Here is a 127864-nt window from a genome sequence, read left to right as displayed (position 1 = left end):
GGAAGACGAGGCGGGGGGCCGATGCTATCAGGGACACAAGAACTCAAGTGACCACACTCTCACAGTTCTGATGAAAGTCTGAATTAAGACTGAAAATGTTCAACAAACATAATTCTACCTGAGTGCGACATTACGTACGCGCTGGATACCCTACTTGTGTACCTCACTCGCCGACCCAAGAGTGCCATATGTGATTTTTTATTATATATTATATCGGTATGTATTAATTGGTTATGTCACATTAAATGTTCTTTTTGCATCATTGTTGTGTTATTTTGTACAGAAATTTTAGCATTTTTTAAATCTTTATTCAACAATGAAGACACTGATAAGTGTTTTCCCAAGCAAAACACTCAAAAAGGTGCCCTGTGCGTTTTTGTTTAACCATTCCCACTGACTTCCATTACAAAGTATTGAGCACCTTCAGAGCGCAAACACCTGAACAATGGCCAGGTGACTTCTTTTAACCGTTTAGTTAAAAGCCATAATCATCAACAATAACAGAAATAAACACTTGAAATAGATCACTCTGTTTGTAATGACTCTATAGAATATGATGAGTTTCACTTTTTGTATTGATGTGAATATTTTTCTGCCCAATGATGACAGAAGTATTCTAGGAGTGATACCTTTATTGGCTAACCAGAAAATAATGATTATTTTCTGGTTAGCCAATAAAGGTATCACTCCTAGAATACTTCTGTCATCATTGGGCAGAAAAATATTCACATCGATTTTTCTGGCTAACATGGTACCACAATACAATTTGTTATTGTACATCACTTTTTGTATTGAAGAACTGAAATAAATTAACTTTTTGATCATATTCTAATTTAGTGAGAAGCACTCGTATGTCCACCTTCTATTCAATATGTGACCTATATTATACCTTCAGTTGGTGTATTTATACAGTGGAAAGTTTGGGCACCCTTGGTTAAAATTACTGTTATTGTGAACAGTTAAACAAGTTGAAGATGAAATGATCTCTAAGAGGCCTAAAGTTAAAGATGACAAATTTACTTTGTATTTTAGGCAAAAAATATATTCATCTTTTACATTTTAAAAATTGAAAAAAGGAAAATAGGCCAATGCAAAAGTTTGGGCACCCTGCATGGTTAGTACCTATTTTTAGACCCATTTAGGGGGGGGGGGGGAAATGGTCCGATATCCGGACTGAAAAAACGGACGAGTGCTATGCAAGTGTCATGCGAGTGTAATGCAATTTCCATGCGATTTTTTTTTTTCCATGCAACAACCGTATGACATGCGATTTGAACATGAGGTTTTACATACAGCAGTCATGTAAAAGCTCCTGTTAAAATCACATTGTAAAATACAACTGTACACATCGTTTTAAAACCAAATAATCTTCAAAATATATATATACAGTGGGGCAAAAAAGTATTTAGTCAGTCAGCAATAGTGCAAGCTCCACCACTTGATGAGAGGCGAGAGAAGATGAGAGGCGTCTGTAATTTACATCATAGGTAGACCTCAACTATGGGAGACAAACTGAGAAAAAAAAATCCAGAAAATCACATTGTCTGTTTTTTTAACATTTTATTTGCATATTATGGTGGAAAATAAGTATTTGGTCAGAAAAAAAATTTCATCTCAATACTTTGTAATATATCCTTTGTTGGCAATGACAGAGGTCAAACGTTTTCTGTAAGTCTTCACAAGGTTGCCACACACTGTTGTTGGTATGTTGGCCCATTCCTCCATGCAGATCTCCTCTAGAGCAGTGATGTTTTTGGCTTTTTGCTTGGCAACACGGACTTTCAACTACCTCCAAAGGTTTTCTATAGGGTTGAGATCTGGAGACTGGCTAGGCCACTCCAGGACCTTGAAATGCTTCTTACGAAGCCACTCCTTCGTTGCCCTGGCGGTGTGCTTTGTCATTGTCATGTTGAAAGACCCAGCCACGTTTCATCTTCAATGCCCTTGCTGATGGAAGGAGGTTTGCACTCAAAATCTCTCGATACATGGCCCCATTCATTCTTTCATGTACCTGGATCAGTCGTCCTGGCCCCTTTGCAGAGAAACAGCCCCAAAGCATGATGTTTCCACCACCATGCTTTACAGTAGGTATGGTGTTTGATGGATGCAACTCAGTATTCTTTTTCCTCCAAACACGACAAGTTGTGTTTCTACCAAACAGTTCCAGTTTGGTTTCATCAGACCATAGGACATTCTCCCAAAACTCCTCTGGATCATCCAAATGCTCTCTAGCAAACTTCAGACGGGCCCGGACATGTACTGGCTTAAGCAGTGGGACACGTCTGGCACTGCAGGATCTGAGTCCATGGTGGCGTAGTGTGTTACTTATGGTAGGCCTTGTTACATTGGTCCCAGCTCTCTGCAGTTCATTCACTAGGTCCCCCCGCGTGGTTCTGGGATTTTTGCTCACCGTTCTTGTGATCATTCTGACCCCACGGGGTGGGAGTTTGCGTGGAGCCCCAGATCGAGGGAGATTATCAGTGGTCTTGTATGTCTTCCATTTTCTAATTATTGCTCCCACTGTTGATTTCTTCACTCCAAGCTGGTTGGCTATTGCAGATTCAGTCTTCCCAGCCTGGTGCAGGGCTACAATTTTGTTTCTGGTGTCCTTTGACAGCTCTTTGGTCTTCACCATAGTGGAGTTTGGAGTCAGACTGTTTGAGGGTGTGCACAGGTGTCTTTTTATACTGATAACAAGTTTAAACAGGTGCCATTACGACAGGTAATGAGTGGAGGAAAGAGGAGACTCTTAAAGAAGAAGTTACAGGTCTGTGAGAGCCAGAAATCTTGATTGTTTGTTTCTGACCAAATACTTATTTTCCACCATAATATGCAAAAAAAATGTTAAAAAATCAGACAATGTGATTTTCTGGATTTTTTTTCTCAGTTTGTCTCCCATAGTTGAGGTCTACCTATGATGTAAATTACAGACGCCTCTCATCTTTTTAAGTGGTGGAACTTGCACTATTGCTGACTGACTAAATACTTTTTTGCCCCACTGTATATGATTTTTTGACAGTTAAATTCCCAATCACTCCGGTGATGTACATATTGCCCAAGATACATAAATCTCTCGTACATCCACCGGGTAGGCCAATTGTATCAGGATGTGACTCCATTCTTTCTAAAATTGGGATGTTTCTGGATAGAATCCTTAACCCGATTGCGAGTTGTGCGGAGTCTTTTATTCGGGACACTACAGACTTCCTTGAAAAAATCAATGACATTGAAGTGACAGGTGAGGTGATGTTAGCGTCTTTTGACGTTACATCGCTTTACACGTCTATAGATCATGATCGAGGGTTGAAGGCGATTAATAACAAACTTTTGACTACACAATATTCTGTTGAAGCTAGACAGTTCATAATTCAGTTATTGGAATTGGTTTTGACCAAAAATTATTTTTTATTTGGTGACACTTTTTATTTGCAATTACGCGGGACAGCCATGGGCGCGAACATGGCGCCCGCGTATGCAAATATAGTCATGAGTGTCCTTGAGGAAGACCTCGTCTGTGTGTCCCACCACTTTTGCTATGTGGCTGCGTGGTGGAGATACATAGACGATGTCTTCCTCATTTGGCTGGGACTGAAGATTTGCTACGAGAATTTCATGATTATTTGAATAGGATCGATGAAACGATTAAATTTACCCTTGTATACTCGGATACAAATATACAGTTCTTGGACGTTAATGTCCGGATTGAGAATGACAGATTAGTCACTCAGTTGTATTCAAAGACAACTGATAAGAACGACTTGCTGATGTACAATAGTCAATATCCTCGGAAAACAAAGGAATCTATTCCGTATAGCCAATTATTGCGAGTAAAAAGGATTGAAAGTGATACAGGTTCTTTGGATAAATCTACGGAAGCAATCCTACAAAATTTTCTGATAGAGGGTATCCAAAAAAGCTTCTGCAGAAGCAAAAGGAAAAAGTTGATACACTATCTAGAAAGGATTTATTTACAAAAAAGACAAAAGTAAAGGAACTTGATCGCATTCCCTTTGTGACCTCCTTTTGTGAGGAAAGCAATAAAATTGCTGATATTGTGTGTAAACATTGGAGGATGTTACATAACTGTTTACCTCAAGTGAAAGAATTCTCTAAACCTCCAATGTTTTCATATAAGAGAAATCGCACTGTTGCCTCCACATTGATTAAATCAGATATAGGCTCCTTCAAGAAACAAGGCCAAAATACACTTACTGGTCGTAATAGAAGGGGATGTTATCCATGTTTATCGTGTGTCAATTGTAGTCTGATTCTTAAAGGTTCAAGTTTTTTTCATCCCATTACCAATGAGGAGTTTAAAATCCAACATTTTTTAACATGTGATTCTGTTTTTGTTATCTATTTACTACAATGTCCATGTTCCTTATGGTATGTCGGTGAGACCACGTGTGATTTCAAAACCAGAATCAATCAACACCGACATACCATAAGGAAAAAACGGATGGACTTACCTGTTTCAAAACATTTTGTAGAAAAATCTCACACTGAAAGGGAATTGCGCTTCCGAATTATAGATACGATACCTATGCAGAGGAGAGGGGGAGATCGGGTGCAGTTACTTAAGAGGAGAGAACTGGAGTGGATAAAGAGGTTAAACACCTTAAAGCCACATGGTCTTAATGTAGACTATAAACTTAGTCAAGTCATGTAAAATACAGTTTGGTGTCTGTCTTTCTAAATATATGGCCTTATGTATTTTATTAAAGTAGGGAATGAAACTTAGTTCCTTTTTCTTCTTTATTTTCCAGATGTTCCATTCCTTGAATCGCATGGTATCAAGAAAAAATGATATTTCTTCATTTATAAAAAAAAAAAAATGTTTTGCCTATGGGGTGACTGATTCTCCATGCTTTATTTGTATTTTTTTGTATCACTTTGTTTAAGGTCATTTAATTTTTATGGCCTCTACATCTCCTGGTTCTCGCTTTATTATTTGTTGTTTTTTTTAAAGTAAATGAATAAGAAAAAACAATGAGAGCACAATAAACTTTGAATTTCGGGTGCATTTGTGACGTTGTGTGTGTTTCTATAGTGAAGTATATCGTGGCACAGCTGTGTCGGTGCTCAAGAAAGGTTTCCCACACCAGCAATCATATAGTTAGTAAATAACTTGGCACTCAACTTAGTGGATCGTGATAATAAAGAAAAATAATTTTATTACTTGAATAGCAGCCCAGCATAAACGTTTCGGTCAAACATTTAGACCTTCTTCAGTAAACTGCATCATAAATTTATAACAAAACATAATAATGTCAAAAAACAAAACAAAACAATGAAAACAATAAGGTAAATCTCATAATTTGATATGTGATGGATAGGAGGGTAGGGGAGAGAGGTAGGGATGAGGTAATATTTTTACATACCCGACTGCTGGTATAATGGAGAGTATAGGGCACTGATATATGTAGATAGGGTCCTATGGTGGAGTTTTTGCAGGACCTCTAAGAATGAAGCAATTATCCTAGGATGGTGAAAAGAGCTATGTGAGGGGGTGTGTCGTGTAGAAGCTAGATATAGGACGGACATCAGTATACTAACCAAGTAAATAGAACGTGTGCGTATTTCCGTTCCAAATAGGCTTGAAAGATAATAAGCTGAAATGTAGATAAGTATATTGAAATATCATGTGTAGAAAGATAGACCTAAACATGAAAAAATGAGAATTCTCACCTAGTATAAATAACTTAAGAGGTACTGGAATACTGCCAAGAAGCACGGGATATGGAGAAATGTCCAACTGAATGGCTACAAAAAGGAAGGAAAATAAAGCTATACCACGGCTATAGAAATAGTGAGCCTTATAACAATAATGATTCTCACCCTGGAGTTATATAATCCTGGCCAAAAGGGTGGTACATATAGGCACAGAGTACCGGAGACGCAGTGAAAATCTAAGAAATATGGAGACAATTATAATATACTAGATGGCAGCCCGATTCTAAAGAATCGGGAGTCTAGAATCCATATATACTTGAAATTCGGCAGGAGCTTGAAGAGCAACGTCACTGGGCCCGCCTCCACGCAGTAGAAACTTGCTGTGAGGTAAAAATTCAAAAATCACACCAAAATGGCGGGCGGAGTGTGTCACAGTACGGCACGTTTCTGATTGGTCGCTCGCAGCAGGCGGCAACCAATCAGACACTGGACACTGTTGACGTCACTTATCTCCGGACATTAGCTCCGGACATTAGCTCCGGACAAAGCCACGGAAGTTGGCACAAATTGCAGGAAGTAGTATTCTAGGCAATTATATATAAGATATTAGGTGGAAGCTGTAATAAGAACAAACAGCCATCATAAGGGGAAAGGAGGCTCACCTAATGCACAGGGCTTTGTAAGAAGGCTTCAAAAGGCAAGTCTCATAGGGAAGGTGCGCTGAGGATCTGTTCCTGCACAATAGCAGGATGTTAGATATAATGTGAGGCGACAGATGTAAATAAGCATAGGCTTCTAAGTGACTCACCGGTATAAGATAGGTAGGAGGTGAATATCAACGCGGTGTCCGCCGCTAGTTGAATGAGCGCACCTTCCCTATGAGACTTGCCTTTTGAAGCCTTCTTACAAAGCCCTGTGCATTAGGTGAGCCTCCTATCCCCTTATGATGGCTGTTTGTTCTTATTACAGCTTCCACCTAATATATATTATAATTGTCTCCATATTTCTTAGATTTTCACTGCGTCTCCGGTACTCTGTGCCTATATGTACCACCCTTTTGGCCAGGATTATATAACTCCAGGGTGAGAATCATTATTGTTATAAGGCTCACTATTTCTATAGCCGTGGTATAGCTTTATTTTCCTTCCTTTTTGTAGCCATTCAGTTGGACATTTCTCCATATCCCGTGCTTCTTGGCAGTATTACAGTACCTCTTAAGTTATTTATACTAGGTGAGAATTCTCATTTTTTCATGTTTAGGTCTATCTTTCTACACATGATATTTCAATATACTTATCTACATTTCAGCTTATTATCTTTCAAGCCTATTTGGAACGGAAATACGCACACGTTCTATTTACTTGGTTAGTATACTGATGTCCGTCCTATATCTAGCTTCTACACGACACACCCCCTCACATAGCTCTTTTCACCATCCTAGGATAATTGCTTCATTCTTAGAGGTCCTGCAAAAACTCCACCATAGGACCCTATCTACATATATCAGTGCCCTATACTCTCCATTATACCAGCAGTCGGGTATGTAAAAATATTACCTCATCCCTACCTCTCCCCCCTACCCTCCTATCCATCACATATCAAATTATGAGATTTACCTTATTGTTTTCATTGTTTTGTTTTGTTTTTTGACATTATTATGTTTTGTTATAAATTTATGATGCAGTTTACTGAAGAAGGTCTAAATGTTTGACAGAAACGTTTATGCTGGTAATAAAATTATTTTTCTTTATTATCACGATCCACTAAGTTGAGTGCCAAGTTATTTACTAACTATGTTGTGTGTGTTTCTGTCATGGGTTTGATATGTTGTGGCCATGGATATGGGTCGTACCGAGTCATTGGTGGGTTGGAGTTATGCGGGGGGCACCACCCCCAAATGTCTCTATTTCCACATGGAGGTACGGGGTGCCCCACTTGATTGGGGAGGGTATCCCGGCCCTTATGACTTTTATGGGCTTATGCCCTGACCCTTTAAATCCTGCTGAAGGCACAACTTGATTCATCCCCAGCACAATATGGAATAATGCTCTCAGGGGCTAACCTTTTTATTTTTTATTTCTTTATTTATTGTTTAGTTATTCAACTTAATGAGAACAGGGTGATGTAAATCGGACATAGTTTGACCTTTTTTCTATTACCATTACTTAATTAAGAGATTCGGCACTCCATACAGCGATCTTTCCCATAAACAAGATGGCGCCGCGGTCTTCTTGGTGGTACTGCGCAGCTGCGTGCCTGTGCACTATGGGTACGCTGGCTGTGATGTCACAGACATGCGCAGTGAGTGCGCTAGGACGCCGAAGACAGGGGCATGCATGAAAACTATGCTGTAAGTTTGATATAACCATGATTCTGGGCAATGGAGCACCTGGATTTTATAAGTATTAATTGCTCATTGAGCAAAATTTTAAGATTAATCACAGGAAATGTTATGCATTGTTTTTATGGACAATGAATTTTATAGGTGGCACACAGGTCACATTATTACACTGATGTTTGAAATATTGATATTTACATTTATTCAGCATTTATGTTATTGAATGTAATGAATGTTTTAATTGGATATGCTTAGTATCTGTATAAAGAGCTGTCTCACTCACATGTTCACTGCTTGAAAAAGGATTCTTATATCCGAAACGTTGCCACCCCTGCTCAGGCAATAAAGTCCACTTTTTTCTATTATTTCTTGTGCTGCTTTTCTTTTTTTGATATTATATATCAGATAGATAGATTAAAAGCCAGGAGATGCCGCGTATAGTTTAGAATAGAATTATACACATATTATACACATAGTATAGGTGTGTGTATATATATATATTTCTTAAAGAGATAGCAGAATAGGCGATAATTCATTTGTCGGCTTCTGCAAAATCATTGCAGAAGCCGACAGGCTAGGAGACCTGGTTAACATACAGTAAACCATTGCAGAACAGTTAGATTTATATATGTCAGTGACTAATACTGTTAGTAGTATGTGTGTGTAAAATTAGGGATCTTATGTATTTAATGAAATACTGTTTTCATGGAAAAAACTGGCATGGGCTCCAGCACAATTTTCTGCGCCAGAGGGAAAGCCAGTGAGTGAGGGCAGATATTAATAGCCTAGAGAGGGACCACGGTTATTGCCCCTCCCCCCCCCGGCTAAAAACATCTGCCCCCAGCCACCCTAGAAAATGCGCCTCTGTAAGATGCTCCAACTCTGACGCTTAGCCTCTCTCTTCCCACTGCCCTGTAGTGGTGGCATATAGGGTAATAAGGGGTTAATGTCACCTTTGCATTGTAAGGTGACATTAAGCTGGCTTAGTAATGGAAAGGTGTCAATAAGACATTTCTCCATTACTAAGCCAATAGTTTGTAAAGGGGTAAATAACCACACACATGCAGAATAAAGTCTTTTAATAACATAAAACACTAAACACTGACCATTTTATTGTACTGGTAATCCATGTGATGCCCTCGATCTCCTGTAAAAAATAAAAAAAATAGCAAACCAACAATATACCCATACCTGTCCGGCGTTCAGTCAGTCCCACGCTGTAATCCATATCTGGGGTATATACAGTTTACAACCGGGAGCGGTGCTAATGCGACCAGCCCGTTGTAAACTACTGGGGAATTAATGAAATGCTGGGAGCGGAGCTTTAGTGACTAGCGGTGACGTCACTGAAGCTGCGCTCCCTGCCGGCCTGAACTAAGATAAACTTCAGCGTGGGAAAATCAGCTGGCATTTTCCTACGATCAAAAGTTCATAGGCTATTAATATCTGCCCTCACTCACTGACTTTCCATCTCTGGTGCAGAAAATTGCACAGGAGCCCACGCCAGTTATTTCCGTGAAAATATTCTTTTATTAAATACATACTGGTCCCAAATTTTACACACACATAGTACTAACAATATTAGTCACTGACGTATATAAATCTAACTGTTCTGCAATGGTTTAATGTGTGTAAGGCTACTTTCACACTAGCATTGTTTGGCGTACATCTCAATGTGTCGATTTGGAGAAAAAACGCATCCTGCAAAGTTGCCTGCAGGATGCGTTTTTTCTCCATTGACTTGCATTAGCGACGTATGGCCACACGTCGCATCCGTCGTGTTTTTGGCGGACGTGACGCACAAAAAAAGTTCAATGTAATGTTTTTTTGTGCGTCGTGACCGCCATTTTCAACCGTACATGCACGGCCGAAACTCCGCCCCCTCCTCCCCGCTCATCGCAATGGGCAGCGGATGCATTGTAAAACTGTGCTACATTTAATACACGGTACGTCGGGCCGACGGTTTGCGACGGCCCCGTACCGACGCAAGTGTGAAAGTAGCCTAAGCCAGGTCTCCTATCATGTCGGCTTCTGCAATGATTTTACAGAAGCTGATAAATGAATTATCGGCTATTCTGCTATCTATCTATGAAATATAAAGATATATATGTGTCAGTGACACATATATATGTATTCTATGTGTATATATCTATTCTGTCTTTTCTGTTAACATGTCAATGTGATTTGCACTCGTCCGTTTTTCTCGCAAGTGAGTATGAGCCCTGAGGAGAATATTTTTTGAGGATGGCCAGGTGTCAAGAAGAGCAGCAAAGAATCTACTTCTGTCCAAGAGAAACATCAAGGACAGACTGCCATTCTGCAGGAAGTACAGGGATTGGACTGCAGGGGATCGAAGTTCTCTGATAAAGCCCCTTCAGACTATTTGGGACATCAGAAAGAATGATTGTCCAGAGAAGAAAAGGTGAGCGCTACCATGACTTCTGTGTCATGCCAACAGTGAAGCATCCCGAGATTATATGTGTTTGCTTTTTGTCCATGGAGAGACCTCACTCACAATTTCACTCAAGCACACTGCCATGAATAAAGAATGTACCAATGCATCCTCCAAGAGCAACTACTCCCAATGATCCAGGAGCAATTTGGTGATGAACAATGCTTTATTTCCAGCATGATGGAGACCACGTTAAAAAAGGCAAAAGTAATAACAAAGTGGATTGGTGAACAATATACTGAAATTGTGTGTCGGCAGCCAGTAAACTCTGCAGCTCTAATTGGACAAGAATAGTGGTGATCAGTCAGGATCTGGCCCAGAAGCTGATATCCAGCTGTCAGGGCGAATGACAGAAGTCTAGAAAAATAATATCGAGTCATTACATAATGTAAACTCAATGTGTTTGTGACTAAAAGCTTAAAAACTGGTTTTAGTCTACAAATACCAAATACTGCTAGTGTGACGGCAGCCTAAGAGTTCCAGCACACTGAAGTAGCAAATGTGAGAAAACCAACATTTGTGTTAGGCCCGGGTCCCGACAATTTTTTCTGGGATTTAACCCTTTAATTTAATAGCTAGAGACCCCAAATTTGACACAAAGACACTTCTTACATTACTAATGAGGAATATGTTAAAAAAGGGATATGAGATGGTTTACTGTATGTAAACCATGTCTCATATCATGTCGGGTTTGAGAAGGAGATAAGAAAAGCCGGCAATTGAATTACCAGCTTTTAAGCTATCTAGCGCTGTATGAAATATATATATATATATATATATATATATATATATATATATATATATATATATATATGTGTGTGTGTCTCACTGACACACATATATATATATATATATATACCCCTATACTATGTGTAGACATTTATCTTCGCTATTTTACGGCCTCTTTCACACTTCAGTCTTCTGGCGTCAGTTTGAATCCGCCGTTTTCATCAAATAGCGGATCCGCTATTTTCCCATAGACTTGCATTAGCGACGGATTGTGCCAGATGGTCGTCCGTTCCATCCGCCATGTGACGGATCCGTTGAAATTTGGCGGACGTCATCTAGACGTTGACGGACATTGCAACGTTTTTTGTCTGTGCTGAAATGGCGGTTCATGACGGATCCGTCGCGTCCGCCATTTCCTAGAATGGCCGCCTATGGGCGACGGATCCGTTGCGACCGTCATTTGGTGGATCCGTCACCCAAATCCGCTTTTTCAATTGCGCATGCTCCAAAAAGTAGATACTTTTCCCAGATACACGGATGCGTCAAAAAAATGGATCTGTTAGAACCGTTTTCTCAACAATTGCGACGGATCCGTCAAGATGTCGGAGCAGACTGATGCCAAACAACTGAAGTGTGAAAGAAGCTAACCTGTCAGTGTGATTTTACTGTACACCGCACTGAATTGCCGGCTTTTAAGCTATCTCGCGCTGAGTTAAATGTAAATATATGTTACTATATATATATGTGTGTGTGTGCAGGGCCGCCATCAGGGCATTACAGCCATTACTGCTGTATGGGGCCCGGTCAGCAGCAGTACACAGAGGGGCCCGCAGATCCGGGGCCCCACTGTTGTGCTTCTACTGATCGGGCCCCATCATGCACTAAAATACTGTGCACTGCGGCGCTGGGGCCCGGGAGCCTTTTTGGAGCTGTGCACGGCCGTCTCACCTAGTCGGCTGCACAGCTCCTGCTCGGCTGTGGCTAGAATGTATGGGCTCCCTGCAGGTCCTGACTACAGCCCATACATTCTAGCCGTCTCAGTAGTGAATGTGCTAGAATGTAGGGGCTCCTGTCAGGTCCTCTCAGCTGCACATACATTCTAGCTGCTGCTTCACTGCTGGAAACACTAGACGCCCCGGGAACGACTGAGGTAAGTATAAAAAACATTTTTGTTTTTTTAATAGGTGAGGTGGGGGGGAGTGAGACTGCAGATGATGGGGTGTGTTTTAGGGAGTACTGTACATGATGAAATAATAGGGGGCTGCAAATGATAAAGTGTATTTGAGGGGGTACTACACATGAAATGATTGGGGCTGCAAATGAAGTAAGGGGGACTGCAGATGAAGTGAAGGGGGGATAGGGGACTGCAAATGATGATGTGGGGGTGATGGGGACTGCAAATGATGTGGGGATGATGGGGACTGCAAATGATGATGTGGGGGTGATGGGGACTGCAAATGATGTGGGGGTGATGGGGACTGCAAATGATGTGGGGGTGATGGGAACTGCAAATGATGTGGGGGTGATGGAGACTGCAAATGATGTGGGGGTGATGGAGACTGCAAATGATGATGTGGGGGTGATGGGGACTGCAAATGATGTTGGGGGACTGCAAATGATGATGTGGGGGTGATGGGGACTGCAAATGATGTGGGGGTGATGGGGACTGCAAATGATGTGGGGGTGATGGAGACTGCAAATGATGATGTGGGGGTGATGGGGACTGCAAATGATGTTGGGGGACTGCAAATGATGATGTGGGGGTGATGGGGACTGCAAATGATGTGGGGGTGATGGGGACTGCAAATGATGTGGGGGTGATGGGAACTGCAAATGATGTGGGGGTGATGGAGACTGCAAATGATGTGGGGTGATGGAGACTGCAAATGATGATGTGGGGGTGATGGGGACTGCAAATGATGTTGGGGGACTGCAAATGATGATGTGGGGGTGATGGGGACTGCAAATGATGTTGGGGGACTGCAAATGATGATGTGGGGGTGATGGGGACTGCAAATGATGTGGGGGTGATGGGGACTGCAAATGATGTGGGGGTGATGGAGACTGCAAATGATGATGTGGGGGTGATGGGGACTGCAAATGATGTTGGGGGACTGCAAATGATGATGTGGGGGTGATGGGGACTGCAAATGATGTTGGGGGACTGCAAATGATGATGTGGGGGTGATGGGGACTGCAAATGATGATGTGGGGGTGATGGCAACTGCAAATGATGTGGGGGGACTGCAAATGATGATGTGGGGGTGATGGGGACTGCAAATGATGTGGGGGTGATGGGAACTGCAAATGATGTGGGGGTGATGGAGACTGCAAATGATGTGGGGGTGATGGAGACTGCAAATGATGATGTGGGGGTGATGGGGACTGCAAATGATGTTGGGGGACTGCAAATGATGATGTGGGGGTGATGGGGACTGCAAATGATGTGGGGGTGATGGGGACTACAAATGATGTGGGGGTGATGGGAACTGCAAATGATGTGGGGGTGATGGAGACTGCAAATGATGATGTGGGGGTGATGGGGACTGCAAATGATGTTGGGGGACTGCAAATGATGATGTGGGGGTGATGGGGACTGCAAATGATGATGTGGGGGTGATGGCAACTGCAAATGATGTGGGGGGACTGCAAATGATGATGTGGGGGTGATGGGGACTGCAAATGATGTGGGGGTGATGGGAACTGCAAATGATGTGGGGGTGATGGAGACTGCAAATGATGTGGGGGTGATGGAGACTGCAAATGATGATGTGGGGGTGATGGGGACTGCAAATGATGTTGGGGGACTGCAAATGATGATGTGGGGGTGATGGGGACTGCAAATGATGTGGGGGTGATGGGGACTGCAAATGATGTGGGGGTGATGGGAACTGCAAATGATGTGGGGGTGATGGAGACTGCAAATGATGATGTGGGGGTGATGGGGACTGCAAATGATGTTGGGGGACTGCAAACGATGTGGGGGTGATGGGGACTGCAGATGATGATGGGGGGTGATGGGGACTGCAAATGATGTGGGGGGACTGCAAATGATGATGTGGGGGTGATGGGGACTACAAATGATGTGGGGGTGATGGGGACTGCAAATGATGATGTGGGAGATGGGGACTGCAAATGATGATGTGGGAGATGGGGACTGCAAATGATGTGGGGGTGATGGGAATTGCAAATGATGTGGGGGGGATGGGGATAGGTAATGATGTGGGAGTGATAGGGACTGCAGATGATGAAGTGTGTTTGAGGGGGTTCTGCACATGATGAAATGATAGGGGGCTGCAAATGATGAAGTAAGGGGGACTGCAGATGAAGTGACGGGGGGGATAGGGGACTAAATGATGATAGGGGACTAAATGATGAAGTGGGGGTGATGGGGACTGCACATGAAGTGAGTGTGAGGGACGTGGACAGCAATTGAATTGAACTTGGGGGTGGGAAGAGCAAATGATGTATTGAAGGTGGGGAGAGCAAATAATGAATTTTGAGGGTGGGGAAGATCAATTGATAATGAATAGAGGGTGGGAGAGAGAGAAGACGTGGCAATGAATTGAGGCAGAAGGGGCATGTAACTATAATGAATTGGGGTAAGGGTTAGAGCGGGAGGTACATAGTGGGTTCGTTGAGGATAAAGTAACTGGTAATAAATTGGAAGAATACAGGTGCTAATTAATTTATATATTAAATGAGGAAAGTGGCTATATACAGATAGTGGGGGCACAGTGGCGGATTATAATTTATATTTGGAATGGTGGGTTGCATAATAACCAATTATATATTAATGGTGGGTGAACGTCTGTAGTCAGATGTGTAGTGTAGAAGAAAGGGAAAAAATGGGGAATGTGCTCTGGAAGCGGTGCTCTAGATAACTGTGTTATTTTATGCAGATGAGACGAGTCCTGGCAGAAAGAAGTGATAGCGGTCTGCGCTGGATTAAAAAGAAACGCAAAGATGAAGGACTTTAGCTAGAGACGTCACTGGTGAGTATGTTACCTGTACACTGACACCATACACTGTATACTGTATACAGTGCTCCTGTGTATAATGTCACTGGTGATCACTATACTATCTGTACACTATACACTATATACAGAGCTCCTTTGTATAATGTCACTAGTGATTGCTGTATTACATGTACACTGTACCCTATATACAGAGCTCCTGTGTATAATGTCACTAGTGATCACTATATTATCTGTACACTATACACTATATACAGAGCTCCTGTGTATAATGTCACTAGTGATCGCTGTATTACATGTACACTATACACTATATACAGAGCTCCTGTGTATAATGTCACTAGTGATCGCTGTATTACATGTACACTGACACTATATGAAGAGCTCCTGTGTATAATGGCATCGGCGACCACTGTATTACCTGTACACACACTGCATACTAAGTACAGATCTCCTGTGTATAATGGCACTTATGGTGATAGTATTTTTTTTTTTATTAATGATCAGTATTGTACTATTCAGTAACAATGTGGTGGTAATATGTTGTCCGGCCATGGTGTAGCGGTATTTGTTCCTTGTATGTGCTATTATTCGGTCACTGTGTGGTGGTAATATGTGGTCTGTTCATGTTGTGTTGGTATTTGTTCCTTGTATGTAGTTGGTCACCATGTGATGGTAATATGTGGTCTGGACATGCTGCGGTGGTATTTGTCCCTTGTATGTGATATTGTTCAGTCACTGTGGTGGTAATATGTGGTCTGCACATGGTGTGGCGGTATTTGTTCCTTGTAGATAGTATTATAGGTCACTATGTGGTGATAATATGGTGTCTGGTCATGGTGTTGTGGTATTTGTCCCTTGTATGTGGTATTATTGGTCAATTGAAAAATAAATAAAAATACACCTAAATTGTATTGCATATTTTAACAAATGTTTAATAGATTAGAGTAGAGTAGGGCTCGGCCAAAAGAGTCTACCTTGTTGTCGTCTCAAATTTAAAAAAACCTTTTGGCCAAAACAAAAGCTGCTGGCTATGTGTTTGATCTGGTAATGGGAACTGTTAATGTGTGATTTGTGAGAAGTGGAGTTTTGGCAAGAGACAGCGGTGGGGCTGTTGACAGTTCGAGGGGTGGAGGCGGGGCTGGGGTGGAGCCTGGGCGGAGTCTTAAGGGGCCCTGAAAATTTTGCCAGTATGGGGCCCTGAAATTCCTAGTGGCAGCCCTGTGTGTGTGTCACTGACACATATATTTATTTTTAGACTGTATATATGTTTTTAATAATTTTTGAGGCCATGGATCCATTCTATCTCCGTTTTGCAAGCCGGCGAGAAAATCTTGCCGTACGGATGTCACACAGATAATTTGATGCGAGGAAATCGCATCCTCACACGGCGCACGGATCACTGTTTTTTAAACATTTGTGCGATTCTCGTCCGTGTAAAACGGACCGTATTTTTACACGTGTGTGTCCTCGGCCTTAGTCTGAAAGGCTATGACTGTACCAACGATGAATGGCAAATGAGCGCACTGTCTGGCAGTGGTGGAGACATTTACCATTCTGGATATTTCTGTAGTGTGCATCTAGTCCTAGTCCATTCACTGCACTGCACACACCGTGTGCCTGTATAATGTGTATGTGTACACCGTGTGCCTGTATAATGTATATGTGCACACTGTGTGTATAATATATGTGCACATACAATAGATGTCGCTACTTGTACCTCAGACATCCCCCATGGACAGAGCATGTGCACACAGTGTGCGTATAACGTGTATGTGTACTCTGTGCATATAGTAACCGACACCCTCCATGGACACACTGTGTATAAATGTGTGGGTGTATGTACAATACGTGTATGTGTACATCATGTGCATATATACACAGTGTCCGTATATAATATCCACATATGTACACTCGTACACAGACACCGTCACGCAGTCCCCTGTATAGAATAGCCAGCAGTAATGCAGAGCATGAAGTACACTACACTACTCTCCGGAAGCGCGGGGCCTGACTGCTCCCCCACGTGACTGATCACATGACGCTGACATCATCGCAGGTCCTGCAGCTCACTAGCAATTCACATCTGTGTACGGACAGAGGTGTGGGGCAGAGCAGCAGGGAGATGGCGGAGGAGGACGATGAGTTGCTGGGCGAGCGGTTACTTTTCTTGCCCGATCGTCATGTGCGTTACTTCCAGCGGAGTCTCCAAGCGCTCCCCGAGCAGTGCTCGCCGCTGGAGACCAGCAGGTAATGTGCGGCCCCAGGTGATGACCTGACGGAGCTCTGTGGCTTCTCGCCCCCCGTGTACCGGGGCCACACACCCTGTGCACTGTCCGGTGCCGTCATTACTCGTCTCTAGGACTCCTTGTGCTTTCCTCTCACCCATCTTGTGAATGTTAGAGTCCACAGGTCAGTTGTGTGCAAAATGTCCTGGGTGGGGTGACGGGAAGAGCCCCCCAGTGTAACCACGTAGGTGCCGGCACCATGGCTGTGAGCCAGCACCCCATCAGTGTCAGTCATGGTGCGGGCCAGTGCCAGGACAGTGAGGAGATGCACATAAAGGGTTATTCCCCCAAAAAGTAAGTACACCCCTCTCTGTATGATGGGGCTAATTCACTGATCACTGGGGATCGTACTGCGGGGACCCCAATGATCCTACCTGGGCTCTGAGTTGTGAACACAGCCCTTCCCCATGTGGGAGACCCCCTGAGCTCTGAGAGGAGGTCCCTTCAGGAGACACCGCAGCTTCTTTTTGTCTTAAGTGTGGTAGAGGGTTTTTTTTTGCGTCTTTTTAGTAATCTTAGCGCTTGTTTGACATTTTTGACTGCCAACAGGTTTGTTAATCGTTTTTTTACCTGATTTTTGAGTCCCCTTTCATGCAGATGTTTTCTTTTTTCCCTCCATTCATCTGTGAAGAAATGGCTAACGTTTTCTGAGGTGAAAATACTCAAACATGGCGTCTGTTGGGCCGGCAGTGTAAAGGCTCTATATGTAACCAAAGATGTCTTCTGAGGTGAAGGCTCCTGGAGAAGGGGCGGCTCATTCCTTTGGCGTCTTTTGAAACTTGAATAAATGCACACGGTCAGTAATCGCTGTGGGTTGGACGCTGTGCACTTGTGCAGCTTCCAGATGTTACCACATAGTGGATGGGACTTAAAGAAATAGCACAGACGCCTGCGGCTTCCCTGCGGAGACAGACATGTGACGCGTATTTCCAGACCGCAACACGTCTATTTATCTTGCGAAGATGCTCAGTCTCCGCAAAATAAATGTCACCCATACAATATATTGGGCGCGGTGATTCTGCACGGTTCAATGATCACATGTGGAATCACCTGCGTACAATAGCCGGCAGTGCTGCATCCAAAGGGCTGCTGATTACTGACTGCACCCAGCCTAAAAGACGCTTAGGGTATGTGTCCACGTTCAGGATTGCATCAGGATTTGGTCAGGATTTTCCATCAGTATTTGTAAGCCAAAACCAGGAGTGGGTGATAAATGCAGAAGTGGTGCATATGTTTCTATTATACTTTTCCGCTAATTGTTCCACTCCTGGTTTTGGCTACAAATACTGATGTAAAATACTGACAAAATCCTGATGCAATCCTGAACGTGGACACATACCCTTAGAAGCCAGCACATATGAAAAGCAAGTCCTATATACAGATAATAAATGTGATCGTTCTTCTGAGCACTTTTTCAGACCAGTTTCAGAGCAGCCACTGTGTGCACATGCTCTTAGAGAAAACAAAATTTTATAATCACGCTCCGTGATGCAAAAAAAATAAAAAAAGAGGTTTGAACTCCTGCTACAGTCCAGTTTGCTTGGGGGAAAGAAATCTGAAACTTTTCAAGATAAGAACACTCTGCCAAGGGTTCATATACGAGTTGTCTGTCAAAAATAAGCCATTTATCGTACAGTAAGCGGAGCGATTGTACGGGTGACGTTAGCAGTGCGCGGAGCACTAAGTGTCCTACAGTAAGACTGGATATTAATGTACGGGTGCTTTCCCAAATCCGTGTGACATGTCCGAGGGCCATCCATTTTTTTTTTTGCTATTGGACAGCACTCTGACCCATGGAGTAATAAGATCCATTCATGTGCAGCTCGGGGCATAAAACCTGTGAAACTGTCTTATTATGAGCTGATGTTGGGGATCAGAATAGGATGCTCTCGGTCTGCATGATGTCCGATAACAAATCTGCCAGCGCACAGATATGCGAATGTATCCTAAGATCGAGGACAAAGACTCAGTCCGAATTTAACAAGGGCTGTACACTCTTATTAATGTTAAAAAAACAAAACCACTAATGCTCAGCATTCTTTGCAGAGACAATTTGGTGGTGGTTATTGGAAGGGCTTCCACGAATGTACAGATTGTAGAGATCATGCAGACGTCCAGGCGCAGACTGCCACAGCATGGACTGCCCTTGTGTCTCCAGACCCGTGCTTAACAGTTTCCCATATTTCTGTGAGGCTGTCCCGCTCGAGTTGGGAGAGCATTGCTGTCCTATCCTGTACCCACTTGCACAAACGTCTGAGCCTTTGCTATGATATCCTCCCTGTCTCACAACCCTAAACAGTTATTCAACACATTCAATTCTCTCCTCTGTCCCCCAGCACCTCCTCTCTCTCCACTCATCTCAGCTGAAGACTTTGCCTCATTTTTCAAGCAGGAGATTGATAACATCAGAGACAGTTTTGGTCAACAACCCCCAGAGCCCTTCCTCCCAACTTCCCAGTCCTCCACTTCCAAAACCAACTTCTCCACCATTACAGAAGATCGACTCTCCACTCTACTCTCAAGATCACATCTCACCACCTGTGCACTTGACGCGATCCCTTCCCACTTCATCCCAAACCTCACCACAGTCTTCATCCCAATCCTAACCCATCTCTTCAACCTATCACTAACAATTGGTGTTTTGCCCTCAAGCTTTAAACATGCCTCCATCACACCTATCCTCAAAAAGCCCTCTCTTGACCCATCCTCTGTATCTAGCTATCGCCCTATATCACTTCTCCCCTATGCCTCCAAACTACTGGAACAACACGTTTACCTTGAACTGTCCTCCCATCTCTCTTCTTGCTCCCTCTTTGACCGCTTACAATCTGGCTTCCGGTCACACCACTCCACTGAAACTGCCCTAACTAAGGTCACCAATGACCTCTTAACCGCCAAGAGCAAGCGACACTACTCTGTCCTCCTCCTCCTGGACCTGTCGGCTGCCTTTGACACAGTGGACCATTCCCTATTATTACAGACCCTCTCATCCCTTGGCATCACAGACTTGGCCCTATCCTGGATCTCGTCATACCTAACAGACCGGACATTCAGCGTCTCCCACTCACACACCACCTCCTCACCTCGCCCCCTGTCTGTCGGAGTCCCACAAGGTTCAGTCCTAGGGCCCCTGCTCTTCTCCATTTACACTTTTGGCCTGGGACAGCTCATAGAATCTCATGGTTTTCAGTATCATCTCTATTCTGATGACACAGATCTACATCTCTGGACCAGATATCACCTCCCTACTAACCAGAATCCCTCAATGTCTGTCCGCTATTTCATCCTTCTTCTCCGCTAGATTTCTCAAACTTAACATGGACAAAACAGAATTCATCATCTTTCCCCCATCTCACGCGACCCCCCCCCCCAACGAACCTATCCATTACAGTGCATGGCTGCCCACTCTCCCCAGTCCCACAAGCTCGCTGCCTCGGGGTAATCCTTGACGCTGAGCTCTCCTTCAAACCACATATCCAAGCCCTTTTCACTTTCTGCCGCCTTCAACTCAAAAATATTTCACGAATCCATTCATTCCTCAACCAAGAATCTGCAAAAACCCTAGTCCATGCCCTCATCATCTCTCGCCTTGACTACTGCAACCTCCTGCTCTGTGGCCTCCCCTCGAACACTCTCGCACCCCTCCAATCTATTCTAAACTCTGCTGCCCGACTAATCCACCTGTCCCCCCGCTATTCCCGGCCTCTCCCCTCTGTCAATCCCTTCACTGGCTCCCCATTGCCCAGAGACTCCACTACAAAACCCTAACCATGACGTACAAAGCCATCCACAACCTGTCTCCTCCATACATCTGTGACCTCGTCTCCCGGTACTTATCTACACGCAACCTCCGATCCTCACAAGATCTCCTTCTCTACTCCCCTCTTATCTCCTCTTCCCACAATCGTATACAAGATTTCTCTCGCGTATCACCCCTACTCTGGAACCCTCTACCACAAAATATGACATGTATTGTTTAAGATTATTGTACTTGTTTTTGTTATGTATACCCCTCCTTACATGTAATGTGCCATGGAATAAATGGCGCTATAACAATAAAAATTATAATAATAATATAAATCAAGGGTTGTCCAAAAAATTTCTTCCTGCGCCTTATAATAAAACTAAAAATATTACTCCATTTACTTTCTTGTAGCTTTGTAAACCTTAAAACTATAAAATTAGCCTCTTGTTGTCCCACCCTGACTTCTCCAGGCAAAAGTGACCTGGGCAGATTATGGCCATGCCTGACTTCCCTGCTGGGCCGCACCAATAAATAGGGGGCACCCTACAGTTTGAGAAGCAATGCTATCGGTTAGAGCAGAAGTCTGCATTATCTGCTCATATCTGGGAGCAAAAGTATGTGACATTTATATAGAGCAGTGTTCCCCAACTCCGGTCCTCAAGAGCCACCAACAGGTCATGTTTTCAGTATTTCCTTAGTATTGCATAGGTGATAATTGCATCACATTCACAGGCAATAATTCCATCACCTGTTCAATGCTAAGGAAATCCTGAAAACATGACCTGTTGGGGAACACTGATATAGAGCAATGTGCCCTTTAGGGTATGTGTACAGGTATTTGCTGCAGACATTTCTGCTGAAAATACGAAAGTGTTGGCCAGAAATACCAGCATAAAATACCTGTGTTTTTGCAGCACTTTGCTGCAGTTTTTTCTATTCAATAGTGCAGGTGGAAAATGGCAAAAAGGCTAAAAGAATTGACATACTGCAGGTATGAAACTTCTGGAAGGAAAAAATAAGCAACGTGTGCGCGAGGTTTCAGACATTGTACTCGGCTGCTAATAGGAAATCCTTTAGTTTTTCTGCCAAATCTGCACAGAAAAAAAATGCGTCAAAAACGCAAATGTTTAATTTGTGCATATACTTTTATGTAGTAAAATGTGTTTTAAATTTAGGTTTTTTTTTAAGTTGCTTAAAATACCAGACTTGATAATTTCTTCAAGTTTTTGAACGATCTAAGGCCTCATTCAGATGTGTGATTTTTCTTGTGGGTATGAGTGCCATCAGTGTTATTGATCTGATTTCATCAGTGTTTGTCAGGTTTTCCCAACAGTGATACACAGTTGAATTGCTTCTATTGAGTGCAATGCTAATCATGGCCAGCATGTGGATTACACACGGACACCATCAATGTGCTGGCCATGAGTTTCACTGACCCATTTTGATTGTGATTTGGTTTTTTTTTTCCCACAGGGCTCTAAGGGTTAACATTTCTCCTTGTGGAGAGTGACAACTCAGGCCTGACATGTCTGAGTGAGGAGACTTGTATGCCATTCATGCTCCTGTGGGGAAATTAAATTTGCAGATTACCTCTCTAGCGCCACCTTTTGGAAGTAGCAATCCTGAAAGTCAATATCGACCCATCAGCAGCAAATTGAGATTCTAGTTTGGCTTTTATCCTTAGGGTGTGTGCAGACGTAGATGGAACCTCTGTGGATTTTTCCGCCCCTATTTTGAGAAATTCGCATGTAAAAGGCACTGCGTTTTACTTGCGGATTTACAGCGCATTTTATGCGTTTTTTGTGCTGACTCCACCTGCGGTTTTACACCTGCAGATATCTATTGAGGAGCAGGTGTAAACCGCTGTGGAATCCGCACAAAGAATGAACATGCTGCGGAATAAACAACGCAGCGTTTCCGCGCATTTTTTTCACGCAGCATGGGCACTGCGGATTTTGTTTTCCATAGGTTTACATGGTACTGTAAACTCATGGAAACCTGCTGCGAATCCGCAGCGTTAAAACCGCTGCGGATTCGCAACAAAATCCACAACGTGTGCACATACCCTTAGTCATATGACAAGGCTTGTTAAAGGGTCGATATTAACAGCTATCAGTAGGTGGCGCTCTAGTTTCAGTCCTCTTCTTCTCCGAATTTGCATATATATATTTTTTCACGGACACACTGTCTACAAAACAAATCAGGCACGTGGACAGCCCCATAGGCTATAATGGGTATATATATGTTCTAGCTGCGATATAATGATGCTTGGATGTCTGAATGCGGCCTTAGTTGCTAATAGGACTGTGGCAGCGGATCATGGGAAATCGGTTATTTTCTGTTTTCTGGGCTGTGATACCTCTGTTGTCCTCTCTGTATGGGACGATGAGTACATTTAATGTGTTCGGGGATCAATCATTGCTTTGACGCTTTTTCCAACTTGTATTTTTAGGTTGACGATTGCATTTTTCGCTCTGTCTGGACTGGACATGTTGGACTCCTTGCACGTTGTGAACAAAGATGAAATAATAGAGTGGATATATTCCCTCCAGGTTCTTCCCACTGAAGACAGTGAGTCAGTATTTTATTTGCTTTTATATAGTACTAAAAGGAAAGAATTATTGTAAGGACAAAAATCGGTTATTTTCTGGCCCTCATACACACTAGATTTGCTGGCCGTATTTGGGGCCGCTTGACGACCATCTAATGTGTATAGGGGCCCCCAACCCTCCCCTGACAGATGACCGTTTGTTCCCCTACTAAATAAGCGGCGTCTGGCAGCAGTGTACCCCACTCTATCCATAGTGACCACATGGACGCTCGGCCAAGGAGAGCATTCCTGTGTCTGGGGATGTTGGGAGAGAGATGGCTGACGGCTGTCTAAAGTGTATTGGCACTTCTAGGCAGCAGATGTCTCGGGGAGATGGAAAATAAACTCTTGTCTATCTCAGGGGGACATATGTGCCACCAGTAAGTTCTCGTGGACTCTATATAAACACATGGACATTATATAATGTGGGAAATGCACAAAAAAATAGTAACTTATTGTACGAGTCTGTGCCAACAAACCCGGTTCCACCATGGAAGCAGCCATCAGATTAGCATCTATTAAGTCCTCGCCACCTCCCAGGTCACTGATCTGCTGCTTTGGGTACATGGTGCCAACAACAAGTCATCACTGGCATCAAGGGAACAGAATAAATGTAATTTCATTCTTCTCTTGAAATCTGGCTGGGCTCCTATAGAAGTCAGCAGCAGCAAGAGCTCGCACCTTTTTTTTATAGCACTTTTATAGTAGGCTGCTTTGAGAGGTTCTCCCCTACTTTATTAGGTGTAAGAAATAAGAAAAATATCTAATATATAATTGCCTAGAATACTACTTCCTGCAATTTGTGCCAACTTCCTGTCCGGAGCTAATGTCCGGAGATAAGTGACGTCAACAGTGTCCAGTGTCTGATTGGTTGCCGCCTGCTGCGAGCGACCAATCAGAAACGTGCCGTACTGTGACACACTCCGCCTGCCATTTTGGTGTGATTTTTGAATTTTTACCTCACAGCAAGTTTCTACTGCGTGGAGGCGGGCCCAGTGACGTTGCTCTTCAAGCTCCTGCCGAATTTCGTCAAAAAAATGATAATACCATTTACCAAAACTATATATATTTAGTTGTGAAGTGGTTCAGTGACATTTTCACACCAATTTTGAACTTTTGTTTGGTGTTTTCTCCATATACTGCCTATTATTTTTGTTCTTTCTTACTATTATTTATTAATTGTATTATTCTTACATTTGAATAAATAAAGTATATATGGATTCTAGACTCCCGATTCTTTAGAATCGGGCTGCCATCTAGTATATATATAATTTCCTCCAGGGCTGGAGCTGCATCTCTGCATTCAGTACTGCATCCTCACCCACCTCTTGACATCATCATCATCCTTCCCTAACTACACAAACTGTTTTTTTTTTTTTGTTTTTTACTTCCATTTTTATCACGTTTTGTTTTAGAATGTCTATGCATGCTGGGATACTCAAAAAAGCGTCATCAGAGGGCAGAGGCTGTGGTCGTTGTTGCAGCCCCTGTCCCTTCCCTGAAATGAGGAAACATCAGCGATGCTCATTACAGGGGCTAGTCTGTGCGATGTGCACTCTGTTGTCAGCTAACATCAGCATTAACGAACCGGCAACATAGCGGTCTCAGAATTCCTGGTGTGCAGAGACCAGTACCCTCACAGGCAGCACCCTTTTTTGACAGCTCGTTACTGCTGATCTGAGCTAACAATAAGGGTATGTGCACACGATGCGGAAAACGCTGCGGATCCCATGAGTTTACATTACAATGTAAACCTATGGGAAACAAAAAACGCTGTGCACATGCTGCGGAAAAAACGTGCGGAAGCGCAGCGGATTACATTCCGCAGCATGTCACTTCTTTCTGCGGATTCCGCAGCGGTTTTACAGCTGCTACTATAGAAAACTGCATTTGTAAAACCGCAGTGAAATCCACAGAAAAACTGCGGTAAATCCGCGATAAATCTGCAGCAAAAATGCAGCGTCCGCAGTGGACCATTCTATGTGTGCACATAGCCTTAAGCAGTGTCAGAATACCCAGCGTGCAGAGACCAGTGCTGTCACAAATCTGCACGCTGGCTATTCTGACAGCTTGTTGCTGCTGATCTGAGCCAATAATGGAGAGCGCGCTGTCATTGTGCACATCGTACAATGTGCAGGGACTAGCCCGGCCCCAGAAATAAGTGTCATTGATGATTCTTCATTTCAGGGAGGGGGCAGGTGTTTCAGCAGTGACCGCAGCCTCTACCCCCTGATGAGTTTGAGTATCCCAGCATGCACTGGGATTCTGAAACCAAACGTCATCAAAAAAGAAGTTTTTAATAAAAAAATAAAGTGGTTAGATAGTGTAGTTGGGGAAGGATAGAGAATTTTTAATTCAGGTATATTAGAAAATAGTTCAGATTATGGCATTTAATAGATGGGAATTTAGGATGAAAACTACCGTATATACTCGAGTATAAGCCGAAATTTTCAGCCCATTTTTTTGGGCTGAAAGTCCCCCCCCTTTGGCTTATACTTGAGTCATACCCAGGGGTCGGAGGGGGAGCGGGGGCTGTCTAATTATACTCACCTACTCCTGGCGCAGTCCCTGCAGGTCCCTGGCTTCCCGGCGCCCAAGCTTCTTCCTGTACTGAGCGGTCACCGTTACTGCTCATTACAGTAATGAATATGCGGCTCCACCTCCCATAAGGGTGGAGCCACATATTCATTACTGTAATGAGCAGTAACGGTGACCGCTCAGTACAGTTAGAAGCTGCAGCGCCGGGGAAGCAGGGACTGCACCGCACCAGGAGCAGGTGAGTATAGTGGGGAGGGGAGTGCTGCATGATATTCACCTGCTTCTCGTTCCGGGCGCCGCTCCGTCTTCAGCGTCTTCTGCAGTGATGCTCAGGTCAGAGGGCGCAATGACGTGGTTAGTGCGCGCCCTCTGCCTGAACGTCAGTGCTGAAGATGGAGCGACGCCGGAACGAGGAGCAGGTGAATATTGAAAGTGCCGGGGGCCTGAGCGACGGAGAGGTGAGTATGTAATTTTTTTTTTTTTTTTTTATCGCAGCAACAGCAAATGGGGCAATTGTCTGTATGGGGCATCTTATGGGGCCTTAACGTTTGTGCAGCACTATATGGGGCAAGTGTCTGTATGGGGCCATAATCAACGTTTGTGCAGCACTATATGGGGCAATTGTCTGTATGGGGCCATAATCAACGTTTGTGCAGCACTAAATGTGGCAAATATCTTTATGGAGCATCTTATGGGGCCATAATTAACGTTTGTGGAGCATTATATGGGGCAAGTGTCTGTATGGAGCATCTTATAGGGCCGTAATCAAGGTTTGTGCAGCACTATATGGGGCAAATATCTTTATGGAGCATCTTATGGGGCCATAATCAACATTTGTGCAGCACTATATTGGGCAAATGTGTCTATGGAGCATCTTATGGGGCCCTTATTAACCTTTATGCAGGATTAGATGGGGCATATTTTAATATGGAGCATCTTATGGGGCCCATCATAAACTTTATGGAGCATTATATGGGGCTCCTGATTCAATATGGATATTCAAAAACACTAAACCTACTGATGTCTCAATTAATTTTACTTTTATTGGTATCTATTTTTACTTTTGACATTTACCGGCAGCTGCTGCATTCCCCACCCTAGGCTTATACTCGAGTCATTACGTTTTCCCACTTTTTTGTGGCAAAATTAGGGGGGACGGCTTATACTCGGGTCGGCTTATACTCGAGTATATACGGTAATTTGGGCTTCGGACCACCTCTTTAAGAATCAGGGTTTTTATTTACTCAGATAAAGTGTATTTTGCTTTCCTGCACAGTCTAATATAATCTCTAAGAAGCAGACCCATTAATTGTATAGACGTTTATTTAAAACACGTGTACATACAAATTGAATGTGTTCCTAAACACAGGTTAACGGCCCTTTGGCACCACTGTTATTCCTCGTGTGAACACTAGGTGGCAGTGTAACTTAGGTAGATATCTTACAATTATTTATGCAGTATCTGATTTTCTACAGGTTTCACTTCCCCCAAAAAGCAGGTGGAGATTCTGGAAGTTGGAGAAGTTTTCAGAGCCATAAATCTGCAGCAGAAATGTAATATATGCAGGTCTCAACACACTCAGATTTTAGTAAATATTATCTTCTACCGCAGAACACACAATGTTAGAGGACTTAGGTTGCTTAATTAATTATTCATTGGTTCTTCTTTGATTATAGAGCAAGAGAAGGATGGCGATAGATGGAAAATAAGTAGGTGAGAAGGTGCATTTAATGAAGCACTCCTCCTCCCATCAAAAGGTTTATCCTTTTAATACATTGCAGTCATCATTATACTGTGTATTTACAATCAGGGCTGTGGAGTCAGTTTGAAATGGACTTATTCCTAAAATATATAATACATTGGGTACAGTAGTACAATGCAGGATGAGCTGTAAATGTTTTCATAAGAATTTGGGAAAGTTCTGAAATGTCCTATAAATGTCTGTTCTGTTCCTGATCTAAGGATCACGGCTATTAGCGGAGATGAATCTGTGCTGCACTTTGTGCACATGCTCAGTGGTGATCAGTGCTGGGGGGTCGGAAGTCAGGGAAATATCGGAGTCGGTGGTTTGGCTTACCAACTCCACAGCCGTGCTTACAATTGCTAATTTTGCCTTTCTATCCAGTTAATTCTTCTCTCTTCCATTAGGTCTATGACACGTGATTCTAAACTAACTAGCTGAATCCTTCTAAGCTCTATGTAGAAACAGGAGGTCTCTTTTCCCTGTTTGAGTAATAAGTCACTGCAAAGTCCCTGGCCAGGAGAGGAACAGAGCCGCTGGGTCAGGAGTAGGGTTGAGCGAAACGGATCGTTCATTTTCAAAAGTCGCCGACTTTTGGCAAAGTCGGGTTTCATGAAACCCGACCCGATCCCTGTGTGGGGTCGGCCATGCGGTACGCGCCAAAGTTGCGTTTCGTATGACGCGCTTGGCGCCATTTTTTTCAGCCAATGAAGGGGCGTGGGCAGAGTGATGACATAGGTCTTAGGGGCGTGGACGCTTATCGCCATGTTGTCGCTTGTGCGCTGTAGCGATTTGCACTGTAACACCAGCTTTTCAGTTCAGGGACGGACGGACGAGAGAGAGAGAGAAGAAAAAAAAAAACACCATTGGGTTTCGTGTTTCGGTCGATCCTCGACTTTTCGCCATAATCGGCCGATTTCACTCGACTCGACTTTTGAGATAGTCGGGTTTCGCGAAACCCGGCTCGACCCTAAAAAAGTCAAGGTCGCTCAACCCTAGTCAGGAGTTTGGGGGGCATGAGATTCTCAGGGACAAAAGATTTCCTGTTTCTACATAGAGCAAAGAGAAGAATTGACTGTGTATAAAGGCAAAATGAGCAATTGTAAGTACACCGTGCTGTATAATATGATGACTGCAATATATTAAGAGGATAAAAACTTTGATGGGGGAGGAGTGCTTCTTTAAATGACTGGTCATGCCTTGATGCACCGAAAGCCTGCACTTGGTTAGAAGGCTCATTCTGTGTTGGCAGAGTCCCTTTGATGAAGCAGATGGAGTCACTTTCAGCAGTACCCACTTATTTGAAGCTGGCACCAATACATAGTCAACTGCATTTTTGTGTCTGCCTGAAATGGGTGATTTCTGCTGAAAATGATGTCTTACCATATTTGCATGGATCCAATTTGGACTAAATATCAATATTATACATAGGTCTGTGCCTATGCTATCCATTACATCAGTGGTTCTCAACCTTTCTAATGCCGTGACCCCGCAATACAGTTCCTCATGTTGCGGTGACCCCCAACCCAAAAAATAATTTTGGTGGCTACTTTAAAACTGTAATTTTATTAGTTATGATTCGGAATGTAAATATCTGATATGCATTATGTATAGAGGTAATACAGAGATCACTGGTGACATTATACACAGGACCTCTATATAGTATACAGTGTATAGTGTCAGTGTATAGGTAACACTGACTCACCAGTGACGTCTCTAGGTGAAGTCCTTCATCTTTCATCCAGCACAGACCGCCATCATTCCTTCCAGCCAGGACTCGTTTCTGCAGGAAATAACACAGTTATCTAGAGCTCCGCTTGTAGAACACATTACTTAATTTTTCACAACTTCTACATTACACCACATGAAGATAAAAAGGCGATATAGTGTCACTCTGCACAGTAACAGGACTGCCCCCCCATTTAAAACAGTATACTCAAAAAATAAAATAAATACATCACTGCAGTAATAATATCCCTTAATTATCCCCTATTATGCCTATGGTAACACTATTCCCCACCCTGGCCCCGTTTATCTCATTCCTGGCTCCAGCCATATGTTCTCGCATCCTGCCCTCATCAGTATCCATTCTACTCCATATGATCTCCCCATCCTGCCCCACCAGCCTCCATCGTATCCGTCCTGCCCCATGATCCAATCCTGCCCCGTGTCTCCAATCATGCCCCGTATCTACATTCTGCCCATGCCTCAAGTCCTGCCCCCAGTGTGTCCAGCATATTACCCCCATGTTGTCCAGCAATCTGCCCCAGTGTGTCCAGCATATTACCCCCAGTGTGTCCAGCAATCTGCCCCAGTGTCCAGCATTGCCCCAGTGTGTCCAGAAGTCTGCCCCAGGGTCTCCAGCATTGCCTCAATGTGTCCAGAAATCTGCCAAAGGGTCTCCAGTATTGCCCCAGTGTGTCCAGCAATCTGCCCCATAGTCTCCTGTATTGCCCCAGTGTGTCCAGCAATCTGCCCCATAGTCTCCTGTATTGCCCCAGTGTGTCCAGCAATCTGCCCCATGGTCTCCAGTATTGCCCCAGTGTGTCCAGCATTCTGCCCCATGGTCTCCAGTATTGCCCCAGTGTGTCCAGCAATCTGCCCCATAGTCTCCTGTATTGCCCCAGTGTGTCCAGCAATCTGCCCCATGGTCTCCAGTATTGCCCCAGTGTGTCCAGCATTCTGCCCCATGGTCTCCAGTATTGCCCCAGTGTGTCCAGCAATCTGCCCCATGGTCTCCTGTATTGCCCCAGTGTGTCCAGCATTCTGCCACATGGTCTCCTGTATTGCCCCAGTGTGTCCAGCAATCTGCCCCATGGTCTCCAGTATTGCCCCAGTGTGTCCAGCAATCTGCCCCATGGTCTCCTGTATTGCCCCAGTGTGTCCAGCATTCTGCCACATGGTCTCCTGTATTGCCCCAGTGTGTCCAGCAATCTGCCCCATGGTCTCCAGTATTGCCCCAGTGTTTCCAGCACTCTGCCCCATGGTCTCCTGTATTGCCCCAGTGTGTCCAGCATTCTGCCACATGGTCTCCTGTATTGCCCCAGTGTGTCCAGCAATCTGCCCCATGGTCTCCAGTATTGCCCCAGTGTGTCCAGCATTCTGCCCCATGGTGTCCAGCAATCTGCCCCATAGTAGTCTCCTGTATTGCCCCAGTGTGTCCAGCAATCTGCCCCATGGTCTCCTGTATTGCCCCAGTGTGTCCAGCATTCTGCCCCATGGTCTCCAGTATTGCCCCAGTGTGTCCAGCAATCTGCTCCATAGTCTCCTGTATTGCCCCAGTGTGTCCAGCAATCTGCCCCATGGTCTCCTGTATTGCCCCAGTGTGTCCAGCATTCTGCCACATGGTCTCCTGTATTGCCCCAGTGTGTCCAGCAATCTGCCCCATGGTCTCCAGTATTGCCCCAGTGTGTCCAGCATTCTGCCCCATGGTGTCCAGCAATCTGCCCCATAGTAGTCTCCTGTATTGCCCCAGTGTGTCCAGCAATCTGCCCCATGGTCTCCTGTATTGCCCCAGTGTGTCCAGCATTCTGCCCCATGGTCTCCAGTATTGCCCCAGTGTGTCCAGCAATCTGCTCCATAGTCTCCTGTATTGCCCCAGTGTGTCCAGCAATCTGCCCCATGGTCTCCTGTATTGCCCCAGTGTGTCCAGCATTCTGCCACATGGTCTCCTGTATTGCCCCAGTGTGTCCAGCAATCTGCCCCATGGTCTCCAGTATTGCCCCAGTGTGTCCAGCATTCTGCCACATGGTCTCCTGTATTGCCCCAGTGTGTCCAGCAATCTGCCCCATGGTCTCCAGTATTGCCCCAGTGTGTCCAGCAATCTGCCCCATGGTCTCCTGTATTGCCCCAGTGTGTCCAGCATTGCCCCCAGACAGTCAGACATAAAGAAAAAAAAAAAAAGTAAAATCCTCACCTCTCCCGTTCCTAGCGCAGGTCCGGTGCAGCCAGTCAGCGTCTCTCCGGCTCTGCGACGCTCAGGACGGAGAGGCAGAGCGGTGCGCACAGTAGTGACGTCATCGCGCCCTCTGCTCTGAGACGTCGCAGAGTCAGAGGACGCTGCAGCTGCCGGCGCCGCAGGAACCAATAGAGGTGAGTATTAGAGCGGGGGCGGGGCCCGGGGGTGGGGGGAGCTGGCCCTGGTCGTGGCGGCGGACGGCGCCGCCCGAAGATTTAAAGGGGCGTCTTTTTTTTTTTTTTTCTTCTTCTTCTCCCCCCTTCCTACGCCACTGGTGGCGACCCCTGTGTTTTGGTCGTTCGACCCCCCCTCGGGGTCGCGACCCCCAGGTTGAGAACCGCTGCATTACATGGACACTTTGTTTGTTTGGTCTTGTTAAAAAAAAAAAATAATAATTTTGATGTTAAATAAAGAATTAACTTTTAAACATATTTATAAGGGTCTCTTCCTGCGGCCAAGATAATGTAAGTCCGCAATTGGTAGGATATTAATTGGAAGTGCCATAATTGGAGATTTTTGAGGACTATTTGATAGCACATGGAAATGATGTCTGGCGGAGCATAAAAAGACTCTCTGCTTTATTAGGCTATGTTCACACGTTGCGGATTTCCTGCAGATATGCAGCTTTTTTTTCCGCGCAGAAACGCTGCAGATCTGCATGTGATTTACAGTACAATGTAAATCAATGGCAAAAAAAATATGCTGTGCTAATGGTGCGGAAAAATCTGCACGGAAAACGCAGCAGATTCAAAAAAGGACCATGTGAATTCTTTTGTGCAGATCTGCTGCATTTCTGCACCCATTCCATAATAGAAATCTGCAGGGGTAAAAAAAAGGAAGAAATCTGCACAAAAATCTGCAACGTGTGCACATACCAAAAAAAGGCATAGATTCTGACCTGCGTTTTCTGCCAAGAAATGCAAAATCTGTACAGAAAATTCCACAGTCAAATCTGCAACGTGTGCACATAGCCTTATAGTCAGTGGCCCCATCGCGATGGATACACCAGAAACCCGTTTTCGGTGCTTCAGACATAAGCCCTGATGAAGCTAATACATGGTGTGAACATTACCTTAGTGACCACTTTGTGAAATGTGAATTGTCAGCTTATGTGGTAAGAACTGTGGGATTCCTCTACATAGCCCAGGGATGCAAGAGTTTTTTTTTTTTGTTTATTCATGGCACATTGAACTTTAAGACTGTGTGCACACGTTGCTGATTTTTCGCGTTTTTCACGATAAAAACGCCATATAACCGCAAAAAAGCAGCATACAATATGCATCCCATCATTTAGAATGAATTCCGCATGTTTTGTGCACATGATGCGTTTTTTTCTGCGAAAAGAACGCATCGCTGTAAAAAACGCAGCACGTTCATTAATTTTGCGGTTTGTTTGCAGATTTCCCACTATAAAATGCATTGGGAAATGTCCGGAAAAAAAATGCGGCAAAAATGCGCAAAAAACGCATGCAGATTTCTTGCATAAAATTGCAGGTTTTTCTCAGGAATTTTCTGCAAGAAATCCTGAACGTGTGCACATAGCCTTAGTGGTAAATTTAGGTGTTTTTAAAAAATATATATATTTTTTAATAATTTGTAAAAAATAATCAATGATCAAATTTTGATTGCTTCTGCCCTTTAGTCGGATAGTCAGACTGCACAAAAAGGTAGCCAATACCATTTCCCATATGTCTTCTCTACGTCAGCATCATTTTTCACACATTATTTTATTAGATGTAGCAGGATTAAAAGTTTTGCAGCAATTTTTTTTAATAACAAAACTTATTTTTTGAGGACTTATTCGGTTTTGTTGTGATTCTGAGGAGCTTCTATATTAGAAAAAACACTGAAAGCGTTACTGTTGTAAAATCAGCACCCCTCAAAGTTCTCACAACTTCTGTCAGGAAGATTAACCCTTCAGATGCTTCACAGGAATTAATGCAAATTTCTGAATAAAATGGAAAATATTTTTTTCCATTCAAATTTGTCTCTTCTCCTGTCAGGCCACCATAAATGGCAGACGCTGTAGCCATTACCGTACTTGGCCTCCGAAAGCAATGGCAATCATCGGGACCACACGAGATGCCGATGGGGATTAAGATTTCCATGACTCTGACTCCAACTCCACCAAAATGGGCTCCGAGTCCACGACTCCGACTCCACAGCCCTGCCTGCTATACATGCCCCTATCCTAGTATATGCACCCCATCCTAGTAAACATGCTTCCATCCTGGTATATGCTCCCTTCATCCATGTATATGCTCCCCATTCTAATATATGTCCCCCATCCTGCCGGTGCAGCTGTTCAACGCATAGGAAATAAAATCTTCCTTTCTCTCCTCTGCTGAGCCGTATTCTGAATCTGACAGCTGACTTCAGCGTCCAAGTGACGGGGCGCATGACGTCACTGCCATGCATCCAGTCTTGTGTACGCCAACGTCATGTATTGTGGTGCGTGGACCTGCACGGACACACATCTAGCTGGTGACGCCAGCCCCTACTTCAGACTCTTCACCTACTGACAGTCTACTGATGCCGAATGGCAATGGTGCGCATGCCCACAGGGAGGGCTCTGTGTGCCCCCTCTGCCACTGGTGTAGGTCATCGGTATCTGATCGGTGGAGGTGCGGAGTTGAGAAGCTCAGCCATGTACTGCACATCCGCCCCCTATTAAGTATAAGGACATTACTGCTTTTCTTGGTCGCAGTTACATGGGCCTTGTTGCCCAGCTGCATATTCCCAATCGTACCTCCGTTAGAGGGGTTATATAACCCCTGATCATATGTGCTTTAGAGGCGGGTCCCACACACAGGACCCCTTTTCTGTGCTAGAATGGAGAACCAACCTGTCGCCTTTTTGTGCTATGGTGCTGGTGTAATGATCCTTATCCCTTGATTTGTTTTGTAATGTATAATTAGATGTGATCTTCAGGAGTGAGAAAAGCCAGGACTGCGTTAACCAGATGATTGCCACAATGGCTTCTTTTTACTAGTTTTTTTTTTCAGTGTAAAGTGAAGTTGCTGATGGTGATAGATGTCACTCGGACATGATTTTAGTGCTAATGCATCCATTTCTGTTACATTCAAGTCAATGTAGCCGAGACGCCAAAATTGTGTTTTCGCGAGGGAGAATGAATCAAGGAAAATTGACTCTGCAGTCTGGGATTACTGATGACTTCCAGGCATTTTGTGAAGTGGACACACTGGGCGCAGAGAACAGGCTTTACCTCCCATCCTGAGTCAGCGTAGAGCAGGTGCTCGCCTCTCTTCAGGTGTCCCCAGGCCTGCGGGAGCGTGCCACGGAGTTTTAATTGTCTCTGATTTATGACTCTTACTTTCTAGAGCCAGGAATATAATTGTTATGCAATGTCCTCTTTATAAGACACTGACTGGTTCCCTCTTAGGCCCCTTCACACATCCGAATAATACCGGCACCGGTATCATCAGTGCTTTGGATCAGTGTGTCATCACTGTGCAATCTGTTTATTTTCAGTATGGCTTAAAAGGGATGTCTGGTCCAGATTGATAAGTCTGCAGTCCCTCTGTGTAGCTGCAGACTTATGAACCTCCCCAGCGCACACACTGTATGCTGCGGGACCAGAGGGTATGTGTGCATTATACATACTCCCGGCACAGCCCTGCTCCATATACTTGTATTGGACGAGGTCGCACCCGGACTAGTGATGGAGCCATACATGAGAGCGAGGTCGCGCCCAGTGGACGGACTCTGGCTGGGAGTATGTAGAACACATACATGCCCTCCAGTCCCAGCTCAGAAACCGGCGAATCCCCCTAGCATGCACACAGAGTGAATTCAGACTTACCGATTTTGACCAGACAACCCCTTAAAGAAAAAATCAGTTCCAAACCTTCTCCTATACTGCCATCTGTGTGCTGTATGTGGTTTTCATCGACCCGTAGACTTGTATTGACCCATGTCATTTGTGCTGCTAGTAAAAAATGGATATGTGTACAGCACTATAGGTTATCATGGGTACATGTGCTATCCATAACAAAAAACGAATGCCACACATATCGGAGACCCGTACATGTGAAGAAGGACTTACATAAACCTCTGTAATGTTACAAAAGACCTTTAGTAATTGCGACCAACTCCAGGTTCTCCGCTCCCTCATTAAGGGTATCCGTGCTGCCGTATTTGCTCCGGCCTTTTGGCCTAAGTGTTTCATGGATCTAAATGAAAAATGATTTTTCTGACTATTTGTAACTTGTCCCTGCGCCGCACGTTTCTGACATTGATGCTGAGGGCATGGTACAATTGAACTATGTGGGTGAGAGCACTATATACGGCTTCTGATGTTCTGCTTCATTGCCCAGGACTGGCGGTTCCAGACTAAACCTTTTAGATGTAGTTAGAGGGTCTCCTTCCACTATACGCCAGATGAATGGCAATACTATAACTTGTCTTGCAAAATAGAAATTCCTTTTGTTGATGGCAAATAAGAAAAAAATGGTTTTGGTTTTTGGAAGATGAGGATTGAAGACACCGGATTAAATTTACCAATACCCATAGAATAAATGTCAGCCCGCGCTCCACAGCTGACACATGTATCCTCAGTGTACACACATTCTCTGTGGGGAAAGAGGACTAAAGGTGGCCATACACCTCCGATAGCTGCCGGCCAAACAATCGTTCATTCAGCAGATATGTTTCCCATCTCCCCCATATGCCGAAACGTTTGGCTTGGGGGAGCGCTCCTGGGTTTCGTATGAGAGCCGCGGCCAGACTCCTCCTGCTCCTCTCCCAGAGAATAAAAGGATCGGCTGTTGGAAGTTAGACGAGCCGGATCCTTCTCTCCCCTCACATCACTTATCGGGGGAGAGTCGGGGGGCTCTCGTACACATTTGATGATAAGATCCCTCAACAACCGGCAGCTTCTGCTTCCCTTTCTCTTATGTATTTGTACACAGTTCTTAACATACATCATCGCTGTCCCCATTGGGGCTCACAATCTTGATTCCCAATCAGTATGTCTTTGGAGTGTGGGAGGAAACCCACCCAAACACGGGGAGAACATGCACACTCCTTGCAAATGTGTGGTGGCTTTTACAGATCCTATTGCCAATAGCATTGAGTTTTACTGTGGCCGTATCAATCTGGATCAATGGAAAAGAATAGTGGGAATTCCGCTTCTGTCTGACCCAGCAGCTCCAATTTAATCACAATCATTTTGTTCTTGGAGAAGCTAAGCTGCTGCCAAAGTTGTCTCATAGCCGCTTTCTCCATTTCGTCACAAAAGGTGTCGGGTGGGGGTGTTAATAAAGATCGGGTACTGTTGGATTTCCATTGCCTACAGGTGATACAACTATACTCCGTCCCTCAGTTTGTCACGTGTCCAGATTTCTGTTTTCCAAACCTATGATAAGTTATAATCCCATTATTAATTACAGTCTGAAGGTCTTTGTTACTTTTATAAAGTCTCACAAATAAAATCCAGATTTAAAACTTTCTAAAATGTCTGCATTTGAGAACATATTGCATTTTTCACCTGAGATTTTACACAAACCACTTAATTTCCTAATCTGTACATTTTATTTTTTTTCTTAAGAATCCAATTTAGATCGATGTGGGTTTCGAGGTTCGTCGTGTTTGGGGTTACCATTTAATCCTTCAAAGGTACGTTAACAAGTGGAATTGTAATCTGAAATAAAGGCCTCAACATGGAAATTCACAGTGTACCGAAGAGCATTCTACCTTCATAACTGGGGCCATGATGCTGTGCACCGCGCCTTGTACCATAGACATATAATGGGGCTGCCACCGTTTCATTGGGTTGAGAGTAAAAATAGAGCTGCGTGTGGCGTATGCTTGTCAAACGTGCTGAAGGTCATGACTGGACCCCAATGGCGACTAATATTACAAACGTGAACAAGACGTGCTGCCGAGACCCATGATTTTTTTTTTTTTTTTTTTTTAGTTTTTTTGTAAGCCAGCCTAAAGATCATTTCACACAAACGAGTATTCTGGTTGTTTGATCGACAATATCTTTACCTTGCAAAGTTATTAGGAAATATTGGTTTCCTTAGTCGTGCAGTTTAAACGCACCGTAAAATAGCACCAGTGACCAGAGTGAAAATTGCAAGATTGTTAATTTTAATTTTCAAAACAAATTATGAAAAAAATCACATGACACACAGACCTGTTTTAAACGATAGATAATAAGGGTTATTCAGGCTTAGTGTTCAAGTCTGCAGTCACTGTGAATCTGCACCGCACACTGTCAGGATCCTCCTGCGCCAGGAGCCGGCTTGTATTGAGCGAGGCCACACACGTCTAGTGGTCACTTGACCTCAGGTATGCAAATCACATTCTTGCGGTCATGCGTCCGCCCACTCTCGTCACCTGAAAATCCTGACCGCATGCAGTGCACGCGCTGTGAGGACTTACAAGTGTGAAGTCACATAGAGTGATTGCAGACTTGAGCCCCAAGACTGGACAACCCCTTTTAGTAACTATTTTACACTGTATCATAGCTTATAGTTTACTACAATATGATGATTATTGAATGTCGCCTATAATCAATTGGCAAACGTTATATATACTGTTAAGGGTTCTTTTTTCTTTTTTTTTTCTTACCCAGCATCATTGGAATATGACATTTGACAGATTATCATATAGTCTGGATATTTTAGTATATGGTATTGAATGGTACGGAAAGTTTTTGGCAGGTAGCCCCAAATGCTTTTCAAAAATCTTCCAATATTTAGGGCTAATTAAACATTTACATAATTTAATATGTATTATTGCTTGTGTTCAGGTTTATTATAAGGAACCTGTCACCAGGTCCTGTGTCAACTAAACCTATGTCCTTAATCAGCGCCTGTCCTGCAGTCCATCACTGGTTATATAACCCCTTGAATCCCCCTGTATACAACCCCAAAAACCTTTTAAAGTTCTCCTGCGTGGTTTCTGCGGCCTCCATCTTTCCTCCCAGCTGCTGATGGTCGTCCTGCTGTAATTGACGTGGATGACTCCTCCTGCGTCATCCACATAGATGGGCGTCATCCACATAGATGGGCGAAATCTTGCTCCTGCGCAGAGAAATTGCTGGCTCTCGCCTGCACACTAAGCTTTGCCCTACTGTGGGTAGAGCCTAAATTATAACGGCGCATGCACATGTATGCTTTTGGCTCCACCCGCAGTAGGAGAGACCATAATACTCAGGCATGAGTCAATGATTTCTCTTTGCAGGCACGAGATTTCGCCCGTTCAAATGGATGACGCAGGAGGAGTCATCCACATCAATTACAGCAGGAAGACAATCAGCCGCCGGGAAGAGGGATGGAGACCGCAGAAACCACGCTCAGCGGACCGGACCGACAGGATTAACATACAGTGCGGGTGAACTTCAAAAGATTTCTTGGTGGGTATACAGGGGGGAGTCAAGTGTTATATAATGATTGATGGACTGAAGCGCAGGAGCTGAATAAAGTCATAGTTCCCTTTAATTGAGGAAAGTCTTGGTCCTGTTGACCTTCATCAGTCACTCAAGCCAAAGGCAGAGGTGCTCTTCTTATAAGTTACCAGAGAAGGTTAGGGGCACAACAGAACATTTGGGGTCTGCGCACTGTTCTGCTCAAATTGTCACATTTCCTAAGTGATCAGATGCTGGAGTGATACTGTGATAAAGGCAGATACATATGTAATAAACGGACCTATGATAGATGGATACTTGCATGAACTGTCTCTGAAGGATATTTTAATTTTATTTCTAACCCTGACTACACTACTCTGTAAAGATAGGAGGTTTAATGTGTCAGAACATTCATCATCTCGGTCATCAGCTTTGTCTTTTTTTTTTTTTTTTATTGCTTGACAGAGCATTATCCTAAAACAGATCCCAGAATATATTGGCTTTTGTACATTTTACTGATGATTACAAGGGTGGCAGACGTCACCTCGGGGTGCCCTGATTCGATAAAGGCATGAAAGCGCAGCCACGTGGCTTGTATTTGCCTGCTGTCTGCAGTAGTTTACAAATGGGGGTTGTTGTCCCTTCTTTGAGTTGTCCACCTGCCAGGTATGAACAATACAATGACAAGTCGCACTTTCTGCAGGTATTCATTCCATAGATATGAGTCTCTCCTATGTGTAGATACATGTCTCAGGCTCCTTATCAGGACAGCCAGTGCCACTTGGCAGCACACTTATCTTACTTTATGCCAGGGAAGACATTTGTATCAGTTTTATCTTGCAGACATTATTTTTTCCATTGTCCCCAATACAACAGGTTCATCAATCATTGATTTGTACATTGTTCTTCTGCAGGGCCATGGCTTTTACCATCCGTATGACAGTGGCCACATAGCAATGACCTACACTGCTCTGTCCAGCTTGCTAATACTGGGTGATGACCTGAGCCGTGTCAATAAAGAGGCATGTCTTGCAGGACTACGCGCTCTCCAGCTGCCTGATGGAAGGTATGTTCCCATGTTTCAGTACTATTTTAAATATGCTTTTTTTTTACTGTATACTGGTAATGTAAAGTGAGATCTGAATAATGTAGACCCAACAATGAGCATCTACATCTTCGCTTAAAGACCCATTTACATGGACGATGTGGTAGCAAGATATGACCACCGATTGGTCAACTTTTACCTATCGATGGTCAGAACAAAGCGAACGATGTAAGGTGAGCGATGGCACAGAGCACATATGCTTCCATAGTTATCCTGAGTCCTGTTTACAGAGGATAATGCACAGCTAAGAACGATTTTCTTTTGTGCTGCACAAAAGATCATTTCTCCTACGCCTCATTGGGGAACACAGGACCATGGGTGTTATGCTGCTGTCACTAGGAGGACACTAAGTTAACACAGAAAGAATAGCTCCTCTCCTGCAGTATACTCCCTTCTGCTGGCTCCAAGTGAACCAGTTCTTGCTTAATGTCTGTAGGAGGCACTTGGGTCTGCTTTTAGATCCCACCTTTTTATTTTCATTTTGTATTTTTATTCTATTTTTTTCTTTAATGGAGCGAATGGGGGCGACGGATCCTTTCGAGGTTCCGATCTCCCCCGAACCATCAACAGGCAAGTACGTGGAGCGTCCCTCCCGTATCCTTTCCTGCAACGTTGGATGCCAGCCCTGAGCTCACCTTACAGGCGACAGTTCCTTCACGTTTCGATCTCCCCCCTCCATAGCAGGCAACCACATGGAGTAGCCCTCCATCTACCTCTCCTGGAGCCAGGTGCATAGCCGGACATAATATGTATGGCGTCCGTGCAGCCCCCCACTGCATCACCACTGATATAGCGGATGACGCAAGGTGGCAGAAGCTCTCCACCCGCTCCCTGACTATGGCGACGGTGGATTGAGCACCGGCCCACCGCACCTACTGTGAGTACACCAGCGGGGGCCGAGGCGTAGGGGGGTCCTGGTCCCTGGGAACAGGGGAGGTCCACAAAAGCCCCTTGTCGATGGGTCATATCGGTCCACAAACGGCGGTCGCGACCAGAGCGGCGGCCGTCCGTGTGCACAAACAGCGGTCGTGGCGCTGCACGCCGCAACTGGCTGTTATAAATTTAGCCCCCGGCTTTCTCAGGTGTACAGGCCGCAAGGCTGGCTCCGCCTGCTTGCAGTTAGCGCCGCCCCCTCTTTCTGGCGCTTCTCGTTCCATGAGAAGCGCCTTTACTTCCTGATCTCGGCAGCCATATTTATCCACCTGCAACACTGATACCGCAGCGCCTATTACAGCGATTGAACAGCCTTCACAGGACCTGGCTATTTTCTGTGGACATATTGCATCACCTCCCCTGGGGACTCAAGACACAGGACCTGGGTAAGCTGCAGAAATATAGCTTAACCCTTCCCCTGCTAGTACGCTATCCTTTCAAGGCGACACTGTCTCAATCTAAGCCTTCCAAAAAGACTGGCAAAACCCACAGTGTGTTTTTTGCTGCTTGTACCACATGTAAGGTTACTTTACCCCGGGGTCACAATATTGCGTTCTGCACAGCTTGTGAACCGGTGACTACTCAGGAACCACCTATTACTGATACTGTACCCAGTGAGCCTAGTCCCCCTGAGTGGGCTACCTCCCTTTTCCGGTCTGTGGCATCCCTGGTCAAAGCAATAGACTCTCTCCGGGACCCTTCCTCTAACCACGGCGCTCACCTATTTACGGATGACGCTCCCAATGGACAGAACCCATTGTCCACTAGGGGTCATACCTTACCAAGGAGCTCTCGCTCTTCCAGGAAAAGGACCCATGCCATTTCCCCAGACCATCACCGGGATTCGGGTTCTGGGAGTTCAATGTTCAATTTCTCATTCCCCCTCTCCTGGGGCTAGTAGAGAACCCTTTTCAGAGGACGATTCTAACACGTCCTTAGATCAGGAATTCCACCACGATCAGGAGACACTCGACTCCCTCATTGACTCATTGAATAAAGCCCTGAAACTAGATGAGGAACCCTTATCTAAAACGGATCATGCTGTGTCCTTTAAGAGGACCAAGCAAGCTCACAGGGTGTTCGCGAATCATCCTGAATTTACCGAAATTGTTGACTCACGGGATCCGCCCAGATAAACTTTTCATAGGGCAGAAGCTCAAGGAATCCAAATATCCCTTTGCCCCGATCTAAGGAAAGATTGGTCACAGTCTCCCCGGTAGATCCTCCGGTATCGCGTTTAGCTACTAAATCTATTTTGTCTTCTTCCGAGGGTGCCTCGGTTAAAAATCCCACTGATCGTCAGATCGACGATCTATCTCGCTCAGCCTTTGAAGCTTCAGCAGTCACACTCTTTCCATCTTTCACCGCTACTTGGGTGGCTAAGGCTATGGCTCATTGGGCTGAAGTCTTACCTTCAGCTGTTCTAGATACCAATCTTCCCCCCGAGGTATAAGATCTCGCTACTCAGATAGCCAGAGCCGGGGATTTTGTAGTGACCGCTTCTCTGGATGCCGCTAACTGCGCTTCACAAGCAGCAGCAAACGCTATCACCATTAGGAGGTCTCTATGGCTCAGAGACTGGCATGCGGATTCAGCTTCCAAAAAGTCGTAAACCTACTTACCATATCAGAGTGGTCGCCTGTTTGGCGAAAAGCTCAATCAGCTTATCTCCGACGCCACTGGAAAGAAGAGCAAATTTCTTCCACAGCAGAGACTCTCTCGGCCCTTTCGGAACCAGCAACAGCAGGCTCGGTTCCGTTTTTTTTCGTTACAACTCAAACTGGTCCCCTACCTCCATATCTTCCGGACCCGGCCGGGCACAACGCAGGAACAGAGGCCCCCATGTCTCATATAAACCTTCCCATTCATGGAGAGGCAGGCCTAGGCAGTCGGGATTCAGAGGGTCCAGACCAGGCAGATCTTCCACACAATGACGCCCTGTGGTATCTGGGGGACACCCTCAAAGTAGGCGGCCGCCTGCTTTTTATCCGCCATGCATGGCTCTCGGTCGTTCATGACAAGTGGGTCCGAGACCTAGTGTCCTCCGGATACAAGATAGAATTTTCATCTCGCCCTCCAAATCGGTTTTTCCTGTCTTCTCCTCCCAGAGCAAAAGCATCAGCGTTCTTCCACGCCATAAACACTCTAAAAGAGGACGGGGTTATTACCCTGGTTCCTCAAAGCGAAAGGTTTCAAGGTTTTTATTCACACCTGTTCATTGTTCCAAAGAAGGACGGTTCGGTACTACCCATACTGGTCCTAAAGCTGTTGAACAAGTTCGTCAGGGTGCGACTTTTCCGAATGGAATCGCTTCGTTCTGTCATTGCTTCAATGGAAAAAGGCGAGTTCTTGGCGTCTATAGACATCCAGGATGCGTACCTTCATATTCCGATTTTTCCATCTCGCCAAAGGTTTCTTCATTTCGCAGTTCAGGAAGAACGTTTTCAATTCGTTGCTCTGCCCTTCGGCCTCGCCACCGCTCCCAGGGTATTCACTGAGGTTATGGCGGCTGCCGTGGCCATCCTCCACACCCGAGGAGTGGTGGTGTTACCGTATCTAGACGATATTCTCATCAAAGGACCTTCTTCTCGCGCCTGCGAGGAGGCCGTGAACATTTCAATAGATACTCTTTCTCGCCTGGGTTGGAAGATAAACTTCACAAAATCCTCCCTAGTGCCGACTCAGCGAATTTCCTTCCTAGGAATGATACTGGACTCGTCCCAGGCGTTGGTGCTTCTTCCTCCGGAAAAGATCTCAGTCTTACAGCGGGAAGCTCAGAAGCTCTCCCAACCTCACACTCACTCTCTGCGCTTCGGTATGAGAGTCCTCGGCAGGATGGTAGCAGCTATGGAGGCGGTCCCGTTTGCTCAATTACACCTCCGCCCCTTACAACATGCCCTACTGGCTGTGTGGGATAGGAACCCGTTCTCTCTCGATCGTCGTTTCCTCCTTCCCCAGCAAGTCAGACAGTCTCTCAGGTGGTGGACATTGAAGTCCTCCCTGACTCAAGGGAAGTCTTTTCTTCCAGTACATTGGCTAGTTGTTACAACAGATGCCAGTCTTCTGGGCTGGGGAGCGGTGTTCCACCATCACACTGCTCAGGGCCGCTGGTCCCTTCAGGAAGCACGCCTCCCGATCAACATCCTGGAAATACGAGCAATCAGGTTGGCTCTTCTCCAATTCCATCCCTTCCTGGCGGGTCGTCCCATCAGGATTCAGTCCGACAATGCCACGGCAGTGGCATTCATCAACCGGCAGGGGGGAACATGCAGCAAGGCAGCCATTACCGAGGTAGGCCACATTCTCCCTTGGGCCGAGGAAAACCGCTCAATGATTTCAGCGGTTCACATCCCGGGAGTGGAAAATTGGGAGGCAGACTTCCTCAGCCGTCTAGGTCTCAACTCCGGGGAGTGGTCTCTCCATCCAGAGATCTTCCACCAGATCTGCTGTCGCTGGGGAACCCCGGACGTGGATCTGATGGCCTCACGGCTAAATTCCAAGGTTCCCGACTTCAAAGCTCGGTCCCACGATCCGGCAGCCATCGGGGCAGATGCACTCGTACACTCGTGGCATCAGTTCCGGCTTCCGTACATATTTCCCCCGCTTTCCTTACTGCCGAGAGTCATCAAGAAGATCAGAGTGGAGGGGATACCAGTAATCCTGATTGCGCCAGATTGGCCGGCAGGGCCTGGTACGCCAAACTAGTTCAACTAGTCGCCGATGTCCCCTGGCGATTTACCGAATCGCGCAGACCTGTTGTCTCAGTGCCCCATTTACCACCAGAACTCCGAGGCCCTGTGTTTGACGGCATGGCCGTTGAGTCCTGGTGCTAACCCAGGCAGGCTTCTCTCTGGAAGTCATTTCTACCATGATCAGCGCTAGAAAGCCTACATCTATGCGTATTTATCATCGCATTTGGAAGACCATTTTTCATGGTGCAAAGACCAGGGACATTCTCCCCTTGAATTTTCCATTCCTTCCATCCTCGAATTCCTTCAATCGGGATTGGACTTAGGTCTCGCCCTTAGTTCTCTCAAGGGGCGGATTACAGCCTTGTCAGTTCTGTTCCAACGCAGGATTGCCAACAGATTACAGGTGAAGACGTTCATTCAGGGAGTCTCCTATGTGGTGCTGCCCTATAAGATGCCGTTGGAACCATGGGACCTTAATTTGGTCCTCGGAGTCTTACAGGAGGCCCCCTTTGAACCTCTGCAGGAGGTTTCCCTATCTTTTTTTCTTTCATGGAAAGTTGCCTTCCTGGTTGCGGTCACGTCCATCAGACGAGTCTCAGAGCTGGCGGCTTTGTCTTGCCAAGTTCCTTTCCTCAATTTTCATCAAGATAAGGTGGTTTTGAGAACATCCCCGTCTTTTCTACCGAAAGTTGTCTCCTCTTTCCACCTCAATGAGGAAATTGTCTTGCCCTCACTCTGTCCGGCACCAGCACATCGCACCGAGAAGGCTCTTCACACACTGGATTTAGTGAGAGCTCTTAGGAGATACGTCTCGTGGGCGGCGTCTTTCCGCAGGTCAGATGCCCTGTTTGTGCTCCCGGAAGGGCCAAGGAAAGGTCTAGCCGCTTTCAAGGCTACGATAGCTGAGTGGATTCGTTCAGATATACAGGAGTCGTACCGAGTTAGAGGTCATCCAGTCCCAGCAGGGATTAAGGCTCATTCTACTCGGTCAGTGGGTGCGTCTTGGGCCATCTGACGCCAGGCATCGGCAGCACAAGTCTGCAGAGCTGTGACTTGGTCCAGCCTGCATACGTTTACAATACATTACCATATCCATTCTCAGGCCTCGGCAGATGCGTCCGTCGGCAGACGAATATTGCAGGCGGCAGTGCCGCATCTGTAACTTGTTGGTACAAGGAGCAATTCCAGTTGGTTGTTCCCCACCCAGGGACTGCTTCAGGATGTCCCATGGTCCTGTGTCCCCCAATGAGGCATAGGAGAAATAGGGATTTTTGTGTACTCACCGTAAAATCCTTTTCTCCGAGCCAATCATTGGGGGACACAGCACCCACTCTGTTAGCCTAACAGCTTTGTTTTTTTCTGTGTTGGCTTGGTTTTTACATAGTTCATCCTTGTTAAATGTTTAAGCTCCTACTGCTTTCTTACCGAACTGGTTCACTTAGAGCCAGCAGGAGGGTGTATTGTATACTGCAGGGGAGGAGCTATTCTTTCTGTGTTAACTTGGGCTTCTTTCACACTTGCGTTGTGTGACGTACGTCGCAATCCGTCGTTTTGGGGGAAAAAAAACGGATCCTGCAAATGTGCCCGCAGGATGCCTTCTTTTTCCCATAGACTTGTATTGTCCGACGGATCGCGACGTATGGCCGTATCTCGCGTCCATCGTGTTTTGGCGGACCGTCGGCACGAAAAAACGTTCAATGTAACGTTTTTTCATACGTCGTGTCCGCCATATTCTACCGCGCATGTGCGGCCAGAACTCGGTCCCCTCCTCCCCGGACTTTAGAATGGGCAGCGGATGCGTTGAAAAACTGCATCCGCTGCCCACGTCGTGACAAATTTTCACAACGTGCATCGGTACGTCGCGCCGACGCTTAGCGACTGACCTGTACCGACGCAAGTGTGAAAGAAGCCTTAGTGTGCTCCTAGTGACAGCAGTATAACACCCATGGTCCTGTGTCCCCCAATGATTGGCTCGGAGAGAAGAATTTTACGGTGAGTACACAGAAAATCCCTATTTTATCCCATGAAGTAGTGTTTTTGCTCATCGGGTGATTGGCAGCATGTTTATATGGCAAGATAATCATGAAATGAGCCTTTTAACAATGTTTGTTCACGATTACCTTGCAGTGTAAAGGTACCGTCACATTTAGCGACGCTCCAGCGATATAGACAACGATCAGACCTAAACTAGATCGCTGGAGCATCGTTGCTTTTGCTGTCAAACATGACGAATCACGCCGACCTGACGACCAAATAAAGTTCTGGACTTTCAGCTACGACCAGCGATGTCACAGCAGGATCCTGATCGCTGCTGCGTGTCAAACACAACGAGATCGCTATCCAGGACGCTGCAACGTCACGGATCGTTGTCGTTCTCGTTGTAAAGTTGCTCAGTGTGAAGGTACCTTAAGTCCACTGGTCTAGGCTGCACAGTAGTCTGCAATGCAAATCCTGAGTCTTTGGCTTTATCTCCATTTGGTGCTTTACACTGCAGCTTTGTGTTCTGTATAAGCACAAGCCCAGTACATGCTCCCCAGATAATCGCTGCATGTTGAGATGATTCTCTTACAGTAGCTAAAGCGCAAATGGGGGGAAAAAACATGAAAGTCTGATAACTGCCATATATACGCTAAGCAAATAAACCTTAGGTGATAATCTGGACTGCTTTGAAGAAGTATTCCGGGTGACAACCAGTCCTGTACATGCTCTAATGTTTAGACAGGATGTCAGTCTGACAGTTTGCACCTATAAAATCTCACCTGTCTGACTCCTCGACCCTCCCTGTCCCTCTGCACATCTGGCCAGGAAACTAAAGGTATCAGAGAAGATGCATGAACTGTCCAAAAGAAAAACTGACTTTGCTGTGTATAACAACCAATCATATGGTATCTTCCATTTTGTATTCTGCTAAAATATAAGCTGTTTTGTGATCTGTTCTATTATTTCTGCTTTATATAAGAGCAGTAGCAGTGATGTAGTAGGCGAGACTCTGCTTTATGCACATAACATTGGATATGGGAAGACCCTGCTGTATACATATCACATAGGATTCGCCGACACACTCTGCTGTATATGCATCATGGAAACAGGAACACATGGGCTACTTGCACAGTGAACAAGTCCGTAGGAACATGTTCACACACCACCAAGAAACTTGAAGACACAAAAGAGCATAGTAAAACCAAAAACACTCAGTTTAAAAAAAAAAAAAAAATCACAGTAATCCGCAAGTGCATTTCCTCTCTGAACCCTGTTCACACAGGTAATATACAGATGATCAGGTTTTTAAATACATCAGATAGGGATTGCATACATCAGTTAGGACTGCTCTTTATGGGTATACCTTGACGTTTGGTGGAGCAGCTTAGTATACATTTTTTGCAAAAAAGTATCAACCAAATACCCTGTTTTTTACATCTTTTTAGTAGCACTTGTGGATTACTGTGATTTTTTTTTTTTTTTTTTTTTGAGTGTTTTTGGTTTTACTATGCTCTTGTGTCTTCATGTATATGCATCATATAGGATAAGTGAGACTGTTGTATATACACATCATACATGAGACACTGAGACTGCTGTATACATCTTCACATAGGATACACTGAGACCCTGCTGTGTACATCCGGTGACAGCAGCTCTCTATCACTGGCTGCCATTATATGAGCAAGATTATTATGTTGAGTCTCTGTCATCATGGAAAATGTAGTCTGTATATCAGAGGGGGGAAGAAAGAATCAAGATGGCAGATAACCCATATATTGCACATTAACATTGTATACGCAAGCCACACAAACCCATCTACATTCTACTTTAGAATAGCCTCTTCTGCCCTATTTAATAAAAACTTGTTTCCACACTCCTGTCTTGGTAAATTATTATCTCTCATCTTACATTTGTGGTCTAGCTAGTTTCTTATATGATACATTAATTGGGGATTTATATATTTATATGGACCACTCTGTTCACTGATTTCTTGTATTTCACCATTTACTATTTATACTATGTTGTTCATGCTGTCTATTACGGTAATTGATTATGTTTTTAGACAAAATGTGTTTTTATCATGTATTATATTTTACCATTTCTGGTTTGTGGTCCAATTTTGGTGAGTTCTATATGTACTTATTTTTTATTTATTAAATATAAAATTTTGTTTTACTTTCTAAATGATGGGACTAGTTACACCCTTCTTTTCTATGATTTATTATAACTTTTGGATAGCCTTCAGGCAATCAAAATACAGCTCCTTGCTCAAGAATGCGGTCCCTGAGAATCTGCTTAGGGGCCTGATAAAAGGTCATCGAGGGCCGTACATGACCTGGGGCCTGAGGTTCCCCACCCCTGCTGTATACCTTTCCATGTTCTGGATTGCATAGAGCATCGGAGGCAATGGGCAATGCCTCCTGTAAACATCAAGATTTAGTGAATTATTTTGGTACGTCACTTTATGATGATCGACATGGAAAACGTTTGGTTTTTTTTGTTTTTTTTTTCTGTGCAGTTTTTGTGCTGTGCCCGAGGGAAGCGAGAATGACATGAGATTTGTGTACTGCGCTTCATGCATTTGTTACATGCTCAATGACTGGTCAGGGATGAATATGGAGAAGTCAATAGAATATATTAGAAGAAGTATGGTAAGTACTTTCTCCATTTTATATCTGGATTTTTTATTTTTTTTTTTTCATTTTTTTGTAGCATTCAGTAGAAGACATTCATTCAAAACACAATAGAATTGTCTATGGAGATTACATCAGAGATAAATTCTTGCTGATGAGAATTGTGTGATCTCTACTATAAAAAGTGGTCTTTCATTCATTGGGTTATCCTGTTTAGAGTAGGAAAAATTGATTTCTTCTGACAATGGTTAGACCTTAAACATTATGTCAAACAAGGATGTCTCGGGAATGTTAAAGGAGTTGTCTGACAGTATCGTCTTCAGTCATCATGCAAGTTCTGGACATACGGACGACACACAGGCAGGTCCCCAGTCTGGCGTCCCATTGTAAGCTAGTCTGGAGAAGAACTTTGTAAAATCGCCTCCTGCTTTGGCAGAAGTTTCCTGTACGAGCCTTGATTGAGAAGTCATATAAAAGGCAGACATGTATTGGTAACTCACTGAAAAGGATTTAAAATGTAAAAAATCTCACAGAATAGGGCAGCCATACTTACTAAACACCACGTCACAATACTAATGTACTAACCAGGTGCAGCAGGTCCCATAATAAAGGCGGGGACCGCACAGGTGCAAAATACTGAAAACAGCCACTTACTAACCCACCAAACATCTATGGTGTGGCGCCTAGTATTAAAAATTCATGCGGATAAGGCTAGTACATTGCGCCAGTCCCATAGATACATGTGGTGCTCAGCGTCTGGCTCACAGCCTATTTGTGATGTCAATTCTATTAGCTCAACACCGTATATTGTACATGCACCCCACAAGGACAGACTCCCTGATTTCCCCAGCCAGCACGAAAAGTCGTACCTGCACCATGGACAAAAATGTGCAACAAAAAGATTAAAAAATGCAGTGTGTAGTGAGCTATATTCCTCTAGGGTGGAGAAGGGAAAGGAGGAACTGATTAGCTACTTGAACGGGGTTGACTTGCCAAGGTTAAGTGCAGAAGACTGTGAATGGATGGATAGACCGCTTGGGGAAGAAGAATTAAAGGCAGCTCTGTCAGGTATGGCGGGGGGGTAGAGCTCCGGGGACTGACGGCATTCCGACTGAGGTCTATTAAATTTTTCAAGATGAACTAGTGCCTAACTTGGAAGGGGTATTCAATAAATCGTTGGAGAGGGGGGTGCTGCCTCCGTCTATGAGGGAAGCTATTGTGGTGGTCATTCCTAAAGCCGACAAGGATCCACTGTTGCTGGAGTCTTACCGACCTATTTCACTTTTAACAGCTGACATTAAGATTTTGGCTAAAGCTCTGGCAAACAGGCTGACCCCAAGTGAGTGATAAATTGATTCATCCAGATCAGTCAGGCTTTATGCCCAATAAATCAACGGCACTCAATTTGAGAAGGCTATATTTAAATATGCAAATTCCCTCTGATAATTCTGGTAAGAGGGCCGTGGTGTCTTTAGATGCCCATAAGGCCTTTGACTGTGTAGAATGGAACTACTTGTGATCAGTGCTGGAAAGGCTGGGATTTGGTCCCAAATTCATTTCCTGGGTAAGGTTGCTATACTCTGATCCAACGGCAAAAATTAGAGTCAACAACAATCTGTCGGAGAGTTTCTCTCTGTTTAGAGGCACTAGGCAGGGGTGTCCGTTGTCCCCGTTGCTTTTCGCTCTTGCAGTTGAACCGTTAGCTGCCACAATAAGAGGTGCACAAGAGGTGAGAGGGTTTATGTATGGTTTAAAAGAGGATAAAGTGGCCTTGTATGCCGATGATATTTTATTATTCCTGGAGGACTCGGAGGGGACCCTACACAATGCGGTGACTATTATTGAGGAATTTGGGAGGTTTTCAGGTCTCATGATTAATTGAGATAAATCTTGTGTGATGTTGATTGACGGGGACAATATTGGCAATGACGGGGGAATCCACCATCCAGATTAAAGGTTGTTCATAAGTTTAAATATTTGGGAGTTCAGATTGCTCTCCCTCTAGCTACTTTTGAGGAATTGAATTTAAGTCCGCTTTTGCAGAAGATTCACACCAAAATTTTGGCATGGAACAAATTACATTTGTCGGTAGTGGGTAGGGTAAATCTTATAAAGATGATTGTAATGCCACAACTTCTTTACGTGTTACATAATTCTCCGATTTGGATTCCACAATGTAGAATTCTCAAGATTAGGTCTCTGTTTGGCGATTTAATTTGGGGGGGTAAGTGTCCTAGGTTTAAACAGGAAATACTCCAAAGGCCCAAGGCAGAAGGGGGGTTGGCACTCCCTAATCCCTGGTTATATTTCTTAGCGGCACAGTGCCAGCATTTAAGGGGGTGGGGGAAAGATTTAGGGAAGGTTCAAACACCCAATTGCTTGAGTTTTTTATTCAATGCAAAGGCTTTGAGTGAGGGTCTGGAAGGGGGCCATTTTCAGAAATTGGGTTTTCAATATTGTACCATTAGATTAATCTATAAGGTATGGGAAACAGTTAAGAGTATTAAGGGCGTGAGTGATATAACTAGACACTCACCGATATGGGGTAATTTGTATTTAACATAGAAAAAACTCAGAAAAAATACATACCATGAGATACGGCCTTCCCAAAACCCTGTCTGATGACAAATGCACACTTAGCAGGATGCAGCAGGCCTCCACTGATAAAGGCTAGATAAATTGTAATGAATACCATTTGTATTATTTTGATTGTTTAATAAAAATCTATCTGATCAAAAAAAATGCAGTGTGATGCAGCAAGGCCCTTTAGTTTTGGCTGAGGAACATGGGGTGCACGTCACTAGATCACCGGATCTAATTCTATTGGCATCACTAATAGGCTGTAACCCAGACACTGTGCATCTGTGTGACTGGTGACCAATAAAAGCCTTATCCTTGTGCAATATTAAGCAGCCACCCCCTCCACGATTGGTGGGCTGGTATGGGTGCGAGTGATTATTTCATCAGTATTTTTCACCTGCGCTGCCTCAACCTTTATTATGGGGCTATGCATCCTGGAGTGCATTAGTAGTGTGACCTGGTGTTGAATTTTTTATGTCGTTAGTGAACCTCTCCAAAAAGTTAGATATTTCAGACCGCAACAATCAGCTGATCACGGATCTACAAGTGGACGTGCTGATTCTGCGTGCTCTCAGCTATTTGTTTTAATGCACCAACTTGGAAGCCCAAGTGTAATATCTTTTGCATAAAGATGGAAAAGTTAGAAGTTTACAAGATCTGGACCATATGATTTTCCTGCCAAGATGTCTTAAGACGCTGGGATACTGGGATGGTAAAATTAGGTGTTCCTTTGTGGTGCTGCCAAGGTATAGCAATTAGCCGGAGCGGTCACTATCCATGTCGGGAAGTCATAGTTAGAAGTGGTTGTGTAGAGACTAGGGCGGACCGGGAAGCCCCAGAACCAGAGCAGTGGGGATTCGTAAGGTGGCTATGACTTACTTTGTTGTTCTACAACACTCTAAACTTTTCCAAAAACATTTATGGCTGGCCACCTTGTCAACGAAAAAAAGACAAGATTGTCCATGTCTTTTGTGTGCTGATTTTGAAAGTAATTTTGGCTGCAAGGATTAGCATGGTGCGATCCACAAATGACTCTGAAGTCCACGATCAGTAGTGTGACGGCTGCTGACCATGTTCCTGATATGCAGCTTCTTGAGTAGGAAAATCTAAAGTGCGTCTTCTGACAGGTTTGCCTAAATGTTTGTGTTTTGCATGGGATTTCTATTACTGAGCACTGTGTAACATTGTTCTATGTCCAGACCTAACAATAGGTGCAGTGTGAGATCGTCCAGCTTTTCATGAACTACGTATTGTTACTTATGTTTGTCATTTGCAAGTCCCTCATGTTTAGGACAATAGTGGCCTCATGATTTGCAAAACCGCACTCCGTTGTATGGAAATATTTTCAGCGAGCAATGGCCATCTTTGCATTTCATGTTTTTGTATGGTGGGCACACTTTGACGCTGTGATGTTGAAGTTCTTAGTATGGTCTTCTAATGCATGTAGTGTTAGTGTAGTCGCTGTAGTAAGAGCTTATCTTTAAGTACAACTCTGGGTGGAGTTTTATTTTATTGATGATTACCTATAAAATGTAATGGAAAAATGTTTTTCTAAGAAATCTATAAATGGAGTAGCAATCTTGTAAATCCACATGCAAAGTAAGGTCCTGTTAACGCCGCAGGTATACCCTCCACCAGCGGTATATGCTTTAATACACCGCATCAGACAGAAAGAAGATGAACATATTCCCTGCTGTAAGTATGTAAGGAAAATGCTTTCACTTACAGCAGGGTATATGCTCAAATTGTGTGTCTTCTTAGTGGCCAGTGTGACCATGCTCTTATTTTGCATGCATACCAACTTGTACACCAGTTAAGTATTTCGGTTAACTTTATTACACAGCAGTAGCGTCCAGACGTATTCCTCTACGTACCTGTTCCCTTTACTAGGCCAAACGTAGTCTATTTATCACAATATCCCCAAAATTATACATGGCTCCTCAATAACTCATGGAAATTCATAAGTCTGTGACAGCAATACCACAGACAAAGAAGAGATCTAGGATTAGAAAAGTTCATATTTTTATTTTATGGTAATTTTTTTAATGTAATCTAAATAAAAAATTGAACTTTTATAATCCTAGATCTCATTTTTGTCTGTTGATATCTCTGCCAGAGATGTATGCATGGCCAAATGTAGTCCGAGGCTAGCCATACACAATAATGGCCGATTGTTGGGCCGGCAGCCGTCTCCGCTTTATCTCCCATACATGAGCGCTGCTGTTTTCTTTGAGAAAACTGATATGTCGGCTGGCGACTTATCTCAGGTACAACAATGTGATCAGTAGTCTGAAATCGGACATGCACGATTGACATCTTTCCTGACCCCATACACCTTAGACCAGGGGTCTCAAACTGCGTTCCTCGAGGGCCGCAACAAACCATGCGTGTTTTCAAGATTTCCTTAATCATTATGTGTGTAGGTGATTAAATTATCACCTGTGCAGTACAAGGAAATCCTGAAAACATGACCTGTTTGCTGCCCTTTAGGAATGCAGTTTGAGACTTCTGCATTAGACCGTTGGCTGAACCCATCGATATTGACCGGTTGAGCCAACATTAGCCTAATGTGTATGGAGGCCATTACACGGTGGGCCTTCAGGTCATGTTTTCATAATTCCCTTAGTATCGCACAGATGGATGATGGAATTATCATCAATACTAAGGAAATCTTGAAAACATATGTTGGCCGGCCTTGATGACTGGGATTGTAGAACTATCTTGTTTTAGCTATGTTTGACCTCTTCTACATAAGCATAGTATTTTTTGTTATATTTTGGAGAATAGAATTATTTACTTTTTCATATATTTAAACTTATACATTTTTATCTTTTTTTCTATTTTAATATTTTCGTAGAAGAAAAAGTAATGTAAATGCTCTCCAATAACCCATCCGATTGTGCTGTATTAGGGTAGTCGGCTGACTTTAGAACTGAGCTGATCACATCGCGTAACCCAGGTCCATGATGTAGGTCCGTGCTCTCTGGCCGTTGACAGTACCTGCACAAATTTCCTTACCTTCAAGGATCCCAGGCTTGGCCGCACAGATGGCTTCATGCCGGGCTGCCGAAAGAAATACTGCGCCAGGGAATCCGGAAGCTGGGGAAATTGGCGCAGCTTGTGTCCACATCCAGAGAGCACTGACCTAGACCTTGGACCAGGGTTGCAGAACGCGATCCGTTCATCTCTAGTTGATGTGTATTGAAATTGTAAACGGGGAAGTGTATGCAAACCCAGACGTTTACCAAATACTGTATGTCAGCCATGTAGATGGAAGCATAAAATGGTAGACTTTTGTGTAACTTGTTACATATATGATAATTGTATACTGAAAATTTCTACCCAAGGGTAGACTGATAAATGTGATGTGTACAAAACATATTGTGAATATGCAAAAGACGACACTAGGAAAAATGTGTGCTGCAAACGGCCTACAGACATGCTCATGAATATTGGTATACATTGTAATATTTACCCGGGACTTGAAAATATGTGAGCCGTTGCCTGGCAGGAAGCACCATAGATGACAACGGTGACTGTGGTTGTCACTGACATTTCTGCAGAATTAATGCCTTCACCTACTGTATTGATAACGTGCCACCAGCGCACACATCCTTCTCTCTAAGGCCCCCATACACATTAAATAGAAGTCAAACGTCAGTTTTCTGTGGTAAAGACGATGACTGCATCCGTGTTGAATGTTACTGGTGACTGACGGTGAAAAGTGTAAGTGAACAAGTCTCACACATTAATAATTTGATTTTTTTATTTTTTTCGGTGCAGTCATATGAAAATGCCTTGGGACAGGGAGCTGGATTAGAAGCTCACGGTAAGGAGTAATTAATGTGTGTGTGTGTGTGTGTGTGTGTGTGTGTACATACAATACAGACCAAAGGTTTGGACACACCTTCTCATTTAAAGATTTTTCTGTCTTTTCATGACTATGAAAATTGTGCATTCACACTGAAGGCATCAAAACTATGAATTAACACATGTGGAATTATTTTCTTAATAAAAAAGTGTGAATCAACTGAAATTATCATAATCAATCCCTATTAAACTATATCTTTATTGATAATTAGAACCTACACATTGGTTCACACCACAAAATTGACAATATAAACACAAAGACTGTGCTCACGTATGCACTAAATTTAAAAATGGGGTATACTAGTGTCCCTGGTGTGTACTAAAGCCACACCTGCCTGCGGGGGTTGGCACCCTAAGGGGGAGCGTTGTGGTGCCCCCGCTCCACGGTGGCTATCCCTGGGGGCCCTGTTATACCCTGTTTCCACTAGGGAAACCCCCCTGCCCACAGTCTAAGGGTACCACTGTCGATAAACAGAAATGTTCATGCACTGTTCACACATTAAAATCAATAGTATCTATAGAACACAGAAGGCATAATAATGGCGTACTGGTGAGGGAGAAGAGGAATAATTGTCTTTCGGTATACAGGTCCATAGCACTTGTTATAGATAAACTAATTCCAGTGCAACAAGTTGGTCTAAAAAGAGCCAAAATATCCACCCGTATTAATTCCTTTACTTATGAGATGCAGTCAGATATGTTTGCCTACGTCCAAAGTAACATCGGGGGTCAGTTAGATAAACCATACAGATGTCATACAGATCCACAGCGCCTCAACGCGTTTCGCATGTGTCCCGATGCGATGTAGTAGCGGGACACATGCTATACTTGAATCGAGCCTCCTGAGGAGCCCAATGGGGCGAAACGCGTTGAGGCGCTGTCTATCTGTATGGCATATGGCGGGTGAAGGGAGATAAGTGCTCTGATTTAATTGCTTACGATATATCCTGATGACCTTCTATCTGAGGTGATAATTATGCCTGGTTGTTTTTAAACCAATTGGGTCTGAGGAATAGTTGTAAAGTAGGGGGTATATGTGTTTATCTAACTGACCCCCGATGTTACTTTGGACGTAGGCAAACATATCTGACTGCATCTCATAAGTAAAGGAATTAATACGGGTGGATATTTTGGCTCCTTTTAGACCAACTTGTTGCACTGGAATTAGTTTATCTATAACAAGTGCTATGGACCTGTATACCTAAAGACAATTATTCCTCTACTCCCTCACCAGTATGCCATTATTATGCCTTCTGTGTTCTATAGATACTATTGATTTTAATGTGTTGGGGCCTAGGGTTCCTTTAGTTCAGGAACATTTCTGTTTATCGACAGTGGTACCCTTAGACTGTGGGCAGGGGGTTTCCCTAGTGGAAACAGGGTAAAACAGGGCCCCCAGGGATAGCCATCGTGGAGTGGGGGCGCCACAACGCTCCCCCTTAGGGTGCCAACCCCCACAAGCAGGAAGGTGTGAGTTTAGTACACACCAGGGACACCTAGTATACCCCATTTTTAAAATTTAGTGTTTACGTGAGAGCACAGTGTCTGTGTTTATTTTGTCAATTTTGTGGTGTGAACCAATGTGTAGGTTCTAATTATCAATAAAGATATAGTTATATAGGGATTGATTATGATAATACTTTGAGACCCTGGGTATATTTGATTTTTTGTAAATATTCAACTGAAATGATGTCTTATATTCTAGGTTCTTCAAAGTAGCCACCTTTTGGTTTGATGACTGCTTTGCACACTCTTGGCATTCTGTTGATGCGCTTCAAGAGGTAGCCACCAGGAATGGTCTTCCAACAATCTTGAAGGAGTTCCCAGAGATGCTTAGCACTTGTTGGCCCTTTTGCCTTCACTCTGCAGTCCAGCTCACCCCAAACCATCTCGATTGGGTTCAGGTCTGGTGACTGTGGAGGCCAGGTCATCTGGCGTAGCACCCCATTACTCTCCTTCTTGATCAAATAGCCCTTACACAGCCTGGAGGTGTGTTTGGGGTCATTGTCCTGTTGAAAAATAAATGATGATCTAACTAAACGCAAACCGGGTGGAATTGCATGCCACTGCAAGATGCTGTGGTAGCCATGCTGGTTCAGTATGCCTTCAATTTTGAATAAATCCACAACAGTGTCACTAGCAAAGCACCCCCACACCATCACACCTCCTCCTCCATGCTTCACGGTGGGAACCAGGCATGTAGAGTCCATCCGTTCACCTTTTCTGCGTCGCACAAAGACACGGTGGTTGGAACCAAAGATCTCAAATTTGGACTCATCAGACCAAAGCACAGATTTCCACTGGTCTATTGTCCATTCTTTGTGTTCTTTAGCCCAAACAAGTCTCTTCTGCTTGTTGCCTGTCCTTAGCAGTGGTTTCCTAGCAGCTATTTTACCATGAAGGCCTTCTGCACAAAGTCTGCTCTTAACATTTGTTGTAGAGATGTGACTGCTGCTAGAACCCTGTGTGGCATTGACCTGGTCTCTAATCTGAGCTGCTGTTAACCTGCGATTTCTGAGGCTGGTGACTCTGATAAACTTATCCTCAGAAGCAGAGGTGACTCTTGGTCTTCCTTTCCTCATGTGAGCCAGTTTCTTTGTAGTGCTTGATGGTTTTTTGCCACTGCACTTGGGGACACTTTCAAAGTTTGCCCAATTTTTCGGACTGACTGACCTTCATTTCTTAAAGTAATGATGGCCACTCGTTTTTCTTTACTTAGCTGCTTTTTTCTTGCCATAATACAGATTCTAACAGTCTATTCAGTAGGACTATCAGCTGTGTATCCACCAGACTTCTGCACAACACAACTGATGGTCCCAAACCCATTTATAAGGCAAGAAATCCCAGTTATTAACCCCTTCATGACCCAGCCAATTTTGACCTTAAAGACCTTGCCGTTTTTTGCAATTCTGACCAGTGTCCCTTTATGAGGTAATAACTCAGGAACGCTTCAACGGATCCTAGCGGTTCTGAGATTGTTTTTTCGTGACATATTGGGCTTCATGTTAGTGGTAAATTTAGGTCAATAAATTCTGCGTTTATTTGTGATAAAAACGGAAATTTGGCGAAAATTTTGAAAATTTCGCAATTTTCACATTTTGAATTTTTATTCTGTTAAACCAGAGAGATATGTGACACAAAATAGTTAATAAATAACATTTCCCACATGTTTACTTTACATCAGCACAATTTTGGAAACAAAATTTTTTTTTGTTAGGAAGTTATAAGGGTTAAAATTTTTGACCAGCGATTTGTCATTTTTACAACGAAATTTACAAAACCATTGTTTTTAGGGACCACCTCACATTTGAAGTCAGTTTGAGGGGTCTATATGGCTGAAAATACCCAAAAGTGACACCATTCTAAAAACTGCACCCCTCAAGGTACTCAAAACCACATTCAAGAAGTTTATTAACCCTTCAGGTGCTTCACAGCAGCAGAAGCAACATGGAAGGAAAAAATGAACATTTAACTTTTTAGTCACAAAAATTATCTTTTAGCAACAATTTTTTTATTTTCCCAATGGTAAAAGGAGAAACTGAACCACGAAAGTTGTTGTCCAATTTGTCCTGAGTACGCTGATACCTCATATGTGGGGTTAAACCACTGTTTGGGCGCACGGCAGGGCTTGGAAGGGAAGGAGCGCCATTTGACTTTTTGAATCAAAAATTGGCTCCACTCTTTAGCGGACACCATGTCACGTTTGGAGAGCCCCTGTGTGCCTAAAAATTGAAGCTCCCCCACAAGTGACCCCATTTTGGAAACTAGATGCCCCAAGGAACTTATCTAGATGCATAGTGAGCACTTTGAACCCCCAGGTGCTTCACAAATTGATCCGTAAAAATGAAAAAGTACTTTTTTTTTTCACAAAAAAATTCTTTTAGCCTCAATTTTTTCATTTTCACATGGGCAACAGGATAAAATGGATCCTAAAATGTGTTGGGCAATTTCTCCTGAGTACACCAATACCTCACATGTGGGGGTAAACCACTGTTTGGGCACATGGTAAGGCTCGGAAGGGAAGGAGCGCCATTTGACTTTTTGAATGAAAAATTATTTCCATCGTTAGCGGACACCATGTCGCGTTTGGATAGCTCCTGTGTGCCTAAACATTGGCGCTCCCCCACAAGTGACCCCATTTTGGAAACTAGACCCCCCAAGGAACTTATTTAGATGCCTAGTGAGCACTTTAAACCCTCAGGTGCTTCACAAATTGATCTGTAAAAATGAAAAAGTACTTTTTTTTCACAAAAAAATTCTTTTCGCCTCAATTTTTTCATTTTCACATGGGCAGTAGGATAAAATGGATCATAAAATTTGTTGGGCAATTTCTCCCGAGTACGTCGATACCTCATATGTGGGGGTAAACCACTGTTTGGGCACTCGGCAGGGCTCAGAAGGGAAGGCGCGCCTTTTGACTTTTTGAATGGAAAATTAGCTCCAATTGTTAGCGGACACCATGTCGCGTTTGGAGAGCCCCTGTGTGCCTAAACATTGGAGCTCCCCCACAAGTGACCCCATTTTGGAAACTAGACCCCCCAAGGAACTTATCTAGATGCATATTGAGCACTTTAAACCCCCAGGTGCTTCACAGAAGTTTATAACGCAGAGCCATGAAAATAAAAAATAATTTTTCTTTCCTCAAAAATGATTTTTTAGCCTGGAATTTCCTATTTTGCCAAGGATGATAGGAGAAATTGGACCCCAAATATTGTTGTCCAGTTTGTCCTGAGTACGCTGATACCCCATATGTGGGGGTAAACCACTGTTTAGGCGCACGGCAGGGCTCGGAATGGATGGCACGCCATTTGGCTTTTTAAATGGAAAATTAGCTCCAATCATTAGCGGACACCATGTCACGTTTGGAGAGCCCCTGTGTGCCTAAACATTGGAGATCCCCCAGAAATGACACCATTTTGGAAACTAGACCCCCAAAGGAACTAATCTAGATGTGTGGTGAGGACTTTGAACCCCCAAGTGCTTCACAGAAGTTTATAACGCAGAGCCATGAAAAAAAAAAAAAATTATTATTTTCTCAAAAATGATCTTTTAGCCTGCAATTTTTTATTTTCCCAAGGGTAACAGGAGAAATTTGACCCCAAAAGTTGTTGTCCAGTTTCTCCTGAGTACGCTGATACCCCATATGTGGGGGTAAATCACTGTTTGGGCACATGCCGGGGCTCGGAAGTGAAGTAGTGACGTTTTGAAATGCAGACTTTGATGGAATGCTCTGTGGGCGTCACGTTGCGTTTGCAGAGCCCCTGATGTGGCTTAACAGTAGAAACCCCCCACAAGTGACCCCATTTTGGAAACTAGACCCCCAAAGGAACTTATCTAGATGTGTGGTGAGCACTTTGAACCCCCAAGTGCTTCATAGAAGTTTATAATGCAGAGCCGTGAAAATAATAAATACGTTTTCTTTCCTCAAAAATAATTATTTAGCCCAGAATTTTTTATTTTCTCAAGGGTTACAGGAGAAATTGGACCCCAAAAGTTGTTGTCCAGTTTCTCCTGAGTACGCTGATACCCCATGAGTGGGGGTAAACCACTGTTTGGGCACACGTCGGGGCTCAGAAGGGAAGTAGTGACTTTTGAAATGCAGACTTTGATGGAATGGTCTGCGGGTGTCACGTTGCATTTGCAGAGCCCCTGGTGTGCCTAAACAGTAGAAACCCCCCACAAGTGACCCCATTTTAGAAACTAGACCCCCCAAGGAACTTATCTAGATATGTGGTAAGCACTTTGAACCCCCAAGTGCTTCACAGACGTTTACAACGCAGAGCCGTGAAAATAAAAAATCATTTTTCTTTCCTCAAAAATTATGTTTTAGCAAGCATTTTTTTATTTTCACAAGGGTAACAGGAGAAATTGGACCCCAGTAATTGTTGCGCAGTTTGTCCTGAGTATGCTGGTACCCCATATGTGGGGGTAAACCACTGTTTGGGCACACGTCAGGGCTCGGAAGTGAGGGAGCACCATTTGACTTTTTGATTACGAGATTGGCTGGAATCAATGGTGGCGCCATGTTGCGTTTGGAGACCTTTGATGTGCCTAAACAGTGGTAACCCCTCAATTCTAACTCCAATACTAACCCCAACACACCCCTAACCCTAATCCCAACTGTAGCCATAACCCTAATCACAACCCTAATTCCAACCCTAACCCTAAGGCTATGTGCCCACGTTGCGGATTCGTGTGAGATATTTCCGCACCATTTTTTAAAAATCCGCGGGTAAAAGGCACTGCGTTTTACCTGCGGATTTTCCGCGGATTTCCAGTGTTTTTTGTGCGGATTTCACCTGCGGATTCCTATTGAGGAACAGGTGTAAAATGCTGCTGACTCCGCACAAAGAATTGACATGCTGCGGAAAATACAACGCAGCGTTTCCGCGCGGTATTTTCCACACCATGGGCACAGCGGATTTGGTTTTTCATATGTTTACATGGTACTGTAAACCTGATGGAACACTGCTGCGAATCCGCAGCGGCCAATCCGCAGCCAAATCCGCACAGTGTGCACATAGCCTAATTCTAAAGGTATGTGCACACGCTGCGGAAAACGCTGCGGATCCGCAGCAGTTTCCCATGAGTTTACAGTTCAATGTAAACCTACGGGAAACAAAAATCGCTGTACACATGCTACGGAAACGCAGCGGTTTACATTCCGCAGCATGTCACTTCTTTGTGCGGATTCCGCAGCGGTTTTACAACTGCTCCAATAGAAAATCGCAGTTGTAAAACCGCAGTGAAATGCGCAGAAAAAAACGCGGTAAATTCGCCATAAATCAGCAGCGGTTTAGCACTGCGGATTTATCAAATCCGCAGCGGAAAAATCCGCAGAGGACCAGAATACGTGTGCACATACCGAAACTCTACCCCTAACCCTAACCCTAGCCCTAACCCTACCCCTAACCCTAACCCTATTCTAACATTAGTGGAAAAAAAAAAATTTCTTTATTTTTTTATTGTCCCTACCTATGGGGGTGACAAAGGGGGGGGGTCATTTATTATTTTTTTTATTTTGATCACTGAGATTATATCTCAGTGATCAAAATGCACTTTGGAACGAATCTGCCGGCCGGCAGATTCGGCGGGCGCACTGCGCATGCGCCCGCCATTTTGGAAGATGGCGGCGCCCAGGGAGAAGACGGACGGGACCCCGGCTGGATCGGTAAGTATGATGGGGTGGGGGGGGGATCGGAGCACGGGGGGGGATCGGAGCACGGGGGGGGGAATCGGAGCGCGGGAGGGGTGGAACGGAGCACGGGGGGCGTGGAACGGAGCACGGTGGGGGCTGGAATGGAGCACGGGGGGGTGGAACGGAGCACCGGGGGGTGGATCGCAGTGCGGGGGGGTGATTGGAGCACGGGGGGAGCGGACAAGAGCACGGGGGGGAGCGGAGCACTGGACGGAGGGGAGCCGGAGCAGTGTACCGGCCAGATCGGGGGGCTGGGGGGGCGATCGGTGGGGTGGGGGCACATTAGTATTTCCAGCCATGGCCGATGATATTTCAGCATCGGCCATGGCTGGATTGTAATATTTCACCAGTTATAATAGGTGAAATATTACAAATCGCTCTGATTGGCTGTTGAAAGTGAAACTGCCAATCAGAGCGATCGTAGCCACCAGGGGGTGAAGCCACCCCCCTGGGCTAAACTACCACTCCCCCTGTCCCTGCAGGCCGGGTGAAATGGGAGTTAACCCTTTCACCCGATCTGCAGGGACGCGATCTTTCCATGACGCCACATAGGCGTCATGGGTCGGATTGGCACCGACTTTCATGACGCCTACGTGGCATCATGGGTCGGGAAGGGGTTAAACCTGACAGGGCACACCTGTGAAGTGAAAACCATTCCCGGTGACTACCTCTTGAAGCTCATCAAGAGAATGCCAACAGTGTGCAAAGCAGTCATCAAAGCAAAAGGTCGCTACTTTGAAGAACCTAGAATATAAGACCTAATTTCAGTTGTTTCACACTTTTTTGTTAAGTATATAATTCCACATGTGTTAATTCATAGTTTTGATTCCATCAGTGTGAATGTACAATTGAAAATACAGAAATATCTTTAAATGAGGTGTGTCCAATCTTTTGGTCTGTAATCTATCTAAATATATATATATATATATATATATATATATATATATATATATATATATATATATATATATACATTTTTTTTTTTTTCCCCCCACAGGTAGATTTAGAAGCAGGATAAAAAAAAATGATCATACAATTTAGACCTGTTTAAATCTTATTAACTGCGCTAATAGTGATGGTATAAGATTAGGGTTAAGTGAGACCAGGTTCAGATGAGTGTATTACTGGCACATTTTTGGCGCCTGTATCACAGAAACAAGTTATAGCGCCATCATGGGTAACATCCCAAAATGTCAGGCTCCTAGGGATCTCTGAAGCCATCAGTTCAGGTCATTATATCCACGATCGGACCAGGGCAGGTGTCCGTATTGTGGGTGCACAAATGTGCCCATAATGTCATCTGAAATCAGCCTAAATGAAATGTGTAATTGGTATCCATGATGTGATGTACATTTTCCCAATGGTGCTATGACAGTAGATTTTTCTGAGATTTGAAGAGGTCGCTGCTCTCTGTTCTTTGGCAATTCTGGCTTGAGCTAATGATCCAAGTAATCAGTCAGGCCAGTTGTAAAGACAATGTTCATACATGGTGAATTTTGTGACCCGTTCCGGTTTGAGACTGGGGTATTTTATACCTTTTATTACATGTACTGGAAATGGTCCACAAGGAACTAAAACTGCGCCTGTAAAGCTGCAAATTGGCCCTTTCAAACTTTGGAGAAGCCATATACCAATCTATAGCAGAAATCCGACTTTCCCTTGTGGTTTTCTGCCATTGGTTTCCTTTTGAGCTGCAATTGTTTGGTGCTAATATTGATGTGAACATGACATAAGTCGAAAACATTGAGGAAACTGGTTCTAGTGAAGCTGACAGCTGAGCAGGGGAACATGGCTTACCGTGGTCACACTATTTTATTCTCTGTTTGAGATCGCAACCAATTTTTATGTTAATATGCTGCAGCCTCCTCCCCGTTAACATCTGATAAAGAGTATCTTGGGCTAAGGCTGCCATAAACCTTCTTACTTCTGACCTCTTATACACGTGCCAAACAGTTGGGCAGGTTGAAGTCCAGCATGTCCAATCCTTCTGTTCCCTGGCAACTGTCATAAGGGGAGATTGGGTACCCCACAAAACAGATATGGGGGACATCTGGTCCTGCCGACAGGTGCGGTCTACATTCATGTCATGTGCATAGCACCTTCTCAATTTTGATTCTCTCAATAAAAGCATTAAATCTCTGCACAAAGGAAATAATAAATGAAAAATAGATATCTGCAATCTGATCCAGGTGACACACTGCTGCACTTCACAGTACAGTACTTGTTACCGTGAGCTTAAGCCCGAGGGGAAGAAACTGTAATGCAAGATTCGGTCATTCTTGTTTGGGCAATGGCAGATTTGTATACATGGCTTCAAGTAACATAGCTTGTCACATGTGTGCTTGTGCATCTCTAATTTATAAACCTGAATAAACGAGTTGTTTTTATTATGTGGATATGCCAAAAATGTATTTAATTAGCATAAACCTTTAAGGAAATGTAAAACTGAACACCCTATGGATACACAGTATTCATATGTTGTGGTTTATTTAGGATATCACGTAATACAAAACTACAAATATGACGACTACAGGAGTTTGTAGTCTGTAACTATGGAGACACATACTTCTGCATAGTAGCTGAAGATACCAAATAGTAGTTGAACAGTATTTGAAAAATTGCACCTCAAGCTAGAAGTCTGAGCGATGCTCAAAAGATATGATTCAAAGTCTATATACATGTTATTTTACCAGTAGAATGTAGGGGGAAAAAAATCACCTTTTGGATGTGTGATATTTTATTCCTCATCATGTTGTGATTGGTCCAATGCCATCGGTCTTTGGACTTCTAGTAAAAAATGAAATTTGGGAATTTGATAGTTAATTGCAACACCAGGAAGGAAAATACATGTACCGTAATTCTGGAAATGACAGGATTGATAAACATGTTAATGATATGCAAATGATATAATTCCACCCAGGAACAGCTGACATGTGTCGTGAAAGATGTGGTCTTTGGCGTTGAGGGAGAGACACGACATGCGCCATACATGTACGGTGCATGTCGTGAAGGGTTTAAATGTAAAATAAGTAATAAGACATATTAGAAGGTTTATTATCAACTTTATTTTGTTTTTACATACTCAGTAGTAATGTGTCTGGGATCTAAATTTAACTTGTAGCGGCATGTCCCTCACACTTAAAGGGAACCTGTCAACAGGATCGTGCACAGTAACCTACAGACAGGGTCAGGTCGGCGCCGTTATACTGATTAAAATGATACCTTGGTTGATGAAATCTGTATTGTGGTTGTTGTGTAATCTTTATTTACAGTTTTGAGTTACTGATATGCTCCTGCTCTGGGGCGGCCTGTGGGGGTCTTCATGTGGTGCTCTAATTAGGTATTCACCAGTATGGCTTCTGACAGGTCACTGATCCCTCACTGACCTGCTCCCTATTTTACATACTGATTACACAGGGGAACAATTTGAAAAAAAATTTCTGTTGAGTTAGGTTTTTGAGCTGATTTATACTAAAATTGGCATGCTGATTCCAAAAATGTAGTCAGTTTTTTTCTAGCGCGTCAAGTTTTTCCTCCACAACTTACCTGCCAGAGAAGCACAATTGCACTGATATCTGTAATAAGACTTGTTATCTGATTACAATTCGACTCCTATAGAGCTACGTGGCAACTTGTAAGAGTAGTCATAACTTTGTCATGCCTATTTCTTATATATTTCATTTTTTGTTCATATTTGTACTATTTAATAAAAAAAAACACTTTTTAGGTACAGTAGTTTACATAGTTTTGAGAAGACAAAAATCCTATAGTTCAAAAACTTGATGTGATAGAGAAAAACTGAGATCATTTCTGGATTCAGCATCCAAAAATTAGTTTAGAACAGTTGCCTGACCTAACTCCTAAAAAATTGTGTTCCCCAGTGTTATTATATGTATTGGAAAAAAAATCACCCTCAGCAGGCAAGCGCCTGTGCTGTAGCATGATCACCTGTATAATGTGCATTAAATTGTTTTATTTTGTCATATACATTGATTAAAAAAAAAATTAATCTTTCTCAAAATGGCGCCAATCCAATAGATGCTACTGCACAAGCACCGCTGGTACCATTTTCGCCTCCAAAAGACACTCCGCTTTTCGACCAACTTGTATGGCCCCTGCCACTTGGCCGGAAATTGATTTTCAACCGTGGGGATCAACACCAATACTCTGTTTCCAGGGCTGAACGGTCTCGGCCTGGGCCTCTTGTGCTTGAAGAAGGCTCTCCTTCACGATCGGCATCTCCCTCGCGATCCTGTCCTGCATCTGGGCCTCATGCTCAATGATACTTCGGTGGGGTGTAACCTCTGCTTCCCAGGTCTTGGCCCGAGGGTGCCGTCCGTATAACAACTCGAACAGCAAAACCCCTGTAGGGAAAAAAATAGTTTTGTAAATTTGTTGGAAAAATGAGAAATCCGATGGTCAACTTTTAACCCTTCTAACTTCCTAGCAAAAAGAAAAATTGTTAAAAAAAATTGTGCTGATGCAACCTAGACATGTGGGAAATGTTTATGAACTATTTTTTGTGACATATCTCTGAGGCATAAAATTTAAGAGTTTGAAAATTGCTAAATTTTTGTCAAATTTCCGTTGGTTTTTTCACAAATAAATGCAAGTTATATTAAAGAAATGTTACCACTGTCATAAAGTGGGATCCGTTGAAGCGTTCCATAGTTATTACCACATAACGTGACACTGGTCAGAATTGTAAAATTTGGCCTGGTCATGAAGGTGTAAACAGGCCTGGTGTGTGAAGGGGTTAAACCATCCAATTAGCGTGACTCCAATTTGGGTTCCTACCACTCAGATGTCTGCCTGCTGAGCAGACTACTGCAGCTCTTTGAGGTACTCACAAGCATCCTAATGGATAATGTTGTAAATGTGGTTCTCTGGATCACTTAGGCTAGAAACTCTTTCTTTATAGAAGCACGTCCACCTCCCATCTGCTCGCTTTGTTTGTGTTGTTATTGCTATATGCCAGCTTACATTAATAGATACAAAACAGAGGAATTTTAATCTAATGCTTACAAAACCTATTCCCCTAAAATCCAATTTTATTAGAATAATTAAAAGACACAAAACCCCAGGCAAACCAAAAAAATAACAACCATTACCACTTACCCGCAAAACTAGACATGCAAAGGTGCATATCCTTAAAATAAGATGACCTATGAGGTGAATCTATCAAGGAGTGAAAGGGAACCGGTCACTACCTACCACATCAAACGCCCTACCTGGGCCCTAATAAGCTGCCAACTTGGGTTGTGTAAATATAGAACGGACCCACCATTTGTCTAATAATGTAACAAAAATCAATGTTCACGATAATGATGTCAGACCCCAGTTTTATCCCGGCCTAACCCAGAGGTTGGCACCCTAGGTACAATAGGCACAAGTGGAACCCGCTTAGTGATGTTGATGGGTTATATGTGAATTGAACAATGCCTCTCCCCCACCCCACCTTAAAGAGGACATGTCACTTGCCTAAAAAAATCACGTTGAAAACCTTCTAAAAGTCCCAGCATGCTCTATTCTACCTGTCTTTTCTGTTTTGCGCTGTGTCACTCTATTGTGGAGATATTCAGATTTGTTGATTTTTGGAGAGCAGTATGTGAGATCTCTATAATTTTACTGGATGTTTCTTCATAGTCTCCAATGTGAGAGTGCTTTTTTACCCCTCCCTCACAGATGCTTTCAATCACTGCTCGGCAGCAGACTAGCAATCGCAGACGTTCGTGAGTTTACACTGGCTGTATTTGAAGGATTATTAAACACCCTGTTGGGCTGTGAGGAGAGATTTCACATACTGTGCTCCAAAAGCAACAGATGTGAATATCCTTAAATAAAAAATCATGCTTTGTGTATAATCTGCATCTTGTTGTCTAATTTTACATTTTGTTGATATATCAGAAATGTAAAATGTGTTCAGTAATGCTTTTTACTGCACTTTGTCAGTTATTTACACTTGTTATCTTATAATAGGTGGCTCCACGTTTTGTGGTATTGCTTCTCTGTGTCTCATGGGAAAACTTGAAGATGTTTTCTCTGAGAAAGAACTCCACAGAATAAGAAGATGGTGCATCATGAGGCAACAGAATGGCTTCCATGGGCGACCCAACAAGCCAGTTGACACCTGTTATTCCTTTTGGGTGGGAGCAACTCTAACGGTAAGATTTCTTTAACTATAACTAAATTTGATAACTTTTTGTAACTTTCTTGCTAGTAATAGGAGTAGCTTCATTGCCTTCTACCGCTCATGTCTCTTGGATTTTACGCCATACATTTATGTATGTCACAGATTGTTTTGTATTGCCATTCTTCATTTACTAATCTTATTAAATCTCATTTTTTCTATTATTGCAGTTGTTAGACATCTTCAAGTATACAAATTTTGAGAAAAACAGAAATTTTATTTTATCTACCCAAGACCGTTTAGTTGGTGGTTTTGCAAAGTGGCCAGACAGCCATCCAGGTATTTTTTATTATTATTCTATAATTTTATGCATTTAAATACCTCTGTGCAATTCTGCACTAATGTGTCATAGCCTGAGTAGAATTTAAAGGAAACCTGTCAGCAGGATTGTGCACAGTAACCTACACACAGTGTCAGGTCGGCGCCGTTATGCTGATTAAAATAATACCTGGGTTGATGAAATCTGTCTTGTGGTTGTTGTGAAACCTTTATTTTCAGCTTTGAGGTAATAATATGCTCGTGCTCCAGGGCAGCCTGTGGGGGTCTTCATGTGGTGCTCTGATTAGGCATTCATAACGGAGACTGCTTAGACCTATACAGTTATATGAAAAAGTTTGGGCACCCCTATTAATCTTAAGGTTAATGTTTTATAAAAATTGTTGTTGTTTTTTTTGCAACAGCTATTTCAGTTTCATATATCTAATAACTGTTGGACACAGAAATGTTTCTGCCTTGAAATGAGGTTTATTGTACTAACAGAAAATGTGCAATCTGCATTCAAACAAAATTTGACAGGTGTATACGTATGGGCACCCCACCAGAAAAGTGACATTAATATTTAGTAGATCCTCCTTTTGCAAAAATAACAGCCTCTAGTCGCATCCTGTAGCTTTTAATGAGATCCTTGATGAAGGTATTTTTGACCATTCCTCTTTACAAAACAATTCCAGTTCAGTTACCGTAAGTTTGATGGTCGCCTAGCATGGACAGCCCTCTTCAAATGATCCCACAGATGTTCAATGATATTCAGGTCTGGGGACTGGGATGGCCATTCCAGAACAGTGTAATTGTTCCTGTGCATGAATGCCTGAGTAGATTTGGAGCGGTGTTTTGGATCATTGTCTTGCTGAAAGATCCATCCCCTGCGTAACTTCAACTTTGTCACTGATTCATGAACATTATTGTCAAGAATCTGCTGATACTGAGAGGAATCCATGCGTCCCTCAACTTTAACAAGATTCTTGGTGCCGGCATTGGCCACACAGCCCCAAAGCATGATGGAACCTCCACCAAATTTTACTGTGGGTAGCCAGTGTTTTTCTTGGAATGCTGTGTTTTTTGGTCGCCATGCATAATGCCTTTTTGTATGACCAAACAACTCAATCTTGGTTTCATCAGTCCACAGGACCTTCTTCCAAAAATAAATTGGCTTCTCTAAATGTGCTTTTGCATACCTCAGCCGACTCTGTTTGTGGCGTGCTTGCAGAAACGGCTTCTTTCGCATCACTCTCCCATACAGCTTCTCCTTGTGCAAAGTGCGTTGTATAGTTGACCGATGCACAGTGACACCATCTGCAGCAAGTTGATGCTGCAGCTCTCTGGAGGTGGTCTGAGGATTGTCCTTGACTGATCTCACCATTCTTCTTCTCTGCTTTTCTGATGTTTTTCTTGGCCTGCCACTTCTGGCCTTAACAAGAACTGTACCTGTGTTCTTCCATTTCCTTACTATGTTGCTCACAGTGGAAATTGACAGGTTAAATCTCTGTGACAGCTTTTTGTATCCTTCCCCTGAACAACTATGTTGAATAATCTTTGTTTTCAGATCATTAGACAGTTGTCTTGAGTAGGGTTGAGCGAAACGGGTCAGCCATTTTCAGAAGTCGCCGACTTTTGGCAAAGTCGGGTTTCAGGAAACCCGACCCGACCCCTGTGTGGGGTCGGCCATGAGGTCGGCGATCTTCTGAATCTGGTTCATGTAAAGAAGCTGCGGAGACACCATCACGTGTTTCTCGACGCAAGCAGTGAATAGCCAGGCCTTTCCCCGGGAAGGAACAACCATGGGAAGGGCAGCATCCTATGAAGGAAAGCCACCTATGCCAAGCATGGTATCCATCCACAGACAGCTGTTTCGGGGTTTTTGCCCCTCATCAGTGTGGAGTAGGAATCTGGCTATTAGGAGCAGTGCCTAGTAAAAAGGATGCTGCCCTTCCCGTGGTTGTTCCTTCCCGGGAAAAGGCCTGGCTATTCACTGCTTGCGTCGAGAAACACGTGATGGTGTCTCCGCAGCTTCTTTACATGCATCTGCATATTTCCCATAAGGGATGGGGGCAGTGTTCTGGAATCACTGCGTTGAGAAACACGTGATGGTGTCTCCGCGGTGTTGGATGTTTTGGTCTCCCCGAGGCCAATCATCTGTGCCTTTATAGCCTTTTTACTAGGCACTGCTCCTAATAGCCAGATTCCTACTCCACACTGATGAGGGGCAAAAACCCCGAAACAGCTGTCTGTGGATGGATACCATGCTTGGCATAGGTGGCTTTCCTTCATAGGATGCTGCCCTTCCCGTGGTTGTTCCTTCCCGGGGAAAGGCCTGGCTATTCACTGCTTGCGTCGAGAAACACGTGATGGTGTCTCCGCAGCTTCTTTACATGCATCTGCATATTTCCCATAAGGGATGGGGGCAGTGTTCTGGAATCACTGCGTTGAGAAACACGTGATGGTGTCTCCGCGGTGTTGGATGTTTTGGTCTCCCCAGGCCAATCATCTGTGCCTTTATAGCCTTCTGAATCTGGTATCGGAATTCCGATACCGAGTTCCGATATGTTTGCAATATCGGAAATCGGTATCGGAATCCATATTTAAGTGTAAAATAAAGAATTAAAATAAAAAATATTGCTATACTTACCCTCTGACGCGCCCTGGTACTAACCGGCAGCCTTCCTTCCTTAGAATCAGCGCGTGAAAGACCTTAGATGACGTCGCGGCTTGTGATTGGTCGCGCGACCGCCCATGTGACCGCTCACGCGACCAATCACAAGCCGCGACGTCATCTAAGGTCTTTCACGCGCTGATTCTAAGGAAGGAAGGCTGCCGGTTAGTACCAGGGCGCGTCAGAGGGTAAGTATAGCAATATTTTTTATTTTAATTCTTTATTTTACACTTAAATATGGATCCCAGGGCCTGAAGGAGAGTTTCCTCTCCTTCGGACCCTGAGAACCATAGTATCCCATTGCACTGCATTGGGTTTCGTGTTTCGGCCGACCCCGACTTTTCTATAGGATCGGCCGATTTCACTCGACCCGACTTTCTCCCGACTTTTGAGAAAGTCGGATTTCGTGAAACCCGACCCGATCCTATAAAAGTAAAAGTCGCTCAACCCTAGTTTTGAGGAGCCCATGATGCCACTCTTCAGAGGAGATTCAAACAGGAGAACAACTTGCAAGTGGCCACTTTAAGTAGCTTTTCTCATGATTGCATACACCTGGCTATGAAGTTCAAAGCTCAATGAGGTTAGAAAACCAAAAAAAGTGCTTTAGTAAGTCAGTAAAAAGTAGGTAGGAGTATATAAAATAAGAAAATGATAAGGGTGCCCATACTTATGCACCTGTCATATTTTGTTTGAATGCAGATTGCACATTTTCTGTTAGTACAATAAACCTCATTTCAAGGCAGTAACATTACTGTGTCCAACAGTTATTAGATATATGAAACTGAAATAGCTGTTGCAAAAAAAAACCAATTTTTATAAAATATTAAGCTTAAGATTAATAGGGGTGCCCAAACTTTTTCATATAGCTGTATGTACAAGAGAACGATAGACACCAGAAAGAGCAAAATATGATTAGGTATCAAAATTTAAGTATAATAAGTATTTGCAGGTGTCAGTATGACGAAAAATAAGCCAGCTCACCCGTGATGCCATAATCCACTCTTCGTGAGCACGGACCCGCTGTGTCCAGGTGTATAAAGTAAAAAAAAAGAAAGGAATGTCCAGCTTCACCGAATCCGTAAAAAAGTTTTCTTTATTCACAAACTTTAAACATGGAGGATACAAACTTCAGCACGAACCATATGGGTAAGAATCTCAACGCGTTTCTGGAGACTAAGCTCCCTTAATCATGTCATGATTATATAATACATACTCCTATTATCTATATCCCTTGTATTTGCATGTGCATATCTCTGATACGTCCTATCTGCTATTTGCATGTTGCACTTTATTTGTGGATACCAACCATTTCTATACAACATTTGCTGCTGTTTTTCCATCATATCAGATTGATGGATTAATCAGTGACAGCAGCTATTGCGCCGGCGGCGCCATCTTGGAGGAGGAATTTTTTTTTCTCTAGCAAGATGGCGCCACCTGTGCAATAGCAGATATTGGATCACTGATAACTGCTACAGCGCAGGCGAGGCGGGCACCATTTTAAAATGGATTTTTTCCTTTTTTGGAATATCAGGATAACCTCAAACATAATTAATAATTGTATACACAGTAAACATGCAATTATGCTGCAGCACAGGCGCCACGGCCGACACCTGCATGCAGAAGGTTTGTTGTTTTTTTTTAGTATAAATATATAATATTCAGTATGTAAACTAGGGGGTAGGTCATTGAGGGATTAGTGACCTGTCAGCAGTCTGCATTATGAATACCTAATCAGAGCACCACTTGAAGACCCCCACAGGCCGCCCCGGAGCACGAGCATATCATTACCTCAAAATTGAAAATAAAGATTACACAGCAACCATAAGAAGGATTTCATCAACTAAGGCATCATTTTATTCAGGATAACGGCGCCGACCTGACACCGTAAGTAGGTTACTGTGCACAATCCTGCCGACAGGTTCCCTACATTGGACGCCAACGTCAGTATCCCCCGCTTTGATGTGGGCATCGGCTTTGAGCCCACATCTTTCCCGGCACATGGCAGCTGTTTTGAACAGCTGACGTGCCCTCAATAGCCGCGGGTGGATCGTGATTCAAACTCTTGACAGCGGCATTTAAATCGCGCTTCCAGCTATCAGCCTGGAAATGCGCTCATCGGTGACCCCATCACATGATCCGGGGTCATCGGTTTGTCGGCATGACAACCAGAGGTCTCCTTGAGACCTCTATGGTTGTCAGTGCTGGATTGCTATGAGCGCCACCTAGTGGTCAGCGCTCATAAAAACTCGGCAATTCAGCTACATAGAGGCGATCTGAACATCGCCTGTATGTAGCAGAGGCAATCAAGTTGTGGCAGCTTCTAGTCTTCTATGGAGACTATTGAAGCATGACAAAAGTAAAAGAAAAAAAAAAGTTTAAAAAAAAAATGTATAATATAAAAGTTTAAATCTCCCCCCCCCCTTTTGCCCCATTCAAAATAAAACAAAAATCAAACCTACACATATTTGGTATCGCCGCTTTCACAATCGCCCAATCTATCAATTAAAAAAAAAAAAAAAGGATTAACCTGATCTCTAAACGGCGTAGCGAGAAAATAAAGTCAAAACACCAGAATTACGATTTTTGGTCGCTGCGACATTGCATTAAAATGTAATAACAGGCGATCAAAAGAACGTATCTGCACAAAAGTGGTATCAATAAAAACGACAGCTCGGCACGCAAAAAATAAGCCCCAGACCTGACCCCAGATCACAAAACATGGAGACGCTGCCAGTATTGCAAAATGCTTTTTTTAAAGCAAAGTTTGGACATTTTTTTCGCCACTTAAATAAAAAAGAACCTAGTGTTCTTGGTGTCTATGAGTTCGTAATGACCTGGAGAATCAAAATGGCAGGTCAGTATTAGCATTTGGTGAACCTAGCAAAAAAGACAAACAAAAAACTATTGTGGGATTGCACTTTTTTTGCAATTACACCGCACTTGGAATCTAGCTCAATACTGTATATTTAAAACTTACGACTTACTAAAAACTAAGAACAAAATACCAAAGTATGTAATATATCTGTACATTATGTTTTTAACTCTAGACGCCTTGCACGCCTACTTTGGGATCTGTGGCCTTTCTTTGATGGGGGAGTCTGGTATTAATGAAGTCCACCCAGCACTGAATGTAAGCCTGACAACATACAAACATCTCCAGCAGCTCCATGACTCCTGGAAAGCCAAGAACTGTGAAAAGAGTTCCAATCATCTGCACCTCAGTACATGACTGATGGCGACCATCATCACTTAGGCTGGAGATCCATATCCCCACTTCTAAGCCATGTATTAACCAAGTGTGCTTTTGTGTACTGGAGTCATTCGATCAAAGTGTTCATCGGTTAGTAGCACTGCATTGTACAACAGGCTTCAACCACTCCTCCTGTACCTCAATAAAAAATAGATTTTATAAGATAGGATTATTTAAAAGTGCTCCCTTTATCATGCCGCAGCTTTAGACATTTGCTCCTATGATCATGTAAAAGCTTTATTTGGTACCTATGACACAAAAACACATAAGTACTAATAGAGAGATCTTATTCTACAAAATCTGCATAGAAGGTGAATTATGAGAATTCTTGTTATGCAGGCTATAAACCATGGCCAGAAAATAAATCAAGTGGATCTGATCTAACTTATTTTAAACATAGTTTTAGATATATTAAATAGCAGTCTGCACAGTTTTTATTAAGTGGGTGCGCCAAAAGTTTAATTGGGTTGTTCTTCACACTGACATAGTTGCCTTTGAGTTGCAATAAAAGCCCAGCGTTACCACGATCTGTGAGCGACCTCAAGGTTTCCCCATCAGGAAAAAAGTTGTGACCGACTTCTGAGAAATGCAAAAATATCAAACATGTCAGATTTTTTGTTGTCTTATGAATGTTTAAATGTGTAGCTAAATATGGAAGATATGGTTAATTCGTGATTTATTTATTTTTTTCACCCCTCGGAGGTTACTTTCTGCCGTCTTGGACCTCCAGCCCAAATAAAATGTAAGCAGGAGGCTCCAAATTGCTTCTGCCATTTCAGAATATGCTGCTGGGTTGTGTACTTGAGGAATAACGCTGTTCATGGCCATTGTATGACCTGTAGTTTTCCCCTACGCAGACTCCATCTCATTATCAGTTGTCTCTCAGCTAGTGGGTGTACGTAGACTAGCTGCTATGGTCGCTCTCATTCCCACCACACAGACATGAGGGATTCCTGCTCTCTTGTCGCTATCTAGCCCTGAAGCAGCAGCATGGAGGAGATTATTTAGTAGTACTGAACAGTGTAGTTAGGAATCCAGTTCTGGTGTGACATAAAACACTTACTAGAAAGCAATTGATGGGTCGGTGTGTGCCTTTCTTTCCCTCCATTTCTCATTTCCTCTCCATAGACTTCAATAAACACCTGTAATCTGATACCTCAGTGAGCTGGCACTTTGTCTTATTTTGATCGAGAATGATGTTGGCAGTTTTTAGATTGATAGATTGCGGGAGCGTGGGGGAAGAAGTGGCTTATAAGTGGGAAAAGAAGAATATTTCTCTTATTAAAATATATTGCAATGTTTCTTATATTTTCTTGTACTGATGATTTATGCAGTGTTTGGTAAAATGATTACTTACTATAACAAAATGTAATACAATGGCTTCATGATATTCTCAAATCGTAGGGCTTGGTACAGGAAATCACCTGTGCTCCCAGGTCAAGTGAGATCATATCGTGAAGGTAAAGGAATCAAGCCAGTAATGGTGCAGTGGGGAGGAGAACACTGTGCAAACGGTTTAGGTGTATGTGGAAAAAGTATAAATAAAAATTATCTTAATAGTTTATTTTTATCATTTAACAAAATGCAAAGTGAATGATCAAAAGCAAAATCTATATTGTACTAATATGTGGCCCCTTTGTCTTCAAAACAGCATCAGTTCTTCAAGTTACATTTGTATTTTCACAAGCCTACAAACACAGGAGATCTGCGGCTAGTTCTCCAAGATGTTTGGAGCATCCTCCTCGCTGAGTTCCACAACAACTGTGTGCAAGTGTACCTAAAAGAATTGATGCCTGAAGCAGACTTATGAATCCCCGCCAAGCACGGTGTGCGCAGGGATTCGCCGGCTTCACACCCTTTGTATATATGAATTATACATATTCCCGGCCAGTGGGCGGGGCCTCGCTCCATACACTTTTATAGAGCCGAGGACGCGGCCGCCCAGTGGACATGTCCGACTACAGGACGCGGCCTCGCTCCATACAAGTGTATGGCGCTGCTCCCACTAGACCAGCCCTGGTCGGGAGTATGTATAACTTACACATAACCTCCGTTCTCGCGTCTGAAACCGGCGAATCTCTGCAGCGCACAGTTAATGCGCTGGGGGGGGATTCAGAAGTTTGCAATCACACAGAGGGACTGCAGACTTATTGGTTTTTTATCCAACAACCCCTTTCATAGAGAAACTATTAACACTTCTGTTTTTGAAAGCATTCTTTCTTTGCAGCATTTTTTTTTACACCTGCTTAAAACGTTTGCACTGTACTGTATAGTGCCATTTGTTAATTTCAGCAATTTGGAGCGTCCCATCTTGTTTTCTTAAAGGTCAGAAAACCTGTGTAATATACAAGACCTTTGCCAGCAAGTATTTTATTAAATGATGACCATTTATCTCAGAGCCTGGCAATCTCTAAGTAACATATCTATGTACGGTTCATGAATTATCTGTTTAATTGTACTAAATACCGGGTCCGCCTAAAACACGGTATCTGTTGTACAGGAAAACCATTCAAGCATTTTGCATGTCTCACATAGTAATATTTTTATGAAAAATTCATCCTTTCCAGCTTCATTGCACAATATTGCCAAGTATTGACCACAGAATGTGTGCTATGCGCTGCATTTTACTACAGGTGCATTATTTAAGTAAATGAGTCTGTAGTAATGATTTCTAAAAATTTTTACAATAAATATAATTGTACAGCTGCTTCATGTGAATCCTTGTTTTTATTTGGATGGGTCTGTATTGGAACAAATGAGTGGTCTGTTATATATTTCTCTTCAGACCTAAGCCTAGAAATAAATAAGGACACTAAACCGGATCGGTCCCTGGAATTTCTTTATTTTAGTAGTGCCTGCAGGTGATACTGCACCCATGGAGCACAACCCTTTAGATTGTGATATATGATAAGACATGATCAAGTGTAACACTTTTAAAGGGAATATGTTGTCATGAAATAAACTATTATTTTGATATTTGTGGGTTTTTTTTTTTTTTTTTTACCTTTTTGGCCTTTTCTTCCCAATATTACAATCTGTATTAAAAAGAGAAAAAAAATTGGTAATCTGGCAATTTTCACACTATCCACTGCAGCTGTTTCAGATTCATTCTTCTTGCCCTTTCAGAGTTTTCAGCAGGCTCCTTATCATCAGAGGCAGCATTACAATGACTGGTAACACATCTATATACAACTAATGGCAATCCCACCAATCACAATAGGAGATGTTACAGCTCGCCCCCCCGTCATAATGACATTTGCATTCGCTCATTACATACCTTGTGACTAATGTACACATGGATTGCCGTATACAAAAGGAAGGTAATCTAAAAAAGCCCCAGTGGCCTGTCAATTTGTATTTTTAATAAATATTAAGACATGGAAATAAAAACATTACTAGCAATATTTAAAAAATACTTTTAACACATAAACCTGATTTAAACAATAGGTCATTTTGTGATGACACATTCGCTTAAACTTCACCAAAAGCACAGCCATATTTTTTGCACTAGAAAAAAATGTTGCTAAAAAAGTTGTTGCATCTTATAAGTGTGAGGGCAGCAGTCTTCATACAATGAGAGGAGGTAAGTGGAGCCATAGTAGAGAAAGAAGTCTAAATCGGTCCCAGGGTCTTGATTGGTGTTCGAGATGAGCAGGCCACATGCCACAACCCTGGTCAATGGTCTAAGTCTGTTCTCAGGCAGTGGACAGGAGCTGTGCAAATTTCCTTACCCTCCGGGATCCCATGCTCCGCTTATGATTAGCGGAGCTGGCGAGATATCACCTGGGCGATGTATAGTTGATGTCATACAAGGTTGGCGACTAAAATGCTGTGCCTGGAAGCGCAGGATATTTGTGCAGCTAAGGTCCATGGCCAGAGAGCACTGACCTGGATCCACCACCCCAACCCCCCCTCATATTTCTGACATTTTGACTTTTTCTCGCTACGCCATTTACCGATCGGATTAATTCACTGTTGATAGATCGGGGGATTCTGGTATCGGCGATACCACGATAGTTTTTATTTTTTTTAATTGTTTTATTTTGAATGGGGGTGAGTGAGGGGTGATATAAACTTTTATATATACAATACAGACCAAAAGTTTGGACACACCTTCTCCTTTAAAGATTTTTTCTGTATTTTCAGGACTATGAAAATTGTACATTCACACTGAAGGCATCAAAACTATGAATTAACACATGTGGAATTATATACTTAACCAAAAAGGGTGAAACAACTGAAATTATCTTATATTCTAGGTTCTTCAAAGTAGCCACCTTTAGATTTGATGACTGCTTTGCGCACTCTTGGCATTCTCTTGATGAGCTTCAAGAGGTAGTGATCGGGACTCGTTTTCACTTCACAGGTGTGCCCTGTCAGGTTTATTAAGTGGGATTTCTTGCCTTATAATTGGGGTTGGGACCATCAGTTGTGTTGTGCAGAAGTCTGGTAGATACACAGCTGATAGTCCTACTGATTAGGCTGTTAGCTGCTTTTTTCTTGCCATAATACAAATTCTAAGTAAAGAAAAACGATTGGCCATCATTACGTTAAGAAATTAGGTTAGTCAGTCCGAATAATTGGGAAAACTTTGAAAGTGTCCCCAAGTGCAGTGGCAAAAACCATCAAGCGCTACAAAGAAACTGGCTCACATGAGGACCGCCCCAGGAAAGGAAGACCAAAAGTCACCTCTGCTTCTGAGGATGTTTATCCGAGTCACCAGCCTCAGAAATCTCAGGTTAACAGCAGCTCCGATTAGAGACCAGGTCAATGCCACACAGAGTTCTAGCAGCAGACACATCTCTACAACAACTGTTAAGAAGAGACTTTGTGCAGCAGGCCTTGATGGTAAAATAGCTGCTAGGAAACCACTGCTAAGGACAGGCAACAAGCAGAAGAGACTTGTTTGGGCTAAAGAACACATGGAATGGACATTAGACCAGTGGAAATCTGTGCTTTGGTCTGATGAGTCCAAATTTGAGATCTTTGGTTACAACCACCGTGTCTTTGTGCGACGCAGAAAAGGTGAACGGATGGACTCTACATGCCTGGTTCTCACCGTGAAGCATGGAGGAGGAGGTGTGATGGTGTGGGGGTGCTTTGCTGGTGACACTGTTGGGGATTTATTCAAAACTGAAGGCATACTGAACCAGCATGGCTACCACAGCATCTTGCAGCGGCATTCTATTCCATCCGGTTTGCGTTTAGTTGGACTATCATTTTATTTTTCAACAGGACAATGACCTCCAACACACCTCCAGGCTGTGTAAGGGCTATTTGACCAAGAAGGAGAGTGATGGGGTGCTACTCCAGATGACCTGGCCTCCACAGTCACCAGACATGAACCCAATCGAGATGGTTTGGGGTGAGCTGGACCGCAGAGTGAAGGCAAAAGGGCCAACAAGCGCTAAGCATCTCTGGGAACTCCTTCAAGATTGTTGGAAGACCATTCCCGGTGACTACCTCTTGAAGCTCGTCAAGAGAATGCCAAGAGTGTGCAAAGCAGTCATCAAAGCAAAAGGTGGCTACTTTGAAGAACCTAGAATATAAGACATATTTTCAGTTGTTTCACACTTTTTTGTTAAGTATATTATTCCACATGTGTTAATTCACAGTTTTGATGCCTTCAGTGTGAATGGACAATTTTCATATACAAAAAAGGTTGCATGTCTAATATGAAATACATGAAATATGAATAGCAAAATTGCTTTTGAATATTAGGAAAAATATTTGAGATGCTTTTGCACAAAATTTGGCCAAATAGTGTGAGCCCATCAACCATCGTCAAAGTGGCCTCATTAATCTGATGGGTTAGCTTACTGACTGAGCACTCCTCCCTTCACCATGTGGTATTTAATTACATCTAATCACATTTGGTTCTGGCCAACCCATATATGTAGGCTTTATGAGAGAGGTGTCCACATTCACCCATGCATTCAGACATTAGCCTTAGGTAAGTGTCCACGTTTGGACAGGGAGGTCAGGGACCCATCAGATTAATGAGGCCACCTTGATGATGGTTGATGGCCTCACGCTATTTGGCCAAATTTTGTGCAAAGAGTCTCATAAATATTTTTCCTAATGTTGAAAAGCCATTTTGCTATTCATATTTCATGTATTTCATATTATACATGCTTTGGCATGATAGAGTGCAACCTTTTTTGGTATATTGTATATGGAGGAAGCTGCTCCTGGTATGCACCAACTCACACTAGTTTGGATGTGCCAGTCGTTTTTCTGTCATGTACAATTTTCATAGTCATGAAAATACAGAAAGATCTTTAAGTGAGAATGTGTGTCCAGACTTTTGGTCTGTACTGTATTTCTTAAAATTTTTCCACATTTTTTTTTTTTTAGTTGCTTCAATAATCTCCATGGGAGACTAGAAGCTGTGATCTTCCGATCGCCTGTGCTATACACAGCAGGGCTTCAGCCCTGCTCTGTGTAGCAGAAATACTTGCTATGAGATCCGACTGCTGGGTGGTGCTCATAGCTATCTGGCAATGACAACCACAGGGTTGTCATGCCAACCCATTGGCGACCCACGGTCATGTGACACAGGCACAGATGGGTGGGATTAGTGGTGCGCTTCCAGCGCGATTGTGTTAAATGCCGCTGTCAGAGATTGACAGTGGCATTTAACAGATTAACAGCCGTGGGTGGATCACAAATCCACCCGTAGCTGTTACGGGCACATGTCAGCTGTTGAAATCAGCTGACATGTGCCGGAAAAGACTTGGGCTCAGCGCTACAGCTCACATCAAAGGGAAGACTTGAAATGTATGGAGCATTTCATGAAGGGGCTAAAGATCATTTCATTTTGAACTTGCTTAACTGTTCACAATAACAGTAATCTTGACCAGCGGTGCTCATACTCTTACATGCCACTGTATATAATGGTCTAACCACAGAGATCTTCCACAAATGTAAAAAATCGTTGTGACTAGACTAAAGCTGCGCATGTTTGGCAACCATGATATTCGTGATTTATAGAGACAATGGCCAAATAATCAAGCAATGGAGCAAGAAGCATAACACCGCTGGTTAACAAGGATGAAATGGCAATAAAAGTAGTTCTAGTATAATCCCGTTCTTGTCAGAATTTGATAGTTATCCCTCATAGCTCATTTTCCACCTTTCTAAAAGACTCACAATCTCGCTATCGCTGTCCTGTAGTATAAATGGAAACTAAAATATGATCCCCTTCTGCCCTAGACCACTAAATTTAGGGTATTTAAACTGCAGACTACCAGAGAACCTTTAAAAAGCATTCCATCTTTTTTCCCCTTTTTTCTGCTCTCAATATGGAATGCCTCTTATGACGCATCTTTTAGTATGTGCCTGTTTTGTATGAAGTGTTGCTCAAAGCTGAGTGAACGCATGTTCCATCCTCAGAAGTTGTAGATGTCTTGGTGACACGATCTCCACTCTTGATTACCGACATTTTGTGTGCCTGATAGAGACCCATAACTTGTGTGTAATTCTTGTTTTGTGGTGATCGGTGACAGGATGAGTAATTCTTGACATTAGCTTCCTGTCGCATGCTGTGTCATATACTTGTCTTCCTTTGTGTTATCAAATGTCTTCTCATTTCCTTTAAATACATCTTTACACACATCTCATGTTTTAGATGAATTGCTGCATGTATGCGATACACTGCCGAAAACAATACTTTCTAATATTTCAGAACTTGATCAACAAAAATGGATGCTGGTTTGCAATTGTGGATTTAGAATTGAAAGGGAACCTGTCACTAGAAATAACACTGTTAACCCCTTAAGTACCAGGGGTATTTGTTTTTGCGTTTCCATTTTTTGCTCCCCTCCCACAGCCATATATTCCATCAATATGGCCAACAAGTGCTAAGCATCTCTGGGAACTCCTTCAAGATTGTTGGAAGACCATTCCCGGTGACTACCTCTTGATGCTCATCAAGAGTGTGCAAAGCAGTCATCAAAGCAAAAGGTGGCTACTTTGAAGAATCTAGAATATAAGACATTTCAAGTTGTTTCACACTTTTTTGTTAAGTATATAATTCCACATGTGTTAATTCATAGATTTGATGTATTCAGTGTGAATGTACAGTTTTCATAGTCATGAAAATACAGAAAAATCTTTAAATGAGGTGTGTTTAAACTTTTGGTCTGTAAAATATATAGAGAGAGAGCGTTTAGAAAGTATTATAAATCAAATCCTCTTGGATTACAGTGACTGAGTGTGATCCCATAAGGACCATCCTATCAGTATCACAATATAAGGAAGCTTCAATATCACACCTACATGGTATTGTTTCCTACGACTGACATTTATTTGTACACGTGTTGTTTCCATTGTAAGGCAATTGCTTTGAAGATGTTATATGAAGCCGATCCGAGTTTTTTTTTTTTTTTTAGAGACGTTCATTAGGTAACATGGTTGATAAAGCTTGTTTAGCTGCCTGATGGAACTTGTTCTGCTAATAAAAGACGACGCTACGCTGTGAGCATGGGAACACAGGCAGGTGTTCTAATGTCTCAAAAATCTGATTCTGCTAAAACTGCTCGTCGGCACATCATCATGTTGTTGGAAAGTAGTTAGGAAATTAATGAAATTGACTCATAAAAATGCTGTGTCCAGCAACATTTACCAGAAAATATCCATACGATCAAACCAAGCAGTAATATACTAACGATCAAGGAATATGATGATAAAATTTTCTAAAAAAAAAATCTTGCTGATTGGGTTAATTGGCTTCCTATGGAATTGGCCCAACTGTGTTTATGTGGAAGGTTGTGAGAGGGAGGGAACTCCCTCTCTCGCACCCGTAGACACCCCTGCGACAAAATCACAGGGAGATAAAAGTTGTCATTGCTCCTGGACATTAAACAATGACCTTCAGGTGTTGCAGGTATGGTGGCCTGTTGGACCCAGTCACAGGCAGAGTCTAAGGCCCCTTTCACACATCAGTTTTTTACCATCAGAAACTAATGTTTTTTTTCTCAGACTTGTATTAGCGACGGATTGCCTCACGTTTCATCCGTCATTCGCTGGATCCGTTGAAAATTGTTTGTCCGGCGGCCGGAGACAATGGACAAAGTAAAGTTTTTTTGTGTACATAAAAAAAAATGGACAGTGACGGATCTGTCGCGGTCCGTCGTTTGCTAGAATGGAAGCCTATGGCGCCGGATCCGTCAAGTGACGGAATCTGGTGACGAATTCCGTTTTTTTAACTGAGCATGCTCCGATACAATTAGCCAGTTCCGCTAGTTGGATCCGTCGCATCAGTTTTTCACAATTTGCGACGGATCCGTCAAGCCAACGGATTGTGACTGATGACAAAAAACTGATGTGTGAAAGGGACCTGACTGGCATTATATGACAGGTCTCATGAATTACAGTTATCTGTATTTTGCAATGCATTATACCAGTGATCAGACAAAAGTTACGAAAAAAAAAATAAAGAACAAAAAATATCACACCAATAAATACACATATTTAATATAAAAACAAAAATAAACTAATAAAGTCCACATATTTGGTATCGCCGCTTCAAGAGCGACTTGATCTCTAAAAATTAACCCCTACAGAGAACACTTAAAAAATAAAAAAAATAAAAAAAAAAGTGGCAAAAAAATTATACTTTTTCGTCATTGTGGAGTCACGAGGGTCAGTGGGTGCTCTCATCCGCCAGCCGACCTGTCTTTACGGAGACCGCATGTGCCAGGCTCATCCACTGAATGCCAATAATCCTCCATGGGCAGAATACTGCTCAGACAACACAGAGTGAGTGTAACACAATGGGGTGAACATACAGTGCAGTCCCAGCAAATACACAAGATAGTGCAAATGACAGAATTTCACCCTTCCCCTAGCTTGCCGGGGATTCAAAAATCTGCGACTTCAGGGCATCCAACTACCCTAACCACTAGCACCCGCTTTTGGAGGGCACTCATAGAGACAGTGACAACCTTAGGAAGCTAACGTAGTATAGTGAGGTTTGTGGCCAGGCAACCTGCCTGATTGTCCCAAACTGGGTTCTCCAAATGTCTGTGTAGTTTGAGTGACGGGCAGCAGCGCTGATCTGTATTCCAGCAGATGGAGCCGTGGTTCCTTGGGATGTTCTTGTAGAGTCGCTCTGGAAACAGGCAGATCCCCTTTTATATTCCTCCGCTCTTATTCAGGTCGTTCTTTCCACTGGATTGGGAGTAGATGATGGGAGGTAATCCTCCCCATTGTTCAATTAACCTGCGTATTTGTTCTCTAAAGGTGTAGACTGGTAAATTGCAGGGGCTGATACAATGTGTAATTAGAAGGCATTCATCAAATTAACAAATATCAAGAGTCAACGTATAGGCTCATATGAACAATGGCTCATGTCCCTTGACCTACTGATCAATATGTCTGGCATAATTAAGAATAAACGCTATGTCTTCACAATCATACTGCTAAAAAAATGGAATAAAACGTGATTAAAAAGACAAATGCAAATAAAAATACCATTGCTGAAAACATCATTTTGTCCTGCAAAAAAAGAGCCCCAATAAAGATGCATCAGTTGAAAAATAAAAAAGCTATAACTATCAGAATATAGTGATGTAACACTAATATTTTTTCCCTAAAATTTTTGATTGTGTAGATGCAGCAAAACAATACAAAAAATGACATACAGTGGGGGAAATAAGTATTTCATCCCTTGCTGATTTTGTAAGTTTGCTCACTGACAGAGACAAGAGCAGACTATAATTTTAAGGGTAGGTTAATTTTAACATTGAGAGATAGAACATCAAAAACAAAATCCAGAAAATCACATTGTATAAATTATATAAATTTGCATTTTGCAGTGAAAAATAAGTGTTTGATCCCCTACCAACCAGTAAGAGTTCTGGCTCCAACAGACCAGTTAGACGCTCCTAATCAACTCGTTACCTGCATTAAAAACAGCTGTCTTACAGTCACTTTTATAAAAGACTCCTGTCCACAGACTCAATCAGTCAGACTCTAAATACTCTACAACATGGGCAAGACCAAAGAGCTTTATAATCTTTTGCACAAAGATGGAATGGGCTACAAAACCTTAAGTAAGACGCTGGGTGAGAAGGAGACAACTGTTGGTGCAATAGTAAGAAAATGGAAGAAATACAAAATGACTGTCAATCGACATCGATCTGGGGCACCATGGAAAATCTCACCTTGTGGAGTATCCCTGATCATGAGGAAGGTGAGAGAAAAGTCTAAAACTACACGGGGGAGACTTGTTAATGATCTCAAAGAAGCTGGGACCACATTCACCAAGAAAACCATTGGTAACACATTATGCCATAAAGATTTAAAATCCTGCAGTGCCCGCAAGGTACCCTTGCTCAAAAAGGCACATGTGCAGGCCTGTCTAAAGTTTGCCAATAAACACCTGGATGATTCTGTAAGTGATGGGGAGAAGGTGCTGTGGTCAGATGAGATAAAAATGTAAATCTTTGGCATTAACTCAACTCGCCGTGTTTGTAGGAAGAGAAATACTGCCTATGTCCCAAAGAACACCATCCCCACTGTCAAGCATGGAGGTGGAAACATTATGTTTGGAGGTGTTTCTCTGCTTCTGCAAAGGGCACTATTTCACCAAATTAATGGGAGAATGAATGGAGCTATGTATCGTAAAATCCTGAGTGACAACCCCCTTCCCTCTGCTACTAAATTAAAAATGGGTCGTGGCTGGGGCAATTACCCAAAACATACAGCCAAGGCAACAAAAGAGTGGTTCAAAAAGAAGCACATTAAGGTCATTGAGTGGCCTAGCCAGTCTCCAGACCTTAATACCATAGAAAACTTATGGAGTGAGTTGAAGCTCCGAGTTGCCAAGCGACAGCCTCAAAATCTTAATGATTTAGCGATGATCTGCAAAGAGCAGTGGACCAAAATTCCTCCTGACATGTGCGCAAACCTCAACATAATCAACTACAAAAAACATCTGACTGCTGTGCTTGCCATCAAGGGTTTTGCCACCAAGTATTAATTCTTGTTTGTCAGAGGGATCAAATACTTATTTCAAAATTTATTACAAAATTTAAATACATCTATAAAGCTCTTATAAATCTCTTTGGTCTTGCCCATGTTGTAGAGGTTAGAGTCTGACTGATTAATTGAGTCTGTGGACAAGAGTCTTTTATAAAGGTGACTATGTAAGACAGCAGTCTTTAATGCAGGTAACGTGTTGATTAGAGGTGTCTAACTGGTAAATAGGAGCCAGAACTCTTAATGGTTGGTAGGGGATAAAATACTTATTTGTCACTGCAAAATGGAAATAAATTTATATAATTTATACAATGTGATTTTCTGGATTTTATTTTTTGTAAATATTTTTCCCAGCAAAATGCGCTCCTGAAGGATGATGATGGAACTCGATATTCTGATTCAAGGATGATTTTTATTTCAAACTAGAATTCAAGTTTGAAATAAAAATCATGCTTGAATCAGAATATTGAGTTCCACCATCATCATCTTTCAGGGGCGCATATTACTGGGAAAAATATTTACAAAGTATTATCGCCTATGAAAGCACTGTTCAGTGCGCTCTACAGTTCCCAGATCGATGCAGCAAACTGAATGGAAAGAGGAATGGAGTGATCCATCGATTGGATCTATACGTAGTATCTCAAGACACCAAAAAGGTGAGTGGATTCACATTGAGTATACACCTTTGGAAACTAACTACTACACTTAGAAGTCTGCGCTTCCCATTTCTTTCCCTATAATCCACTCTTGTTTTATATGGATTTTATTTTTGATGTTCTATCTCTTGATCTTAAAATTATCATACCCTTAAAATTATAGACTATTCATGTCTTTGTCAGTGGAAAAACTTACAAAATCATCAAGGGATCAAATACTTATTTCCCCCTCTGTAAATGGTATAACTTAAAATGTCAACTTGTCCCGCAAAAAAACAAGCCGTCATACAACTCCATCAGTGGAAAAATAAAAGTTATTGCTCTCAGAATAAAGCGATGCAAAAATAATAATAATTATTTCTATAAAATATTTTTTACTGTGTAAAAGCACCAAAACAAAAAATATTTATAAATGTGGTATCACTGTAATCATACTGACCCGAAGAATAAAAATATCTTATCAATTTTACCACACGCAAAATGGCATTAAATAAAAAAAACAATTCCTGAAATGTTGGTTTTTATTCATTAAGCCTCCCAAAAATCAAAATAGAAAGCGATCAAAAAACATTATGTGACCGAAAACAGTACCAATAAAGCAGTCAACTCGTCCCACAAAAAAACAAGCCATCGCATGATTTAGTCGGACGAAATATGGAAAAATTATAGCTCTCAAAATATGGCAATGGAAAAACTAGTTTTTGCAACAAAAAGCATTTTTTAGTGTGTGACAGCACCCAAACATAAAAACCGATATAAATCTGGACTTGCTGTAATCGCACCAACCTGAAGAATAAAGTAGTTTAATCACTTACACCGCACAAGGAATGGCGTAAAAAAATAAATAAAACCAATGCTTTACCTGCTGTTGATTTTTTCTTTCTGCCTCCCAAAGATCACAGTAAGGCTCACATTTATCATGCGATGAGCACTTACACCGGAGTTTCCATTTAAATCTCTCAAATACATGATTCAGACGAAACCCCCGACGGAAGATTCCCTAGAATGAGTCAGAATGAGGCACAGTGGATGCGGTTTGGCCTGTGATATTGCGGTGTCCATCTTTTTAGGCGTGCTTAAAAGCAAGGTCTGCCACAGTTTTCTGCACTTATGAAAAGAAAGAAACTGCTGAACAGAGGCCAGATGGAGTCTAGAGTAACTCTGCTGCCTCATTAGGGAATGGATCCCTCTGAGGATTCTTCCGAATCAAGTTACTCGCAGATTTAGGCTGGAGTCACACTAGTGATTTTAAAATCGGTCCAATTTTGTTCTTGCAAAGTTGGACAAGTGTAATATGTGTGGTGACTGAGCAAGCGGGGGGATGCCCACTTGCAGGCACTGGCACATCCACCAGGCCACCATAGCGTGCCAGTGTCTCCAACAGCGAGTGGGCCCCCTCGCCTGCTCAGGGCTCCGGCACTTGCTCGGGTGCGCCGGGTGCTGACGCTGGCCTTTTGGCCATCATTCCAAGAAGTGGTTCAGGATGGATGACATTACACCAGGAAGGACCCCAGAATAGGGGTCATTATACCAGGAATGGGCCCTGGGTAGTGGACATTGTTAAAGGATGGGTGACATTAAACCAAAATTGGGCACATTATTATAGGATGGGGACATTATACCAAGAAGAGTCCTAGGATAGGGGACATTGTTAAAGGATGGGGGGACAATATACCATGATGGGTGACATTATGCTATGATGGGGGACAATGTTATAGGATGGGGACATTATATCAGGAAGGGGCCCATGATTGGGGATATTATACCAGGATGGGGGACACTATTACAAAAGGAGCCCAGGACAGGGGATATTATACCATGAAGGGGCCTAGGATAGGGACATTATTAATGAAGGCGCTCAAGATGGGGGACATTATGCCAGATAGAGGCCTATGTTGGGGAACATTATTCCATGAAGGGGCTCATGATGTAGGACATTTTAACAGGAAGAGGTCCATTACAGGGGATATTATAACAGAAAGGGGCAAAGTATGGGGAAATTACAATTACACCAGGAAGGGGCCTAGGGAGAGAGACATTATTTCAGGAAGGAGACCAGGATAGGGGAGATTATTACAAGAAACAGCCAGGATGGGAAACATTATGACATTGAGGGTGAACACGCATTTCATTATAGGATCTAGAATGCTACAATACATCTGACCAGTGGCGTAACTACAAAGTTATAAGCCCCGGTGCGAACTTTCAAATGGGGCCCCCACCATGCCAAAATATTTTCCACCCAAATTCACATTTTACCTACAGTACAGACCAAAAGTTTGGACACACCTTCTAATTTAAATATTTTTCTGCATTTTCATGACTATGAAAATTGTACATTCACACTGAAGGCATCAAACTATGAATTAACACATGCGGAATTATATACTTAACAAAAACATGTGAAACAACTGAAATTATGTCTTATATTCTAGGTTTTTCAAAGTAGCGACCTTTTGCTTTGATGACTGCTTTGCACACTCTTGGCATTCTCTTGATGAGCTTCAAGAGGTAGTCACCGGAAATGGTCTTCCAACAATCTTGAAGGTGTTCCCAGAGATGCTTAGCACTTGTTGGCCCTTTTGCCGATTGGGTTCAGGTCTGGTGACTGTGGAGGCCAGGTCATCTGGCGTAGCACCCCATCACTCTCCTTCTTGGTCAAATAGCCCTTACACAGCCTGGAGGTGTGATTGGGGTCATTGTCCTGTTGAAAAATAAATGATGGTCCAACTAAATGCAAACCGGATGGAATAGCATGCCGCTGCAAGATGCTGTGGTAGCCATGCTGGTTCAGTATGCCTTCAATTTTGAATAAATCCCCAACAGTGTCACCAGCAAAGCACCCCCACACCATCACACCTCCTCCTCTATGCTTCACGGTGGGAACCAGGCATGTAAAGTCCATCCGTTCACCTTTTCTGCATCGCACAAAGACACGGTGGTTGTAACCAAAGATCTCAAATTTGGACTCATCAGACCAAAGCACAGATTTCCACTGGTCTAATGTCCATTCCTTGTGTTCTTTAGCCCAAACAAGTCTCTTCTGCTTGTTGCCTGTCCTTAGCTGTGGTTTCCTAGCAGCTATTTTACCATGAAGGCCTGCTGCACAAAGTCTCCTCTTAACAGTTGTTGTAGAGATGTGTCTGCTGCTTGAACTCTGTGTGGCATTGACCTGGTCTCTAATCTGAGCTGCTGTTAACCTGCGATTTCTGAGGCTGGTCGCTCGGATAAACTTATCCTCAGAAGCAGAGGTGACTCTTGGTCTTCCTTTCCTGGGGCGGTCCTCATGTGAGCCAGTTTCTTTGTAGCACTTGATGGTTTTTGCCACTGCACTTGGGGACACTTTCAAAGTTTGCCCAATTTTTTGGACTGACTGACCTTCATTTCTTAAAGTAATGATGGCCACTCGTTTTTCTTTACTTAGCTGCTTTTTTCTTGCCATAATACAAATTCTAACAGTCTATTCAGTAGGACTATCAGCTGTGTATCCACCAGACTTCTGCACAACACAGCTGATGGTCCCAACCCCATTTATAAGGCAAGAAATCCCACTTATTAAACCTGACAGGGCACACCTGTGAAGTGAAAACCATTCCCGGTAACAACCCCTTGAAGCTCATCAAGAGAATGCCAAGAGTGTGCAAAACAGTCATCAAAGCAAAAGGTGGTTACTTTGAAGAACCTAGAATATAAGACATAATTTCAGTTGTTTCACTTTTTTTGTTAAGTATATAATTCCACATGTGTTAATTCATAGTTTTGATGCCTTCAGTGTGAATGTACAATTTTCATAGTCATGAAAATACAGAAAAATCTTTAAATGAGAAAGTGTGTCAAAACTTTTGGTCTGTACTTTATTTATTTCACACACTATAGCTTTATTGCAAAGTTGTATTGTGTAACTTCAGTGGCATAACTATCCGATGCCCAATCCTGGTATATATTTGTCCCCCGTACTGCCGTTGTTATGTAATGTGTAAAAAAAAAAAAAATCCATTTTACTCATCAGGGGCTTACATAGAAGTCATGGGGATCCATATAAGTAGTATAATGCGCCCTTATAGTCCTCCTTATAATATAATGCACCCCCATAGTCCTCTATATCAGGGGTGTCAAACTGCATTCCTCGAGGGCTGCAAACAGGTCATGTTTTCAGGATTTCCTTGTACTGCACAGGTGATAATTTAATCACCTACACACATAATGATTGCAGCACCTTGTGCAATGCTAAGGAAATCTTGAAAACATGCATGGTTTGCGGCCCTCGAGGAATGCAGTTTGACACCCCTGCTCTATATGATATTCTGCACAGTTCGTAGTCATCCATATAATAATAATAATAATAATAATAATTTTTATTTATATAGCGCCAACATATTCCGCAGCGCTTTACAAATTATAGACGGGAATTGTACAGACAATAGACATTACAGCATAACAGAAATATAGTTCAATACAGATACCAGGAGGAGTGACGGCCCTGCTCGCAAGCTTACAAACTATGAGGAAAAGGGGAGACACGAGAGGTGGATGATAACAATTGCTTTAGTTATTCGGACCAGCCATAGTGTAAGGCTCAGGTGTTCATGTAAAGCTGCATGAACCAGTTATCTGCCTAAGTATGTAGCAGTACAGACACAGAGGGCTAATACTGCATAAAGTGTATGAGAACATGATGCGAGGAACCTTTTTTTTTTTTTTTTTTAACCCCTCTGTGACCTTGGACGTACTATCCCGTCGAGGTGCCCTGGGCCTATCTGACCCTTGACGGGATAGTACGTCCTGCCCTTTAATGCGATACCGCAACTTAAGTCGCGGTGGTCGCATTAAAATTCCGACGCCATCTCACCTGGGGGGAGATGGCCTCGGCATCCAGGGCATTGTCGCCGCCCACTCGCCCTCTCGATCGCTGTGATTGGCTATTCAATTCTGAACAGCCAATCACAGCCATTCTCATTGTTTCAGCCAATCGGAGCGGCTGAAACAATGAGGTCACAGGCTAGGATCGAGTACCGATGTACTCGATCCTAGGTCCGGTGCCTGGCAACGCCAGGCACCGGCAAGAACACCCCGGATTGGCGCGATCGCCGATCGCATCGATCGCGCCAATCGCAGGGCACCGCGCGGTATTACCGCGCTGTGCCCTGCCGGAACCTGCGTGGATCGGTGCTCTAATAGCACCGATCCTAGGATAGGATAGGATAGGACACAGTGCAGGCCCAGCAGGGCCTGCAGGAGCCGATTGGCGCGATCGATGTCATCGTCGATCGCGCCAATCACAGGGCGCAGCGGCGATCACGCTGTGACCGCTCTGTGCCCTGCAGGTGACCTGGCTGTGACCTGCCTAGGATGGCGCGAACAGATCCGATCCTAGGCAGGTCACAGCCAGGTCACCAGGAAAGCTCTGATTGGTGGGATCGATGTTATGGTCGATCCCACCAATGACAGGTCACAGCAGCAGCATGACCGCTCTGTGACCTGTCTGTGTCACCTGCCTGACCTGTGTATGACCGCTCTGCAGGGTCCTCATTCTAGCTGAGGATTCCTACAGAGCGGTCATACTGCTGGATCTCCTGGCTTGATCTCTCTGCTGGATCTACCTTCTGTGCTGGGTATTGTGGTGCCACAGCAGCCTGTAGCACCACAATCCCTGCTAAAGAAAGAAGACAACTAAACGTAAGTTTTATCCCTGATCCCTGCCCAATCCCCGTTCATCCGTGCCCAATCCCCGTTCATCCGTGCCCAATCCCCGTTCATCCACCCCAATCCCCGTTCATCCACCCCAATCCCCCCTTCCCCCTCTTTTTACCCCCTCCACCCCCATTTGTGCCGCCTCCGTGCGCACATTTAGTAGCCGCCGAGCGTTGATTGGTGACGCAGTTCACCGATCAACGCTCGCGCTCGCTTTTTTTCCCTCACCCCCGTTGCGCCAACTCCGTACACACATTCCGCAGCCGCCAAAGTTTGATAAGTGACGCAGTTCACTTATCAGAGTTTGTGCCTGCCGTTTTCCTTTTTTTTTTTTTCACCCCCCTTTTGCGCCACCTGACTACAACCGTACGTTTTGATCACTGATCCCTGCCCAATCCCCACTTCCACCCCCATCTCCCTTCCCCCTCTTTTTACCCCCCTTTGCACCTCCTTCCGTGCGCCCATTTAACAGCCGCCGAACGTTGATTGGTGACGCAGTTCACCGATCAACGCTCGCGCTCGCTTTTTTCCCTCACCCCCGTTGCGCCAACTCCGTACACACATCCCGCAGCCGCCAAAGTTTGATAAGTGACGCAGTTCACTTATCAGAGTTTGTGCCTGCCGTTTTCCTTTTTTTTTTTTTTCACCCCCCTTTTGCGCCACCTGACTACAACCGTACGTTTTGATCACTGATCCCTGCCCAATCCCCACTTCCACCCCCATTTCCCTTCCCCCTCTTTTTACCCCCCTTTGCACCTCCTTTCGTGCGCCCATTTAACAGCCGCCGAACGTTGATTGGTGACGCAGTTCACCGATCAACGCTCGCGCTCGCTTTTTTTCCCTCACCCCCGTTGCGCCAACTCCGTACACACATTCCGCAGCCGCCAAAGTTTGATAAGTGACGCAGTTCACTTATCAGAGTTTGTGCCTGCCGTTTTCCTTTTTTTTTTTTTCACCCCCCTTTTGCGCCACCTGACTACAACCGTACGTTTTGATCACTGATCCCTGCCCAATCCCCACTTCCACCCCCATCTCCCTTCCCCCTCTTTTTACCCCCCTTTGCACCTCCTTCCGTGCGCCCATTTAACAGCCGCCGAACGTTGATTGGTGACGCAGTTCACCGATCAACGCTCGCGCTCGCTTTTTTTCCCTCACCCCCGTTGCGCCAACTCCGTACACACATTCCGCAGCCGCCAAAGTTTGATAAGTGACGCAGTTCACTTATCAGAGTTTGTGCCTGCCGTTTTCCTTTTTTTTTTTTTCACCCCCCTTTTGCGCCACCTGACTACAACCGTACGTTTTGATCACTGATCCCTGCCCAATCCCCACTTCCACCCCCATCTCCCTTCCCCCTCTTTTTACCCCCCTTTGCACCTCCTTCCGTGCACCCATTTAACAGCCGCCGAACGTTGATTGGTGACGCAGTTCACCGATCAACGCTCGCGCTCGCTTTTTTTCCCTCACCCCCGTTGCGCCAACTCCGTACACACATCCCGCAGCCGCCAAAGTTTGATAAGTGACGCAGTTCACTTATCAGAGTTTGTGCCTGCCGTTTTCCTTTTTTTTTTTTTTCACCCCCCTTTTGCGCCACCTGGCTACAACCGTACGTTTTGATCACTGATCCCTGCTCAATCCCCACTTCCACCCCCATCTCCCTTCCCCCTCTTTTTACCCCCCTTTGCACCTCCTTCCGTGCGCCCATTTAACAGCCGCCGAGCGTTGATTGGTGACGCAGTTCACCGATCAACTCTCGCGCTCGCTTTTTTCCCCTCAGCCTTTTTGCGCAACCTCCGTACACACATCCCGCAGCCGCCAAACTTTGATAAGTGACGCAGTTCTCTTATCAGAGTTTGTGCCTGCCTTTTTTTTTTTTTACAGGTTTTTCTTCTCCTTTTAGCATTTTCTTTTCAGATAAGTTTGCACAAATCACTATCCCCCCACACATACACATACAGTTATCAATAAAGTGCACCCAATCACCATATTCACACAAAAATGTCCCGCTCGTCCCGTTCGTCCCAACAGCGCTATTCATTGGAGGAGGCATATGCTTTCCTTGCCTCCGACACTGATAGCGAGGGAGAGGATCCCACTTTTCTTTACTTTTCTGATTCTTCATCCTCTTCCTCCTCCTCCTCCTCCTCTTCCTCCTCATCTTCCTCCTCGGGTCTTGCGGAACCACCACGCAGACGCCCCAGGACAGAAGATGAGGCAGCCCCCACCACTCCTGAACCAGCGCTCCCCACTGCGGAACCCACATGGACCTCGCCCCCCGAAAATTACGAACCACTGATTCCTGATTTTGTGGCAGAATCAGGAATCAAGTTTGACACCACGGGCCTCACAGAAACAGACTTTTTCAAAGTCTTTTTCTCTGAGGATTTTATTAACCTCATGGTGGAGCAAACTAATTTATATGCTCGTCAATTTTTGGAGCAAAACCCCGGTACATCATTTTCCAACTGGTCTCCTGTAGACGCAGTTGAAATGATGCAGTTTTGGGGCCTGGTCCTCCACATAGGGATCGTGAAGAAGCCAGAAATGCGGCAATATTGGAGTGTAGATGTTTTATATAACACTCCAGTATTCCGAATGGCCATGGTTCGGAGACGTTTTGAGGCCATCCATAAATTCCTGCATTATTCCGATAATGCACAGTGTCCCGCACGAGATGACCCCAACTTTGACCGTCTGTTCAAAGTTCGGCCGGTCATCGAACACTTCAACAAAAAGTTTTCTGAAGTGTACGTGCCCAAAAGGGACATCTGCGTGGATGAGTCCTTGGTCCATTTTAAGGGGCGGCTCGGATTCCGTCAATACCTGCCCAACAAAAGGGCCAGGTACGGAATCAAACTCTACAAGCTGTGTGAGAGTGCCTCAGGGTACATCCACAGGTTTAGAGTGTATGAAGGGAAGGACAGCAGGATTGAACCCCCTGAGTGTCCTCCTGTCCTGGGAGTGAGTGGGAAGATCGTGTGGGATTTGGTGCACCCACTGCTGGATAAAGGTTATCACCTCTATACTGATAACTTTTATACCAGCATCCCACTCTACAAATCCCTCTCTGCGCGAGGTACCGCAGCCTGCGGTACTGTGCGCAAAAATCAGAGAGGCCTCCCAAAGACGCTACTTCAGCAGATGCTCAGAAAAGGTGAGAGCAAGGCCCAATGTAGCGACCACCTGCTGGTGGTCAAGTACAAGGACAAGAGGGATGTCCTTCTCTTGACCACCATACATGGTGATGGCAGAGCCCTCAGCACTGTACGGGGTACCTCTACACAGGTCTGCAAACCGGACTGTGTACTGGGCTACAACAAAAGCATGGAGGGGGTTGATCTCTCTGATCAACTCCTCCAACCATACAGTGCTTTGAGAAAGGCCATGGTGTGGTACAAAAAGTTGGCCGTCCACATCGTACAAATGGCAATGCTCAACGCTTTCCTGCTGTTACGATGTGCACGCCACACCGATACGTCGTACCTTCAGTTCCAGGAGGTAGTGGTTAAGGCCCTGATATTTGGTACTCCGGAAGGAGAGGGCCCCAGTACTTCCGGAACTGAAGGTGCTCGTATCGTACCAGGCCAGCATTTTCCGGGGGTGGTCCCGCCAACCGGCAGAAAAGGTAAGCCGCAAAAAAGGTGCCGAGTGTGTTACAAAAGGGGAATACGCAAGGACACCATTTATCAATGCGACACCTGCCCCGAAAAACCTGGCCTGTGTATGAAGGATTGCTTCAGATTGTACCACACCTCCATGCACTACTAATTTACTTTACAAGAAAGCGTACATTAGTTCCAAAAAGGGGGCACATCTAGATAAGTTCCTTGTGGGGGGGTCTAGGTTCCAAAATGATGTCACTTGTGGGTTTTTTTTACTGTTTAGGCACATCAGGGGCTCTGCAAACGGAACATGACGACCGCAGACCATTTCTGCATTCCAAAACGTCACAACTTCCCTTTCGAGCCCCAACGTGTGCCTAAACAGTTTTTTCCCACATATGGCGTACCAGCGTAATCAGGACAATTTGGACAACAACTTTTGATGTCCAATTTCTCCTGTTACCTTTGGGAAAATTAAAAATTGGGGACTAAAATATCATTTTTGTGGGAAAAAATAGGATTTTTTATTTTCACGCCTGGGCATTATAAACTTTAGTGAAGCACGTGGGGGTTCAAATTTCTCACCAAACACCTAGATAAGTTCCTTAGGGGGTACAGTTTCCAAAATGGGGTCACTTGTGGGGGGTTTCTACTGTTTAGTCACATCAGGGGCTCTGCAAATGGAACATGATGCCAGCAGAACATTCCATCAAAGTCTGCATTCCAAAACGTCACTACTTCCCTTTCAAGCCCCAACGTGTGCCCAAACAGTAGTTCCTCCCCACATATGGGGTATCAGCGTACTCAGGACAAATTGGACAACAACTTTTGGGGTCCAATTTCTCCTGGTACCCTTGGGAAAATTAAAAATTGGGGACTAAAATATCATTTTTGTGGGAAAAAATAGGATTTTTTATTTTCACGCCTGGGCATTATAAACTTTAGTGAAGCACGTGGGGGTTCAAAATTCTCACCAAACACCTAGATAAGTTTCTTAGGGGGTACAGTTTCCAAAATGGGGTCACTTGTGGGGGGTTTCTACTGTTTAGTCACATCAGGGGCTCTGCAAATGGAACATGATGCCAGCAGAACATTCCATCAAAGTCTGCATTCCAAAACGTCACTACTTCCCTTTCGAGCCCCAACGTGTGCCCAAACAGTAGTTCCTCCCCACATATGGGGTATCAGCGTACTCAGGACAAATTGGACAACAACTTTTGGGGTCCAATTTCTCCTGGTACCCTTGGGAAAATTAAAAATTGGGGACTAAAATATCATTTTTGTGGGAAAAAATAGGATTTTTTATTTTCACGCCTGGGCATTATAAACTTTAGTGAAGCACGTGGGGGTTCAAAATTCTCACCAAACACCTAGATAAGTTCCTTAGGGGGTACAGTTTCCAAAATGGGGTCACTTGTGGGGGGTTTCTACTGTTTAGTCACATCAGGGGCTCTGCAAATGGAACATGATGCCAGCAGAACATTCCATCAAAGTCTGCATTCCAAAACGTCACTACTTCCCTTTCGAGCCCCAACGTGTGCCCAAACAGTAGTTCCTCCCCACATATGGGGTATCAGCGTACTCAGGACAAATTGGACAACAACTTTTGGGGTCCAATTTCTCCTGGTACCCTTGGGAAAATTAAAAATTGGGGACTAAAATATCATTTTTGTGGGAAAAAATAGGATTTTTTATTTTCATGCCTGGGCATTATAAACTTTAGTGAAGCACGTGGGGGTTCAAAACTCTCACCACACAACTAGATAAGTTCCTTAGAGGGTCTAGTTTCCAAAATGGGGTCACTTGTGGGGGGTTTCCACTGTTTAGGCACATCATGGGCTCTCCAAACGCGACATGGCGTCTGATCTCAATTCCAGCCAAATTTAGCTTGAAAAAGTCAAACGGCGCTCCTTTCCTTCTGAGCCCTGCCATGCGCCCAAACAGTGGTTCCCTCCAAATATGGGGTATCCGCGTACTCAGGACAAATTGGACAACAACTTTTGGGGTCCAATTTCTCCTTTTACCCTTGAGAAAATAAAAAATTGGGGACTAAACGATCATGTTTGTGGAAAAAATAGGAATTTTTTTTTTCACGCCCGGGCGTTATAAACTTTCGTGAAGCACTTGGGGGATAAAAGTGCTCATGACACATCTAGATAAGTTCCTTAGGGGGTCTAGTTTCCAAAATGGGGTCATTTGTGGGGGGTTTCCACTGTTTAGGCACATCAGGGGGTCGCCAAACGCGAAATGGCGTCCGATCTCAATTCCAGCCAAATTTAGCTTGAAAAAGTCAAACGGCGCTCCTTTCCTTCTGAGCCCTGCCATGCGCCCAAACAGTGGTTCCCCCCAAATATGGGGTATCAGCGTACTCAGGACAAATTGGACAACAACTTTTGGGGTCCAATTTCTCCTTTTACCCTTGAGAAAATAAAAAATTGGGGACTAAACGATCATGTTTGTGGAAAAAAATAGGAATTTTTTTTTTCACGCCCGGGCGTTATAAACTTTCGTGAAGCACTTGGGGGATAAAAGTGCTCATGACACATCTAGATAAGTTCCTTAGGGGGTCTAGTTTCCAAAATGGGTTCACTTGTGGGGGGTTTCCACTGTTTAGGCACATCAGGGGGTCGCTGTTGTGAGTTCTGTTTTTGGGCTCCCTCTGGTGGTTACTGATGGTACTGGGTGATTTGTGTTCTGCTGTCTCTGGTGTCCACCTGTTCTATTAGGATTTGGGAGTTTCCTATTTAACCGAGCTTTCTTGTCATTTCCCCGCCGGCTATCAAGGTTATCAGAGTGTTTTGTTACCTCAGCTTCTGGCTTCAGTAATCTTCAGGACAAGCTAAGTTTTTGATTTTCTTGTTCCACGTTTTGATTTATTTTTGTCTTGTCCAGCTTGCATATTATTGTTTCTTTGCTGCTGGTTGCTCTAGCGGGCTGTAATTGCTCCTCATGTTCCATGAGTTGGAACATGAGTTCAAGTAATTACAGGATGGTTTTTTGAAGGGTTTTTTGCTGACCGCGCAGTTTACTTTTGTATCCTCTGCTATCTAGTTTTAGCGGGCCTCATTTTGCTGAATCTGATTTCATACTGTGTATGTGCCTTCCTCTCATTTCACCGTCATTATATGTGGGGGGCTGCTATTTCTGTGGGGTATTTCTCTGGAGGCAAGAGAGGTCTGTGTTTCTTCTAATAGGGGAAGTTAGATCTTCGGCTGGTGCGAGACGTCTAGGATCAACGTAGGCACGTTCCCTGGCTATTGTTATTTGTGTGTTCAGGTTTAGGGTCACGGTCAGCTCAGGTTCCATCACCCTAGAGCTCGTTGGTGCTTGTCCTTTTGTGATTCCCTGCCATTGGAATCATGACAGTATAGCCGGCCAAAAAATGTTTGGGCTGAAGTAGGAGGAAAAGTAGTTTTTTTTTTTTTTTTTTTTTTTCTCCTCTGAGGTTGCTGCCTAGCCCTAATTGCACCCTGGCTGATTTTTTTTTTTTTTTTTTCCTCCTCTTAATCCTTGAATGGCTCTGACCTTAGCTGTTTATCATGGACGTCCAGAGTTTAGCTTCCAGCTTGAATAATCTTGCTGCTAAGGTTCAAAATATACAAGATTTTGTTGTACATGCTCTGTTATGGCTGGCAATCAGGCAACACAGCGTGCAGTAATCAGCGCACATACAGAGATCTGGCAATAACCAAAAACAATAGGACGAGCTCTGAGACGTGGAATCTCTGTAGACTGCAGTACCTGAACTATCCTCACACAACTATAAGCAGCAGTGGATTGCGCCTAACAACTACCTATGCAACTCGGCACTGCCTGAGGAGCTGACTAGCCTGAAGATAGAAATACAAGCCTGACTTACCTCAGAGAAATACCCCAAAGGAATAGGCAGCCCCCCACATATAATGACTGTTAGCAAGATGAAAAGACAAACGTAGGAATGAAATAGATTCAGCAAAGTGAGGCCCGATATTCTAGACAGAGCGAGGATAGCAAAGAGAACTATGCAGTCTACAAAAAACCCTAAAACGAAAACCACGCAAAGGGGCAAAAAGACCCACCGTGCCGAACTAACAGCACGGCGGTGCACCCCTCTGCTTCTCAGAGCTTCCAGCAAAAGACAATAGCAAGCTGGACAGAAAAAAACAGAAAACAAACTAGAAGCACTTATCTAGCAGAGCAGCAGGCCCAAGGAAAGATGCAGTAGCTCAGATCCAACACTGGAACATTGACAAGGAGCAAGGAAGACAGACTCAGGTGGAGCTAAATAGCAAGGCAGCCAACGAGCTCACCAAAACACCTGAGGGAGGAAGCCCAGAGACTGCAATACCACTTGTGACCACAGAAGTGAACTCAGCCACAGAATTCACAACAGTACCCCCCCCTTGAGGAGGGGTCACCGAACCCTCACCAGAACCCCCAGGCCGACCAGGATGAGCCACATGAAAGGCACGAACAAGATCTGGGGCATGGACATCAGAGGCAAAAACCCAGGAATTATCTTCCTGAGCATAACCCTTCCATTTGACCAGATACTGGAGTTTCCGTCTAGAGACACGAGAATCCAAAATCTTCTCCACAATATACTCCAATTCCCCCTCCACCAAAACAGGGGCAGGAGGCTCCACAGATGGAACCATAGGTGCCACGTATCTCCTCAACAACGACCTATGGAATACATTATGTATGGAAAAGGAGTCTGGGAGGGTCAGACGAAAAGACACCGGATTGAGAATCTCAGAAATCCTATACGGACCAATAAAACGAGGTTTAAATTTAGGAGAGGAAACCTTCATAGGAATATGACGAGAAGATAACCAAACCAAATCCCCAACACGAAGTCGGGGTCCCACACGGCGTCTGCGATTAGCGAAAAGCTGAGCCTTCTCCTGGGACAAGGTCAAATTGTCCACTACCTGAGTCCAGATCTGCTGCAACCTGTCCACCACAGAATCCACACCAGGACAGTCCGAAGACTCAACCTGTCCTGAAGAGAAACGAGGATGGAACCCAGAATTGCAGAAAAATGGAGAGACCAAGGTAGCCGAGCTGGCCCGATTATTAAGGGCGAACTCAGCCAACGGCAAAAATGACACCCAATCATCCTGGTCAGCGGAAACAAAACATCTCAGATATGTTTCCAAGGTCTGATTGGTTCGTTCGGTCTGGCCATTAGTCTGAGGATGGAAGGCCGAGGAAAAAGATAGGTCAATGCCCATCCTACCACAAAAGGCTCGCCAGAACCTCGAGACAAACTGGGAACCTCTGTCAGAAACAATATTCTCAGGAATGCCATGTAAACGAACCACATGCTGGAAGAACAAAGGCACCAAATCAGAGGAGGAAGGCAATTTAACCAAGGGCACCAGATGGACCATTTTAGAAAAGCGATCACAGACCACCCAAATGACCGACATTTTTTGAGAAACGGGAAGGTCAGAAATGAAATCCATCGAAATATGTGTCCAAGGCCTCTTCGGGACCGGCAAGGGCAAAAGCAACCCACTGGCACGTGAACAGCAGGGCTTAGCCCTAGCACAAATTCCACAGGACTGCACAAAAGCACGCACATCCCGTGACAGAGATGGCCACCAGAAGGATCTAGCAACCAACTTCCTGGTACCAAAGATTCCTGGATGACCGGCCAGCACCGAACAATGAAGTTCAGAGATAACTTTACTAGTCCACCTATCAGGGACGAACAGTTTCTCGGCCGGACAACGATCAGGTTTATTAGCCTGAAATTTCTGCAACACTCTCCGCAAATCAGGGGAGATGGCAGACACAATGACTCCTTCCTTGAGGATACTCGCCGGCTCAGATAACCCCGGAGAGTCGGGCACAAAACTCCTAGACAGAGCATCCGCCTTCACATTTTTAGAGCCCGGAAGGTATGAAATCACAAAATCAAAACGAGCAAAAAATAACGACCAACGGGCCTGTCTAGGATTCAAGCGCTTGGCAGACTCGAGATAAGTCAAGTTCTTATGATCAGTCAATACCACCACGCGATGCTTAGCACCCTCAAGCCAATGACGCCACTCCTCGAATGCCCACTTCATGGCCAGCAACTCTCGGTTGCCCACATCATAATTACGCTCAGCAGCAGAAAATTTCCTGGAAAAGAAAGCACATGGTTTGAACACTGAGCAACCAGAACCTCTCTGTGACAAAACCGCCCCTGCACCAATCTCAGAAGCATCAACCTCGACCTGGAACGGAAGAGAAACATCAGGTTGACACAACACAGGGGCACAGCAAAAACGACGCTTCAACTCCTGAAAAGCTTCCACGGCAGCAGAAGACCAATTAACCAAATCAGCACCCTTCTTGGTCAAATCGGTCAATGGTCTGGCAATGCTAGAAAAATTACAGATGAAGCGACGATAAAAATTAGCAAAGCCCAGGAATTTCTGCAGACTTTTTAGAGATGTCGGCTGAGTCCAATCCTGGATGGCCTGAACCTTAACCGGATCCATCTCGATAGTAGAAGGGGAAAAGATGAACCCCAAAAATGAAACTTTCTGCACACCGAAGAGACACTTTGATCCCTTCACGAACAAGGAATTAGCACGCAGTACCTGGAAAACCATTCTGACTTGCTTCACATGAGACTCCCAATCATCTGAGAAGATCAAAATGTCATCCAAGTAAACAATCAAGAATTTATCCAGATACTCACGGAAAATGTCATGCATAAAAGACTGAAAAACAGATGGAGCATTGGCAAGTCCGAACGGCATCACCAGATACTCAAAATGACCCTCGGGCGTATTAAATGCCGTTTTCCATTCATCTCCCTGCCTGATTCTCACCAGATTATACGCACCACGAAGATCAATCTTAGTAAACCAACTAGCCCCCTTAATCCGAGCAAACAAGTCAGAAATCAATGGCAAGGGATACTGAAACTTAACAGTGATCTTATTAAGAAGGCGGTAATCAATACACGGTCTTAGCGAACCATCCTTCTTGGCTACAAAAAAGAACCCTGCTCCCAATGGTGACGACGATGGGCGAATATGTCCCTTCTCCAGGGACTCCTTCACATAACTGCGCATAGCGGTGTGTTCAGGTACGGACAAATTAAATAAACGACCCTTAGGGAATTTACTACTAGGAATCAAATCGATAGCACAATCACAATTCCTATGCGGAGGTAGGGCATCAGACTTGGACTCTTCAAATACATCCTGAAAGTCCGACAAGAACTCTGGGATGTCAGAAGGAATGGATGACGAAATTGACAAAAATGGAACATCACCATGTACTCCCTGACAACCCCAGCTGGTTACCGATCTAGAGTTCCAATCCAATACTGGATTATGGGTTTGTAGCCATGGCAACCCCAACACGACCACATCATGCAAATTATGCAGTACCAGAAAGCGAATAACTTCCTGATGTGCAGGAGCCATGCACATGGTCAGCTGGGCCCAGTACTGAGGCTTATTCTTGGCCAAAGGTGTAGCATCAATTCCTCTCAACGGAATAGGACACCGCAAAGGCTCCAAGAAAAATCCACAACGTTTAGCATAATCCAAATCCATCAGATTCAGGGCAGCGCCTGAATCCACAAACGCCATGACAGAATACGATGACAAAGAGCACATTAAGGTAATGGACAAAAGGAATTTGGACTGTACAGTACCAATAACGGCAGAGCTATCGAACCGCCTAGTGCGTTTAGGACAATTAGAAATAGCATGAGTAGAATCACCACAATAGAAACACAGTCTGTTCAGACGTCTGTGTTCTTGCCGTTCTACTTTAGTCATAGTCCTGTCGCACTGCATAGGCTCAGGTTTACTCTCAGGCAGTACCGCCAGATGGTGCACAGATTTACGCTCGCGCAAGCGACGACCGATCTGAATGGCCAAGGACATAGACTCATTCAAACCAGCAGGCATAGGAAATCCCACCATTACATCCTTAAGAGCTTCAGAGAGACCCTTTCTGAACAAAGCCGCTAGTGCAGATTCATTCCACAGAGTGAGTACTGACCATTTCCTAAATTTCTGACAATATACTTCTACATCATCCTGACCCTGGCATAAAGCCAGCAGATTTTGCTCAGCCTGATCCACTGAATTAGGCTCATCGTAAAGCAATCCGAGCGCCAGGAAAAATGCATCAACATTACTCAATGCAGAATCTCCTGGTGCAAGAGAAAACGCCCAGTCCTGTGGGTCGCCGCGCAAAAAAGAAATAATAATCAAAACCTGTTGAATAGGATTACCAGAAGAATGAGGTTTCAAGGCCAAAAATAGCTTACAATTATTTCTGAAGCTCAGGAACTTAGTTCTGTCACCAAAAAACAAATCAGGAATCGGAATTCTTGGTTCTAGCATCGATTTCTGATCAATAGTATCTTGAATCTTTTGTACATTTACAACGAGATTATCCATTGAGGAGCACAGAGCCTGAATATCCATGTCCACAGCTGTGTCCTGAAGCACTCTAATGTCTAGGGGAAAAAAAAGACTGAAGACAGAGCTAAGAAAAAAAAATTATGTCAGGATTTCTTTTTTCCCTCTATTGGGAATCATTGGTGTGGCTCCTTGTACTGTTATGGCTGGCAATCAGGCAACACAGCGTGCAGTAATCAGCGCACATACAGAGATCTGGCAATAACCAAAAACAATAGGACGAGCTCTGAGACGTGGAATCTCTGTAGACTGCAGTACCTGAACTATCCTCACACAACTATAAGCAGCAGTGGATTGCGCCTAACAACTACCTATGCAACTCGGCACTGCCTGAGGAGCTGACTAGCCTGAAGATAGAAATACAAGCCTGACTTACCTCAGAGAAATACCCCAAAGGAATAGGCAGCCCCCCACATATAATGACTGTTAGCAAGATGAAAAGACAAACGTAGGAATGAAATAGATTCAGCAAAGTGAGGCCCGATATTCTAGACAGAGCGAGGATAGCAAAGAGAACTATGCAGTCTACAAAAAACCCTAAAACGAAAACCACGCAAAGGGGCAAAAAGACCCACCGTGCCGAACTAACAGCACGGCGGTGCACCCCTCTGCTTCTCAGAGCTTCCAGCAAAAGACAATAGCAAGCTGGACAGAAAAAAACAGAAAACAAACTAGAAGCACTTATCTAGCAGAGCAGCAGGCCCAAGGAAAGATGCAGTAGCTCAGATCCAACACTGGAACATTGACAAGGAGCAAGGAAGACAGACTCAGGTGGAGCTAAATAGCAAGGCAGCCAACGAGCTCACCAAAACACCTGAGGGAGGAAGCCCAGAGACTGCAATACCACTTGTGACCACAGAAGTGAACTCAGCCACAGAATTCACAACAATGCTCCTATGTCTGAACCTAGAATTCCTATTCCAGAGTTCTTTGCTGGAGATAGATCTAGTTTTCTGAATTTTAGGAACAATTGCAAGCTGTTCCTTTCTTTGAAATCTCGCTCTTCTGGAGACCCTGCTCAGCAGGTTAAGATTATTATATCTTTCCTGCGGGGTGACCCTCAAAATTGGGCATTTGCATTGGCACCAGGGGATCCTGCGTTGCTTAATGTGGATGCGTTTTTTCTGGCATTGGGTTTGCTCTATGAGGAACCTAACCAAGAGATTCAGGCTGAAAAAGCTTTATTAGCTCTCTCTCAGGGGCAAGATGAAGCAGAAATATATTGTCAAAAATTTCGGAAATGGTCAGTGCTTACTCAGTGGAATGAGTGCGCCCTGGCTGCAAAGTTCAGAGATGGCCTTTCTGAGGCCATTAAAGATGTTATGGTGGGGTTCCCTGCGCCTACGGGTCTGAATGAGTCTATGACTATGGCTATTCAGATTGATCGGCGTTTACGGGAGCGCAAACCTGTGCACCATTTGGCGGTGTCTTCTGAACAGGCACTTGAGACAATGCAATGTGATAGAGTTCAGTCTAGAAGTGAACGGCAAAACTATAGGCGGAAAAATGGGTTGTGCTTTTATTGTGGTGATTCAGCTCATGTTATATCAGCATGCTCTAAACGCACAAAAAAGGTTGCTAATTCTGTTGCCATTAGTACGTTACAGTCTAAGTTCATTCTGTCTGTGACTCTGATTTGCTCATTATCATCCATTTCCGTCGATGCCTATGTAGATTCAGGCGCTGCCCTGAGTCTTATGGATTGGTCATTTGCCAAGCGATGTGGGTTTAGTCTTGAGCCTCTGGAAGTCCCTATTCCTTTGAAGGGAATTGACTCTACACCTTTAACTATGAATAAACCTCAGTACTGGACACAAGTGACCATGCGTATGACTCCCGTTCATCAGGAGGTGATTCGCTTCCTGGTGTTGTATAATTTAGATGATGTTCTAGTACTTGGTCTGCCATGGTTACAAACTCATAATCCAGTCCTTGACTGGAAAACAATGTCTGTGTTAAGCTGGGGATGTCAGGGGGTTCATGATGATGCACCTCCGATTTCTATCGCTTCATCTACTCCTTCTGAGGTTCCTGTATTTTTGTCGGATTATCGGGATGTTTTTGAGGAGCCTAAGCTCAGTTCGCTTCCTCCTCACAGGGATTGCGATTGTGCTATAGATTTAATTCCTGGTAGTAAATTTCCTAAAGGTCGTTTGTTCAAACTGTCAGTGCCAGAGCATACTGCTATGCGGGATTATGTTAAGGAGTCCTTGGAAAAGGGACATATCCGTCCATCTTCGTCCCCTTTGGGAGCAGGTTTTTTTTTTCGTGGCCAAGAAAGATGGGTCCTTGAGACCTTGTATAGATTATCGTCTTTTGAATAAGATTACCGTAAAATATCAGTATCCTTTGCCTTTGTTGACTGATTTGTTTGCTCGCATTAAGGGGGCTAAATGGTTCACTAAGATTGATCTCCGGGGTGCGTATAATCTTATACGAATAAAGCAAGGTGATGAGTGGAAAACCGCATTTAATACGCCTGAGGGCCATTTTGAGTATTTGGTAATGCCTTTCGGACTTTCTAATGCTCCTTCAGTCTTCCAGTCCTTTATGCACAATATTTTCCGTGAATATCTGGATAAATTTATGATTGTGTATTTGGATGATATTTTGGTTTTTTCTGATGACTGGGAGTCTCATGTTCAGCAGGTCAGGAAGGTGTTTCAGGTCCTGCGGGCTAATTCCTTGTTTGTAAAGGGCTCAAAGTGTCTCTTTGGAGTCCAGAAGATTTCTTTCTTGGGGTATATTTTTTCCCCTTCTACTATTGAGATGGATCCCGTCAAGGTTCGGGCTATTTGTGACTGGACGCAGCCTGCATCTCTTAAGAGTTTGCAGAAGTTCTTAGGCTTTGCTAATTTCTATCGTCGTTTTATAACTAATTTTTCTAGTGTTGTTAAGCCTTTGACGGATTTGACTAAAAAGGGTGCTGATGTTGCTGATTGGTCTCCTGCGGCTGTGGAGGCCTTTCAGGAACTTAAACGCCGGTTTTCTTCTGCTCCTGTGTTGCGTCAGCCTGATGTGTCGCTTCCTTTCCAAGTTGAGGTTGATGCTTCCGAGATTGGAGCGGGGGCGGTTTTGTCACAGAGAAGCTCCGATTGCTCGGTGATGAAGCCATGTGCGTTCTTTTCTAGAAAATTTTCGCCCGCTGAGCGGAATTATGATGTGGGTAATCGGGAACTTTTGGCCATGAGGTGGGCATTTGAGGAGTGGCGTCATTGGCTGGAGGGTGCTAGACATCGTGTAGTGGTCTTGACTGATCACAAAAATCTGATTTACCTTGAGTCTGCCAGGCGTCTGAATCCTAGACAGGCTCGTTGGTCACTGTTTTTCTCTCGTTTCAATTTTGTGGTTTCATACCTGCCGGGTTCAAAGAATGTGAAGGCGGATGCTCTTTCTAGGAGTTTTGTGCCTGACTCCCCTGGAAATTCTGAGCCCACTGGTATCCTTAGGGATGGGGTGATTTTGTCGGCCGTCTTCCCAGACTTGCGACGTGCTTTGCAGGAGTTTCAGGCGGGTAAACCTGATCGTTGTCCGCCTGAGAGACTGTTTGTTCCGGATAGCTGGACCAGTAGAGTCATCTCTGAGGTCCATTCTTCTGCGTTGGCAGGTCATCCTGGAATATTTGGTACTAGAGACTTGGTGGCCAGGTCTTTTTGGTGGCCTTCCTTGTCTAGGGATGTGCGTTCTTTTGTGCAGTCTTGTGAGGTTTGTGCTCGGGCTAAGCCTTGCTGTTCTCGAGCCAGTGGATTGTTGTCACCTTTGCCTATCCCGAAGAGGCCTTGGACGCACATTTCCATGGACTTTATTTCGGATCTCCCTGTCTCTCAAAAAATGTCCGTCATCTGGGTTGTGTGTGACCGCTTTTCTAAAATGGTTCATCTTGTACCCTTGCCTAAGTTGCCTTCCTCCTCTGAGTTGGTCCCTCTGTTTTTCCAGAACGTGGTTCGTTTGCATGGGATTCCGGAGAACATCGTTTCTGACAGGGGATCCCAGTTTGTGTCTAGATTTTGGCGGACGTTCTGTGCTAAGATGGGCATTGATTTGTCCTTTTCGTCTGCATTCCACCCTCAGACGAATGGCCAGACGGAGCGAACTAATCAGACCTTGGAAACTTATTTGAGGTGTTTTGTTTCTGCTGATCAGGATGACTGGGTTACCTTTTTGCCGCTGGCCGAGTTTGCCCTTAATAATCGGGCTAGTTCTGCTACCTTGGTTTCTCCTTTCTTTTGTAATTCGGGGTTTCATCCTCGTTTTTCCTCTGGTCAGGTGGAGCCTTCTGATTGTCCTGGAGTGGACATGGTGGTGGATAGGTTGCATCAGATTTGGAGTCATGTGGTGGACAATTTGAAGTTGTCCCAGGAGAAGGCTCAGCAGTTTGCTAATCGCCGTCGCCGCGTGGGTCCTCGACTTCGTGTTGGGGACTTGGTGTGGTTGTCTTCTCGTTTTGTTCCTATGAAGGTCTCTTCTCCTAAGTTCAAGCCTCGGTTCATCGGTCCTTATAGGATCTTGGAAATTCTTAACCCTGTGTCGTTTCGTTTGGATCTCCCGGCATCGTTTGCTATTCATAATGTGTTCCATCGGTCGTTGTTGCGGAGGTATGAGGTACCTGTTGTTCCTTCGCCTGAGCCTCCTGCTCCGGTGCTGGTGGAGGGAGAATTGGAGTATGTTGTGGAGAAGATCTTGGATTCTCGTGTTTCCAGACGGAAACTCCAATATTTGGTCAAGTGGAGGGGTTATGGTCAGGAGGATAATTCTTGGGTGGTTGCCTCTGATGTTCATGCTGATGATTTGGTCCGCGCTTTTCATAGGGCTCATCCTGGTCGCCCTGGTGGTTCTTGTGAGGGTTCGGTGACCCCTCCTCAAGGGGGGGTACTGTTGTGAGTTCTGTTTTTGGGCTCCCTCTGGTGGTTACTGATGGTACTGGGTGATTTGTGTTCTGCTGTCTCTGGTGTCCACCTGTTCTATTAGGATTTGGGAGTTTCCTATTTAACCGGGCTTTCTTGTCATTTCCCCGCCGGCTATCAAGGTTATCAGAGTGTTTTGTTACCTCAGCTTCTGGCTTCAGTAATCTTCAGGACAAGCTAAGTTTTTGATTTTCTTGTTCCACGTTTTGATTTATTTTTGTCTTGTCCAGCTTGCATATTATTGTTTCTTTGCTGCTGGTTGCTCTAGCGGGCTGTAATTGCTCCTCATGTTCCATGAGTTGGAACATGAGTTCAAGTAATTACAGGATGGTTTTTTGAAGGGTTTTTTGCTGACCGCGCAGTTTACTTTTGTATTCTCTGCTATCTAGTTTTAGCGGGCCTCATTTTGCTGAATCTGATTTCATACTGTGTATGTGCCTTCCTCTCATTTCACCGTCATTATATGTGGGGGGCTGCTATTTCTGTGGGGTATTTCTCTGGAGGCAAGAGAGGTCTGTGTTTCTTCTAATAGGGGAAGTTAGATCTTCGGCTGGTGCGAGACGTCTAGGATCAACGTAGGCACGTTCCCCGGCTATTGTTATTTGTGTGTTCAGGTTTAGGGTCACGGTCAGCTCAGGTTCCATCACCCTAGAGCTCGTTGGTGCTTGTCCTTTTGTGATTCCCTGCCATTGGAATCATGACAGGTCGCCAAACGCGACATGGCGTCCGATCTCAATTCCAGCCAAAGTTAGCTTGAAAAAGTCAAACGGCGCTCCTTTCCTTCTGAGCCCTGCCATGCGCCCAAACAGTGGTCCCCCCCCACATATGGGGTATCAGCGTACTCAGGACAAATTGGACAACAACTTTTGGGGTCCAATTTCTCCTTTTACCCTTGGGAAAATAAAAAATTGGGGACTAAACGATCATATTTGTGGAAAAAATAGGAATTTTTTTTTCACGCCCGGGCGTTATAAACTTTCGTGAAGCACTTGGGGGATAAAAGTGCTCATGACACATCTAGATAAGTTCCTTAGGGGGTCTAGTTTCCAAAATGGGGTCATTTGTGGGGGGTTTCCACTGTTTAGGCACATCAGGGGGTCGCCAAACGCGACATGGCGTCCGATCTCAATTCCAGCCAAATTTAGCTTGAAAAAGTCAAACGGCGCTCCTTTCCTTCTGAGCCCTGCCATGCGCCCAAACAGTGGTCCCCCCCACATATGGGGTATCAGCGTACTCAGGACAAATTGGACAACAACTTTTGGGGTCCAATTTCTCCTTTTACCCTTGAGAAAATAAAAAATTGGGGACTAAACGATCATGTTTGTGGAAAAAATAGGAATTTTTTTTTTCACGCCCGGGCGTTATAAACTTTCGTGAAGCACTTGGGGGATAAAAGTGCTCATGACACATCTAGATAAGTTCCTTAGGGGGTCTAGTTTCCAAAATGGGGTCATTTGTGGGGGGTTTCCACTGTTTAGGCACATCAGGGGGTCGCCAAACGCGACATGGCGTCCGATCTCAATTCCAGCCAAATTTAGCTTGAAAAAGTCAAACGGCGCTCCTTTCCTTCTGAGCCCTGCCATGCACCCAAAAAGTGGTTCCCCCTCACATGTGGGGTATCAGCGTACTCAGGATAAATTGGACAACAACTTTTGAGGTCCATTTTCTCTTTTTACCCTTGGGAAATTAAAAAGATTATTGCTGAAAGATCATTTTTGTGACTAAAAAGTAAAATGTTAATTTTTTCCTTCCATGTTGCTTCTGCTGCTGTGAATCACCTGAAGGGTTAATAAACTTCTTGAATGTGGTTTTGAGCACCTTGAGGGGTGCAGTTTTTAGAATGGTGTCGCTTTTGGGTATTTTCTGCAATATAGACCCCTCAAAATGACTTCAAATGTGAGGTGGTCCCTAAAAAAAATGGTTTTGTAAATTTGGTTGTAAAAATGAGAAATTGCTGGTCAAATTTTAACCCTTATAACTTCCTTGAAAAAAAAAAGTTTGTTTCAAAAATTGTGCTGATGTAAAGTAGTCATGTGGGAAATGTTATTTATTAACTATATTGTGTCACATAACTCTCTGGTTTAACAGAATAAAAATTCAAAGTTGGAAAATTGTGACATTTTCAAAATTTTCGCCAAATTTCCGTTTTTTTCACAAATAAACGCAAGTTATATCGAAGAAATTTTAGCACTATCATGAAGTACAATATGTTACAAGAAAACAATCTCAGAATCGCTAAGATCCGTTGAAGCGTTTCGGAGTTATAACCTCATAAAGGGACAGTGGTCAGAATTGTAAAAATTGGCCTGGTCATTGACGTGCAAACCACCCTTGGGGGTAAAGGGGTTAAATAGGCCACACAGGGATCGTTAGGTTAATGCATTGAGGCGGTAGGCCAGTCTGAACAAATGAGTTTTTAGGGTACGCTTAAAACTGTGGGGATTGGGGATTAATCGTATTAACCTAGGTAGTGAATTCCAAAGAATCGGCGCAGCACGTGTAAAGTCTTGGAGACGGGAGTGGGAGGTTCTGATTATTGAGGATGCTAACCTGAGGTCATTAGCGGAGCGGAGGGCACGGGTAGGGTGGTAGACTGATACCAGGGAGGAGATGTAGGGTGGTGCTGAGCCATGGAGTGCTTTGTGGATAAGGGTAGTAGTTTTGTACTGGATTCTGGAGTGGATGGGTAGCCAGTGTAATGACTGGCACAGGGTAGAGGCATCGGTGTAACGGTTGGTGAGGAATATGATCCTGGCTGCAGCATTTAGGACAGATTGGAGCGGGGAGAGTTTTCCAAGAAGGAGGCCGATTAGTAGAGAGTTACAATAGTCCAGACGAGAATGAATAAGTGAAACAGTAAGAGTTTTTGCAGAGTCGAAAGTAAGAAAAGGGCGAATTCTAGAAATGTTTTTGAGATGCAGGTAAGAAGAGCGAGCCAATGATCGGATGTAGGGGGTGAATGAAAGGTCAGAATCAAGGATGACCCCAAGGCAGCGGGCATGTTGCTTTGGAGTAATGGTGGAACCGCACACGGAGATGGCAATGTCAGGCAAAGGTAGGTTAGTAGAGGGAGAGAACACGAGGAGTTCAGTTTTTGACAGGTTTAGTTTCAGATAGAGGGAGGACATGATGTTAGAGACAGCGGTAAGACAATCACTGGTGTTTTCTAAAAAGGTCGGTGTGATATCAGGAGAAGAAGTGTATAATTGGGTGTCATCAGCATAGAGATGGTACTGGAAACCAAATCTACTGATTGTTTGTCCAATAGGGGCAGTATACAACGAGAAGAGGAGGGGGCCTAGGACTGATCCTTGAGGAACCCCAACAGTAAGGGGAAGGTGAGAGGAGGAGGAACCAGCAAAACATACAGTGAAGGATCGGTCAGAGAGATAGGAGGAGAACCAGGAGAGAACGGTGTCCTTGAGGCCGATGGAGCGGAGCATAGTGAGGAGGAGCTGATGATCCACAGTTTCGAATGCTGCAGAGAGATCCAAGAGAATTAGCATGGAGTAGTGACCATTAGATTTAGCTGTTAGTAGGTCATTAGAGACTTTAGTGAGGGCAGTTTCAGTAGAGTGTAAAGAGCGGAAGCCAGATTGAAGAGGGTCAAGAAGAGAGTTATCTGAGAGATAGCGGGTAAGACGGGAGTGGACCAGGCGTTCGAGGAGTTTAGAGATGAAGGGAAGATTAGAGACAGGTCTATAATTTGCGGCACAGTTTTGATCGAGGGATGGTTTTTTAAGTAATGGATGTATGATGGCATGCTTAAATGAGGAGGGAAAAATACCGGAAGTGAGGGAAAGGTTGAATATTTTTGTTAGGTGAAAGGTGACAGCCGGGGAAAGGGACTGGAGGAGATGTGACGGAATGGGGTCACTGGTGCAAGTGGTCGGGCGAGAAGATGCAAGGAGCCTGCTTACTTCTTCTTCTGTAACTGCTTCAAAGTCAGAGAGTGAACTAGATGCAGTGGGGGAGGGAGGACAGTGCATGGTATGAAGAGATTGGGAGATGATTTCCTGTCGAATGTGGTCAATTTTTTCTTTGAAGTAATTGGCCAGATCGTCAGCACGGAGATCCGTGGTTGGGGCCTGCACTCTTGGGTTGAGTAGGGACTGGAACGTGTCAAAGAGACGTTTAGGGTTATTGGACAGGGAGGTGATGAGGGTGTTGAAGTAGGTTTGTTTGGAGAGGTGAAGGGCAGAATTGTATGTCTTTAGCATGAACTTATAATGGATGAAATCTTCGGGTAGATTAGATTTTCTCCACAGACGTTCTGCGCACCTGGAGCACCGCTGCAGGAAACGTGTTTGCAGCGTGTGCCACGGTTGTTGCCGTCTGTGCCGAGTTGTTTTATGTATAGGAGGAGCAGCTTCATCCGGAGCACTTTGCAGGGTTTCATTGTAATGCTTCAGAGCAGAATCAGGACATGAGATGGAGGAGATTGGGGCCAATGAGGACTGCAAGTTCTTCATAAGTTTCTGGGTGTTAATGGCCTGTATGTTTCTATAAGTGTGGAAAGTGGGGGTGACCTGAGCGGGAAGGCAGTTCTTGATAGAGAATGAAAGAAGGTTGTGGTCAGAGAGTGGGAGAGGGGAGTTTGTGAAATCATCCACTGAGCAAAGCCGGGAGAAGACCAAGTCAAGGGAGTTTCCATCTTCATGTGTTGGAGAGTTAGTATGCTGCGAGAGGCCAAAAGAGGAGGATAGCGATAAAAGGTGAGAAGCAGATGGGGAGAGGGGAGAGGCAATGGGGATGTTGAAATCACCTATGATAAGGGTGGGGGTGTCACAGGAGAGAAAGTGTGGAAGCCAGGTGGCAAAATGATCCAGGAACTGATGAGAGGGGCCGGGAGGACGATACACCACCGCCACTCGCATGGAGAAGGGGACGTAGAGTCTGACCACATGGACCTCAAAGGAAGGATCCATATAGTATAATACCCTCCCCATAGTCCTCCATATAGTATTATACACTGCTCAGTCCTCCATATAGTATAATACACTCCTCATTCCTCCATATAGTATAATACACTCCTCAGTGCTCCATATAGTATAATACACTGCTCATAGTGCTCCATATAGTATAATGCACCCCTCATAGTCCTCCACATAGTATAATATAGTATAATATACTCCTCAGTCCTCAATATAGTATTATACACTCCTCATAGTCCTCCGTATATTAAAATACACTGCTCAGTCCTCCATATAGTATAATACACTCCTAATAGTGCTCCATATAATATAATGCACTGCCATCGTTATCCATGTCGTACAATTTACTTCCCATAATATAATGCACCCCATAGTTCTTCATATAGTATAAAGTATTCCCCATAGTCCTCAAAACAGTATAATGCAGCCCACATATAGGATAATGCAGCCCCGCCATACAATATAATGTAACCCCCATAGAATATAATGCAGCCCCCTCATAGTATAATGCAGCCCCTCCATACAGGGGCAGTGAGAAAGGCACGGGCAAACCGTGACTAGGAGGTAGGGGAGAAGGACACAAGGGGGCTAGGGGAGCCAGGCACAAGGGTGACACGGGGGCTAGGGATCAAGGAAGACAGGCACAAGGGGACTAGGAGGCAGGGGACTAGTGGGCAAGGGAGACTAACACAAGGGAGACTGACACGCGGGGACTAGTAGGCCAGGGAGACTGACAAGGGGACACACGAGGACTAGAGGTCAAGGGAGACTGACACATGGGAACCAGTGGGCAAGGGAGACTGACACAAGGGGACTAGTGGGCAAGGGAGACTGACACAAGGGGACACACGGTGACAAGGGACACAAGCACAAGGGGACAAGGGAGATAGGCACAAGGGGACACACAGGAACTAGTGGGCAAGGGAGACACACGGGGACAAGGGACACAAGCACAAGGGGACAAACGGACTAGTGGGCAAGGGAGACTGACACAAGGGGACATGGGGACAAGGGACACAAGCACAAGGGGACCAGGGTGACAGACACAAAGGGACTCATGGGACTAGGAGGAAGGGCACAAGGGGACACACTGGGACTAGGGAGTAAGGGAGACAGGCACAAGGGGACTCCGAGGGCAGAGTAGATAGGGACGCACGGGGAAACGGGGCTGCAAGGGGACAGGGGAAGATGGGGAGAGACTTGGTAGCAGGGTTGAAGGGGCACAGGGATTATGAGGACAGGGTAGATGGGGAATACACAGTGAGAAAGGGGACAGGGGAGACGAGAGCAGGGCAGATGGGTCACACGACAAGGGACAGGGAATGCATGGGGGTGGGGAGCATTGGGGGACCAGGGGATGAGGGAAAAGGTGCATACAGGGGCCCGGAGGAGCACAATGACCTAAACCTGAGGACATGGGGCACGGGAGAGCATGGAGGAAACGGGGCTGGTGTCACGGGGACGCTGTGGGCCGAAGACGGCGACACATGGGCAGGCAGCAGACACACCTCACTGCCGCTGGTCCCGTACACCTCCATGTTCATCCCCGGATCTTCCAGACGGCTGAGCCGCTGCGGCATCCCCCTCCTGGGCGTCTCGGTCCACGCACCCCCCACCAGCTCTGGAGCCGCCTGTTCCCGGTCCCAGCAGCCGCCACAGACTCCGCCAATATGGCGGCCGCCATCACCTGTGCATATGCTGCACTGCCTGGGCCCCGCATGAAGCGGGTGCGCGATGAAGCGACGTCATCGCACACCTGCAGTGTCAGAGGGGAATGATGGGAGAGGGAGCATCCGCTGACGCTCTCCTCCATCATTGCTTTGAACTGTACCGGCGTCATAGACGACGGTATAGTTCAATGCGGTGGGGTGAGTCGGGCGCCTCTGACCTGCCGGGCCCCTGACATGCCAGGCCCGGTCGCAGCGGCAACCGCTGCGGCTGTGGGAGTTACGCCCCTGCATCTGACCAACATTAGACTCTAGTTACGCCACTTCCTACAAGTGATACTAAAACTGCTGCTACCAAGACCATTTCCTTATTGAAATTCCCTACTCCACACTGAAGTAAACATACACTTGGTTAGCTAATTATATATGTTTATTGTAGTGAAAAGCGAGATTAAGCAAATATTTGGGTTTGTGAGTATGTTACCTATGGTCTGGAGAAAACTGAAAGATCCTAGGACATAAGACATTAAAAGACTAAATGAATTTGACTAAAAATGATGAAAATGGACCATTTCAGCTAATAAAAACATGTATTTAACAATGAACAATCATTTTATCCTACCGATCAGTTCACTACTAATTGAAATGGAGTTGGCCGTGTTTGAATCTCTCATTTTATAGTCAGACTAAAAAAATCTTTGGTGCATGAATGAAAGAATATTCTCAGAGACATCACGTTTGTCATCTGGCATCATAGAACATGTATGGCCAGTTTGAATCACTGTAAAGGTGCCATAAACATTAGATAAAAGAAGTTGGATAGCTGAATGTCTAGTGACCGAATATTAGGTTGTCTGTTGTGAATTCGGTGATCAAGCTCCCTCCTGTGGTCACAAGTGGTACTGCGGCTTCTGAGTTTCCTTCCTCAGGTGATGAGGTTAAGTCGTTAGGTGCTGCTCTATTTAACTCCACCTAGTGCTTTGATCCTGGCCTCCAGTCAATGTTCTAGTATTGGTCTTGCTTCCTCCTGGATCGTTCCTGTGGCCTGTCTGCTCAGCATAAGCTAAGTTCTGCTTGTGTTACTTTTGTTGCTATATTTTCTGTCCAGCTTGCTTTAATTTGTTTTTCTTGCTTGCTGGAAGCTCTGAGACGCAGAGGGAGCACCTCCGTACCGTTAGTCGGTGCGGAGGGTCTTTTTGCCCCTCTGCGTGGTTGTTTGTAGGTTTTTGTGTTGACCGCAAAGCTATCTTTCCTATCCTCGGTCTATTCAGTAAGTCGGGCCTCGCTTTGCTAAATCTATTTCATCTCTGTGTTTGTACTTTCGTCTTACTCACAGTCATTATATGTGGGGGGGCTGCCTTTTCCTTTGGGGAATTTCTCTGAGGCAAGGTAGGCTTATTTTTCTATCCTCAGGCCTAGCTAGTTTCTCAGGCTGTGCCGAGTTGCATAGGGAGCGTAAGGCGCAATCCACGGCTACCTCTAGTGTGGTGTGATAGGATTAGGGATTGCGGTCAGCAGAGTTCCCACGTCTCAGAGCTCGTCCTATGTTTTTTGCTTATTGTCAGGTCACCTTGTGTGCTCTGAACTTCAAGGTCCATTGTGGTTCTGAATTACCTATTCATAACAGTACTGGAGGCCCAAAGTACTATGCTTCTCAATAGAGGGAAAAAATAAGTTCTGAGACCATTTTTTTTTCTTTGCACTGTGTTTTGCCTTTTTTTTCCCCTAGACATTTGGGTGGTTCAGGACACAGGTGTGGTGATGGACATTAAAGGTCTGTCTTCATGTGTGGATCTTCTCACTGCAAGAGTACAAAATATTCAAGACTTTGTGGCTCAGAATTCTATGTTAGAACCAAGAATTCCTATTCCTGATTTGTTTTCTGGAGATAGAGCTAAATTTCTGAGTTTCAAAAATAATTGCAAACTGTTTCTGGCGTTGAAACCTCGCTCCTCTGGTGACCCAGTTCAACAAGTTAAGATCATTATTTCTTTATTACGTGGCGACCCTCAAGACTGGGCATTTTCCCTTGCGCCAGGAGATCCTGCATTATGCAATATTGATGCGTTTTTTCTGGCGCTCGGATTACTGTACGATGAACCTAATTCAGTGGATCAGGCAGAGAAAAATTTGCTGGTTCTGTGTCAGGGTCAGGATGAGATAGAGATTTATTGTCAGAAGTTTAGAAAGTGGTCTGTGCTCACTCAATGGAATGAATGTGCTTTGGCAGCAATCTTCAGAAAGGGTCTCTCTGAAGCCCTTAAGGATGTCATGGTGGGATTTCCTATGCCTGCTGGTCTGAATGAGTCTATGTCTTTGGCCATTCAGATCGGTCGACGCTTGCGTGAGCGTAAATCTGTGCACCATTTGGCGGTATTATCTGAGCATAAACCTGAGCCTATGCAGTGCGATAGGACTTTGACCAGAGCTGAAAGGCAGGAACACAGACGTCAGAATGGGCTGTGTTTCTACTGTGGTGATTCCACTCATGCTATCTCCGATTGTCCTAAGCGCACTAAGCGGTTCGCTAAGTCTGCCACCATTGGTACGGTACAGTCGAAATTTCTTTTGTCCGTTACTTTGATCTGCTCTTTGTCTTCCTATTCGGTCATGGCATTTGTGGATTCAGGCGCTGCCCTGAATTTGATGGACTTGGAGTTTGCTAGGCGCTGTGGGTTTGTCTTGGAGCCCTTGCAGTGTCTTATTCCATTAAGAGGAATTGATGCTACGCCTTTGGCCAAGAATAAGCCTCAGTATTGGACCCAGCTGACCATGTGCATGGCTCCTGCGCACCAGGAGGATATTCGCTTTCTGGTGTTGCAAAATCTGCATGATGTGGTCGTGTTGGGGTTGCCATGGCTACAAGTCCACAACCCAGTATTAGATTGGAAATCTATGTCTGTGTCCAGCTGGGGTTGTCAGGGGGTACATGGTGATGTTCCATTTCTGTCTATCTCATCATCCACCCCTTCTGAGGTCCCAGAGTTCTTGTCTGATTACCGGGATGTATTCGATGAGCCCAAGTCCAATGCCCTACCTCCGCATAGGGATTGTGATTGTGCTATCGAGTTGATTCCTGGTAGTAAGTTTCCTAAGGGCCGACTGTTTAATTTATCTGTACCTGAACACGCCGCTATGCGGAGTTACGTAAAAGAATCCTTGGAGAAGGGTCATATTCGGCCATCGTCATCGCCATTGGGAGCAGGGTTTTTTTTTGTGGCCAAGAAAGATGGTTCGCTGAGACCTTGTATTGATTACCGCCTTCTAAATAAAATCACGGTCAAATTTCAGTACCCCTTGCCGCTGCTCTCTGATTTGTTTGCTCGGATTAAGGGGGCTAGTTGGTTCACCAAGATAGATCTTCGTGGTGCATATAATCTTGTGCGTATTAAACGGGGCGATGAATGGAAAACTGCATTTAATACGCCCGAGGGCCATTTTGAGTACCTAGTTATGCCATTCGGACTTGCCAATGCTCCATCAGTATTTCAGTCCTTTATGCATGACATCTTCCGAGAGTACCTGGATAAATTCCTGATTGTATACTTGGATGATATTTTGGTCTTCTTGGATGATTGGGAGTCTCATGTGAAGCAGGTCAGAATGGTGTTCCAGGTCCTGCGTGCTAATTCTTTGTTTGTGAAGGGATCAAAGTGTCTCTTTGGTGTTCAGAAGGTTTCATTTTTGGGGTTCATTTTTTCCCCTTCTACCATCGAGATGGACACTGTTAAGGTCCAGGCCATTTATGATTGGACTCAGCCGACATCTCTGAAGAGTCTGCAAAAGTTCCTTGGCTTTGCTAATTTTTATCGTCGCTTCATCTGTAATTTTTCTAGTATTGCTAAACCATTGACCGATTTGACCAAGAAGGGTGCTGATGTGGTCAATTGGTCTTCTGCTGCTGTGGAAGCTTTTCAAGAGTTAAAGCGTCGTTTTTCTTCTGCCCCTGTGTTGTGTCAACCAGATGTTTCGCTTCCGTTCCAGGTTGAGGTTGATGCTTCTGAAATTGGAGCGGGGGCTGTTTTGTCGCAAAGAGGTGCTGACTGCTCGGTGATGAAGCCATGCGCCTTCTTTTCCAGGAAGTTTTCACCTGCTGAGCGAAATTATGATGTTGGCAATCGAGAGTTGCTGGCCATGAAGTGGGCATTCGAGGAGTGGCGTCATTGGCTTGAGGGAGCTAAGCATCGCGTGGTGGTCTTGACTGATCACAAGAACTTGACTTATCTCGAGTCTGCCAAACGGTTGAATCCTAGACAGGCTCGTTGGTCGCTGTTTTTCTCCCGTTTTGACTTTGTGGTTTCGTACCTTCCGGGCTCTAAAAATGTGAAGGCGGATGCCCTGTCTAGGAGTTTTGTGCCCGACTCTCCGGGTTTGCCTGAGCCGGCGGGTATTCTCAAAGAGGGAGTAATTGTGTCTGCTATCTCCCCTGATTTGCGGCGGGTGCTGCAAAAATTTCAGGCTAATAAACCTGATCGTTGCCCAGCAGAGAAACTGTCCCTGATAGGTGGACGAATAAAGTTATCTCTGAGGTTCATTGTTCGGTGTTGGCTGGTCATCCTGGAATCTTTGGTACCAGAGATTTGGTGGCTAGATCCTTTTGGTGGCTGTCTCTGTCGCGGGATGTGCGTTCTTTTGTGCAGTCCTGTGGGATTTGTGCTCGGGCTAAGCCCTGCTGTTCTCGTGCCAGTGGGTTGCTTTTGCCCTTGCCGATCTCGAAGAGGCCTTGGACACATATCTCTATGGATTTTATTTCGGATCTCCCCGTCTCTCAAAAAATGTCGGTCATTTGGGTAGTTTGTGATCGCTTCTCTAAGATGATCCATTTGGTACCCTTGTCTAAATTACCTTCCTCCTCTGATTTGGTGCCATTGTTCTTCCAGCATGTGGTTCGTTTACATGGCATTCCAGAGAACATCGTTTCTGACAGAGGTTCCCAGTTTGTTTCGAGGTTTTGGCGAGCCTTTTGTGCTAGGATGGGCATTGATTTGTCTTTTTCCTCGGCTTTCCATCCTCAGACAAATGGCCAGACCTAACGAACCAATCAGACCTTGGAAACATATCTGAGATGTTTTGTTTCTGCTGATCAGGATGATTGGGTGTCTTTTTTGCCGTTGGCTGAGTTCGCTCTTAATAATCGGGCCAGCTCGGCTACCTTGGTTTCACCGTTTTTCTGCAATTCTGGGTTCCATCCTCGTTTCTCTTCAGGGCAGGTTGAGTCTTCGGACTGTCCTGGTGTGGATACTGTGGTGGACAGGTTGCAGCGGATTTGGACTCATGTAGTGGACAATTTGACCTTGTCCCAGGAGAAGGCTCAACGTTTCGCTAATCGCAGACGCTGTGTGGGTCCCCGACTTCGTGTTGGGGATTTGGTTTGGTTGTCATTATTATTAATTAATTATTATTATTGTCATCTCGTTATATTCCTATGAAGGTTTCCTCTCCTAAGTTTAAGCCTCGTTTCATTGGTCCGTATAGGATTTCTGAGGTTCTTAATCCTGTGTCTTTTCGTTTGACCCTTCCAGATTCTTTTTCCATCCATAACGTATTCCATAGGTCATTGTTGCGGAGATACGTGGCGCCTGTGGTTCCATCTGTTGATCCTCCTGCCCCGGTTTTGGTGGAGGGGGAGTTGGAGTATATAGTGGAGAAGATTTTGGATTCTCGTGTTTCGAGACGGAAACTCCAGTATCTGGTTAAGTGGAAAGGTTATGGTCAGGAAGATAATTCCTGGGTCTTTGCCTCTGATGTCCATGCTGCTGATCTTGTTCGTGCCTTTCATATGGCTCATCCTGGTCGGCCTGGGGGCTCTGGTGAGGGTTCGGTGACCCCTCCTCAAGGGGGGGTACTGTTGTGAATTCTGTGATCAAGCTCCCTCCTGTGGTCACAAGTGGTACTGCGGCTTCTGAGTTTCCTTCCTCAGGTGATGAGGTTAAGTCGTTAGGTGCTGCTCTATTTAACTCCACCTAGTGCTTTGATCCTGGCCTCCAGTCAATGTTCTAGTATTGGTCTTGCTTCCTCCTGGATCGTTCCTGTGGCCTGTCTGCTCAGCATAAGCTAAGTTCTGCTTGTGTTACTTTTGTTGCTATATTTTCTGTCCAGCTTGCTTTAATTTGTTTTTCTTGCTTGCTGGAAGCTCTGAGACGCAGAGGGAGCACCTCCGCACCGTTAGTTGGTGCGGAGGGTCTTTTTGCCCCTCTGCGTGGTTGTTTGTAGGTTTTTGTGTTGACCGCAAAGCTATCTTTCCTATCCTCGGTCTATTCAGTAAGTCGGGCCTCGCTTTGCTAAATCTATTTCATCTCTGTGTTTGTACTTTCGTCTTACTCACAGTCATCATATGTGGGGGGCTGCCTTTTCCTTTGGGGAATTTCTCTGAGGCAAGGTAGGCTTATTTTTCTATCTTCAGGCCTAGCTAGTTTCTCAGGCTGTGCCGAGTTGCATAGGGAGTGTTAGGCGCAATCCACGGCTACCTCTAGTGTGGTGTGATAGGATTAGGGATTGCGGTCAGCAGAGTTCCCACGTCTCAGAGCTCGTCCTATGTTTTTTGCTTATTGTCAGGTCACCTTGTGTGCTCTGAACTTCAAGGTCCATTGTGGTTCTGAATTACCTATTCATAACAGCTGTCACAGCTATACATATTTTATTTCATAATGGCTGCTACCGGCATTCACACTGGCCACATATGTTCAGTGATATTGTACAAAGAATATACAATCTTTTCAGAAATATTCTGTCATTCGTGATTGAAAGATCTTTTGTTCGATGAAAGAGCTTTTATGCAACTATTTGAAAAAATAATCAAACATAGCTGACTTAGCTTCAGAAAATGATGGTCAAAATGATAATTTGTTTTCTATGTTTTCATTGAATAACAATTGTCTTTGTTGAAATTAGCAGTTTCCATCAACTAAAGTCTATGGGATCCTGTGTGGCCAACATGGACATTTGATTGTGTAACATTCAAATGTGTATGCCTGCATCTGTTTAATGGTCACTCACTAGATGATTGAATTGATTGTTTAGCCATCAAACTACTTGTATGGAATATGTATTTATTTATTTTACTCATTTATTTAGAGCCATCATATTCCACAGTGCTCGTCAGATGCTATCATCACTGTCCCCACTGAGGCTCACAATCTAAATTTGCTAGGAGTATGGCTTTGGAGGAAACTGGAGTACATACAGGAAACCAACACAAACACAGGGAGAACATACAGACTCCTTGCACATGTTATCCTTAATGGGATTTGAACCCAGGGCCCTGGCGCTGGAAAGCGTCATCCATGTTTATATAATTTTACATTGGCTGGATAGTATTTCTGATAGACATTGAAAGACTGCTTTAGTCAACTAAAACTGTTTTTTTGGACAAAGATCTCGGCAGATCCTAATCCTATGTGTACTAAAAAGCTTCTTTTTTATTGTCCAGATTCCTTTCTACTGTATTACCTATCTTACACTAACCCTCCCTCTACATTACAGTGAAGAAATACCATCTGGACCTCCTTCATCACAGCATAATGTGAAACTGGATCTCCTTTTGTGAAGAAGTAGGACATGTTAGCAGATATCCTTTCTGTTTGTTACAAGATACAATTCAGGTGTATAAAGTGACTACATCTTTTGTTTCAAATTTATCTACGCTGTTCATAGACTCTTTCAACTCAGGTCTGTTGTATTTTTTACTGGAGTATGGCCAGCTGGGCCGCCATCAGGGCATTACAGCCGTGACTGGCGTATGGGGCCCGGTGAGCAGAGGGGGCCCGCATCTTACCTGCTCATCGGGCCCCTACCGGCAGCCGCAGGCTGAACCGGGCCATTAGCGGCGGGCGGCGGCCGGCGCTACAGCTGTACGCTATTGACGTGCGGGCCCGTGCCCACACGTCAATAGTTAACAGCCGCCAGCCGCAGCGTGCAGATCGCCGGCGTCTGACATCATTGTCAGTCGCCGGCGAGTGCACAGTGCAGCTGCGTGGAGAGAGGAGCGCGGCAGCTAAGCAGAACTTTTCTATTTTTTTGAGAGCGTGGGGAAGGGGGGGGGGGGGGGGGGGCAGGGCAGTAAAGCTGGACACAGGGAGGGGGGGGGCAGTAAAGCTGGACACAGGGAGGGGGGGCAGTAAAGCTGGACACAGGGAGGGGGGGCAGTAAAGCTGGACACAGGGAGGGGGGGCAGTAAAGCTGGACACAGGGTGGGGGGGCAGTAAATCTGGACACAGGGGGGCAGTAAAGCTGGACACAGGGGGGGCAGAGTGCTGGACAGAGATGGGGCAGAGTGCTGGACAGAGATGGGGCAGAGTGCTGGACAGAGATGGGGCAGAGTGCTGGACAGAGATGGGGCAGAGTGCTGGACAGAGATGGGGCAGAGTGCTGGACAGAGATGGGGCAGAGTGCTGGACACTGATGGGGCAGAGTGCTGGACAGAGATGGGGCAGAGTGCTGGACAGAGATGGGGCAGAGTGCTGGACAGAGATGGGGCAGAGTGCTGGACAGAGATGGGGCAGAGTGCTGGACAGAGATGGGGCAGAGTGCTGGACAGAGATGGGGCAGGATTGGACACAGATGGGGCAGAATGCTGGACAGAGATGGGGCAGGATTGGACACAGATGGGGCAGGATTGGACACAGATGGGGCAGAGTGCTGGACAGAGATAGGGCAGGATTGGACACAGATGGGGCAGAGTGCTGGACAGAGATGGGGCAGGATTGGACACAGATGGGGCAGGATTGGACAGAGATGGGGCAGAGTGCTGGACAGAGATGGGGCAGAGTGCTGGACAGAGATGGGGCAGAGTGCTGGACAGAGATGGGGCAGAGTGCTGGACAGAGATGGGGCAGAGTGCTGGACAGAGATGGGGCAGAGTGCTGGACAGAGATGAGGCAGGATTGGAAACAGATGGGGCAGAGTGCTGGACACAGATGGGGCAGGATTGCACACAGACTGGGCAGAGTGCTTGCACACAGACTGGGCAGAGTGCTGGACAGAGATGGGGCAGAGTGCTGGACAGAGATGGGGCAGAGTGCTGGACAGAGATGGGGCAGAGTGCTGGACAGAGATGGGGCAGAGTGCTGGACAGAGATGGGGCAGAGTGCTGGACACTGATGGGGCAGAGTGCTGGACACTGGGGGGGCAGAATGCTGGACAGAGATGGGGCAGAGTGCTGGACAGAGATGGGGCAGAGTGCTGGACAGAGATGGGGCAGAGTGCTGGACACTGATGGGGCAGAGTGCTGGACACTGATGGGGCAGAGTGCTGGACAGAGATGGGGCAGAGTGCTGGACAGAGATGGGGCAGAGTGCTGGACAGAGATGGGGCAGAGTGCTGGACAGAGATGGGGCAGGATTGGACACAGATGGGGCAGAGTGCTGGACAGAGATGGGGCAGGATTTGACACAGATGGGGCAGGATTGGACACAGATGGGGCAGAGTGCTGGACAGAGATGGGGCAGGATTGGACACAGATGGGGCAGAGTGCTGGACAGAGATGGGGCAGGATTGGACACAGATGGGGCAGGATTGGACAGAGATGGGGCAGAGTGCTGGACAGAGATGGGGCAGAGTGCTGGACAGAGATGGGGCAGAGTGCTGGACAGAGATGGGGCAGAGTGCTGGACAGAGATGGGGCAGAGTGCTGGACAGAGATGGGGCAGAGTGCTGGACAGAGATGAGGCAGGATTGGAAACAGATGGGGCAGAGTGCTGGACACAGATGGGGCAGGATTGCACACAGACTGGGCAGAGTGCTTGCACACAGACTGGGCAGAGTGCTGGACACAGATGAGGCAGGATTGGACACAGATGGGGCAGAGTGCTGGACAGAGATGGGGCAGGATTGGACACAGATGGGGCAGGATTGGACACAGATGGGGCAGAGTGCTGGACAGAGATGGGGCAGGATTGGACACAGATGGGGCAGAGTGCTGGACAGAGATGGGGCAGGATTGGACACAGATGGGGCAGAGTGCTGGACAGAGATGGGGCAGAGTGCTGGACAGAGATGGGGCAGAGTGCTGGACAGAGATGGGGCAGAGTGCTGGACAGAGATGGGGCAGAGTGCTGGACAGAGATGGGGCAGGATTGGACACAGATGGGGCAGAGTGCTGAACAGAGATGGGGCAGGATTGGACACAGATGGGGCAGGATTGGACAGAGATGGGGCAGAGTGCTGGACAGAGATGGGGCAGAGTGCTGGACAGAGATGGGGCAGAGTGCTGGACAGAGATGGGGCAGAGTGCTGG

The 127864-nt window shown here is 44.5% G+C and overlaps 1 protein-coding gene across 1 annotated transcript; it reads left to right on the top strand.

Annotated features, from left to right (window-relative positions):
* Positions 1 to 17226: 17226 nt before the first annotated feature.
* On the top strand, positions 17227 to 78474 carry PGGT1B (protein geranylgeranyltransferase type I subunit beta). Its single transcript, XM_069753040.1, has 9 exons — positions 17227 to 17419; positions 23655 to 23773; positions 37600 to 37667; positions 40320 to 40471; positions 49634 to 49766; positions 56112 to 56157; positions 69376 to 69560; positions 69757 to 69865; positions 75566 to 78474. The coding sequence occupies exons 1-9, from the start codon at positions 17295 to 17297 to the stop codon at positions 75745 to 75747; spliced, it is 1119 nt and encodes a 372-aa protein (XP_069609141.1). The 5' UTR covers positions 17227 to 17294; the 3' UTR covers positions 75748 to 78474.
* Positions 78475 to 127864: the final 49390 nt, after the last annotated feature.

This window comes from Ranitomeya imitator, chromosome 1 (genome assembly GCF_032444005.1).
Source record: "Ranitomeya imitator isolate aRanImi1 chromosome 1, aRanImi1.pri, whole genome shotgun sequence".
Taxonomy (NCBI): Eukaryota; Metazoa; Chordata; class Amphibia; order Anura; family Dendrobatidae; genus Ranitomeya; species Ranitomeya imitator.
The sequence above is the reverse complement of the archived record's forward strand: the minus strand, read 5'-3'. Positions and strand labels throughout refer to the sequence as shown.

What these genes read in the sequence shown, in the direction of transcription:
- PGGT1B (XM_069753040.1), top strand. Translation starts at nt 17,295, where the DNA reads ATGGCGGAGGAGGACGATGAGTTGCTGGGCGAGCGGTTACTTTTCTTG. An exon ending in CTCCAGCTGCCTGATGGAAG is followed by an intron (nt 40,472 to 49,633) that starts GTATGTTCCCAT and finishes TTTTCTGTGCAG; the next exon opens with TTTTTGTGCTGTGCCCGAGG. An exon ending in AGCTGGATTAGAAGCTCACG is followed by an intron (nt 56,158 to 69,375) that starts GTAAGGAGTAAT and finishes ATCTTATAATAG; the next exon opens with GTGGCTCCACGTTTTGTGGT.